Source organism: Lepus europaeus, chromosome X, assembly GCF_033115175.1.
Source record: "Lepus europaeus isolate LE1 chromosome X, mLepTim1.pri, whole genome shotgun sequence".
NCBI lineage: Eukaryota > Metazoa > Chordata > Mammalia > Lagomorpha > Leporidae > Lepus > Lepus europaeus.
In genome coordinates this window covers 670882-804075 of record NC_084850.1, presented here as the reverse complement: position 1 = coordinate 804075, position 133194 = coordinate 670882, and the positions used below count along the sequence as shown (strand labels likewise).

At 59.0% G+C, this 133194-nt stretch overlaps 10 protein-coding genes across 21 annotated transcripts in view; 2 read left to right on the top strand and 8 right to left on the bottom strand.

Annotated features, from left to right (window-relative positions):
* The window catches only part of ARHGAP4 (Rho GTPase activating protein 4), a 13361-nt gene extending 2667 nt beyond the window's left edge, over positions 1–10694 (bottom strand). The window contains exons 1-15 of the mRNA XM_062183485.1: positions 10607–10694; positions 7373–7580; positions 7128–7290; positions 6838–6900; positions 6365–6550; positions 5803–5931; positions 5492–5713; positions 1639–1740; positions 1345–1536; positions 1161–1245; positions 957–981; positions 679–781; positions 374–434; positions 174–251; positions 1–91 (exon numbers count right to left, since the gene is read on the bottom strand). The exon at positions 1–91 is cut by the window's left edge and continues 44 nt beyond it. Of these exons, the coding sequence (XP_062039469.1) occupies positions 1–91; positions 174–251; positions 374–434; positions 679–781; positions 957–981; positions 1161–1245; positions 1345–1536; positions 1639–1740; positions 5492–5713; positions 5803–5931; positions 6365–6550; positions 6838–6900; positions 7128–7290; positions 7373–7580; positions 10607–10673 (1775 nt within the window). The 5' untranslated portion in view covers positions 10674–10694. The remainder of the gene's footprint in view (positions 92–173; positions 252–373; positions 435–678; positions 782–956; positions 982–1160; positions 1246–1344; positions 1537–1638; positions 1741–5491; positions 5714–5802; positions 5932–6364; positions 6551–6837; positions 6901–7127; positions 7291–7372; positions 7581–10606) is intronic.
* Positions 10695–14910: 4216 nt separating this feature from the next.
* Positions 14911–18831, bottom strand: NAA10 (N-alpha-acetyltransferase 10, NatA catalytic subunit). Its single transcript, XM_062183637.1, has 8 exons — positions 18632–18831; positions 18137–18235; positions 17756–17814; positions 16744–16789; positions 16527–16642; positions 16300–16344; positions 15541–15625; positions 14911–15231 (listed from the first exon to the last, which is right to left on the bottom strand). Exons 1-8 carry the CDS (start codon positions 18650–18652, stop codon positions 14995–14997), a joined length of 708 nt encoding a protein of 235 aa, XP_062039621.1. The 5' UTR covers positions 18653–18831; the 3' UTR covers positions 14911–14994.
* A 281-nt stretch (positions 18832–19112) lies between these two features.
* On the bottom strand, positions 19113–23706 carry RENBP (renin binding protein). 2 transcript variants are annotated; one of them, XM_062183636.1, is made up of 11 exons: positions 23656–23706; positions 23357–23466; positions 23178–23253; positions 22978–23053; positions 22682–22854; positions 22109–22333; positions 21789–21870; positions 21404–21579; positions 21163–21294; positions 19327–19414; positions 19113–19235 (listed from the first exon to the last, which is right to left on the bottom strand). In XM_062183636.1, the coding sequence occupies exons 2-11, from the start codon at positions 23461–23463 to the stop codon at positions 19114–19116; spliced, it is 1257 nt and encodes a 418-aa protein (XP_062039620.1). In that variant the 5' UTR covers positions 23464–23466; positions 23656–23706; the 3' UTR covers position 19113. The 2 variants fall into 2 exon arrangements, with proteins under 2 accessions (XP_062039620.1, XP_062039619.1); XM_062183635.1 differs by having other exon boundaries at positions 23663–23706.
* Positions 23707–26236: 2530 nt separating this feature from the next.
* LOC133753670 (host cell factor 1-like) lies at positions 26237–45896 on the bottom strand. Its single transcript, XM_062184358.1, has 27 exons — positions 45869–45896; positions 44518–44666; positions 44076–44236; positions 43182–43390; positions 42203–42287; positions 41639–41745; positions 39942–40121; positions 39798–39856; positions 39497–39590; positions 39053–39213; positions 38368–38565; positions 37791–38015; positions 37526–37630; positions 37074–37293; positions 36649–36791; positions 36412–36550; positions 35950–36170; positions 33888–35361; positions 33459–33619; positions 32329–32905; positions 31648–31971; positions 31319–31437; positions 31098–31235; positions 30165–30350; positions 28953–29253; positions 28279–28342; positions 26237–28100 (listed from the first exon to the last, which is right to left on the bottom strand). The coding sequence occupies exons 1-27, from the start codon at positions 45894–45896 to the stop codon at positions 28061–28063; spliced, it is 5868 nt and encodes a 1955-aa protein (XP_062040342.1). The 3' UTR covers positions 26237–28060.
* A 12772-nt stretch (positions 45897–58668) lies between these two features.
* Positions 58669–60419, top strand: LOC133753171 (vasopressin V2 receptor). Its single transcript, XM_062183578.1, has 3 exons — positions 58669–58687; positions 59028–59912; positions 60214–60419. The coding sequence occupies exons 1-3, from the start codon at positions 58669–58671 to the stop codon at positions 60417–60419; spliced, it is 1110 nt and encodes a 369-aa protein (XP_062039562.1).
* A 1173-nt stretch (positions 60420–61592) lies between these two features.
* LOC133753098 (rho GTPase-activating protein 4-like) lies at positions 61593–74953 on the bottom strand. The gene is made up of 20 exons (XM_062183481.1): positions 74866–74953; positions 71632–71839; positions 71387–71549; positions 71097–71159; positions 70624–70809; positions 70062–70190; positions 69751–69972; positions 65898–65999; positions 65604–65795; positions 65420–65504; positions 65216–65240; positions 64938–65040; positions 64633–64693; positions 64433–64510; positions 64216–64350; positions 63985–64090; positions 63650–63883; positions 63266–63562; positions 62825–62924; positions 61593–61862 (listed from the first exon to the last, which is right to left on the bottom strand). Exons 1-20 carry the CDS (start codon positions 74930–74932, stop codon positions 61653–61655), a joined length of 2766 nt encoding a protein of 921 aa, XP_062039465.1. The 5' UTR covers positions 74933–74953; the 3' UTR covers positions 61593–61652.
* Positions 74954–79169: 4216 nt separating this feature from the next.
* On the bottom strand, positions 79170–83090 carry LOC133753198 (N-alpha-acetyltransferase 10). The gene is made up of 8 exons (XM_062183630.1): positions 82891–83090; positions 82396–82494; positions 82015–82073; positions 81003–81048; positions 80786–80901; positions 80559–80603; positions 79800–79884; positions 79170–79490 (listed from the first exon to the last, which is right to left on the bottom strand). Exons 1-8 carry the CDS (start codon positions 82909–82911, stop codon positions 79254–79256), a joined length of 708 nt encoding a protein of 235 aa, XP_062039614.1. The 5' UTR covers positions 82912–83090; the 3' UTR covers positions 79170–79253.
* Positions 83091–83371: 281 nt separating this feature from the next.
* LOC133753197 (N-acylglucosamine 2-epimerase) lies at positions 83372–87965 on the bottom strand. 2 transcript variants are annotated; one of them, XM_062183629.1, is made up of 11 exons: positions 87915–87965; positions 87616–87725; positions 87437–87512; positions 87237–87312; positions 86941–87113; positions 86368–86592; positions 86048–86129; positions 85663–85838; positions 85422–85553; positions 83586–83673; positions 83372–83494 (listed from the first exon to the last, which is right to left on the bottom strand). In XM_062183629.1, exons 2-11 carry the CDS (start codon positions 87720–87722, stop codon positions 83373–83375), a joined length of 1257 nt encoding a protein of 418 aa, XP_062039613.1. In that variant the 5' UTR covers positions 87723–87725; positions 87915–87965; the 3' UTR covers position 83372. The 2 variants fall into 2 exon arrangements, with proteins under 2 accessions (XP_062039613.1, XP_062039612.1); XM_062183628.1 differs by having other exon boundaries at positions 87922–87965.
* A 2530-nt stretch (positions 87966–90495) lies between these two features.
* On the bottom strand, positions 90496–116646 carry LOC133753472 (host cell factor 1). 9 transcript variants are annotated; one of them, XM_062184115.1, is made up of 27 exons: positions 115321–116646; positions 108777–108925; positions 108335–108495; positions 107441–107649; positions 106462–106546; positions 105898–106004; positions 104201–104380; positions 104057–104130; positions 103756–103849; positions 103312–103472; positions 102627–102824; positions 102050–102274; positions 101785–101889; positions 101333–101552; positions 100908–101050; positions 100671–100809; positions 100209–100429; positions 98147–99620; positions 97718–97878; positions 96588–97164; positions 95907–96230; positions 95578–95696; positions 95357–95494; positions 94424–94609; positions 93212–93512; positions 92538–92601; positions 90496–92359 (listed from the first exon to the last, which is right to left on the bottom strand). In XM_062184115.1, exons 1-27 carry the CDS (start codon positions 115511–115513, stop codon positions 92320–92322), a joined length of 6048 nt encoding a protein of 2015 aa, XP_062040099.1. In that variant the 5' UTR covers positions 115514–116646; the 3' UTR covers positions 90496–92319. The 9 variants fall into 9 exon arrangements, with proteins under 9 accessions (XP_062040099.1, XP_062040100.1, XP_062040092.1 ...); XM_062184116.1 differs by having other exon boundaries at positions 104057–104115; positions 115321–116645; XM_062184108.1 differs by having other exon boundaries at positions 103756–104130.
* On the top strand, positions 116630–121284 carry TMEM187 (transmembrane protein 187). Of its 2 annotated transcripts, none has more exons than XM_062184118.1 (2): positions 116630–117092; positions 120114–121284. In XM_062184118.1, the coding sequence occupies exon 2, from the start codon at positions 120351–120353 to the stop codon at positions 121140–121142; it is 792 nt and encodes a 263-aa protein (XP_062040102.1). In that variant the 5' UTR covers positions 116630–117092; positions 120114–120350; the 3' UTR covers positions 121143–121284. The 2 variants fall into 2 exon arrangements, with proteins under 2 accessions (XP_062040102.1, XP_062040101.1); XM_062184117.1 differs by lacking the exon at positions 116630–117092 and adding an exon at positions 117358–117516.
* The last annotated feature ends 11910 nt before the right edge of the window (positions 121285–133194 follow it).

Sequence of the window (133194 nt, the reverse complement as noted above, 5' to 3'; positions counted from 1 at the left end):
GGGGGCTCCAGGCTCCGGAAGTAGAGCTTCAGCACCCCAGCCACGGAGTCCAGGTCGTGCATTGTGCAGCCTTCCACCAGCGGGTCCTCCCCTGCAGGCGGCGACTCACGGGTGAGCCCCAGCACACCTGCTCCGCCCCCGCCTCCACTCCCACCCAACCTGCCTGTCCCCACCTCTCTCGAAGGCATCGCGGATCTCTGAGACCCGGGGCTGGGCACCCGACACCCGGAAGATGCCCTCGTGCTGCAGGCCTGCGGGAGGGGGAGGAGCTGGTGAGCGCCACCCAGTCCCCTCCCAACTGCCTCCAGGGTGGGCCCCGCCCCTGCAAGAGGTGCCAGGTGTGAGGTGCAGGTGCCGGGGCAGCTGCTCTTACCGTTGAGGTTAATGAAGCGGATACAGCTCTCCACCACCAGGGGCACGGGCTGGCCTGAGCTCTGGGGACAGAGAGGGCATTTGCTACACCACCGGCAAAGCGTGTCCAGCCCTGCAGTGTGTTAGAGCCCCTCCTAGGTGCCTGATAGTGCTGATGCTATTTTGGGTAGTGACTTACAGCTTATTGGCAACTTGTTCGCTGCTGGAACACAACATGCAATCAAACTCAGGGAAGGTTAGGAACTCTGTGGCTGGCCCAAGGCTGGAGAAAGAGCTGAAGGTGCAAGTCCCAGGCCAAGCCAGTACCTGGATAAACTTCTGCATGTCTCCCCCAAAGAGTCTGTGGTTATACTGGGAACTAGGGCGAGGCTGGCGGCTCTTCTGGAACTTTCTCTGCGTGTACTGGGTTCTGTAGTGGATGGAAGACGGACCGGAGGAGAGTGAGCACACAGAAGAGGATGCCCCACCTCCCAGCCCAGCCAAATAGCCCTGGACCTCTCTAGTGGTCTCTGGAGCCACTGGGCCTGTGGGTACCTAGGCCGGGAGGAACAGGCAGCAGAGCCTGTGCCCCTGGAAGCACTCACCGAGACATCACCTGCTCCTTGGCACCTGTGGGGAAGGAGACAGCAGTCTGTAGAAGGCTGGGGTCTTCGGGGCACCCCAGAGAGACAGGCACAGCCTGAGGGCTTAGGGGAAGAGCAGCTCCAAGGGCTGCAGAGGGGACGTCCCTTGTCCGGAGGGCAGGTGTAGCTCCTGCCCTGGGCCAGGAGGAGGGAGAGTAGGCGCACCTCGCTGGATGGCCTCCTGTAGCTTCTCATGCTTGGCCTGCAGCTTGGCAAGGACACTCCGCCCGCTCAGGTACTCCTGGAGTTTCTAGGAAGCCCGAGAAGAAGTCACAGCTTTAGCCCCACCAGGACCTCGTGCACCGCCCCCCACTCCATCCTGGCCCTGCCCTCCCAGGTAGCCCCCCACCATGATGTAGAAGCTCTCCGTCTCCTGTTGCTGGCCCCGCCTCCGGCCCAGCTGCCGAGCGCCGGGGTCGGAGCTGGTGGACTTGAGGGACTCGGTGGAGGGGCTGGCCTGGAAGGAGTCCAGCGCGTCCCCGTCATCTGACGCCACCACCTCCAGCAGCGCCTGCAGTGTCGCCTTCAATGTCTTGTTCACCTGGGGAGGCGACAGGAAGCCCAACTCAGCAGACGCGGGAAGAGGTGGCCACGGCAGCCAGCTGCCGCTCCCCAGCCCCACCCCGAGCCAGGCCACCCGTACCTCCTCGGTCTCGATCGTCTGCCGGTCCAGGCGGCTCTGGATATTCTGGGCTCTGGGCAGAAGCTCGTCCCTCAGCTCCATCTCCACCTGGATCTCAGCCACCTGCAGGGGGCAGTGTGCAGGGGGCTGAGGGCCGCGCCTGGGTTGGAGGGAACCACCCTGCCCCATGGCTAAAGCCTGCAGAAGGTATCTCCCTAGGGAACTGAACACGCATGTCCGTACCAAGACTTGGCAGCAAACGTTCATGGCAGCATTCCTCCTGACAGCCCACAGGTACAAACAACCCAAATAGCCCCCAACTGACGAATGCAGAAGCATGTGCGGCTGCCCACGCAATGGGATCGCATTCAGCCATGCAAAGGAATGGGGCAGGGGCTGGCGCTGTGGCGTGGCAGGTAAAGCCGCCACCTGCAGCGCTGGCATCCCATATGGGCCCTGGTTCAAATCCCGGCTGCTCCACTTCTGATCCAGCTCTCTGCTATGGCCTGGGAAAGCAGTAGAAGATGGCCCAGGTCCTTGGGCCCTTGCACCCACGTGGGAGACCTGGAAGAAGCTCCTGGCACCTGGCTTCTGGCTTTGGATTGGCGTAGCTCTGGCCATTGTGGCCAACTGGGGAATGAACCAGGGGATGGAAGACTCTCTCTCTCTCTCTCTCTCTCTCTCTCTCTCTCTTTTTCCCCTCCCTCTCCTCTTTCTGTGTAACTCTGACTTTCAAATAAATTAATTAATCTTTAAAAAAAAAAAAGAATGGAGCAGGCACGTGGCACACTAATGCTCAACCTGGGAACCAGCAGGTGGTGGTTCAAGTGCTTGGGCCCCTGCCACGCACTTGGGAGCTCCTGATGCAGTTCCTGGCTCCTCGGCTCTGATCTGGCTCAGCTCTGGCTGTTTGTTGCAGGTATTTGGAGAGTGAACCGCCAAATGGAAGGTATTTATCTCTAGTGCTCTCTGTCTCTCTCCGCCTTTCAAGTACAGAGTGGTTTATTTATAAGAGAGAGAGAGAGATCACTCTTCCACTTCTGATCCAGCTCTCTGCTGATGCACCTGGGAGGCAGCAGGTAATGGCCCAAGTGCTTGGGTCTCTGCCACCCATGTGGGAGACCCGGATGGAATTCCAGCCTCTTGGCTTCAGCCTGGCTCACCCCAGCTATTGCAGCCATTTGGGGACCGAACCAGCAGATGGAAGGTGTGTGTGTGTGTCCCTCTGTCTCTCCTCCTCTCCCTGTCACTGTGCCTTAAAAAAAAAAAACCTTTTCAAAATAATAAAAGAATTCGCTGAAAAGGGAAGGCAGCACCAGTCCATGCGAAAACATGGACGGACCTTGAAAACATTATGCTCAGTGAACAGAGCCAGACATGAAAGGCCACACCGTGTACGCAGTCATTTACATGAGCAAACGTGCGGAGAAAACGCCGCACAGGCAGGCGCACCAGGGGCCGGGCGTGGGGGGCGTGGCCATGCTGGGATGCCGACAGTGCCGCTGAATGCTCAAGGCTGACCTGCCTGGCGTGTGAGTTCCATCTCAATAAAGCTGCTTCTGGAAAACAAAGACTGCCGTGGAGGGCTGCGCTGGGAGCCCCAAGAGACCGCGCCCAGGCAAAGGAGAGGACACAGGGGACGCGCGGACTGGCAGGCAGAGAGCAGCCTGCACCCTGGGCAGCGCTGCAGGCAGTGAGGAGCCCGCTGCTGCTGCCGCTGCTTTTTTCTGGTTTATAAAAGCTATTAGTTAATTGATTGATTGATTGATTTGAAAGGCAGAGTGATGAGACATGGATCTTCCATCCACTGGTTCACTCCCCGGATGGCCACAACACCCAGGGCTGGGCCAGGCTGAAGCCAGGAGCCAGGAACTCCATGCGGGTCTCCCACGTGGGTGCAGGGGCCCAAGCACTTGGGCCATCTTCTGCTGCTTTCCCAGGTGCATTAGCCGGGAGCTGGATCGGAAGTGGAGCAGCCGAGACTCAAATGAGCATTCAGTTATGGGAAAAAGGCATCCGAAGCATTTAACCCACTGCGGCACAATGCCCACCCTGAGTCCACTCTTTCAGACATGTAAGTATCTACAACACTCAGACATTGTAAAGCTGGCCCCCCCACGGGGGGTCAGCCCCATGGCGTAGCGGGTAAAGCCGCCGCCTGCAGCGCCAGCATCCCATATGGGCACCAGTTTGAGTCCTGGCTGCTCCACTTCCAATCCAGCTCTCTGCTATGGCCTCGGAAAGCAGGAGAAGATGGCCCAAGTGTTTGGGCCCCTGCACCCACATGGGAGACCCAGAAGAAGCCTTTGGCTACTGGCTTTGGATCGAGCCAGCTCTGGCTGTTGCGGCCATTTGGAGAGTGAACCAGCAAATGGAAGACTGACCTCTCTTTCTCTCTGTCTCTCTGTCTCTCCCTGACTCTGCCTCTATGTAACTCTGCCTTTCAAAATGAACAAATAAATATTTTTAAAAATTAAACATATAGGGGCCAGCATTGTGGCATAGCAGCTTAAGCTGCCACCTGCAGTACCAGCATCCCATATGGGTGCCAGTTCAAATCCTCGCTGCTCCACTTCTGATCCAGCTCACTGCTAATGTACTGAGAAGGCAGAGGAAGATGGCCCAGGTCCTTGGGCCCCTGCCACCCACGTGGGAGACTCAGAAGAAGCTTCTGGCTCCTGGCTTCAGATTGGCCCAGCTCTGGCCATTGCAGCCATCTGGGGAGTGAACCAGTGGATAGAAGATTCTCTCTCTCTCTCTCTCTCTCTCTCCTCTATCACTCTGCCTTTCAAATAAATCAGTCTTTTTAACAAATAAAATGGAATGACACATAGGGAGTGAGGACTGTGTTATCTGCAGGTGGCTCAGGGAAGGGATACAGCGAGCGGCAGCAGGAGGTAGTCCTAGGGATAGGGAGGACATTCAGACCCGTGTGCCCACGGCGAGGACCCGTGAGGACAGGCTGCTCAGTGAGGCTAGGCAGGCACAGCAGGACAAGTCACGTCGGGGTCCACCTAGAGGAGTGGCGCTCACAGAGACACACAGCAGCAAGCCGGGGCCAGGGCCTGCGAGCTGGTGCTGTGCGCAGAGCCTCCTACAATCTTTCCAACAAGGGACAAAAGCTCTGGGGAGAAAGATGTCACACGAGATGCCCAGACTACCTGTAACCTCCTACAGGGAAACGGATTTCAGCCTGAATTCTACGCCTGGCCCAAGTACCAACCAGTGGCGGCGAGGAATAGGGACAGCCCCAGATACGCCAAGTCCAGACACCACTGGTGCAGGCGCCCACCGAGAAACCACGCAGACGTGGCTCCCAGGAGAGGGAGGGCAGCCATGGGCAAGGGCAGCCGCAGAGCCCTAGGCCAAGGCGGGACAGGGCTCAGCCGTGACCAGGCTCTGCTGTCAGCACAGCATCAACGCGGGATGTTCGTTTGTCCCCAAAGTCGGAGGTGATTGCACAGTGAAAAAGGACGAGGGGGCGGCGTGAGGCTGCCTGTGGGGTCTGGGCCCAAAAGTCAGCGGCAGCCCCGTGTGACCCCTCAGGAACGCCGCCATCCAACTCTAGAGGAAAGTAACTCAAGCCCCACGTCAGCCACTACGGCGGCCCACGCATGCCGGGACCGAGCCGGAGGTGTCGCCTCATACTGCTTGTGTGGGCTTACTTCCTTCCGAATCTGCAAGCGGAAGAATTTCAAACATACAGGAGCATATGGTGCCTCGGAGCTGGGGAAACTTCTCTAGGGAGCCACCCGGCCCGAGCCCTGGGGAGCAGGGGGCTGCGCCCGGCGGTTTGCATTGCCCCCATGCAGTCTACGCGGAGTCGGCTCCAGTGAAGACCAGACCCTGCCAAGCCCTCTGCCCTGTGCCTCACCTCATCGCCCTCATGGGGCTGGTAGTCAAAACGCAGCGGGGGGCAGAAGGCCGTCGCATGCACCTCAAGCACCTTGGCCTTGTCCCCTGGGGGATCCAGGGCCTCCAGGGCCTCCTCCAGGCTGCACAGGCCCTGCATGTGAGAGGCCTGGGTGCGGCTCTCAGCAGCCACGTAGCTCCGGAGTGCCTGCCCCAGGGCCAAGTGGAAGCCTGTGTCACAGCACTGCGGAGAGGCAAGGAGACACTCGGTGGCTGCGGCACGCCCTGTGGTCGCTGGCGCCCGGGGCCGCTGCCCACCCACCCAGGACTCACGTCCATGAGGTCCAAGATGTCGCGCAGGTAGTAGTTGCTGACGGCAGCATTGACGCTGGCCAGGCTCAGCAGGTATTCATTCCGTGCCTTTGTGCACTGGAGTTTGTGCTCCAAGAACTTGGCGTGACGCTGCTCGGGACAACGAAGTGCACAAGCATCATGAGCTCAGCCTCCCCCCACCTCCGCCCTCTCCAGCCAGCGGCCCTGGGCTCCCTGGGATAGGCCCCAGCAGCCCCGCCACGTGCCTGGCCACGCCCCAGCTCTTCACCGCCACTTCCAGTCCTCGAGTAAGGGAAAGGCAGGGTCTGGGAGAAGGGAGAGGCGACGACAATGGCTGCCCTGGGCTCAAGGACTCTCCTCCCGCTCTGTGTCTCAGGCCTACTGGCACTGTCCTCCACTACTGTCCCTAGCTGGAAGAACCCTCCAGAGGCAGCAGCGCTGAGCAGGCCAAGGCCCGCCCCCTACTGGAGGTCTGTGGTTCTGCTCCCTTCCTGTGCACCTGGTAGGCCCGGGGGGAAAAGCTGAGGACAGGGACAAAGGGCCTGGAGCCCTGCAGGCCCACCTTTTCCACCAGCCGCCCGCCCTTCTTCACGGAGCTCTTGCGGAGGGGCCCTGCCTCAGTGGCGGCGGCAGCGGGGGCCGCAGGGGCACTGCGGCCTGCCCGCTTCTCCTCTTGTCGCTCAGCTTCTCGGAGCTTGGCCTCGGCGTTCACGCTCTCCACGTGATACGCGTGGTAGGTCTTCTTGGCCTGCAAAGAGGCCAAGGCCAGGCAGCTCTGCTGAAGGCCATGACCACAGCCAGCCCTCGCCCCCTCCCCCAACTCCCGGCCCATGTGGCACTGGGACCTGGCACCCACACGACCCCACGTGAGAGCTTAGCGTAACAGCCGTGAGGCCACAGCAGGTCCCCTACACCCTGGTCTCCCCTGGAGCCCAAGGTGGGGGAATGAGATGGCGTGGAGTGTTCTTGCCCTGCTCTGATTGGTGCTGCTGCACGGGGTCCTCGGGGCAGCCCTGCTCCCTGGCCAGTCCTCACCGTCTGCAGCTCTGACACCACCTCCAGGAGCTCCTCCTGCAGCTGCTGCACCAGGTCCTTACTCTAGAGGCAGACGGGAGTGTGAGCAGCACAGCGGCCGCCGCCTGGGGTGCCCGCCGACCTCCACACCGGGCCGTCTCGGGCCAGGCAGGTGCCCTCCGCTCAACACCTGCCTGGCCTCCCTCCCGTGCCCTCCGAGCTGCAGCGCCCACAGCCTGAGCCCCCATCAGCTGCCCTCACTAGATCCCAAGGCTTCCCAGCACTCCCACAGCCCAGGACAAGAGCCTTACCTTCCGCACGATGCGTCCCACATCCTCTGCGATGTGGCTCAGGCGCTGGGCTGAGGGCCCGGCTAATGCCTCGCTGAGGGCTGCGCTCTCCCGGCTCTGCTGCCGCGTGTGCTGCAGCAACACGGCCCAGCAATGCAAGGGTGACAAGAGGGAAGGCTCCTTCCTGAGAGCAGAGGGGCACTCAGGCCAGGCCATGGGAGCTTCGGGCCCCCGGGCCACGCACTGGGGCCCGCTGCACTACCTACCGGAAGCTTTGGTGCTCCCGGCTGCTGCCCCCCAGGCGGCCTCCGCGGCTGGAGAAGCGCTCTGCCAACTTCTCCAGGCCCCGGGAGTACTCGAGCTCCACCTCGGCGCGGCGACGCGTGAACTCGGCCAGCTCCTGCAGCAGCTCCCGCCGAAGCTCGCCCTGCAGCTCCAGGCAGCGCAGCTGCTCACTCAGCTGCCCGCGCATCTCTGCGGAGGAGCACGGGCTCAGGCCTGCGCTGGCTCAGTGGCCCAGGCCAGGAACACCAGCGCAGGGTGGGAGGGGCAGGGACGCTCGGACCCCTGCCCTGCCCGCGCCCAGGGTCCACGTGCCTGGCCCCGGCTAAGGGCTGGGGCGAGACAGGTCTGGGCTCAGAGAAGGCTCCTGGGGAAGTGTCCCTGGAGCTGGGGCTGATGGACAATGGCCAGACCCTCCTGGTTGAAGAGGCAGGGGAAGGGCGTCACAGCAGGAGGGCAGAGCTGGGCAAAGGCCCCGCCCGGAGCTGTTCACGACCGGGGACCACAGGGCCGCCCCGGGCGCCTTGCAGCTTGGCTTCTGGGCCCTGCCTGGTTCCCCTGCCACTTCCTTCCCCCTGGGCTCCCAGGAGCCTGGCGCACAGCCTGCGCTGAACTCACGACCTCAGTGGCCAGGAGCGCTGCCCGTTAGCCCCAGGGAAAGGCAGCCCCGCGGTGAGAGCGGTGAGGGGGGGGGGGGGGACAGCAGGAGCTGATCGGCGCCGGTAGGTCAACGGATGGTGCGGGGCTGGCCGTGTCTCTGGTCCCCAGTTCCTGCTCCCAGTCGCCCACCCACCCCAAGGGGAGAGCCACACCCAGGGCCCCACACCACCATGGGCCTTCTGACACCTTATCGTTCGCATGATTTGGCAACGCTGCTTCCCCGCCCCCGCCCCCCCCCCCCAGACCCAAAGCAAAGAAGTGCTTGAGCGAGCGACTTAAGCAACCTGCTGGAGACACTGGGGCAGGCACATTTAAGACACAGGGTTGGAGAGGGCTGGCCCAGTGCCTGCCCTCCCAGAGCTGGGACCAAAATGGGAGGACAGATGGCAACTGGGTACGCATATACCAGAATGTCCAAGAGCAGTGGGAGCTAAGACAGACACACAAGGCACGGTGGGGGTGGGGTCAGTAGAGGGGAGTCCAAGAAGGGGCAGGACAGATGGCCTCACGCACATGTGCGGGGAGGCCTCCCAGTGACGGATTCCAAGTGACATGGGAGCCACAGAGGTGTGGTCATGTGAGCCGGCTTCATCTCCAGGGCCGTACGGAGCCCAGGTGGCAGTCACTGAACTAGAGACTGAGGGAGCCACCTGGAACAGCTCAGTGCCATTGGATGGCTCTCCTGCCGGTGACGTCCCAGAGCGCAGGCCCAGCAGTGCACTTCCCAGGACCTCCTGGTGGAGGACGCCTCTATTCTCAGCACCCCAGCTTTCGGTGGGGGTGCCCTCTCGCGCTGACTCCAGGCCCCCGACACCTGGCTGAATGCATCACCCCGCCCTCGGCCCCTCCACCCGCAGTGGGCTAGCTCGGTGAGGGACCCAGGCACCACGATCCGATCCTACGCCTTTTCCTGGAATTCCTGAGGAGGAATCACGTCTTTCCACCGAGGGGCCAGGCTGGGTAAATGCGCGCCTCGGCTGGGAGCGCCTCCCTATGGTGAAATGAACTCAGGCCAGGGCAGAGCCCAGGACACCGAGGGTAAGACCCGGAAGGAGCCACATGTTCCACCCAAGGCTGGCCTTGGGAACTGAGCCCTTAGGGCTGTGGGCCAGGTGGGCTGGGCCCGGACGCCAGTGATTTCACGTAGGAATGTCCTCGCGGACTCAGAGGAGCACGTGGGGGCTTCGCCCTCTGGAGCCTGCCCGGCGCTCCTGGCACACGCATGTTCTAACCCTGGGGACGCATTACTAGGGACTGGAACTGAGTGGAGCGGCGACCCACGGCGCTGTTTCTCCTTCACTGCCGCCTTGCCCCCACACTAAGTGACACCCTCGCCGCAGAGGGTCCGAGCACCCTTCCTTGAGCCGCGTGAGTCATTTCAGGGCAGGAACTGGGTCCCCCTGGCTCCACAGTGTGTTCCCAGGGCCTGGGTCACACACAACACATGCACACAAACATGTGGCAAAAGGCAGCAGAGAAGCCCGTGTGCTTGACTTGCAGAGCTGGGCCTGAGGCCCCAGCACACTTCCTGTGAGCATGGCATTCGCTCTCACTTCTGCTGACAAGGGAAGCGAATGAGAAGATGGCCTCCCAAAGCGCGACTGTGCTGACCTTTCCGAATTTAGGGAGTCGAGCCAGTCCCCCTGATTTCCTAGCGCAGTAGGGGGCGGGTGGGAAACAGAAGCTAAGAATGTCAGAGAGCCAGAGCAAGCGAGGAACGGACATCTGAAGACAGTCTTCCTCCAAACCCCAAAACTGCAGGGTCAATTATCTGATCCGTATTTGCTGATCCAAGAGTTTTCAAAGCGCTTCAGCTTCGTGGTGTTTGGAGAGCTGCAGCCACCTCAAGCGAGCTCTGCACAACAGAGGGAGGCACTGGGGCACCCTTGGGTATAGATGCTGGCATTGGCTAATTACATCGGAACCCACACCGCCATAATCCCTAAAACGGAGCGAGTGACAGTGACAAAGGGGACAGGCGGCTGAAGGCACTAGGGCCCTCAGATGCTGCCTCTTTGCCTTTGCAAGAGTGCCCTGGCCCTAAGACTGGCAGAAGCTACCAGCGAATGATTTGCAAAGCTCATTTGCATGTGATTTGCACAAGGGTGTTTACCAGAGCCAAAAGACGTCTCACATCAGAAGGTTGCAGCGAAGTCACCCTGTTCAAGCCAAGACTCACTACATCGGCTTGACCCAGGGACGGTGGCTGTCCCTCCTGAGTCACTCGGTGCCCCAGGGGGGGGAGTACAATGCTGTGAGGATGAGCAGCCCGCTCCCTCCACTCCCCGAATGTCTCTCCCACCCCCCAGCAAAGTCAAAGCGATCAAGCGAGGAAGAGGGAGAGCCAAGGAGCGCAGAGATGGGGCCGGAGGGAGGATGGGGGACTCGCGGGCGCCAGGAAGCCAGCAGGGGCTTCGGGCTCCCTCCTCCACCCACCTCCACAGGTCGCTGGCACAGAGCAGCGTCCGAAGGCTGAGCGGGCGAGCCGCTTCCAACTCTCCCACGACCTCTGGGGTCTCCGCAGAGAACCAGGTCAGGAGCACCCGGCGCCCTCTCACCTTTAATTTGCGTCTCATACTCGGCCTGCGGGCCCCGCTCCCGCCGCAGCTTTCCGTGTGCGGCCATGAGGGCCGGGCGGCAGCGCCGTCGAGCCCCGCTGCTCCCACGCGGCCACGAGCAGGCCGGGCGCTGGGACCGGGGGCGCTGCGACCAGCACCCTGCATGGCTCCGCCCCGCGCCGCCCCGCCCCCAGCGAGGCCCCCGACGGGACGGGGCGGGGCGGTCCGGGCCTGGTACTGCCCCTCTCAAACCCACTGCTCCCGGGCCTTACTGCCCCGCCCCCTGCACCGGCACCTGGGCTGCCTGTGTCCCCAGCCCAGCCGCCAAGTGGCTAGGACCAGAGGGAGAGCCCCACTTGGGCCGCCCTGCTGGCGTCCCCCCATGACCTCCAGTGGGCAGTGCACCACAGCTGCTCCACACCGGAGACTCCCCACCCCCAGCCCACTTTCCCCAGCCTCCCAGGACACCAGATGGGGCCCTCTGTTCCCAGGTCACAGCCCTGAGAGTCCTAAGCAGCCTGGAGAGCTGGAGTGGGAATGCTCCCCCCCTTCTTTCCCTCCAGGCCCTGGGGCAGGGGAGGGAGTGGGGTTCAGCTATGGTTCCCCTTCTGTTCTACCCTATAGGGAGGAACAAGCCTCATTTCCTCATAGGTGGTTACCACTTCCTGCTGCCGGAAGAGGCTCTTCTAGCTCCTTTCCCCTGCAGCTTGCACCTGCCCTGTCCTAGGCCTGAGGTTGGGGGGGTACTCCCCTCAGAGCAACCCCTTCGCTAGCCTGGGGCAACTCTTAGGGCCGCCCTCATCCAGGGCAGTGGGGTTGCCTTTCAACTCTGTCCACCAACTGGAAGCCACAGGGCAACAGCTTTTCTCCAGCCAACTGGAAAGATGGAAGGTAGGTGGTGGGTGACAAGCCACACTAGACAACTGTCTTCAGTTTGATGGAGGAAGCCCTGTAATTTCAGATGGTGCCCAGGGAGGCAGGCCCACAGCACTAGATGCTGCTGAGCCCCGGATGTATCTGCCGCCTTGCGCTGTCAGCCATCAATCCTCTTGCCTGAAGAAGACACACTCCCTCGGCTGCCTGTCCTCCCAGCCCCAGTATTGAGGCCTGTCTCTGCACCACTGCCATGTGTCCACACAGCTTTGAGCTGCAAAGCCTGGGAGTCCTGCAGGCGTCCAGGACTTGGACTTCCAGCAACTGGCGTCAGATGTAGCAGTGTCGGGGCAGGCGTTCGGCTCAGCGGTTAAGATGCCTGTGCCCAATAGCACAGTGCCTGGACCTCCCTGCTAATGTGCAGCCTGGAGGCAGCAGGTGATGGCTCGAGTAGATGAGTCCCTGCCACCCACGGGAGAGACCCAGATGGAGCTCCAGGCTCCTGGCTTTGGCCAGCCCCAGTGCAGTCTGTTGTGGACACTTGGGGAACAAACCAGCAGATGGAAGATACCTCTCTCTGTGCGTCTTTGCCTTTCAAACAAAATGAAAATAATTTATTTCTTAAAAAGAAGTGCTGGGGCTGAGACTGTGGTGTAGTGGGTCAAGCCACTGCTGGCAGTGCTGTCATCCCATATGGGCGCCAGTTCTAGTCCTGGCTGCTCTACTTCTGATCCAGCTCTCTGCTATGGCTTGGGAAGGCAGTAGAAGATGGCCCAAGTCCTTGGGTCCTTGCACCCACGTGGGAGACCTGGAAGAAGCTCCTGGCTCCTGGCTTTGGATTGGCCCAGCTCCAGCCATTGAGGCCATCAGAAGAGTGAACCAGCAGATGGAAGACCTCTCTCTCTCTGTGCCTCTGTAACTCTGCCTTTTAAATAAATAAATAAATCTATTTTTATAAAGATTTATCTATTTGAAAGTCAGAGTTACACACAGAGAGAAGGAGAGGTAGAGAGAGAGAGAGGTCTTCCATCTGCTGCTTCACTTCCCAATTGGCTGCAATGGCCAGAGCTGTGCTGATTCAGAGCCAGGAGCCAGGAGCTTCTTCTGGGTCTCTCAGGTGGGTGCAGGAGCCCAAGGACTTGGGCCATCTTCTACTGTTTTCCCAGGCCACAGCAGAGAGCTGGACTGGAAGAGGAGCAGCCGGGACGCCAACAGGCATTGCAGGCGGCAGCTTTACCCTGTACGCCACAGTGCCAGCCCCATAAATAAATCTTAAAAGAAAAAGAAGTGCCAATGTTGGGGTCCTCCAGCAAGGCAGGCAAGTGTGCACGTTAGGCCGCAAACGTCCATGTGCACCCCACGCAGGCCCGCTCCAGCACCAGGAGAGGCTTATATACGCCACGGCCGCCTCAGCACGCTGTACCTGAGCCCTAAGCTTCCATCTGAGCCTGCCCAGTACACAGAAGACCCCTTGTCCATCCATCCGAGCCACAGGAAATGGCTGCTGAACTGGTCTGAACTTCCAAACGGGCTCTTGAGTCCTCTTCTGAGTGCACAGACACCCTCCCCATGCCTCATGCAGCTGCTGCTTTAAAACCTTGGGGGACTAGCCCTGCGTTTGACTCCTGTTTGGCGTTGATGGGCTTGAATGAAAACAGCCTCCTCGTCTTGTGGTCATACAACTAACGGAAAAGCCAGAGCCGCCGAGGTGAGGACCAGGGCTGCAGAACCCATGCAGCTCTGCGCAGTTATCCCAGGGCTGGCGCGGTCCGCTTTCGTGCGTGGACCAGCGGAAGATGAGCTCAGCGGTGAGGCTGCTGGCACCGTGCCCGGGGGAGACTACATGAGAGCATGAGTCAGGCAGAGGGTCCCAGACAATGACTCTCTGCGGCTCCTCCCGACTTTCCTACAAAGCAAGTTTCCTGGAAACGGGCACTTCGGGGGTCACGGCTGCTTCATCTCTGGGACCCACACCAGGCACACGGAGAGGCGGTTCCGGAGCTCGTCTGCGCACCTCAGCTCACCGGCCAGGAGGCAGCCGCTCCCAGGAGGCGGGTGCTGCACAGGCAGCGAAGGCAGCGGGGCCCCAAGACCAGTCAGGTCTGGCCGGCGGCTTGCCTTTTCCCTTCCCCTCAGGGCCTCCGCAGCTGCCACCTCCCCCCGGGAAACCCAACCGCTTCGGGAAGAAGGCGGAGGCCGAGCCCCAACGGGCAGCTCGGGACGCAGGGCACTGAACGCACTGGGAGTGCGGAGCCCGGGAGAGCCCCGCGCTCAGCACGGAGCCCTCTGCAGGACGCCGCGGGAGCCTGCGCGAGCTCGCTTCCCTCAGCGCCGGGGCGCGGCCGGCGCAGCGCGCATGCGCACCCGCCCCGCCGCCGCCGAACCAACCGGAGCCTGGGAACGCTGCCCGTCGCGGTCTGCGAACCGGAAGCGACTGACTCCGGGCGCCGAGGGCGGGACCGGCTCCCGCCTCCGAACCATACAAAGGGAAGTCCGCGGCTTGAACCAATCAGAACAAAGCCTCCTCCAGCGGCGGCTTTGCGCAGGCGCAGCTGATCAGTCTGCCCCCGCCCCGCCCTCGCGCTAGTTTCAGCTTTCTGCGCGGCCTGTTGTTGGTCACGTGTCAGGTACGGGCCAAAGAATCTAGCTATGGGAGCGGGTGGCGAATTATTCAGCCTAGCAGGGGGGCAGCGTGCCACCTGCTGTAGCTGGGGCATGAGGTATAGTGACAGCTCCGGAGTGCCGGCTCCGCTGGGAGGCAGGCGGCCAGAGGAGCCCGTCCGGGAGCAAGGAGCAACAAATTTATATTGTGCATGCAACTCTAATGGCGAGTACCTGAGTGTATGCATTTGTCAAAGCCTATGGGAATCGTACAATCCAGGGGGGGAACCCGAATGTAAACCTGCACTTGGCAGGACCCAAAATGTGAATGAGAGGAAACTGAAGGGCTGGAGAGGCTAGTCTGTACTAAACATAGCCTGTGAGTTATTCTCAAATGAGGGCCCAGGTTCAGGAATAGCTTCAAAAGGCATCATGGGGACCTTAAGCCTTAAGATGACGACCAAGCAGAGGCGGCGAAGGAAGCCAAGGTTTGACAGCGGCTACCAAGGCGAGTCCCTCCATTCTGTGCTGGGTCACCTAGCTCAGGCTGGAACATTAATGAGGTCTCTCCCAGAAGTCCAGGCCCCCTTTCCCAGGCCCAAAGCTGCTGAAAGCCATCAGACTTAGCAGTCTCACCTCCGAAGGCCCGACAGCTCTTCCATTCTACTTGGTAGGCTGCTGCGCACCCAAAGGCACTGCATGGAGCCATGTGCCCCCAAACATGCTCACACACTCTCCTTCTCGCTCTGGTTCTCTTTCTCTCTCTCTCTCCCAAACATGCTCACACACTCTCCTTCTCGCTCTGGTTCTCTCTCTCTCTCTCTCACACACACACACACACACAGATTCCCCAGGACCACGGGGTGAAGTTTATTTTGAGAGCTCCTGGGCAGGACGGTGGGCCGGGGCAGGCTCTAGGAGGCCGAGTCAGAGGCCTCCGAGCTGTCCTTGACGTCGGTGCTCTCGGTGGTCTCACTGACCTCGCTGAGGTCCTTGCTGTCCCCACCGCTGTCTTCAGCGGCCAGGCCCTTCTCCTCGCGACAGGCCTCTCCCGAGCTCGGAAGCGAACCGCCTTTGTTCTCCACCTTGTTCTCGATGGCGCCCAGCACCACGTGCCGGCCCTTCTCCTTCAGCTCCAGGTGCCGCCTCAGCTGCCGCCATGAGCCCAGGGGACATGGAGGGAAGAGACCCTAAGTCCCCAGGCCTGGGTGGGGCCCGGCGCGGCCTCTCTCAGTAAGAGCAGGAGCCACAGTTTATGCAGAGGCCACAGCGGGCCCCAGGCACAGCCATGCCCGGGTGGTCCTGCTTCCTCTAGACAGCTCTCGCGTCCCAGACAGCACCTCCCCGCGTGACAGGGCAGCAAGCCGAGGGGCACGGGGGCCAGGACTCCCAGCCGAGCAGCTGGTGGTCCGTCCCCGCGCTGGGGGCTGCCTGCTGTCCCGCCCCCGGGCTGGACTCACCTCCTCGGCCATGTGAGTCAGGTCCCGCTTCATGGCGTACGCGTCTTCCCCGTCGGCGTAGTATTTGGGCTCTACTTCACTGATCCTGGGCACAGAGGAAGACCCGACCGTGGGGCAAGTCCTGCTCCCGTCCCGGCGTCCTCCTCCCCGGAAGGGCCCGCCCACAAGAAGCCACAGTTTCCAGCACAGCTTTCCCTCTGCTCTCTCCAGCCCGGCAGGAAGCAGCACCCGAGGCCTTCACCGGCCCTGGGGCCTGCCACGCGCAGCGTCCCTGGCCTGGCCACCAAGGATGTTTCTGTGCTTGCTTTGTTAGCACAAGTCCTGAGCTGGCTTCCTCTTCCCTGCTCCTGGGCACTCACTGGCGCTGAGAGGTGGCCCGTCCCTGGGCAGGGCAGCGGACTTGATGGCCTGGACGTGGGAGCTGCTGACTCAGCCGCGACGCAGTTCCAACTAGGGGCCTTCTCCGGGACAAAGTCCCAGGGGCCTGCAGCTGGGTGGTGAAGAGTGTCTCCTCTCCACCCCCCGCCCCCAGACGGGAAGCGAGTGTCCCCAGCTCCCTCTCTCCTGTGCTGGGCACACGGCGACTCCTCAACTCACTAAACAGCCTCCTGCCTGCGTTTCTCGCTGCTTGCGCCCGGCCTCCCCCACCCCCACCACGCATAGGGAGCTGGCTGCCGCAGGCGAGTGCCCTCTCCACGCCAGCTTCTCTGTCAGCAAGCAGGAAGGCGCCCCAGCAGCTAGGATACTCAGCGTACTTACTGAAAGTTGAGGGTGTTGGAATAGAGGTGCAGGGCGGCCCGGTTACTGCAGGGGAACAAGGCACTGCTGAGCTGCACAGACTTGGCCGGGGCGGGACAGCATGTCCAGGTCCCACCCCTCTCCCCGGTCCCTCCTTCCCGCTCAGCGCACTTCCCCAATCTTCTGCAAAAGCCAAGGCTCCCCGGGACCCCCTTGCCGGTGCGCTCGCTCCCCTGCCCCGCATCCACCTCTTCCTGACATGCAGAGAGACGTATTTGGCGTTGAAGTTCTCGATCATGGCCCGAGAGGCCTGGTCCATCAGCTTCTGAGCCAGGCCGAGGCGCCGGTGGGAACGTTTCACCGCCTGGCGAGAGAAGGAGGACGGGGGCTGGGACGTTGGGGGCTGCTCCCACTAAGCCCTGCTTGCCCCCCTCCACTGCCAGAGCCTGGGGCGGGGCTACGCACCAGTGAGGTGATATGTCCGTGTGGCACATCATCTGGGTCCTCTTCCCTGCAGGAGAAAAGAGAGCAGCTAGAAAGGGGCTGGTGCGCACACAGCTGCCCCCGCATCCGTTTATAGTGGATGTGAGGGTCCCCAGACCTGCGATGGGGGACAGCTGGACCCTCCCCCCACCTCACCCCAGCGCCCACCAGATACACATAGCGCCAACAGGATGAAAAGCCAGTCTCCGGCTGTTACATAGTTGGGCACAGTGTACAGCCTTGTGAGGCACCACTCTGCAGAGAGCACCTGCTGAGGGTTGGGGGGAGAGGAGGATTCTGTGTGATACTGTAGCAGCCAACACCCAGCACTTGTCGGAATCAGAGACTGAAAAACTGTGCAGTTAGCAATGTTGTGTCAGTGTTAGGTGATCATGTGTTAACAAAGTTCCCTACAGGGGCCGGGACACTGTGGTGTAGCTGGTGCCGGCATCCCAAATGGGCGCCGCTTTGAGTCCCAGCTGCGCCAGGTCTCTGCTATGTTTGATCCAGCTCTCTGCTGTGGCCTGGGAAAGCAGTAGAAGATGGCCCAAGTCCTTGGGCCCTGCACCCACATGGAAGACGCAGAAGAAGCTCCTGGCTCCTGGCTTCGGATCAGCGCAGCTCCTGCTGTTACAGCCAACTGGGGAGTGAACCAGAGGATAGAAGACCTCTCTCTCTCTCTCTCTCTCTCTCTCTGCCTCTCCTTTTCTCTCTGTGTAACTCTGATTTCAAATAAATAAATAAATCTTTTTTTAAAAAATTACCCTACAAAAGACATGTTAATAATACAGGACACTGGTGGCGTGGGCAGCAGCGGGGAGTTACCTTCGGCTCAGTCTGTCGGTGAACTTTACACTGTACTAGAAAAGAAAGCCTAGTAGCTAACACTTCAAGAACCCCCAGCAGCATCTACGGCCAGACGTGCTGTTGACTCCCAAGCCGTCCAGGGCACAGCCCCAGAACCATGTTTCGCTCTTCCTCCTGGGTGACTCACATTTTGGCCAAGACATATCCCACAATCTTCCCATTCTCATCCTCAGCAATGTAGGAGAGCTGGCGACAGAGAAAAGGAAGTCAGAAAGCAAGTGCGTGCCACAGCTGCATTCGGCAGGCACAAGTGGGCCGCAGTAAGCCACGCCAGCCACGCCAGCCATGCCGGGAGCTCTCTGACAGCTCGGATCCTCCCAGCAGCCCCGTTTCCCCTTTGCCGGCTGGGGATCCCACTCCTACCTCCGGCTCCCTTCAGGCGCCTCCTCTCCTTCGGCCCTGCTGCCCTCACCTGCCCGTGCAGCCTCCCTGGCCTCCCAGAGCTCCCACTCAGACTGTGTTGCCCTCCACCTCGACTCCCCGGCTCCCGAACTCAACCACTGCCCACCTGGGGCCAAGAGAGGCCATGGTAGAAGTAGTACTTCATCTGGTAGTTCTCGGGCAGGCAGAGGAGGTTACAGTGCTGCATGTTCATCAGGTCCTCGGGCTGCAGGGGACAGGGCAGCGGATGCGCTCAGTCCCGGGTTGTGGCGACTAAGTAGGCCTCACCCGGCTGAGAACGCTGCTTCGCGGCTGCCGACTCCACCTCCATCCCTCTGGGCTAGGCAGGCGCTGGAAACATCTGAATTTGCACAAGGCCCGGCCCACGGCCGCTGTGCAAAGCTGTTTCACCAATGAGCGCCCCGACATCTTCGAACAGGGGGATCCGCGCCCTCCGGCTCCCCCGCACTGCTCCTCGGGCTGCTGCACTTTCATAGGCACAGTGGCCGCAGGCGCGCAGGGCCACCGGCCAGGCCCAACTGGACCCCTCGGGAGCATGCGCACGCGGCCACCCGGCCCGGCGCCCACGCGGCGCAGACAGCCTCCCGTCCCGGCCCCTCACCCTTGCATTGCGGATGTTCATAACGGCGGAGAAGCTGTCGAGTCCCAGGGGATCGAGATCGCGCAGTCAGCTGCCACTGCGCTCCGAAGCGACGCTTGGCCTGCCGGGACCGACCTGCGATCGGTGCTGCGACTGGAAGTGGAGCCGGGATCGCGGGGGGGTGGCGGCGGAAAAGGCGATGTGAAGCGGCCCTGCCACCGGCCGGAAGTGCGCAGCCGCCGGAGCCTCCCTCCTGGCCGCTCGGCCAATGCGCAAGGTAGCCCAGCGCAAAGGGCGGGCCTGCCCGCGGGGCGGCCCAGCGCGCGCCAGGAGCCAATGGGCCGAGCTGGTCAGCGCGCGGGGCGGGCCTGGGGCGGACCTGGGCGTTCCCCGGGCCAGGCGGGTGCCAGCGCTGCAGCCCGACGCGGCCCAGCGGCCGCCGCCACCCACCCACCCTCGAGCCCACAGAGGCGCACACAGGAGCGAGTGGAGCAGGCTCAGTTTTATTCCGCGCCTTGGCGGGCGGGGACAGCAGTCGGGGGAAGGGTATCGGGGGCGGGGCGGCTCAGCAGGGCACCCAGCATCTCTTCGCACATGGCTAGGCACCGTGGCACGTGGAAGCAGCCTGTGTGGAGAGGAAGGTGGGTAGGTTGGTAGAGCAGAAGGTGAAGTGGGTGCCACGAGCCCCTGCGGACCCGCCACTGTCCCCCACTCACCTTTGAAAGGACCCCCTTTGATGGTAAGGGCGACCTTTCCATCTTGGTTCAGGTAGCCAAACCATTCTCCGTACTCCGGATCGCGAAACTGGAATAGAGATGGTGACAGCTGGCGCCTGTTGGATCCGCCCACATGCCAACCCCATAACACCACTCCAGACCTGGCGCTCTGAACCTCGACACCGCGTCCAGGACAAAGATGCAAGCAGGGTTGGGGGAGGCAGCAAGCCATGCAACGAGACACCGTGAATTGGAATAAAAAGAATCGTCCCGGGAAAGATAAGAGATGGTCTACATCCTCACCGTGGCGTTGGTTGCCCAGGTGTATACATTGTCACAACTCGTTGAATGGAAATCATCTTAGTGTATTTAAATGTACTTTGTTGCAATTAAGTGTTGCTGGAGGGTTTACCTGCCTTGACACTTTTTAAGGTATGACTTCCCTGGAGTTAATGTGTCTGGCACATCCCGCACATTAGACCCCTCCTTGTCCTTGCTCTCCACGGGTTCCAAATACATCTCACCCTCCTTCTGCCCCTGCCGATGTCCAGCAACTCACTGGCCCATTCCACACTTCCTTTCTCCCGTGACCACCTGCTAATACACTTAGGAAGGTAGCTGAAGATGGCCCAAGTGCGTGGGCTCCTATCACGCATATGGGAGCCCAGGAGGGAGTTCTGGGCTCCTGGCCTTAGCCTGGGCCAGATCTGCCTGGAGAGTGAACCAGTAGCTGGAGGATCGATCAATCTCTCTCCCTCTCTCTCTGGGTTTCAAATAAATGAATAAATCTTTTGAAAAATGTATTCCTTCCATTTCATTTCGTAAAAACTGGTGGCTTCTAGTACGGCTCTCGTTGTGGGGAAGTACTGCCAAGCGTGTGTGGTGCTTGGAGATGCCTCTGGCCAAAGCCATGTGATGCAGATACCTCACTAACAGTCACGATGGAAGCAATGCTAGACTTCAACTTCGCAGTCACCACAGAGGGAGCTATCATGTCCCCTCGGCTCCCCGGCCCACGGATCCCAAGGCATACTCCTTACTCCCTCCGATCCAGATCGATCGTCATGGCTGGAGAAATGCCCCAGATCTGCGTTGGGGGTCCTGCCTGGGCTCAGCACTCTGAGCAGCTCAGCAGTCTGCTGCCGACATGGGGGCCTCTGGGAGTCCCCTGCTCACTTTCCTTCCACTTGTCGCCTTTGCTGCCTCCCCATTCCCTAAACATCTGTGTGTCCAGCCCAGATGGTTCCCTCTGAACTACAGAAACCGACATCCACCTGCTGCCCGACCCGCTTCTGCCACTTCTACTGCCCATGGCTGCCACCCTGGCCAGATCTGGCTGGCTGTGGTGACGGCCACGGTCTCGTCTGCTCCCCTTGCCCCTGGAAAGCCCAGGCCACTCTCCTAGGCACAGACCCTCCGGGCCTCTCTGCTTTTCCCCCCTCCCACTCAGTTTTGCTCCCAAGGTTGCCAGGTGTCCTTGCTGCACTACTCCTGACCTGGGCCCTGCACCCCCTTCTCCCGGGAACCGACGTCTGCCGCCTCCTTTGTCCATTGGCTCAGTGTCTCTGGCCCTGCCCCCTTCTCCCGCCATGGTATTTCCCACGGTCCCATTGTCATCTGTGTTTGCTCACAGTCTCCCCTCCCCATGGGGCTTTTTTGTTAACTAATCAGAGACCACTGCCCCCCCCCAGGGACTCTCAGACCAGTGAGGGGGAGGAGGCCCCACCCCCACCCCAGGGCTCTGCCTGCCACCTCTTCCCACTGGCCCAGGCAAGCCTGGCCCTGCCTGCCTGCTTCTCCTCCACACCCCCGTTGGGACGAGCAGGCAGCACTGACCTGGCGGAAGGTGTACTCAGCCACCTGGTAGAAGAGCTGCAGCAGGGCAGGGTCCCCGCTGTCACTGTAGCCCATGAGGAAGGCGATCATGGCTTCACTGTGGGGCCACCAGAGCTTCATGGCCCATTCCAGCTGAGAGCAGAGTGGGCGCAGGGGCCTGAGAACCCTGCCTGCCCAGCCCTCGCACAGCACCCCCACCCCCGGCCTCTGGCCCCGATTCGGTCCCTGGGTGCTCTCCCACCTGCGTGGGGCAGAGGTTGTCAACATCCTGGAAGTAGAAGAGGCCGCCGTGGTCAGGGTCCCATCCAGAACGGAAGGGCAACAAAAGGAACTTGTCAATAACGTGCGCTCGAAGTTCGGGGTCCCCTTTCCGGGCAGCATGCCGGAGCAGGAACCAGCCAGCTTCCAGCGCGTGGCCTGATGGGGGCAGGGGTAAGAAGGAACCAGCTCAAGGCCCCAACACCGCCCTCCTCCCTCCTGAACAGTGGGAGCTGCTTGGAGCCCCTAGCTCGCACCCCTGCTCCCCAACTCTGGGAGCCTCACCCCTCTTTCTCGGCCTGCTCCTCACCACAGGGTGGAAGTGGCAAAGGCAGAAGCCAAATCCTGAGGCCACTCTGCTTCCTCACCTGGGTTCTGGTGTCTTCCCAGGCAGCCAGGAAGTTCCTCGCCATCCTCTGACACGTTCTCCAGCACAGCTTGTCCATCCCTCTGCAGGGAACCAACAGAGGCAGTTCTGCCCCTAGGCAACCAGGCATCAACTGGCAACCACCACCCTCCAGCCCACAGCCCCACCCACCCAGCTCTGGGAGCCTGGGGCCTGCTGGGGCCGTCCAGCTTCCCTAGGGGCCGAGCCTCCCCGACTGCAGGGCAGGTGCGGGCACTGGAGGCAGCCCTGTGCGTGGGGATCAGCCCTCTGTCCCCGCCCAGGCCCCCTGGCCCCGCCCACCTGGATGTGCTGCAGAATCCTGCGGGCGCACCAGTCCCCCAGCTCGGCGTATCTCCCCGCCAGCTCCTCATCAGCCTCCCCGAACTGCTCGACCAGGTTGAGCAGCATCATGGGCACTGCCATGGGCTCCGCCGCTGGGGACCCTGGGAGCTGGGGCCGGCCCAGCCCCGATGGGTCCTCCCGCACCCAGCGGATGATCTGATCCATCATCTCCAGGGCCTCACTCTGGGGGGGGGGCAAGGAGAGGCCCAGCTGAGGCTGCTGTCCCACCTGTCCCGTCCCCAGGTACCTGGTGGGGTCCTGAGGACTCGGCCCTGGGCGGGAAGCCCGTGGCCTCTCATGCACTCCAAGGACACTTCACCAAGGGGCCTGCTGTGGGTCTGGCTCCTGGGCCGGGTTGGCCCCAGCCTGCTCTGGGGGCTCCCCGTCTGGGGGTGCAGGCAACTCCCAGGCAGTGGAGTCGGGGTCTTATAGTACAGGGAAGAGGGAGAGGTTCCCTGCCAACTGGGGGCAGGGCACAGCTCTCAGGGCGGGAGTGGGACCTGCATATCCCAACAGAGTTCCGGGGTGCACCTGATAATGCACTTCTCCTGTCACCCTCCACAGCTCGTTCATGGCCATAGTGTAGAAACACTCGCTGAAGATGGTCCGCTGCACCTTGACCGGGCGGCCATCCCGGGTCAGCACAAAGGCACACTTCTTGCCAGGCGGCGCCACTCTGGCATAACGCAGCAAAAATTCGCCACCTGGCAGTTGCGAAGGTGGGGTGCTGGGACTCAGGTGAGGCCCAGAACCCCCCCCCCCCAGGCACACACGGTTTTTCCTGCCTTCCCAGAGGCCACTAGGAAGATGGGCAAGGAATGTTGCACCTGCTTTTGCAGAGTCCAGAAGCGCAGAGTGGCGGAAGCGCTCAAACTTGCGGTAGAGGCGACAATACATCCATACCTGTGGGGCAACCAGAGAGCAAGCTCAGGTCTGCGGGGTGTGGCTGAGGTGAAGAGGAGCCCCCATGGCCGTACTGTGCGCACTGAGGCAAGAGAGGCCCAAGTGCATCAGGGAACACCCTTACCTGCCTCCCCTGCAGCCAGACGTATTTGAGGTCGTCGTACACCTGCCCATCACGGCCGAGGCACGTGAAGAAGCCCCTGTGGGACGCGCAGGGGTAGCAAAAGACTGAAGGGGCATCGAGCCCCCCGCTGCTGCCCCTGGAGCCCCTTGAGGGTGAGGTAGAGCAAAGAGGCAGCGCACCCATGGTCCTGGTCGTGGGAGTGCTCCATCCAGAAAGCCACCACGCGGTCCAGCTCCTGCCCTACTCGCTCCTTCCACGCCTGCATGGTGCCCCGCTCCTTCTCCATGGCCTGCCGGAAACTTGGGGCTTGGAGGTGCAGCTCACCCACAGCAACTTCCCCATCTCCCCCGGAGCTTCGGGATCCCGCCCCTCTGGGGTTTCCTAACACCCCCAGCCCCACCCCCACCTCTATGCGAGGCTTCTGACCCCACCAGCCCTCAGGGCCCTCCAGGACAGCACCCCCCGCCACGGGCCCCACCACTGGCCTGTCGCACTTGGAGACCCCTGCTCATCCCTCCCTCTCCTCCAGGAAGCCAGACTGAACTGGCCTCAGTCCCGTGACTGTCACTCAGCTGACCGAGTTGCGCCCCACCCACCCCCTCCTCCTGAGAGTTCCGCAGGGCTCGGGGGGCGGGGCTTGGAGGCACCGGCCCCGCCAAGATCTTTCAGCAGCCCAAGTTCCAGACACCGTCAGCTCCAGATTCTCTGCTCGGTGAGCAGGCAGGACGGCCTGGGACCTAGGGAGGGGCGTGGGGGGGAGCTGGGCAGGGCAGCCGACTCAGGGGTGCAGCAGCACAGGGATCCACTATAAAGACCGGAATCAGCAGGCCCTGCTGAACTATGACCTCCCAGGGCGGGCAGATGCTCTCTGTTGAGTCTGTTTCTCACCAAAACTTGGGAGGCCAGGTGGGAACTGTACAGGTAAGAGCAAGTGTCGCCCCCCCTCCTCGCTCCAGCCCTCCAGACCCCTCTCCTAGGGGCCCAGCCCTGTTTTTCCTTGCTCCCAGGCAGTCTCCCACCCTCCCTGCCAGCTGGGCAGCTGCACTTCTCAGAGAAATGATGTGGAGGGCGCTGCTTCTAGGAGCCACAATGCCCGAGGTCTCTGGACTCCCAGCATGGCTTGCGAGAAGCTTGGACTTCTAGAAGGCTCAGGAGCTTAACTAGACCTTGCACCGCAGCCCTGGGCTCTGGCTGCCGCGGAAGGTCGCAGCCCCCAGGCATAGCCCTGGATGGGGGCTCCTGCTGCTGTGTGCTAGTCTTTTTTTTTTTTTTTTTTAATTTTTGACAGGCAGAGTGGACAGTGAGAGAGAGAGAGACAGAGAGAAAGGTCTTCCTTTGCCGTTGGTTCACCCTCCAATGGCCGCCGCGGCCGGCGCACCGCGCTGATCCGATGGCAGGAGCCAGGTGCTTCTCCTGGTCTCCCATGGGGTGCAGGGCCCAAGCACTTGGGCCATCCTCCACTGCACTCCCTGGCCACAGCAGAGAGCTGGCCTGGAAGAGGGGCAACCGGGACAGGATCGGTGCCCCGACCGGGACTAGAACCCGGTGTGCCGGCGCCGCAAGGCAGAGGATTAGCCTAGTGAGCCGTGGCACCGGCTATGTGTGCTAGTCTTTGATGTCACAATGGCTGTCTCCTCGCAGGCCACAGCCGCTTGCTTGGTGGCCAGTATTCCTGCTTCAGGCCAGTCCTGTCAACCTCAAACAATTCCACTTCGGGATGCTTGGGAAGTAGGCTGGTCTCTGTCCAGCAGGCAGGTGTCCGCTCTATTTGCACCCCTCCTCCCCTGTGGCTCGTGCCTAGGAGGGCCTGGCTTTGTACCCAGCTGTCCTCGCAGCAGCCTGCACTTGTTGCCACGTGCCTCCCGAAGAGGCCCTGCCATGGCCAGCACCAGACACACTGGCGTGGCCCTTTGCCTTCTGGAGTGGCCTACTTGTAGGGGAGGTGGAAGGCAGGTGACTGGCAGAGGGCAGCTACTGGAGCAGGGTGGCAAGAACCCTTGCGCCCTTCCCAGACCAAGCACCCACAAAGCCATTGGTCAAGTCTGGCAAAGTGCACAGGGGTTCCCTGCACTTTCTGGGCCAGCCCCACAGGTACCCTTAGCTGCAGCCCTGGGCCCTTGCGCTGTGAGGTCCCTCTCTTCAACCTTAGGACCCCATGCTGGGATCCAAGGCAGGTCAGATGCGCCGGGGGTGTGGGAGGGCTCAGGGGAAGAAAGCCATGGCTGCTGTCGAGGCCAGCAGGCGAGATGGCGGCAGTGGACCCACAGGGCACAAAGCTGTAGGGAAACAGCTCACTGCAAAGAGGTTTCCAGGAGAGGTGGGATTGCCCCGGGCCTCTGATGCGCCCGCAGGCAGCGAGGGCACACATGCAGAACAAGGCGGGGGTGGGTCTGGTACCACCATCAAGTGTCTGCTACCCAGAACTGGGCTGGGGGAGCTCAGGCAACAGAGGTGTTAAGGAGACAAATGGGATGTTGAGGATGTGTGCCGCTGCACCCCTCCTTGTGGCATGAGCACTAGCTGAGAACCCAGGCCACCAGCTCGAGGTCCCACACCAGGCTCGTGGCCCTTGGGTTGGTTAGCAGTAAACTCTTCCCATCTAACAGAAAGCATACCCTCAACCCCATTGGCACTGTGCGTCAACACTTGTCTTGCTTCTTCCCTTTGGAGCCCTAGCTCACGAGGGAACGGGATGAGTCACTCCCACTGCACCCACCTCATGCCAGACAGAGCTGTCCTGGTGGGGACACCCTGGGGGCCCTGTGCTTGCAGTGAAAGCACAGAAGCTGCTGGCGACCTGCCAGGCCACTGCCCAGCGGGGTAGGGAAGTGCACGTGGTCTGACTCGCGAAGTAGAGGCACACACCTGGCCTTCCCCCGGGCCGGCAGCCAGGAGCCTGGAGCCACAAGCCAGGGGTATGGGCCTCACCCCTGCGTGCCTCCATACTTTGGAAGTGTCAGTAATGAGCTCTGGGCAGACCCCAGCTTCCCCCTCCAGGCGCCTGTCACGGAATCCCCAACACAATCAGATGCCAGATGGTTATTTCAAAAAAAGTCTTTTAATTGTTCAAAATAGCACAAAACGACATCGCACTATGGTAATATTGAGTCACAAGGGGTTACTCTACAATAGATGAACGGGCGTACTGTTCTCAGAAACAAGAGAAATCAAAGGGCGCTTGGGAGAAGGGATGGGGTCGAACAATGGGACCAGGCGAGTGGGCTCCAAGGTGACTTAACGTGACGTCTTCCACAGCGAAATATACTATAATACAACAAACCAGAGGCCCCGGAGGTGCAGGGCATAGGTGGAGGGCCACCCCCCCACCACATCTCCGGGCAGAGATGCGGGGACTGAGAACATTGGCTGCTCATTTTAAGTCTTTCTGCGATCTGCTTGCAAGCCTTGCTTGTTGCCTAAAGCGCAGATGTTGGGCAGAAAACTCCAGGGCCCCAAATTTCTGAGTGTGACCCTAGACAGGAGGATAGGTTGGCTGGGGACAAAGCTACAAATTCATTGAGCTGGTGGTTGGTGCCGTTAGCCCACTCAATTGCCCCAGCCTCCCTGGGCTGCCTCCACGAAGGCCCGGCTCCCCTCTAACCACCCCTTTCCTGGCTGCAGAAGCAGCCCTTCAGGGTATCTCTAAGCCTGGCTGAGGGGCAGGGAAAGAGCTGTGAAGCCAAGACAAGCAGGCTCCAGCCCACCCTCAAGCTTGACCCTCTAAGTGTGGAGCGCTCGCCCTAGAGGACTGAGGTGCGATGGCTCACTCCCTCCTCTGTCCCAGAGGCCTGGGACAGACAAAAGGAAGAGGGCAGGACTAACAACAGGAAATCAAAGTGGGCAGTGACAGCAGACCCCACGTGGGAGATTCCATACCTTTCCTGCCCCAGCTGCCCCCTGCGTTTTCCTCCAAAAAGATCCCTGCCAAGAATTAGCCGAGAAGGGGGTAAAAAAAAAAAAAAAGATACACATTCTGTACACAACTAACAACAAAAAAGGGACAAACCCCACACACTAAGGCTAAAATTACAATAAAAATGTTAACTTCATTGATTTCAACTTAAAAAATACAACAAATGCAGCAGTTGGTGATGCAGCCCCCAGCTTCAGAGCCAGGAAGGGCCCAAGCCAGGCTTGGTGGGAGCTACTCCACACCCCATCGGGACGTTCTCACAGACGCTGCTCAGCCGCCCCGCCCCCACCTGCTCCTCCTTTCCTGTCTTTTCTCTCCTTTCTTGTCTTGCCATAATGGGGAAGGGAAGAAGAGGTGGGAGCAAAGGCCTCTGAGGAAATGTGAAGCTTCCGGTGGGATCATGGGCACAGAAAGGGCTGGCTAAGCCTGAGGAAGGGGTGGAAGGTAGCTGGGAACACAAGGGAAACGCAATAAAGTAGAACCAGACACCTGGGCCAGGGCACCGTGGGAAGCCTCTTTGAGACCTCTTTCCTTGGCTCCTATGCTTGTTCCCCGCACAGCCCCTGGCTTCCCCCTCCGGCCATGGGAGAAAAAGCACAAAACAGGTGTGGGCTTTGAAGGGCTGGCATTTTCTGTCTCCTTTAAGTTTCACTTTCTCTCCCTCTGCGGTCTCTGAGTTCTCCAGCCTCGCACAGCGGGGAGGGCCGGCACCCACTGAGGAGGAAGCAGGCACCCTACTCTCGCTTACTGTTCTTCCCAACTGGCCTTCTGCTTCCTCCCAACAGCCACGGTAAAATGTGCTTTCTTTATTTTAAAAACAGAGAGAGAGAGAGAACGAACACAGGCCAGTGGCTCGTGAGGGTGGAGTATGGACACGGGTGGGACGGGAGGGAGGGGTGTGCCCGGGGGGGTGGTTCCTGAAGCAGAAGGGGGGGTCTGGAGAAGAATCCAGGTGCTGGTCAGCTTCCTCTCACTGACCATCTGCCTTAGATTTCTTTGGAGCGGATTTCCTTGGAAGATGGAAAAGGGACAGTTAGTGCGGGTCCCAACAGCACCGCATTCGCCATCAATGGGGAGAAGAGGTGCAGGGGCAGAGACGCGCAGCGTGGGTCCAGCTAAGCGCCCCCCCCAGGCACTCCCACCCGCAGCCTCAGAAGGCTCCTGAGAGGGAGGGGCTTTCCTCCTTACATTTCTGGAGAAGACATGGGCCGCTTGCTGGCCGGCTTGCTGCCAGAGCCGTCTTTACTGGTTTCTGAGAGGCAGAGAGGGGCGAGTATCAGTGAGAAGATGCAATCCCATGTCTCCCCAGCCAGCAGGGCCGCCAGCCCGGCCCGACACACACCACACTGCCCTTCCGGGCCCCAATCACGGCACCTCTCGCCTGGCTGTCCCTGGACCCTGCTGCAAACCCTCTTGGCTCAGCTCCGCAGGGGGGCTGCAGCCCTTATTCGCCAGAGCGAGGGCTCCTCCCACGCCCAACTGGACTCTGATCTCCCGCCTCCTCCTTCAGGGTCTCTGGACATGCTCTTCTCCCAACCCTCCCTGCTTCCGCTCACCTCGACCCCCCCTTGAGAAGACATGCCTGCTGCCCCAGAGCGGGCGAAGCACCCCGTGAGACACCCTCGTAGCGGCCCCAGATCGTAAAGATCCCAGGTCAAGTCTGTCTCAGAACTGATGTCCCTGCCCCCAACACAAGGACAAAAGGCCAGTGACTGTAGGGCAGGAGTCAGGAGAAAGCAGGGGCAACTGCCACGTGGGAACAGGTCTCAAATGAACAGTGAGTCGGTTACCAACGCCCAGGTGGGCTGGATGCCCAGTCCCTTCCCTAGAAGCCGCCCAAGGAGTCTGGGGAATAGACTCACCTTGTAACCACCTCACTTGGGTGGCGGGGCCATAGCCCTTCTCGTTGCGTGCTGCGATGCGGAAGATGATGGCAGGCTTGGTGGTGTAGTCGATGTGGGCATTGGAGAGGCTGGAGGACTGCACGAGGCAGGAGGGGCTGGGCCCGCAGTATACCCGCATGAAGGCCAGCTGGGCTGGGGCCGAGCTCTTGGGCTCACTGCCAGCCTGTGAGCTCTGGATGGCCAGGTACACGGAGTACTCTATGATCTTGCCGGAGGTCACAGAGGGCGGCTCCCAGGTAAGGTGAGCACCATCTGGACTCTAGAACCAAGGGAGCACAAGGTCAAGCCTTGCCCTCTTCAGCTATTGTGGCCAGGGCCCAACCTGCCCATCCCCAGGACAACAGAGGGGGCTAGAAGCTTCCAGAACAGACTGCTCATATGTCACACAAGCCATTATTTTTCATAACACCATAGATAGTCCACATCAAAATTCAAAGAGCTTTAAAGAGATCTGCCCCTAAGTGGAAGAAATAAAATGAACTGGAACAGCCTTGGGGTGAGCATTTGGTCTAGCAGTTAAGCTACCAGTTGGAACTCCCACATCCCGCACTGGACTGCCTGAGTACAAAGGGTCCTAGCTCTGGCTCTGACTCCTGACTGCAGCTGGCTTCTAACACACCCCTGGGAGGCAGCAGGTAATGACTCCAGTAGTCGGGTTCTTGCCACCCACGTGGGAGACCTGGATGGAGTTCTTGTCTTCTCACCTTTGGCCTGGCTCAACCCCGGCTGTTGTGGGCATCTCGGACAACAAAGCAGCAGATGGAAGCTCTCTCTAACTCTGCTAGTCTCTCAAATAAAAATGAAACAATAAACCCACACCTTCCTATACCCACTCTGCCACTCTGCTAGGTGTGACTTAGCCTCTCGATGCCTCAGTTTCCACATCTGAGATGTTTTCAAGATTAGATGAAATGAGGCTGGGGATGGATGGAAAGGGATGGGCTTGTGACATTACCCACAATAGCAGTGTCTGTTCACTAAAGATGGGGCCCTGCTGCCCTTGCCCACATCCTTGGGGCTCCCCTGAGTCACCCCTGCCTGGCACTGTTCCCGTGACCTGCCCTAGCACAGATAGGGAGTGCTGAGCGCGTGCACTCTGTTGTAAGCTGTTCCGCACCCTGCAGGCAGAGGACCAACCAGAGGCAGAAGGGTACATGCAGCAAGACTCACTTTGCTGATTTTAATGGCACAAGGGGCCCCTGGGAAACCAGGCAGACACGTCTTAAATGCTGAGATCTCGCTGAATGGCCCCCGGCCACAGGCGTTGATCCCAGCCACACGAAACTTATAGGCTGTGCCCGGCTGCAGCTCCTGCTTCTTCAGTTGGTTATAGTCAGGGACAGTGCCCGAGTCATCCTGGGAATAGAGGACGGAACAGAAGAGGGAACAAAGAGACACAAAGCCCACTGTCAAGAAGGCAGCTCAGAGGCGGGCGTCTGGCGCAGGTTAGGATGCTGCTCGGGATGCCCACCATCCATCCCGTGTTGGAGTGCCTGGTTCAAATCGTGCCACCTCTGCTTGCGATCCAGCTCCCTGCTAATGCGTACCCTGGCAGGCAGTGGTGAAGCCCTGAACAGCTTGGCCCCGACACCCATGTGGGAGACCCAGGTTGACTTCCTCACTCCAGGCTCCAGCCTAGCCCAGCCCTGCCTGTTACAAGCATTTGGGGAATAAACCAGTGAATGGAAGATACCTGGCTGCCTTTCAAATAAAATGGGGAAGAAAAAAAATAAAGGTGGTAGCTCTGGGACCAGCAGAGGAGCCGTTTTTCATCCTGGGACTGGCACGGCCGGCCAGGAGGACTACAAGGGCAGAGGAGGTCAGTGATGGCTGTCCCTTCGTGGCAAGAAGGGCAGCACGGTAAAGCTGACCTGGGCCAGGTACCACCTTCAAGTACCAACAGCTGTCGCTTCTTTTCACTACCTCAGAAGAGCAGTCTCTACCTCTCTGACCTCAGGTTTCCTGGCTGCTCAAGTGGACCCAAAGACGGGGCAGCTTCCTCGGAGCCCCTGCTGCGGGTAGCAGACCCAAGCTTGTCTCTGCCGATACTTGCTTCACGGAAGGATCCACCCACCAAAGGGGTCAGCTCCTGGGGATACTTACATCTGACGGGACAGCATCATCTGGTGGCAGGAAATAGTGTGTCACCATTACATTGGTGCCCTTGATGACCCCCACATCAAACCACTGGTTCTCCTTCTTCACGGGAGCTTTGCTGGGTGGGGGCGGCAGATCCGGCTTCTGGAAAACCAACAGGCCCTCAGCATTCAGGACCTGGAAGCAGCCCCTCACTCCTCCTCCAGGTCCCGTTAGACTCAACTCACCACACCGAGGGACTCAATGCCATTGGCTACTTCAGTCAGAGTAGCTGCAGCCTGTAGCTTTGCTGGGCTAGCTACCACAACCGGCTGGGGGGCCACAAATGTGTTGGATGGGGCCAGGCCTGGAAGGAGAGACAGTGTCAATGGGGAAGGTTCTAGAGACCTGCCTTCCACACAGGGCCTGGGCCTACTGGCACCCTTGTCCTGCTCTTGCAGGACCCTGCCCACCCCCTACCCAGCGAATCACTAATTCATTCCCAGGTCGCGAGAGACCTCTCTTCAATCCACTGAGCTCCCTAGGGCAAGCATTAAAGCTCAAGTTCCCCACTCACTCTCGGTGGCTGTGGAGGGCAGTAGCGCCACAGTGCTAGGCACGGCCCCGGCCAGCTCACTGAGACAGTTGCTCTCGATGGTCGGGTCATTGAGGCTGTCCGCAGGAGCCAGGGCCTCGGTGGGGAGGTGCTGCTGCTGGGCCTGGGCCTGGGCCTCCTGCAGCTGCTGCTGCTGCTGCACCAGCGCAGCCAGCTCCTGCTGCGTCAGCACGATCGGGATGGTGGTGGCCTGGCCCTCCTGCCCCTCGGCTGACAGGTGACCCAGCTCTGCCTGCGTCACAGCCGCCGCTGCCTCAGACGTGTCCATGGGCTCCCCAGTGCCTGCTCCAGGATCAAGCGAAACACTACTTAACAGGAACGTTGGTGCGCATGCCCAATGCACAGACTATGCCCCCGACGGAGGTGCTCAGAGCTGATCCCAGAGACCCTGCTTCCCAAACCACCTTTATCTCAGCCTCTTCCCACTACAAGGGGGACCTGGCCAAGGGGCCCTGCCGCCTTCCTTTCCACTAATGGCCACCTGCCTGGGCCCACGAGGCGATGCTCTCCATCACGTGACTCGTGCCACCTTCAGGGTTCAGGGGGCCTTTTCCTCCCAGGATGTCCCCATAGCCTTTCATCTAGAGCTGTAACCCCTTGAGACGGTCCCATCTTCCCTTTGGGCTCCCGGGTGACACCTACCCATGACGGCCTGCTGTGCAGCCTGGAGTACCGCCTGGATGGCCAAGGCCTGGGCTTCCTCGGTGGCTGCAGCCTGAGCAGCTGCTTCTGCGGCAGCGGTCACTGCCAGCTCCTCAGGGGTGAGCCCTGTTACCATGAGGGTGGTGGTGCCCGCCTGGGCCTCGGCCATCAGCTCTTGGGGAAGTGACAACTGGTCTACTTCGGACTGGGTGGGCGGGGGTGGCTGTACCACCACCGTGGCCACTACCGCTGAGCTGGTAGGCTCCTGGCCTGAAGATGGGTCCCCTGTGCTGCTCAGATCCACGGCGGCCTGGAGCTCAGGGGCCTGGGAGGCTGACAGGACCTCGGTGGTCTCCCCCATCAGGGGTGTGGAGGCAGACTGCAGGAGTTGCCGTGGCGGCAGCTGCTGGCGAGGCCCTGGTGAGACCTGGAGTTCCTCTGGGGGCTGCAGGATGTCAACAGCAGAGAAGGGCATGTCAGAAGTTTCTGTGTTGGCTATGGTCACCGTTATCGTGGCTGGGATGGGGACTTCAGTAGTCAGAGCCCCTGGGGTAGTCTCAGTCACTGATGAGATCTTCTAGAAAGGGAGAGAAGCCCCCGTCAGAGGGGAGGAGAGGGAGGCCAGAACCAGGCAGTGGGGCTGAGGAGCAACATAGCTGCCGTGTTTCCCTGCCGGCCTCCGGATTTCATTCTCGATGGGCTACTTCAACGCCATGTTATCAGGGGTGCGGGGCAGCAGTTCACAGAATGGCATGAGACATGTTGCGAGAGGACAGAGCCATGAGACACCCTAGTCGCAATAAGCCTGTTCTCAGAGAGGACGCCTGGCCTAGACAAGGGGGTAGACACCTCCTCCCCACCCCCTACCTCACCCCACTGTCTTCCTTTTACAGGCTACAGGAAATGATTAGGACTACAAGTGCCCCATTGCCACTGAGGTCCTGGGATTCCTGCCTGCTGCCTCCTTTCTTGGCAGACCCCAAGGCTGTCCTTATATGGTCTGCAAAAGGGCCCAAGAGCGATACCATGTCTGGTACAAGAGTGACATCTGCTGTCCGGTTCGGGAACATGTTCCCACGGACCAGAGGCACAGAGGGCAGGAGAATGCTGAGGGAGTCCTGGACTCTTACCGGCACAGAGGGGCCTGGGACAGGTGTGGACTGTGTCACAGTCGTCACAGCTCGCGGCAGAGTGGCGGACACAGTTGTCGTGATGGCACCAGCGCTGGTTATGCTCACGTCACCCTGGCTGCTCTCCACCTCTCCCTGATCACTGGCAGCTGGTGGGGGGTCTGTGGGGGTAACAGACACAAGGCCGCTGGGCAGGAGCTCCGAGGCCTCCATTTGGCTTCAGCTAGCCTTAAGTGAGCAGAGCAGTACAGGGCGGCCTACCTGGGGATCCTGTCGTTTGTGCTGCACACAGCCAGACCACCTCCACCCCACCCCGCTGGCAAAACGGGTGCAGAGAACGTGTTGGGACTCTAGACAGACTTCTCTACCACTGCCTTGGTCTTCTGAGCCCTGGGAGACCACACGTGCTAGGTCCACTGCCTCACTCACCTTGGTTTGAGCTCATGTTGGAGGTGACAGTGGTGGCTGTGTGTGTGGTGCCCGTCTCGTGGGTCTCACACGGGGGATTGGAGCACACCCTTTGCGTTGGGAACGGAGCAAGCAACGTGGCACTAGCCTGTTGGGTGACGGCGGGTGGTGCTGTCACCTCCAAGCTGGACTCCAGGGTCCTGTGGGAGGTGGCGGCATCAGGGAGCAGGGCACCCACGCTGACCGACATGGTGGTGCCAGTGGAAGTGGTCTGGTGCGTCTCGCAAGGGCGACTCGTGGGAGGCTGCTGCCCACCCTCAGGCTGGCCTGCACCCCCATTTGAGGTGGCAGTGGTGGCCGTATGCGTGGTGCCTGTCTCGTGGGTCTCACAAGGCGGGTTGGAGCACACCCGCTGGGCGCTGCCTGCATTGGAGGTAGTGGCGGTATTGGTGGTACCCGTCTCGTGGGTCTCACACGGCGGGTTGGAGCAGACTTGGGTCACGGTGGCTGAGGGGCACAGCAGCGCCTCCAGACCTGTCACAGTCACAGTGGTGCTGGGTGAGCTGGACTGGAGGCTGTCGTACACAGGTGTGAGCGGCCCCCGCACCACAGCGGGGCTGTTGCTTGTGTGGATGTGAAGGGTCTCCAGCTGGCGCCCCAAGGGCATGTTCTTGCTGCCAGGTCCACCTGGACCGACTCTGCTGCTCAGAGGTGCCAACTGCACAAAGGTAGTGCCGTGGCCCCCAGCCTCCAGTGCCATGCTTGGCCCCAGGAGTGGCCCGGCAGAGTATGGGACCCCAGTCGCCATCACAGTCATGGTGGTACTGGTTGCACTGGTCTGGCGGGTTTGGCATTGGGGCTTCACAGAACCCTGGGCTCCCTCTGATCCCCCAGCAGCCACCCCGATCCGGACCACAGTGGGTGTGCTGGTGGCACAGGCACGGCGGGCATCACGCTGCTGGCTGGCACCGATGCTGGACACGGCGGTGGTGGCGGTGCTGGTGGTGCCGGTCTCATGGGTCTCACAGGGCGGGTTCGAGCAGCCGTGCTGCCCGGCCATGTTGGAGGTGGCGGTGGTGGCGGTGTTGGTGGTGCCGGTCTCGTGGGTCTCGCAGGGCGGGTTGGAGCAGACGCGGACCACGCTGCCATTCTGCTGCGCCACCGCTGAGGTCACAAGAGTAGCAGCTGCCTCCTGCCTGTCACAGACAAACTGCACTTGGGTGGGCTGGGGGTGTCCCCCAAGGTTAGCCACCACCGTGGTGGTGGCCGTGTTGGTGGTGCCAGTCTCGTGAGTCTCGCAGGGTGGGTTGGAGCACACTAGTGTCACAGTGCCAGGCTGCACGTCACCCTGGCCCGAGTCGGCAATGGTGACGGTGGCTGTGGGCTGTTCTGTGGTGGGTGAGGCCAGAATGGACACAGGGAGGTCGTGCACAGGCTGCGCCTCAACTCCACTGGGCGCTGTAATCAGAGTCACCTGGGTGGGCTGGGAGACAGGCTGTGGAACACACAAGACCAGAAGAGTTAGTGCTACAGCTGGTCCTGCAGTGTCACCCGTGCCAATCAAGACCACCAACTCCTAAACAGTCCTTGCAAATTCAAGATCCAATTGTCTTCTGATCCCAAGACACTGGCTCAGTCACCAGGGAGGAGTTGCCACTCAGCCACCAAGGGCAACCGCACAGAGAAGGGGCTGTGAGGCAAGGCCCAGGCAGGGGAGGGGCCTGTGCCAGAGGTAAGCGCCCTGCCAGGGAATGGGACCCCCCCGGCCCCGCCACCATGACACACAAAGGCCAGCAAGACACACTTCTCCACATTCCAGGAATTCAGCTTAGGAACAGTATGGAGAGAAGAAACACTACGTATACACCCAAAAAGCACTGATATCCTCTGTTACGTTACAAGAGGAAGAACCTGATGGCCAACACCCACACATGGCTGAAGCACGGTGCCTCCCTGACGAGCGGACAATGCCAGGGACTGGGCGCCAACAGGGAGAACGTCTCAGGTAAGGGGAGCCTGGTCGCCGCTGCACCCAGCAGCACAATGCCCTGGAGACAGAACGTGTCCCTGGGCCCAGTCCTACCTGCATGGTGATGGTGGGGGTGCTGAGCCCACCAGCTGCCGTCAGCGTGGTCTGTGCAGCCGACACTGTGATGGCAGTGGGGTTGATCACTTGGCTCGACAGGGTGGCAATGGTGCCCAAAGTGGTGATGGGCGTGGCCAGGGAGGCGCTGGTACTGTGGCCCCCAGCTCCAGCGAGGCTGGTAGAGACAGTGCCTGTCACCGTGCCTAAAGTTGTGACACCTACAGGGAGGCAGGGTGGGAGGGAGAGGCGGAAATGAGGCCTGTCGCTGCTACCACCTTTGCAGCAGCTTTTCTCCCTGGAGGAGGCTGGGCTGCCAGAAACCCTGAAGGGTAGCCATGGGAGACAGAAGGCTCTGGAGAGAACATCTGCTACCCTCCCCAGCCGGACCGCAGGGATGTAGTCACAAGAGGAGGGATGGAACCCGGCCACTGCTCAGGCCCTGACCCGTGGGCTACACACCTGTGGTGCCCTTCACAACCAACGTGGTGACAGCCGGCTTGACGGCAGAGACAGTGACGGGGGTAACCAGGCGAACACCCCCCATGGGCACGGTGCGGAGGATGGTGCCTGGCTGTCCAGGGGCCCCCTTTAGCACCACCTGGAACAGCAAAGGAAAGTGCCACCAACGTCACTCCTAAGCTGGCTGGATTGGACTGGAGGAGACTGGCCTGAGGAAAGGGCCGGGGCATGCCTCACCTGGGTCACTCCCTGCTGTCCATGGCCAGTGGCAATCTTGGGGACAGCAGTGATGATCTTGGCAGGTGCTCCAGTTCCTGAAGTCATAACCTTGGTGGTGATAATGGTGATGGGGGACTTGATTCCAGGACTGCTCGTCACACCTGGACAGAGAGACGGGCCCAGGAATTCAGCCTTGGGAGGGTCCCCTGGCCCAGTGTCTCCCCTGCCGCCTCTAGATCAGAAGGAAGAACTATAAATTGTCGCCACGACCCTGCCATCTCCCTCCAGACCTTCAAACAGAAATGCAAGCAGGGGATCAAAAAGGGGAACCAAAGCAAACTCGAAGAGCACAGAGCAACTAGCTTCCATTCCCCTTCCTGGTGTGACTTCACCTCCTCACCAGCCAGAAGCTACAGAATTCACACAGTGGGGCAGGCTCCTACCCGTGGCGCCCGCCTGAGTGATGATGGCTGACATGGGGATGGTCTTGATGATGGTGGTCGTGCCAGGTTTGGTAGTACTGGGGGAGACGCTGCTGATGCCCAGGATGGTGGGCTTGGTTCCCGCCCCACTGGCCTGCGTGGTAGTGATGATGGTGGTAGGCTTGCCATCCGCTGAGGTCACCAGCTTCAGGATTGTCCCCGCTGGCAGGGGCCCTTTGGTCTGAAAGGGGTAAGCAGGTAGATGAGCGGGCTACCCTGTGATGGCAGCCTAAGGAGCTCAGGGGGTATTCTAGGTGCTGTGGATGATGGGACTGGGCTGTAGGACTTCCTGAACTACACATCTTGGGGGATCCCCCATGGGCAGGGATTCAAGTCTGGGCTGTGGCCTGGCACCCACTCTTGCTTATGAGGCAGAGGAAGGGGACCACTTGTGGCACGGACCAAGAGCTCACCTGGATGATCTGAGTCACGGGGCCCGTAGATGCCTGACCTGTAACCGCTGAAGTCTGAACTGGTTTGGTCTGGACTACTGACATCACTTTGCCCAGATTGGAAATCTGGAAAGGAAAGAAAGCAGTAGGGAGTGACCCGGAAACCAAACAAGGGCATGGCCTGGGCTGGGGCTCTCCTGGAGCTGGCCCAGAGCAGCAAGTCACCACTGGCAGTCATCGTGGCCTGGCAGCTGTCACATGCCGCCAGGTGGTGCCTGTCACTCACCAGAGCACTGCCTCCTGGGACAGAGATGGGACTCTTCACGAGGGTGATGGTCTTGGTGACCCCACCCACCACTGTGGTCACCACCTGGGCTTGCTGGGCCACCGTCACAGTCCCCGACTTGTGCACCGTGATGATAGGGCGGGTGGATGTGTTGGCAGCGGAGGAGACCGATGTCCCCACCTGGGCGGCTGCAGTCTTCAGCATGCGGGTGGCCGGGTTGCTCACCTAGAGGGGACAGAGATACATGATGGGCGGTGCCACCACCCAGAATGCCCACAGAAGGCTTGCAGCTTCAGCCTCATCTTCCCCCTCTCCTCCCCTATCCCAGGCCAAAGAACAACACATTTTGAAGGACACAAGCAAGCTGAAAGATTACAGGTCTAGCCTAAGGCTGTCGCACCCCTACCTAAGGGTGACAGCTTTTTCCACAGCCCACGCACGCACCAATTGTGGACCAATAACCTGAGGGTTGGTCCAAAGCCCAGAAGGAGTGACCACTGTCGTCAGATGAGTGACCAGAAGCCCCCAGTCCTGAGGCTGCCGGCTCAGAAACAGGACCAGAAAACCTAATGCTCACCATGACTGGCGAGGAGGCCACCTTCACAGTAGCCGGGAGGGTGGTAGTGCCGGGTGTCACGGCCACGGTTTTGACAATGGTGGTGCCTGCTGGGACACTCAGCACTGTGGGCGCCGAGGAAGGAGGGATCTTCTGGGTGGCAGCGGCAGCAGCTGCCAGCGCAGCCATCCCGCTCATCTGGGGGTTACTGCCGATGACCTGCGGTGGGCACGGGGAGCGTGAGCCTACAGGGCGCCGCCTGCCTCCCTGCTCTGCAGGCCTCAGCGGAAGGGCTCAGCCCTGCCCAGCATCTCTTGGCTTTCCCTGCAGCCGGCCCCAAACACGAGCAGGCACAGCAATCCCAGCAGCAAAGACCAGAGTCAGATACAGTTCCATTTCTCACAGGCCTGGGTCAAACCCAGCTGGCTAATCTCCCCTCAGGCTCCAGGACCAGAAAGCCCACATTCAAAATGCCCTCAGGATCAGATGGAAGGTGACCGTCTTTGAGGCAAGAACTTATTAACTCTTGCCACATCTTCCCGAGCTATCACCATCAGCACTTTACAAATGCTGGAAAAGCACAGGTTATGCGGTACAGGTGCAGGCTGGGACTGGGCCTCTGTCAGAGTGCTTCCTATTGATTCTACTGGATCCCTGCAAGATCCCACCCCCGCCCTCTAAGCCCAGCCCAGCGACCATTCCTCACCGTCCCTTGGGCACTCTGCGTTGGCACAACCATTCGCACGCCAGCGGGAAGGGAGGTCACAGTGACAGGGGCTTTCCCAGGTTGGCTGGCAGGCCGCATAGTGACCAATGGGGTTCCTGTTGTAGCCTGAGGTCCAGTCACTTTGAGAACAGCAGGAACGCCTGCAAGAAGGGGCCAACTGTCAGCAAGTCACCCTGCACGTCACATCCCAGCTCCTCTGCTAACTTCAGCACACACACTTGCCCTGCCCTGCCTGCGCTGTGTCTGGTTGGTCCCTGCCCCCAGACGCCTGGTTGTCTCCGGCAGCTGGGCCTTCTTACCCTGCCCCACCCTCAGGAACATGCCCGAAGAAGTCGCCAGCTGCTGGGCTGCCGACTTAGTTTAGCTGGCCCAGGGAAGCACAGCAGCAGCCCCTACTCAGGTACTGAATGCCCCCAACCTTACCTTGGGTCCTGGCTGCAGTGGGCACAGATATGGAGCTGCCTGGCACCGTCGGCAAGACCTGGATGGTGGTGGTGGTTGGGGGCGCAGCAGCAGCCTGGGGCAGGAGCGTGATGCCTACTTGGGTTAGCGGCTGCACAGCAGGCGCGGCTGCTGCTGGGGCAGGGCTCTTGGGAGGGTTGGCGGGCACAGACGGGACTGGATTGGGTGTGGGGGAGGTGGCAGTAGCAGCCGTGGCAGGAATGTCATATTTCTGGAGCTGTAGAAGGTAACTGTCGGCTGTTGCCACTGCCCCCCAGCTCACCTCCAGGGAGTTGGTGTTGGCTCGTACCAGTTGCACCCGGGCCGGGGGAGGTGGCTTTTCTGTAAAGAACACCACTGGTAAGGGGGGTGGGTGTGTTAGCTTTCGGGATGGTAGCAGTGGGCGCCCAGTCGGACTGCATCTTACCTGTCTCCAGGTACCACAGGTCCTTACAGCATACTTGGTTGTTCCAGGCCTTGCGGTAGCCATCGCGCCCACTCCAAATGTACAAGCGGGTGTTGATGGCAACAGCACAGTGGCCGGCTCGAGCCCGGGGAATGTTGTCCTCCAATGTATCCATCAAGATGGTCTCCCAGGCCATGGTATCTAATGGAAAGAGGGGGGTGGTCAATAGAGGAAACCACCCCCCACCAAATGGCCCTTCACCCTTTTGCTGTCAGGGATGGGGGATACCAGAAGTTGTCAAAGATTAAGTTAAAAGCAAGCAAGCAAAAAAAAAAAAAAAAAAGCCTACAAGGCCAAAGAACAGCACAAAAAATGTAACTACGGGGGTGAGTGCTACGCGGCAGCAGGTTAAAGCCGCTGCTTGGGACGTCTGCATCCCGTATCGGAGTGTTGGTTTGAGCCCTAGCTGTTCCGCCTCAAATGCAGCTTCCCGCTAGTGCATCCTGGGAGGCGGTGGATGATGGCTCAAGTATTTGGGTCCCAGCCACCCATGTGCAAAACCGGGATGGAGTTACAGGCTCCTGGCTCTGGTCTGGCCCAGTCATCCTGACTGTTGTGGGTATCTGAGAGTGAACCAGGGGATGGAATGTATTTCTCTCTCTCTCTCTCTCTCTCTCTCTCTCTCTCTGGCTTTCAAGTAGATGAAAATAAACAAACATTTAAAAAATATAAACTTGAAAGCCACAAACAAAAAACTGGGAAAATATTCAAAATGCAGTTTTACCTAACTTATCACATAGTGAAACCATGCACAGAAAGACTGGTAAAGGGGAACAGAGTTTGTAGAAAAACCAATAGATTCCATGAGGAAACACACACCCTCAGTCAAAATGAGAGAAATGCAAATGGAATCATCAGGTGTCTGGCAGTTCTGTGACGGCTGCACATGGGGCTCAATATGCACATGGGCCGGGGGTGGCCCATGGGGCGCTTCAGTCACCTATCAGGCTTGGCCAAAGTGGTCTGTTGTGGCACCCCCAGCGCAGTCCACTTTGACACAGCCTCTGTGCAGGGTGGTGTGCCTACATGTGATGGCAACTCTACTCTTCAGTGTTTACCCTCTGCATACGCATTCAAGTGGGTGGGAACAGCACAAGGATACTCACAGAGCAGCATCTGTACAAGTTATGGCACCTCGATAGTAACTCAAGTGGGTGGGAACAGCACAAGGATACTCACAGAGCAGCATCTGCACAAGGTACGGCACCTCGACAGTAACAAGAGAACGAGGCTGCTCGCTGGGCAGGGATGGGGAATACTCTCCAAGACGTAGGAAATGGAAAAGGCCAGGCGTGGCCTGCCATTTGTTTGCTTTTAAAAGAAGCTGCAGCTAATGCTCGCGTGTGTAGAAGTCTCTGCAGGGTGGACAAGAAACCACCCACGTGGCTGACTCTGAGGAGGAAAACTGGGAGGAGGGAGGGGAGCTCTGCATCGTGTGTGCCTTTGTGCTTTCAGATGCTGGACCAAGTACATGAAGAGCCTATTCAGACAATGGAAAAGGGGAACATTGCTTCCAGCATTCTGCGCACTGCATTCTTCTGGTAGAGTCTAGAGGGAGCCTTGGGCCCAGCTCTGCTCCCTGCACATCCCCCACACAGCCTTCAGGGCCGAGGAGGGGCAGCCTCCTGCAGGCCACTCGGAGCCCGAGGAGGCCATACCCAGGTTGAGACAAGCCAGCGTGTTGGTACACTTCCACTCCTTCTCGTGTGTGGCCACTTTGACGTCATCCATGACAAGAGGCACCCAGCCACCAAACACGTACATTCTGAGAGGGGGAGGGAAGAGTAGGAAAGGGTTGTAGAGGAGGCACCAAGCTAGAGGCCACCTCTTCAACCCACAAAGTTCTAAACACCTTCAGTGCTCCAGCTCTCCCCAGGAGGCTCCCAGGGTGCACGAGGCCTTCTGCCACGGTCCTCTCCTACCTGGTGGCTCAGCCCTCCTAAGAACTCTGCCTCTCCCTCTGCATTTAGAGACTCGGCTGCTTAACAGAACCATCTACCACAGTCTGCCCCCTAATGGAGGGAGCCTCACAGGCCCAGGAAGGGTCTCAAGGCTGGGCTTGTGTGCAGCCCCCTCCACTCTCATCTGTCTTCTCTCAGGGCCCAGTGGAGAGAGGCAGCCTCGGGTCTGAGGAACTGTCCGAACCAAACTGACCGAGAACCTTTTGGGAGGGAGGGCAGTGCCGGGCCAGGAAAGAGCAAAGCGGGTGAGCGGCTACTCACTTGTTTCCTATTGTAGTTGCCGAGTGGAGACTGCGAGGGAGAGGCGCCACCCCACTGAGACTGGGCTTATTCCATGTCAGGGTTTCTGTGTAGAGAGAGGAAGGGTTATCCACCCTGGATCAGACACAGAGGCTCTTCCCTGGACTCAGGAAGGCTCAGAAAGGCAGGTTCTGACCCAATGCAAGAATTCCACCCCTGACCTCCCTACAGCCCCTAGCAGGCCCTCTCACCATCACCCCAGTAGCCTGACTCTGGCATTTCCCGAGCTGTTTCGACCATCCAAGCAAGTGTTTCTTGCACTGTGTGCTGAGCCCCTGCTCTGAGACAGCACTGTTGTAGGGGTTGAGGGAGGCGCCGGAGCTCAGCCTTCAGCTGTGCCAGCCTTGTTTCCCCCTCTCCACAAAATGCACTCACCCTACCTATGCTGCCTGCCAGTTTGGGAAACATTGGGCTGAAAATTATTCTCACTACCTGTTTCTTTTGAGTGCCGACTCTGATCTATCGGACATCGTAACCAGCGTTCATACGCTCTCTCCTGTCAGCCAGCCCCCTAGTGGTTAACCACCTGCTCTTAACCCCTGACCTGGTGACCAGCCCAAAGAGCCCCCAGAGACCTACCGGTCTACAGACATCCAATCTTACTGCAACACTTAGACCAAGGCGTACCACTGCATATCCAGACTGAGCACTGACCGGTCAACAGGGAGAATTCTAGCATGCAAAGGCACTCATTTCTCCCCTCATCCTCCTACAAGCCAGCCAACAACTCAGGCAAGTGAACCTTGTTCTTTTTAAAACGTGACCCCACCAGCACAGGGCCGTTCTAGCTGTGTCAGTCCCACCCCACCATGACGAGAGCAAAGAGCTACGCGGGACACTTGTTCTCCATGAGCCCCACTCAGCACGCAATGATGGTCACCCGTGCGGCTAGCTGACCAGCAGACCTGCTGTACTACCGGAGTACCACCCAGCTTCTTACCAATATCCAGGGTCCAGAGGTCACCCAGCCTGCAGCCACTCATCCCTCCATAAATCACCAGCTTGGACTTCTTGTTATCCCTTTCAGTGTAGACCACAGCAGTATGTGACTCCCGGGGTGGGGGCAGCACCCCATAAGTGATGGGGATGTCCCAGGCTACCACTCCAGAGCCTGGGCGTAATTCCAGGATATACAAGTCATTGAGGTACCTGATGAAGAAAATTGAGTTGTGGCAAGTCTCGAATCCATGTGTCAGGGGCCTCAGTGAACAGTGGATGCCCTGGAACATAGTGGGGCTAAAGCCATGTGAACTCCAAGTTGCTCTACCCTCACCCCTGAAGGAGGAGGTCCCAGAAGCTAGAGGGTGAATTCAACTGGAGCAGCACACAGGGTGTATCAGGCTGCGTGGCAGTCTTGAATTCAGACCCAGCAGCAAGGCCTTCTGGACTGCTATGCACACAAAGCTGGGCATTATTCAAGGGCCTCCTCAGAGCAAGAAGGGGTGTCGGCTTGGGACTACCTCCAAACAGAAAGGCCCTTGGCCACGGGCCTTGGAAAATCCCCATCAGGAAACCTGTAGGCAGTAGAGGCTAAGAAGGAAAGCAACCAGCTCCAAGCGGGTTGGAGGAGCAGGGCCCAGCCCAAAGCCAAACAGGCCTCCACCTCCTGGCCCATCCCTCCTCCCACGGGGCCTGCACAGGATTGGACTTCGCCGCTGGAAGGCTTTCTCAGAGGGCATCTAGTGCCATTCTCACGTCACAGCCCCCAGCACGAAAGGGGACTTAGCCTCAGTGGGGTGAGCTGGTGCATCTGCTTGAAGACTCCGGTGAGCCTTGCACACGGGCAACCACACCTGCCCTGGGGGCTATCACAGAGAACAGGACTGAGCCTCACCTCGGAATGTTGTTTTTGGGGTCCTCACTATCGTTGGCCAGACCCCCGAACAGGTAGCATTTGTTGCCCACAAGGGAGAAGCTGTGGCCGAGCCGAGGACACGGAGGGGGCCCGTTTTTGGGCGTCTTTGCTTTGAGTCTCTTCCACTCCCATCGGCTTGCCTGCAAAATCAAGACTTGGAGATGGACTCTTGGAGAACAGACAGGTTGCGGTATAGGGAGAAGATGCTCTGGGGTGAGGGGAGCAAGCAGGCAGCGGGCCACTCGAGCCCTGTCATCTTCTGTGAGGCTGACCAAGTTCAGGGTTGTTTTGGCAGGTTCTTGAGCAGACACCTGCACCTGCTTGCTCTTCTCAATGCCCCAAGCCACTACAGTAAGGAATGCGAGGAGAGTCGCCCAGGGCTGAGGAGGGGACAGCGCCAAGGAGCTTTACACTCTGTTACCTGGAGCTCGTAGAGATCGTTGCTGTATTTCCCATATTCCACCATCCCACCAAACACCAGCAGGCGAGTACCGTCGCACACGAAGCCATAGGCGGCACACCCAGGGGGGATGTCCCCTCTCACAGCCGGAATGAACCACTGGTTAGTTGCTGGGGAACAAAAGGAAGCAGAAGTCAGAACCCTCGGAACCTTCAAGACCCAGAGCCCCCATCCCTCTTATTCCCCAAGTCTACAGGCTTCACGTGTGGTCAGAGAAAGGCGGGAATGACAACTGCCGCATCCCTAAGGAGCTCTGTCAACTGGACCGCTGGCACCTGGCTCCAGTCACTCTAACAGGTCGGAAATCAAGATAACGTGTCAGCTTCAGGGAACCTGGCCACCAACCTCCTTCCCCTACTGCTCAGTGGCTCATCACAAATGAACTTCTATAGTCCAAATACCCTCACTGTGGCCCCAGGCACCTCTTTCCGGGAGCCTACGGTTTCCTTCCCTGAACCACATGGTTGGGACAGCCAGAGCCTAGAGTTGTTGCACCTTTGGGTGACCTATGCAGAACCCGCTGTGGGCCAGTGTCCATCTTCTCACAGGAAGCCAGGAGACAGGCAAGGGATAGAGGTCAGCCAGAGCCAGCCCACCTTGCAGGCTTGCAAACCATCCCTGCTCCAACCTCCTACCTCTCTGTCTCCTAGGTGATGGTCCTCAGACTCAGCGGTAATGCCTGTGCCCCTCCAGAATATTCCCTAGCCAGAGATGACAAGGCAACCATGCAGTGCGTCTGTCACAGAAGCCTCTCAAACAGCCATTTCTAACTGGGGGCGGGGAATCCATCAGAGAGGGCAAATCAGACCCCAGGCTCTGCCTGGCTTCCCCAACACAGCAGTCAGCTTTCAGCAGGGATCATGCCCCTCCCTGGCTCGCACACCTGCTGTGCTAGGGCTTCTGGCAATGTCCTCCTCCCATTACACAGTATTTAAAGGGCTCTCGGAGGATATGCCACTCTCCTCCAAAACCCAAACCAGGGGCTAGATGCAGAGGCAATCCCACCCCTGTCTGGGTTTTCATGACACCTGAGATCTGAGTAAGTGGATTACAGGAAGGAGCTGAGAGCGTGGCTCCAGCAGCTGGGCACACACAGCAGAGAAGGGGAATCAACACTGTTGCCCTTGGGATATGGCTGGCGGGGAGGTTCCTGTGGACCAGTCCCAGCTGCTTTACTGCTCTCAGCCTAACTTTCCATATAGGATGCTGTGGTATTATGATATAATAAGAGAAATAACATTCGCTTTGCTGACCAAAAGAAGTGTCATGAGAGTAGGGATGGAAAAGGAAAATCGGTTTTTCACTTACTCACATGCATTCGGGGAAAAGGGGTTGGCCATGACCGTTATTATAGCCTCCACCACACTGTGGGTCATTGCCCCTACACCGTCACACCTGAAGCTGTGCAGGCAACGTGGCCAAGGGGCTGGTGCTCCCCTAAGACAGTCAGGCCTTGCCCTAGAGAAAAGTGCCTCCCCAGCTCTCCACTACCCAACTCCACAGGTCCCCTTAGCTGTTTTTAGCTGAGTCACTGGGACTCCAGGCTGCCCAGCACAGCCTTTCTGCCATATTCCTACAGGAGACGTGGGACGCGTGTACCCCCTGTGCACACGCACACTCACCTACCCAGAGCCCTACTCTCTGGCCCTGTCTCACGGTCCCAATGCAAAGACAAACCAAGAAAACAGGCAGCTTCTGATGGGGAAGCCGATCAAACGTCCACAAAGCGGTAGAGACAGCTTTGAACGATCACAGGAGGAGTGTCATCCATGTCAGCAGGAGCAAAGCCGAGAGACACCTGCGGGGCCACCACAGTTAAGCTCCCGGTCAACAAAGGAACAGAGTCCCGCAGGGGAAGTGACTTACCTGAGCTCACAGAAAACAGGGACAGATAACATCCTTGTCACTTACTGACTCAAAGTGATGGATACATGTCTGCCTAACAGCTCCACATACAGGCTGCCACTAGCTATCCTGGCTGGGGAAGCAAACAGCTATGTAGTCATAGGTCATGGCTGGGGACAAAGCCACAGGGCAGATGAGCTCAGCCGTGGCCTTCCCATCATACTGCGATCACTGACCCAGCAGGCCAGGCTCAAAGTGACCTGTGATGTCCCCAGGGCTCTTGAGCACCAGGAGCCGTCTAGGAGACACAAAATGTGCTCATCATATTCTAGAACATTCCAGGCAGGGCAGGGGCCGTCCTCACTCCCTATCAAGGCTGGGCTGCCAGGGAGTACGGTTCATGGTATGAAGGCCAACTCTGTTGGCTTTCTGCATTTCACTCACAAGTCCTGGTTCTGCCTCCAAGAGCACAAGGCAGCAAGCAACCACCCTCTTTTCCCTTCTCTCTGTCTCTTAAAGTCACTCAGTCGCCCCTCAGGAGTAAGTGGGGGGCGGGGGGGATAACATGTAGCCCAATTCCCGGAGCCCTGGTTCTGGGTATCTTCTGGCTTGTCACTGCTCTCAACACTGAGGGGAACCTGAAGAAGGGAGGCCATCACCTGCAGGATCCTGCACCAGACAGACACCACTCAGCCCCTCCCTCTATTCAGCAAGACTGAAGCCCTCGCTTCTGTGTTTTATCAGTACCCCAACCCCTGTCCAAGGCTTGCTGCTGTCCCACCACCATCCACACAGCAGGGCAGAGGCAGACCACCAAGTTCAAGAAACCATTTTCCTTCTGTCAATCTGAAACACTTTTCAGTGGCCCACACCCAGGCACCATGCTGGATCTGGGAGCACACCGAAAGAGCTGTGAACCAAGCTCGACCCTTGGAAGCACAGAGCAAGGGTGACACGGAAGACAGGGCTTCTCAGAGAGGTGACATCTGACCTGGGCCCTGAAGGATGAACAGGATTTCCCAACAAATTTAACAAGCAGGGCCAATCAGGAAGTGCCTGCCAAGAGCCCCCTGAGAAACGAGGTCAGCCTGGTATGCAGGGAGTGCAAATGTGATCCCAGCTTGATTTAATGGCCAATCAGATACAGGGACACATGAAAACGGAAGCCTTTCCAAGGAAATGCCTCATCGCCTGTTAATGGAAGTTCGAGACAGACCGCGGCACAGTCCTGAAGAGTGAGGATCCTGCCTTGGGATGGCACACAGCGAGGGTCCCGAAGAGCATGTGGGATGAGAGTTATTGTTGGCATTTACAAGAAGCACATTTGACGCATAAAGACAGAGATGTGCTGGAAGCGAAAGTACAGGAAAAAATACAGGAAACATTGAGCATAAGAAAACTGCTCTAGATACGCTAAAATCAAATAGAGCAGAATTCAAGTTAAAGAATATTACCAGACATAAAGAGGGACATTTCATAATGAAAATCGGACAAGTAACAAAGAAGACATAATCATTTCAAATAAGTAAGCAACTAATAACAAACCTCTCAAATGCAAACAACAAACATTGATAACTCCAAAGTTCATGGAAGATGCATATTATGCAAAAAATCATATATGCATTTCAGAAATGTTTATACCAAAAGAAACTTATCTTTTACTTCTGTTTTCCCATGAATTTTTGGAAATACCCTCATACTTGGAGAATCAACATTCTTTTCTCAGTCATTAATGCGACAAATAGGAAAGATATCCATAACAAAACAAACTGCGCAAATACCACCTACCACATTGACTTAATAGATATTTGTAGACTACAACACCCCAACAGCATGACACACGCTCTTCTCCAGTGCACATGAACCAAACTCAGTACATCACAAAGGATGGTGTGTATGTTGTTCGGTTAGAAATCAGCAACCAACAGATATCTAGGAAATGTCTGAATATGTGGAAATGAAAAAATACACTCCCAACTAAGCCATGGATCAAAGGAGAAATCACAAGTGAAAGTAAAAAATATCTTAGTGACCCAGTGCTGTGGCATAACCGGTTAAGTCTCCATCTGCAGCACTGGCACCTCATATGGCCACGGGTTCAAGTCCCGGCTGCTCCACTTCTGATCCAGCTCTCTGCTATGGCCTGGGAAAGCAGTGGAAGATGGCCCAAGGGCCTCTGCACCCATGTGGGAGACCTGGAAGAAGCTTCTGGCTCCTGGCTTCAGCCTGGCCCAGTCCTGACCATTGTGGCTACTTTGGGAGTAAAACAGTGACTGGAAGTCTCTCTCTCTCTCTCTCCCTCCCTCCCTCCTTCTCCTCTCTGTAACTCTGCCCTTCTAATAAGGAGAAAGGTCCCAAATCAATTCTATAGGCTTCCACTTTAAGAAACCAGAAAAGGAAGAGCAAATTAAATCCAAAATAAGCAACAGGAGGAAACAGTAAAGCTAAGAAGTCGGGGAAACAGAGCGCAGGAAAGGACAGGGTGAACACAGGAAGACAGGAGCCAGCATGCACCTCAGTGGGCTAGGCTGCCACTCGGGCCGCCAGCACCCACATTGCAGTGTCTGCTTTCACTCCCAGCGGCCCCACTCCCAATCCAGTTTGCTGAAAACGCAGAGGCTGGGAGGCAGCAGAATTTGGGCCGGCGCCGCGGCTCACTAGGCTAATCCTCCACCTTGCGGCGCCGGCACACCGGGTTCTAGTCCCGGTCGGGGCACCGATCCTGTCCCGGTTGCCCCTCTTCCAGGCCAGCTCTCTGCCTGTGGCCAGGGAGTGCAGTGGAGGATGGCCCAAGTGCTTGGGCCCTGCACCCCATGGGAGACCAGGAGAAGCACCTGGCTCCTGCCATCGGATCAGCGCGGTGCGCCGGCCGCAGCGCGCTACCGCGGTGGCCATTGGAGGGTGAACCAACGGCAAAAGGAAGACCTTTCTCTCTGTCTCTCTCTCTTTCACTGTCCACTCTGCCTGTCAAAAATAAAAAAAAAAAAAGAATTTGGCTCAACACTCGGGCCCCTGCCAGCCGCATGAGAGACCCACGTGGAGTTCTGGGCTCCTGGCTTCAGCCTCGCCCAGATCTAACTGTTGCCGCCTTTTGGGGAGTGAATCAGTGGATGGAAGAGCTCTCTCTCGCCCCTTCTCTGTCTGTCACTCTGATTTTCAAATAAGATTTTTATTTTCCATATTTTTTAAAAATATGGAAACAGCTGATTCTTTGAAAAGACCAATGAAGTTGGTAAGCCTCTGATCAGAAAAAGTGGAGAGGAAAGACAAATGGCCAATGCTGAAAGCAGGTAACTTAAGCAGCCCTGTGTCTGCCAGCAGAGTGGACAATGTGTGGTTTATTTATTTATTTATTATTTTTTTTAAAGATAGATTTGTTGCTGCAGCTCATGGCGCTGGCGTCCCATGTGAGTATCAGTTTGAGTCCCAGCTGCTCCACTTCCAATCTCACTCCCCGCGCCTGGGAAAGCAGTGGAAGATGGCCCAACGCCTTGGGCCCCTGCACCTGCCTGGGAGACCTGGAAGAAGCTCCTGGCTCCTGGCTTCAGCCTGGCCCAGCCCCAGCTGTCGAGGCCATTTGGGGAATGAACCAGCATGTAGAAGATATCTCTCTCTCTCTCTATTTCTCCCTCTGTTTGTAACTCTGCCTTTCAAATTATTAAAATATTTATTGAAAGGCAGAGTTACAGAGAAAGAAGGAGAGACACAGAGAGAGAGATTTTCCATCCACTGGTTCATTTCCCAGTGGCCACAACGACTGGAGCTGTGCCAGGCCAAAGCCAGGAGCCAGGAGCTTCTTCCGGGTCTCCCACATGGGTGCAGGGCCCAAGGCCTCAAGCCATCTTCCACTGCTTTCCTAGGCCATAGAAGAGAGCTGGTTTGGAGGTGGAGCAGCTGGGACTCGAACCGGTGCCTATATGGGATGATGGTGCTGGAGGCGGCAGCTACACTCCAGCGCCAGCCCCCGTTGGTTACAAGAGCAACAAGAAATCGGAGCACATGTCCTCAGGGACTTCTGCAAGTTCCTAGTCAACAATGTAAAGGAGCAAATCTTCCTGTGCCGAGCTTGCTTGCAGTGTTTCTTCCAAGAACCGCAAAACTGTGGCAGGCGCAGCCCAGCCGGCCAGCGGAGGCAGCCAGCCCGACGCCAGGCTGCGCAGGGAGGAAAATGAGCAGAACAGATAGCGCAGGTGCACGTCTTGTTTGTGCTTAAATAAAACCATGAAAACTGCCAAAGAGAAAAAAAAAACAGCAATTCTACAGAAAGCCTCTGGAAAACAAGGATCAGCATGGCACTCGTCCCCAAGGGACTGACATTACACGAAGAGAAATTACAGACCGCTCTCCCTCATGAAAACATGATACAAATGCCTAACAACATTTCAGCGAATCAAATCTGGAAATGTATAAAAAAGGGGTACTGGCACTGTGGCCCAGCAGGTTAAACCAAGGCCTGCAGCGCCGTCATCCCATGCGGGCGCTGGTTTGAGTCCTGGCTGCTCCACTTCCGATCCAGCTCTCTGCTGTGGCCTGGGAAAGCAGAGGAGGATGGCCCAAGTCCTTGGGCCCCTGCACCTGCATGGAAGACCTGGAAGAAACTCTTGGCTCCTGGCTTCAGCCAGGTCCAGCTGTGGCCATTGTGGCCAACTGGGGAATGAACCAGTGGATGGAAGACCTCTCTCTCTTTCTCTCTCTCTCTCTCTCCCTCTCTCTCTCTCTCCTCTCTCTCTGTAACTCTGCCTTTCAAATAAATATTTTTTAAAAGATACCCATATAAAAATAAAAATTAAAAAGATAATATATCATGACCAAGTAGGGTTTCTCCCAGAAAAAATAAAAAATGGCCTCAGTAAGTGTAGGAAAAGGTGGCAAAATTCAAGAGCCGCAGCACACTAAGGATACAGGGACGCTTCCCGCGCCTGTGAAAGGGCGCCTGCGAGAGCTGTGCGGTAGCACCGCGGGCACTAGAGACAGACCGCGGCTGCCTCGTGGCCCGGAAAGCACAAACTCTGTCCCCCGAAAACTGCAAGTTATGGCTCTCCTCATTCCACTTCTTTCGCAACTTGCTAAATCCACTTGTTAACTCTACTGTGTGTGAGTACATCTCGTATGTCGAGGCCCGGAAGTTTAAGTTCCAGTCCTCTCCTGCGCTGCTTCCAAGCCCACTCCCTGATGAGGGCCCTGGGAGGCAGCAGCTGACGGCTCAAGTACTTGGGTTCCCGTCCTCCATGCTGGAGACCCAGATGGAGTGCCTGGCTCCTGGCTGCAGCCTGGCAGAGCCCTGGCTGTGGCGGAGCCTTGAGTGCACCAGCAAAAGCACGTCATCCTGCCCAGATTTACCGTAGAAGTCAAGGCAGCCACAACGATTTTGAGAAAGAACAACAGGGTGTTTATGTATTCATTTGAAAGGTGCAGATGAGAGAGAGAGAGAGAGAGAGAGAGAGATTTTCCATCTGCTGCTTCGCTCCAGAAATGGCCTCAAGAACCCAGGGCGGAACCAGGCTGAAGCCAGGAGCCAGGAGCTTCTTCCAGGTCTCCCATGCGGGTGCAGGGCCCCAAGCACTTGGGCCATCCTCCACTGCCTTCCCAGGTGCATTAGCAGGAAGTTGGATCAGGAGAGGAGCAGCCAGGACTCAAACCGGTGCACCATATGGGATGCTGGCGCCACAGGCAGTGGCTTGACCTATGCCACAATGCTGGCCCCTGATCATTGATATTTTAGCAAAGGTAATTCAATATTTTTTCAAAGATTTTTTAAAAATGTATTTGAAAAGCAAAGTGGGAGAGAGAGAGAGATTGAGATCTTCTATCCACTGATTTACTCCCCAAAACGGCCACAGCAGTTGAGGCTGGGCCAGGCCAAAGCCAGGACCCAGGTGCTCCATCTGAGCCCCCACATGAGTAGCAGGGACTCAAGCACTTGAGCCGCCGTGTGCTGCCTCCTGAGCACGTTTGCTGGACACTGGATCTTCAGAAGTGGCGGTGGAGGCGGAGGCAGACCTGAACCCAGAGCCTGGAATATGGGACTAAGGCTGGGGTCTTCAGTGCACACAACACCCACGCTAGGACAGTCTGCAAACACCCGGAGGCCCACAGGCACAACAAGAACTTCGCTTCACCACAAAAGCAAATAATTCAATCAAAGGTCCTCAACGTCACCAGCCATAAGGGCGATGCGAATTCGAGTGTCAGTGAGGGGTTCAGACGGCAGCGAGGATGCTGCGCCCCACTTGCTCTGCTCCTGACTTCAGTCTCCCACTATGGCACACCTGGCAGGCAGCACTGTGGGCTGCTCACGCAAGTCAGCTCCTGCAACCCACGGCTCAGCTCCAGCCCGGGGCCCAGCTTGGCCATTGCAAGAGTTTGGGGGCTAAACCAGTACATAGGAGCGCTCTCACTCTCTGTCTCTCTCTGTCTCTCTCTGCCTCTCTCTGCCTCTCCAATAAATACATGGAAATTAACAACATCACGTATGTGTGGAGGTTGCCACTGATTGGGACACCCACACCCCGTATCGGAACACCTGGGTTCAAGCCCTGGCTCTGCTCCCAATTCCACTACAGAACACTTTGGAAGGCAGCAGGGGGTGGAGTGCCTGAGCTCCACTCAGCCCTGGGCATCTGCAGAGTGAACCAGCAAAAGGGAGACCTCTTTCTCTGTCGCTCTGTCTTCCAAATAGATAAAAAAAAAAAAAAAATAAGGAGGCTGAGGTGGGTGCCGTGGTACAGCTGGTTGGGCCGCCACTTGGGACACTTACAACCCATATCAGAGTGCCTGTTCGCGTTCCAGAAAATCTGCACTTCCCTTCCAGCTTCCTGCTAACACATCAGGGAAGGCAGTGGGTGATGGTGCAAGTGCCACCCACATGGGAGACCCGGATGGGGTTCTGGGCTCCTGGCTTTGGCCTGACCCAGCCCCAACTGCTGAGGGCATTAGAGAAGCCAACCAGTGGGTGGAAGGTCTCTCTTTCTCTCTCTTCCTCTCTCTCTTTCAAATAAATAGCTTTTAAAATTTAAAAAAAAAAAGATTTATTTATTTATTTGAAAGTCAGAGAGAGAGACAGAAAGAGAGGTCTTCCATCCACTGGTTCATTCCCCAAATGGCCGCAACAACCAGAGCTGGGTGGTTGGGTGGCAGTTGGCAGCTTTATCCTGACTCAAATAAATAAATAAATAAATTTTGGAGGTTCATCACTGTGGCATAGCGGGTAAAGCCACTGCCTGCAGTGCTGGCATCCCATATCGGCACCGGTTCAAGTCCTGGCTGCTCCTCTTCCAGTCCAGCTCTCTGCTATGGCCTGGGAAAGCAGTAGAAGATGGCCCAAGTCCTTGGGCCCCTGTACCCAAGTGGGAGAACCCGAGGAAGCTCCTGGCTTCAGATTGGCTCAGCTCCAACCATTGCGACCATCTGGGAAGTGAACTAGCAGATGGAAGGACACCTCTCTCTCTCTCCCTCTGTGCCTCTGCCTCTCTGTAACTCTGCCTTTCAAATAAATAAATAAATCTTTTAAAATAAATAAATAAATATTTTTTTAAAAAATTAAAGAGGCTAAACATGTAAACACTGATAATATCTAAACCTGGCCAAGATGCAGAAATAGAAATCCCAGATAGCGCTAGCAGGAATCTAAAAGCGTACAACAAGTCTTGAAAACAATGCAGGAATTTCTGATAAACTTAAATCTAATGTTTATCACGTGAGCCAGTAACCCTACTGGTAAGTATTTGGAAAAACTCAAACATGTTGTCGTGGACATTTGGTGCAGATATTAAGGTGCTCACATCCAGGGGCGGGCCTAGTGGCACTGCGGGTTAAGGCACCTCCTGTGATGCCAACATTCCATATTGCAGCACTGGTTTGAGTCCTGGGTGATCTGCTTCTTTTTTTAAAGATTTATTTATTCATGTATTTATTTGAAAGGCAGAGTCACAGAAAGGCAGCGGGAGAGAGAGAGAGAGAGAGAGAGAGAGAGAGAGAGAGAGAGAGGGAGAGAGAGAGTTGCACCAATCTGAAGCCAGGAGTCAGGAGCTTCTTCTGGGTCTCCCATGTGGGTGCAGGGGCCCAAGGACCTGGGCCATCTTCTACTGTTTTCCCAGGCTATTAGCAGAGAGCTGGATTGGAAGTGGAGCAGCTGTGACTCGAACCGGCACCCATAGGGGATGCCAGCAATGCAGGCAGCAACTTTACTGTCTACACCACAGCACTGGCCCCGATCTGCTTCTGATGTAGCTTCCTGTTAATGCGCCTGGGCAAACAGCAGAACATGGCCCCAGTGCTTGGACCCCTGCATCCATGTGGGAGGCCTGGATGGTCATCTGAAGAATGAATCAGCAGATGGAAGACCTCTCTCTCTCTCTCTCTCTCTCTCCCCAGTAACTCTATAAATAATAAATAAATAAATAAATAAAATCTTACCAGAAAGAAAGAGAGAGAGAGAGAAAGAAAGGTGCTCACATCACATATTGAAGTGCCTGGGTTCGAATCCCATCTTCACTTTTTTTCCCCTAAAGATTTTACCCACCACAGTGCCAGTCCCCACCCAAGCTCCTGAGAATGCAGACCCTGGGAAGCAGCAGTTATGGTTCAAGTCCTTGGGTCCCTGCCGCCCATGGGGAATATGTGGATGGGCTCCTGGCCTCAGCCCCAGACCCATCTTGGTCTTTGTGGCATTTGGGAAGTGGACCAGTGGATGAGGGATTTCTGTCCGTCTCTGTCTCTCTTTCAGATGAATGAAATAAATACATTTCACCAATCAAAGCTTGTACTCGGGCGTTTAGAGTAGCCACAGCCTCTGAACAACGACCTATCAGCGGTCATGGTGCCTCCCCCATCCCACAGCTCAGCGCCCAATGGGAACAAGGTGCCGAGCATGGCACAGATAAACCTGCAAGGTGCCAAGGCAACCAGATGCAAAGTCCATCTGATTTATGTAAAATTCAAGAAAAGGCAACTCTACAGTGATGGATCCCTGGTTGCCAGGGTCAAGAGAGGTTGAGTGCAAAGGATCATGGGGGAACGTTGTGGAACAATGCAAATGTCTGTTCTATATCATGATGTTGATGGGGGTTACACAACTGCAGACATTTGTGAAATCTTACCAAACTGCACAATTAAAATTAGTGAATTTTATTGTACGCTAGTCAGACCATAATAAAGCTGATTTTTATTTATTTCAAAGGTGGAGACAGAGACAGACAGACAGACAGAAATCTCCCATCTGCTAGAGCTAGGCCAGGCTGAAGCCAAGAGCTAGGAACTCAATCCCAGTCTCCCAAGCTAGAGGCAAGGAGCCAGCTGCCTAAGCCTTCACCTGCTGTCTCTGCAGGTGCACCTTAGCACAAAGCCGCAATCAGGAGGAGAGCCAAGACTCGAACCTTGCTGCTCGGCTCAGGGATGCAGAAGTCCCGATGCGACTGTAAACCATGCACCTGAGACCCACCCCTACCGCTAATCTGTACACGTCACTCTGGAGAAGGCGAGCAATCGCTGCCTATGCCGCCGCCTGAGCTCAGGACCGAGGGAGGCAGCAGCAAGGACTAGAAGAGCTCCCGACGGGAACCGCCATCAGCTGTCCCTGCGCAGGGACACGTCTCGCCAAAAGCACCCCTCCTCTCAGGCTGCCTGGCCCTTAAAGGACGACCTTGAGGCCGTCTAGGGGCTTAGCCTTGAACTCCTCAACTGGCCCAAGGCAAAGACATTACTTAAAGAGAAACTTAGAGGAGCCAATGTTGTAGCACAGCCAGTTAAAGCCCTGGCCTGCAGCGCCAGCATCCCCTAAGGCTGCCAGTTCGAGTCCTGGCTGCTCCACTTCCAATCCAGCTCTCTACTATGGCCTAGGAAAACAGTAGAAGATGGCCCAAGTCCTTGGGCCCCTGCACCCGTGTGGGAGACCCAGGAGAACCTCCTGGCTTCTGGCTTTGGATCAGCACAGCTCTGGTCATTGCAGCCGTCTGGGGAGTGAACCAGTGGATGGAAGACCTCTTCTGCCTCCACTTCTTTCTCTGTGTAACTCTGACTTTCAAATAAAAATAAATCTTTAAAAAAATTACAGATCCCGTGCCATCATTTGGCGCCTTCCTAGGCAGTATACTCTCCACTCATGCTAGCACCTGCTGGGGTGTGACCTCTCACTGCCTGTGCACCTGTCCCTCTTCTCCCAGCTTCTCCATCACTGTTTCTATGGAGTCCTTGGCTGGCTCCTCCCTCTCTCTCTCTCTGCCTCTTTGTCTCTCTGTCTCTCTCTCTCTCTTAAGATTTATTTATTTGAAAGGCAGAGTAGAGAGAGAGGAAGAGGGAGGTCATCCATCCACTGGCTCACTCTCCAAATGGCTGCCAGGAGCCTGGAACTCCATTTGGGTTTCCCCTGTGGGTGCAGGGCCCCAAGCACTTGGGCCATCTCGCACTGCTTTCCAAGGCGCATCAGCAGGGAGCACCGGGATTCGAACCGGCGCCCATAAGGCATGCCAGCTTGGCAGGCAGCAGTTCAACCTGCTGTGCGATGGCACCGGCCCATCTTCTTCGTCCAGTATATGAAGGGAACACCTTTCAGGTATTTCCTGTGAATAGCCTAGGCAGCAGCAAGGCAGGACTTGAGTCTTGCTTTGTCCTGTTCCCAGTCCAGGAGCCTTCTATGCCAACTAAGAGGTGTCATCGTGTGACAAGAAAATTGGTGTCCTTGATACCAAATCCCCAGAGGCCACCCTGGGCCAGCACCCAAGGGAAGGAAGAAACGAAGTGCTGGGTAGGTAAGACATTTCCCCAGTGGCTTTTCCTGGACTCCTGTGTCTGGGCTAGCTGCAGAGAGAACGCTGGGCTCCAGTGTGCAGGCTTGGGGTGCCAGCCTTCTGCAACCCACTCGCCAAGGGGGCTGCAGAAACCGTGCCACACGTGTACAGGTGCGGTGTGTGAGTGCGCTGTGTGGCACGTGCTTGTGAGTCCACATCCCAGAAAGAGGGGGTGGGCATGGTGCGAAGCTGCCTGCATCTCCAGCCTTGCAGCTCAACAGAGGACAAACAGGAAGGAAGGCGCTGGGTCTGGGCTTCAGGGGCTGAGGGGGAGGGAGGAGGGAGGATGGGAGGGGAGAAAGGGGGGAGGGTGGAAGGACGGCCCCAAGGCCCTGGTCAGGAAACTTCCCTCTTGGTCCCGCCACACGGAACAGGCACAGGGAACACAGGGTGTGGGCATCCTAGCAGGAAGTGTTCATGTGCACGTGTGCGCATGTGTGTGGGTGGGTGGGTGTGCACAAGCCTGTATGCGCACGTGTGTGACAGAGAGCAAGCAAAAGAGTGCCCGAAGGTCGGAAGGCTTCTCCTCCTGGGGGAGATCCGGCCAGGGCAGTGCACGGAGGAGGAAGAGGGTGTGGGTGTCTGGCACCATCCACACGCCAGCCCCTGGGGAGGAAGCCAGATTGCACAGGGGCGCTTTAAGCCTAGCCTGCCTCCCCCCCACTCCCCCACCTCACTTCCTGCCCCTCATCTCCCTGGGTCCTAATTGAGGAGGAGAAGGAGGGGCGTAGGAGGGGCTGTCCTCAGGGTGCTGGAACTGTTTGTCCTTTTACCCCTTCCTCACCACCACCATAAGGGGGACCAAAGGCGCAGTTTTTCCAGGCCATGCCTGGCCTCAGTTTCCCCACTTATAAAAAAGAGAGAGATGTTCTAAGAAGGCAGGCCCCGAGGGGTGGGGGTGGCAGTCCCAGGGCACGAGGCCTGGATGCAGACCACAGAGACAGAGGCCAGGGGCAGGAAGGGAGATGGAGGAGGCTGGGAACCTGCTGCCTGCGGAGAGGGGCCAGGGAGGGGTGTGGGGGAGGGGCAGGGGAGGAAGTCCTCGCCTGGGCAGGTCACTGGGAGGCTGGCTTGGGGCGGGGCGGCGATGGAGAGCAGATCCGGAGCTAGAAGCACCTTCACGCCTCTGCCCAGCTGCCCGGGGAGCCCAAGAGCCCAGCCAGGTAAGGGGCTTCCGAAGGGGCCTCGGGGGTCCAGCCAGCCCCTCCCGCCCAGTTCTCAGTCAGAGCAGGGGTCTATGCGTTCGCCTCGGGTGCCTACTCCCAAGTCTGGCTGGCTGGCCCGCTGGCCTGGGCACCTGTCTGTTTCCCTACCCCTCTCTATCCTGCCTGCGCACACGCCGGCCCGGCAAGCACTGCCCTGAGTCTCCCACCAGCTGCGGTCCAGAGCCCCGGGCGGGTGGAGGGCTGGCCCCTTGGTGGAGGCTGAGTTGGCCCTGTCTCCCGCAGGCACTCAGGACACCTGCCGCGGCCCCATCGTGCTCATGGCGTCCACCACTTCAGGTAGCGTTCCAGCCACTGGGCCCTGCCGGCCCGGCTGTGCTGAGCCCGGTGGCTGAGTGGGTTTGATGGAGGGAAGCAGCCCTTGTTCTGAGACCTTCCTCACCCTCCTCTCCCCCCTGGGGGGTGGGGGGCTGGCAGGAGAGGAGGGGAGGGCAGGCTCTACCCAGCACTCCCGGGCTGGGGCTGGGCTGACGCTGCCCTGTCCTTCCCGGCCCAGGAGCCTGGGGCACAGATGTGGCTTCCGTAGAGCAGGGGAGCGAGGGAAGCGGGAGGCACTGGGTGGGACCCTGCTTGGCCCCGTGCACAGCCGCTGCCTGATTCAGTGCTCCCCCACCCCCAGCTGCACCCAGGCCCCTCTCTCCACCCAGCCCGCCCGGCAACGGCAGCCAGAAGGAGCCAGTGGGCGCCCGGAACCCGGTGCTAGTCCGTGCAGAACTGGCCCTGCTCTCCACTGTCTTCGTGGCCGTGGCCCTGAGCAACGGCCTGGTGCTGGGGGCCCTGGCACGGCGGGGCCGGCGGGGCCGCTGGGCGCCCATGCACGTCTTCATCGGCCACTTGTGCCTGGCTGACCTGGCCGTGGCGCTGTTCCAAGTGCTGCCCCAGTTGGCCTGGGATGCTACCGACCGCTTCCACGGGCCTGATGCCTTATGTCGGGCTGTCAAGTACCTGCAGATGGTGGGCATGTATGCCTCCTCCTACATGATCCTGGCCATGACGCTGGACCGCCACCGTGCCATCTGCCGCCCCATGCTGGCATACCGCCACGGAGGTGGGGCACACTGGAACCGGCCAGTGCTGGTGGCCTGGGCCTTCTCCCTGCTCCTCAGCCTGCCCCAGCTCTTCATCTTTGCCCAGCGCGACGTGGGAGACGGCAGCGGGGTGTTTGACTGCTGGGCCCAGTTTGTGGAGCCCTGGGGCCTTCGTGCCTATGTTACCTGGATCGCCCTGATGGTGTTTGTGGCACCTGCCCTGGGTATCGCCGCCTGTCAGGTGCTCATCTTCAGAGAGATTCACGCCAGTCTGGTGCCAGGGCCATCCGAGAGGGCTGGGGGCCGCCGTGGAGGGCGCCGGACAGGTGGGCCCAGCGAGGGAGCCCGGGTGTCGGCAGCCGTGGCCAAGACCGTGAGGATGACGCTTGTGATTGTCATTGTCTACGTGTTGTGCTGGGCACCCTTCTTCCTCGTTCAGCTGTGGTCTGTGTGGGACCCGGAGGCGCCTCGGGAAGGTGGGTGCGGCTTTGGCCAGGGCCAAGGGGGGCGGTCCTCAGGCTTGGCGGCACACACACACACACACACCTCGCTCCTCCACTCCCTCCCCCCAGCTGCATGCTCACGCGGAGCACCCCTCCCTCGCAGGCGTTAGGAGCACAGCCCCGCCCGGCCACCCTGAGCCTCAGCCTGGCCTCCTGCACCCCGCAGGTCCCCCCTTTGTGCATGCTCATGCGGAGCACCCCTCCCTCGCGGGCATTAGGAGCACAGCCCCGCCCGGCCACCCTGAGCCTCAGCCTGGCCTCCTACACCCCGCAGGTCCCCCGTTCGTGCTACTCATGCTGCTGGCCAGCCTCAACAGCTGCACCAACCCCTGGATCTACGCCTCCTTCAGCAGCAGCGTCTCGTCGGAGCTGCGCAGCTGGCTCTGCTGTGCTCGGAGGCACACTCTGCGCAGCCTGGGGCCCCAAGACGAGTCCTGCGCCACCGCCAACTCCTCGCTGGCCAAGGACACGGCGTCCTGAGAGCTCAGCCACCTGCCTGCCCGGGGCTGGCCCTGGGAACCGCTGGGAGAGAGGGGCCTGTGCAGCAGTGGCCAGAGCCTGCGGTTTGTTGTGCCATACCGTGAGGCCCTGGGCAAGCTCTGCCCCTCTGGGGCTCCCCGGCCCCCGTTGTCCAAGGACATCCTTGGGCTCCAAAACCGTGAGGGACCCCCGAGGCAGCTCCTCTGTGCCTGGCGTGACGGGAGAGTGCAGCAGAGGGCCACGGTGTTGGGGGCGGGGGGGGGGGGGCAGTAGGCAACCTTCCACCCTGGCAGGTGCTCCCCAGGGTGCTTCCTGTCTCTGGCCTCTCCCTTCCCACTGCGGTCGCCAGTAATAACTGCAGCTCATTTCCATGCAGCGAGGGTTCTCCTTGGAGAAGGAACTCAGTGGATGCGGAGGCATTGCACAGACCTCCATGGAGCTCCTCACACCCACAGACGTGTGCACGGCTCTGCAGCCCACGAGGCTGGCAGCCAAGCCTTTAAAGGCACAGGGGCAGGGCCAGTGTTGTGACACAGCGGGCTATGCCACCGCTTGCGATGCCGGCTTCCCCATCAGGGCAGTGGCTCGAGTCCCGGCTCCTCCACGGCTGAAGCAGCTCCCTGCCAGTGCACCTAGGAAAGTAGTGGAGGATGGCCCGGATGCTTGGCCCCTGCACCTGTGTCGGAAGCCTGGATGGACTTTCTGGCTGGCCTCAAGCTGGCCCAGCCCTGGCTGTTGCACCCATCTGGGGAGTGAACTTGTAGATGGAAGATCCTTCTCCCTCTCCCTCTCCCTCGCCCTCGCCCTCTCCCTCTCCCTCTCCCCCTCCCCCCTCCCTCTCCCTCGGGGTTTCAAATAAATCTATTAAGAAAAACAAAGTACAGGTTCCAATCAACGTAGCCCCTGGATAGACAGCTACATGCGGGGGGATGCCCTCCCGACCTGCACCCGCCTGCCCAGCCCCCCGGGACAGAGCTGGCCCACACCGGGGAGTCCACGCACAGGTCTTTATGAATCACCGCCAATGTCCGCCCGCAGCTGAGGGAGAGGCTGATGCGCCCCCCCCACTGCACCCCCCGGCAGAGCCACAGAGAGGCGGGCCCAGCCTCCTGGCTCGGCTGCCTCCCACAGGGCTGACGGAAAGCCTGCGTAGGCTGGCCCGCTTCGCCAGTGGCCTTCTGGGACAGGGCGGGGCCTGTAAAGGAGCCTGGCCAGCAGCTCTGCCACAACAGCTCAGTGTGGCTTGAAGATGGAGTCCGGGCCCTGGGCATGGGACTCTGAGGAGGCGGGCGCAGCCCCGGGGCCACGGGAGAAGCCTTTGCTCCTGCCTAGGCGGCTGCAGGCCACTGGCTTCGGGCTGCGGGCGCCAGGGCCGGACAAGGTAGCCGCCGCTGTCTTTCCCAAGAGCTCCTGAAACACGGACTCCATGTGCTGTGCCACAGCCTGGTGGAGAAGAAAGATGGAGAGGGGCGTCCGGCCAGGGCCCCGCTGCGGCAGGCGGGAAGCCCCCCCCCCCCCAACCCAAGTCCCTGCTGCCACAGCCTCCTGCAGGGATAGCAGTTCCCCTGAAGAAGGGGTCCCCGGGGCTGAGCCTCGGGCTCCTTCTCCTCTCTCTCTCTCTCTCTCTCTCTCTCTCTCCCTCTCTCTCTCCCTCTCTCTCTCTCCCTCTCTCTCGCTGGCTCAGACTGCAAGTCTTCAACCTCTGACTGTGGGAGCCACCAGCACGCTGGGAACTGCAAGGTCAATGCCCCCTGGGGTTTCCCGGCTGCCCCCACCCCGCACACCTGGCCTCTGCCCCCGTATGTCCCCACAACCGTCTTCATGGCCTCCCTGTCCGGCGCGTCGTGCTCGCAGGACCCACCATGCAGAGCAGGGCGTGCGGCCTCGCAGGGCTGTGCCCCTTGCTGGGGCTGCCGGCAGCTCTGCTCCTGCGAGAGCTGCTGCCGCCCCACCCGGCTCCCCAGCCACCCCTTCCTGCCTCCTGCCTCCTGCCTCCCTGCCATCTGTCCTCCTCCTCCTCCCTGGTGTGCCAAGCACCTGCCGCGTCACTGCCTGTCACCTACCTCGGCTCTCGATGCCAGCCTTCAAGTCTGCCCAGAGCCCGTTGTTCGCGACCGTCACGACAGCCGGGGCCCACCCCTGCTGCCTCCCCGCGCCACAATGTGTGCGCCCCACGTCCCAGCCAGGCCGAGGGCCTTGTGTTTCCTACCCCGCCTCCACCACACACACACACACACACACACACACACACCCTGACCACCTCGCCCGCCTGCCCCCTTGTCTGGAGGACTACGAGGGTGGAGATGGGAACCTCAGAGGGGAGGAGTTAGGGTCACGAGGGGAAGCAGAGACCTGACCCCGGGAGAGGGCCTGCCACGTGCCATACAGCCTGTCCCAGCTCTCACCTTGTCCACCTCCACTGGCCGCTCCGGGGACGTGGGGAGCAAGCAGTGTCGTCTGCGCCCAGGCGGGCCCACGGTCTCTGCTGGGGTGCCTGGTTCCGGCCTGCAGGGCACAGACAGTGAGCCTGGTGAGGGCCCAGGAAGTCCCCGAGCTAAACCAGCAGTGGCTTCTCCCATGCCGGGGGTGGCCACAGCAAAGAGGTGGGCCCTGTGGGTTCCCCCACCCCCAAGCTCCTCCAGGGCTGCATTCGGCCCTGGCCCTTTCTCCACGTCCCTCATCTGAAAACGCCTCCCAGCTCCTTGCGGCTGATGCCTGAGCCCAGCCACTTCCAGCCTGGCCCTGTGGGGGCAGCCTGTGGCCCCCACGTCTGTCAGAAATGGCGATTCTCAGGCTCTGGCTGGGCCTACAGAATCCCCGGTCGGGCGGCGGCACGGCTCACTCACCCCGCGGGCAGCGTGATGTACTTGTGTGGAATGAGGCCCCGCACGCCGCCCAGCTCACCCCGCCACCAGTCAGGCGAGGCCCGCGTGTGCAGCCGCAGCACGTCCCCGCGCTGGAACGTGAGCTCGTGTGCCGTGCGGCCCGTGTAGGCGAAGCAGGCCACAGCCTCCGTGACGGCCCCCGGCTCCGAGGGTGGCACCAGGCAGGCCCCCAGGGCGGGGCCGGAGGAGGGCGTGCCTGCCAGTCCCTCAGCCTCCTCTGGCTCGGTCTCCCCCGCCAGGCCCTCCAGCTGCACATCCCTACGGTTGGGAGCAGAGGGAGGCAGGTGAGGCGGGCTCCCTGGCTCCGCTCCCCCACCCCCGCCACGGGCAGGGCCAAGGGCATACCCCAGGCAGCTGGCGGACGGCGGCGCCATGCACTTCTCGTACACGGGGCCCGGCAGCACGCTTGCGGGCGGGAACACCTTGGACGGCTGCATGATGAGGGTCTGCACCAGCTGGTTGAGGCGGCCCTGCAAGGCCACAGGGTCCTGGCCCGCAGGGACGGGCAGCAGCGTGGGCCCGAAGCACACGGCCAGGTTGTAGGGGTCCATCATGTTCTCGTCGCTGTACTGGGCCAGGCTGGGGCGGGGGAGGGACACGTGGGTCACAGGTGAAGAGCTCCCGGGCAGTGTCCCCTCCCAGCCGCACTGGCAGCTCGCCTGGCCCCCAGGAACACTCACTGGTTGAGGAAGCTGAAGAGGTAGCGCAGCACCACCAACACCGCCGCGGGCAGCTTGGCCAGCAGGTGGCTCACGGACTCCACGCGCTCGGCCACGGCCTCCAGCTCTGCGACCCAGGGACACACACACACCACCCCCCACGGCCACCACCACCAAAGACAGCCACGTGAGTAGGCCGCAGCCACTGGGGAGCAGCCCTCCCACCCAGCCGGCCTCAGGCCCCGACCTCACCCGCAGAAGCCAAAAGCTCATGAAACAGGTCCAGAGGGAAGAGGGGGGGCTCCAGGCTCCGGAAGTAGAGCTTCAGCACCCCAGCCACGGAGTCCAGGTCGTGCATTGTGCAGCCTTCCACCAGCGGGTCCTCCCCTGCAGGCGGCGACTCACGGGTGAGCCCCAGCACACCTGCTCCGCCCCCGCCTCCACTCCCACCCAACCTGCCTGTCCCCACCTCTCTCGAAGGCATCGCGGATCTCTGAGACCCGGGGCTGGGCACCCGACACCCGGAAGATGCCCTCGTGCTGCAGGCCTGCGGGAGGGGGAGGAGCTGGTGAGCGCCACCCAGTCCCCTCCCAACTGCCTCCAGGGTGGGCCCCGCCCCTGCAAGAGGTGCCAGGTGTGAGGTGCAGGTGCCGGGGCAGCTGCTCTTACCGTTGAGGTTAATGAAGCGGATACAGCTCTCCACCACCAGGGGCACGGGCTGGCCTGAGCTCTGGGGACAGAGAGGGCATTTGCTACACCACCGGCAAAGCGTGTCCAGCCCTGCAGTGTGTTAGAGCCCCTCCTAGGTGCCTGATAGTGCTGATGCTATTTTGGGTAGTGACTTACAGCTTATTGGCAACTTGTTCGCTGCTGGAACACAACATGCAATCAAACTCAGGGAAGGTTAGGAACTCTGTGGCTGGCCCAAGGCTGGAGAAAGAGCTGAAGGTGCAAGTCCCAGGCCAAGCCAGTACCTGGATAAACTTCTGCATGTCTCCCCCAAAGAGTCTGTGGTTATACTGGGAACTAGGGCGAGGCTGGCGGCTCTTCTGGAACTTTCTCTGCGTGTACTGGGTTCTGTAGTGGATGGAAGACGGACCGGAGGAGAGTGAGCACACAGAAGAGGATGCCCCACCTCCCAGCCCAGCCAAATAGCCCTGGACCTCTCTAGTGGTCTCTGGAGCCACTGGGCCTGTGGGTACCTAGGCCGGGAGGAACAGGCAGCAGAGCCTGTGCCCCTGGAAGCACTCACCGAGACATCACCTGCTCCTTGGCACCTGTGGGGAAGGAGACAGCAGTCTGTAGAAGGCTGGGGTCTTCGGGGCACCCCAGAGAGACAGGCACAGCCTGAGGGCTTAGGGGAAGAGCAGCTCCAAGGGCTGCAGAGGGGACGTCCCTTGTCCGGAGGGCAGGTGTAGCTCCTGCCCTGGGCCAGGAGGAGGGAGAGTAGGCGCACCTCGCTGGATGGCCTCCTGTAGCTTCTCATGCTTGGCCTGCAGCTTGGCAAGGACACTCCGCCCGCTCAGGTACTCCTGGAGTTTCTAGGAAGCCCGAGAAGAAGTCACAGCTTTAGCCCCACCAGGACCTCGTGCACCGCCCCCCACTCCATCCTGGCCCTGCCCTCCCAGGTAGCCCCCCACCATGATGTAGAAGCTCTCCGTCTCCTGTTGCTGGCCCCGCCTCCGGCCCAGCTGCCGAGCGCCGGGGTCGGAGCTGGTGGACTTGAGGGACTCGGTGGAGGGGCTGGCCTGGAAGGAGTCCAGCGCGTCCCCGTCATCTGACGCCACCACCTCCAGCAGCGCCTGCAGTGTCGCCTTCAATGTCTTGTTCACCTGGGGAGGCGACAGGAAGCCCAACTCAGCAGACGCGGGAAGAGGTGGCCACGGCAGCCAGCTGCCGCTCCCCAGCCCCACCCCGAGCCAGGCCACCCGTACCTCCTCGGTCTCGATCGTCTGCCGGTCCAGGCGGCTCTGGATATTCTGGGCTCTGGGCAGAAGCTCGTCCCTCAGCTCCATCTCCACCTGGATCTCAGCCACCTGCAGGGGGCAGTGTGCAGGGGGCTGAGGGCCGCGCCTGGGTTGGAGGGAACCACCCTGCCCCATGGCTAAAGCCTGCAGAAGGTATCTCCCTAGGGAACTGAACACGCATGTCCGTACCAAGACTTGGCAGCAAACGTTCATGGCAGCATTCCTCCTGACAGCCCACAGGTACAAACAACCCAAATAGCCCCCAACTGACGAATGCAGAAGCATGTGCGGCTGCCCACGCAATGGGATCGCATTCAGCCATGCAAAGGAATGGGGCAGGGGCTGGCGCTGTGGCGTGGCAGGTAAAGCCGCCACCTGCAGCGCTGGCATCCCATATGGGCCCTGGTTCAAATCCCGGCTGCTCCACTTCTGATCCAGCTCTCTGCTATGGCCTGGGAAAGCAGTAGAAGATGGCCCAGGTCCTTGGGCCCTTGCACCCACGTGGGAGACCTGGAAGAAGCTCCTGGCACCTGGCTTCTGGCTTTGGATTGGCGTAGCTCTGGCCATTGTGGCCAACTGGGGAATGAACCAGGGGATGGAAGACTCTCTCTCTCTCTCTCTCTCTCTCTCTCTCTCTCTTTTTCCCCTCCCTCTCCTCTTTCTGTGTAACTCTGACTTTCAAATAAATTAATTAATCTTTAAAAAAAAAAAAGAATGGAGCAGGCACGTGGCACACTAATGCTCAACCTGGGAACCAGCAGGTGGTGGTTCAAGTGCTTGGGCCCCTGCCACGCACTTGGGAGCTCCTGATGCAGTTCCTGGCTCCTCGGCTCTGATCTGGCTCAGCTCTGGCTGTTTGTTGCAGGTATTTGGAGAGTGAACCGCCAAATGGAAGGTATTTATCTCTAGTGCTCTCTGTCTCTCTCCGCCTTTCAAGTACAGAGTGGTTTATTTATAAGAGAGAGAGAGAGATCACTCTTCCACTTCTGATCCAGCTCTCTGCTGATGCACCTGGGAGGCAGCAGGTAATGGCCCAAGTGCTTGGGTCTCTGCCACCCATGTGGGAGACCCGGATGGAATTCCAGCCTCTTGGCTTCAGCCTGGCTCACCCCAGCTATTGCAGCCATTTGGGGACCGAACCAGCAGATGGAAGGTGTGTGTGTGTGTCCCTCTGTCTCTCCTCCTCTCCCTGTCACTGTGCCTTAAAAAAAAAAAACCTTTTCAAAATAATAAAAGAATTCGCTGAAAAGGGAAGGCAGCACCAGTCCATGCGAAAACATGGACGGACCTTGAAAACATTATGCTCAGTGAACAGAGCCAGACATGAAAGGCCACACCGTGTACGCAGTCATTTACATGAGCAAACGTGCGGAGAAAACGCCGCACAGGCAGGCGCACCAGGGGCCGGGCGTGGGGGGCGTGGCCATGCTGGGATGCCGACAGTGCCGCTGAATGCTCAAGGCTGACCTGCCTGGCGTGTGAGTTCCATCTCAATAAAGCTGCTTCTGGAAAACAAAGACTGCCGTGGAGGGCTGCGCTGGGAGCCCCAAGAGACCGCGCCCAGGCAAAGGAGAGGACACAGGGGACGCGCGGACTGGCAGGCAGAGAGCAGCCTGCACCCTGGGCAGCGCTGCAGGCAGTGAGGAGCCCGCTGCTGCTGCCGCTGCTTTTTTCTGGTTTATAAAAGCTATTAGTTAATTGATTGATTGATTGATTTGAAAGGCAGAGTGATGAGACATGGATCTTCCATCCACTGGTTCACTCCCCGGATGGCCACAACACCCAGGGCTGGGCCAGGCTGAAGCCAGGAGCCAGGAACTCCATGCGGGTCTCCCACGTGGGTGCAGGGGCCCAAGCACTTGGGCCATCTTCTGCTGCTTTCCCAGGTGCATTAGCCGGGAGCTGGATCGGAAGTGGAGCAGCCGAGACTCAAATGAGCATTCAGTTATGGGAAAAAGGCATCCGAAGCATTTAACCCACTGCGGCACAATGCCCACCCTGAGTCCACTCTTTCAGACATGTAAGTATCTACAACACTCAGACATTGTAAAGCTGGCCCCCCCACGGGGGGTCAGCCCCATGGCGTAGCGGGTAAAGCCGCCGCCTGCAGCGCCAGCATCCCATATGGGCACCAGTTTGAGTCCTGGCTGCTCCACTTCCAATCCAGCTCTCTGCTATGGCCTCGGAAAGCAGGAGAAGATGGCCCAAGTGTTTGGGCCCCTGCACCCACATGGGAGACCCAGAAGAAGCCTTTGGCTACTGGCTTTGGATCGAGCCAGCTCTGGCTGTTGCGGCCATTTGGAGAGTGAACCAGCAAATGGAAGACTGACCTCTCTTTCTCTCTGTCTCTCTGTCTCTCCCTGACTCTGCCTCTATGTAACTCTGCCTTTCAAAATGAACAAATAAATATTTTTAAAAATTAAACATATAGGGGCCAGCATTGTGGCATAGCAGCTTAAGCTGCCACCTGCAGTACCAGCATCCCATATGGGTGCCAGTTCAAATCCTCGCTGCTCCACTTCTGATCCAGCTCACTGCTAATGTACTGAGAAGGCAGAGGAAGATGGCCCAGGTCCTTGGGCCCCTGCCACCCACGTGGGAGACTCAGAAGAAGCTTCTGGCTCCTGGCTTCAGATTGGCCCAGCTCTGGCCATTGCAGCCATCTGGGGAGTGAACCAGTGGATAGAAGATTCTCTCTCTCTCTCTCTCTCTCTCTCCTCTATCACTCTGCCTTTCAAATAAATCAGTCTTTTTAACAAATAAAATGGAATGACACATAGGGAGTGAGGACTGTGTTATCTGCAGGTGGCTCAGGGAAGGGATACAGCGAGCGGCAGCAGGAGGTAGTCCTAGGGATAGGGAGGACATTCAGACCCGTGTGCCCACGGCGAGGACCCGTGAGGACAGGCTGCTCAGTGAGGCTAGGCAGGCACAGCAGGACAAGTCACGTCGGGGTCCACCTAGAGGAGTGGCGCTCACAGAGACACACAGCAGCAAGCCGGGGCCAGGGCCTGCGAGCTGGTGCTGTGCGCAGAGCCTCCTACAATCTTTCCAACAAGGGACAAAAGCTCTGGGGAGAAAGATGTCACACGAGATGCCCAGACTACCTGTAACCTCCTACAGGGAAACGGATTTCAGCCTGAATTCTACGCCTGGCCCAAGTACCAACCAGTGGCGGCGAGGAATAGGGACAGCCCCAGATACGCCAAGTCCAGACACCACTGGTGCAGGCGCCCACCGAGAAACCACGCAGACGTGGCTCCCAGGAGAGGGAGGGCAGCCATGGGCAAGGGCAGCCGCAGAGCCCTAGGCCAAGGCGGGACAGGGCTCAGCCGTGACCAGGCTCTGCTGTCAGCACAGCATCAACGCGGGATGTTCGTTTGTCCCCAAAGTCGGAGGTGATTGCACAGTGAAAAAGGACGAGGGGGCGGCGTGAGGCTGCCTGTGGGGTCTGGGCCCAAAAGTCAGCGGCAGCCCCGTGTGACCCCTCAGGAACGCCGCCATCCAACTCTAGAGGAAAGTAACTCAAGCCCCACGTCAGCCACTACGGCGGCCCACGCATGCCGGGACCGAGCCGGAGGTGTCGCCTCATACTGCTTGTGTGGGCTTACTTCCTTCCGAATCTGCAAGCGGAAGAATTTCAAACATACAGGAGCATATGGTGCCTCGGAGCTGGGGAAACTTCTCTAGGGAGCCACCCGGCCCGAGCCCTGGGGAGCAGGGGGCTGCGCCCGGCGGTTTGCATTGCCCCCATGCAGTCTACGCGGAGTCGGCTCCAGTGAAGACCAGACCCTGCCAAGCCCTCTGCCCTGTGCCTCACCTCATCGCCCTCATGGGGCTGGTAGTCAAAACGCAGCGGGGGGCAGAAGGCCGTCGCATGCACCTCAAGCACCTTGGCCTTGTCCCCTGGGGGATCCAGGGCCTCCAGGGCCTCCTCCAGGCTGCACAGGCCCTGCATGTGAGAGGCCTGGGTGCGGCTCTCAGCAGCCACGTAGCTCCGGAGTGCCTGCCCCAGGGCCAAGTGGAAGCCTGTGTCACAGCACTGCGGAGAGGCAAGGAGACACTCGGTGGCTGCGGCACGCCCTGTGGTCGCTGGCGCCCGGGGCCGCTGCCCACCCACCCAGGACTCACGTCCATGAGGTCCAAGATGTCGCGCAGGTAGTAGTTGCTGACGGCAGCATTGACGCTGGCCAGGCTCAGCAGGTATTCATTCCGTGCCTTTGTGCACTGGAGTTTGTGCTCCAAGAACTTGGCGTGACGCTGCTCGGGACAACGAAGTGCACAAGCATCATGAGCTCAGCCTCCCCCCACCTCCGCCCTCTCCAGCCAGCGGCCCTGGGCTCCCTGGGATAGGCCCCAGCAGCCCCGCCACGTGCCTGGCCACGCCCCAGCTCTTCACCGCCACTTCCAGTCCTCGAGTAAGGGAAAGGCAGGGTCTGGGAGAAGGGAGAGGCGACGACAATGGCTGCCCTGGGCTCAAGGACTCTCCTCCCGCTCTGTGTCTCAGGCCTACTGGCACTGTCCTCCACTACTGTCCCTAGCTGGAAGAACCCTCCAGAGGCAGCAGCGCTGAGCAGGCCAAGGCCCGCCCCCTACTGGAGGTCTGTGGTTCTGCTCCCTTCCTGTGCACCTGGTAGGCCCGGGGGGAAAAGCTGAGGACAGGGACAAAGGGCCTGGAGCCCTGCAGGCCCACCTTTTCCACCAGCCGCCCGCCCTTCTTCACGGAGCTCTTGCGGAGGGGCCCTGCCTCAGTGGCGGCGGCAGCGGGGGCCGCAGGGGCACTGCGGCCTGCCCGCTTCTCCTCTTGTCGCTCAGCTTCTCGGAGCTTGGCCTCGGCGTTCACGCTCTCCACGTGATACGCGTGGTAGGTCTTCTTGGCCTGCAAAGAGGCCAAGGCCAGGCAGCTCTGCTGAAGGCCATGACCACAGCCAGCCCTCGCCCCCTCCCCCAACTCCCGGCCCATGTGGCACTGGGACCTGGCACCCACACGACCCCACGTGAGAGCTTAGCGTAACAGCCGTGAGGCCACAGCAGGTCCCCTACACCCTGGTCTCCCCTGGAGCCCAAGGTGGGGGAATGAGATGGCGTGGAGTGTTCTTGCCCTGCTCTGATTGGTGCTGCTGCACGGGGTCCTCGGGGCAGCCCTGCTCCCTGGCCAGTCCTCACCGTCTGCAGCTCTGACACCACCTCCAGGAGCTCCTCCTGCAGCTGCTGCACCAGGTCCTTACTCTAGAGGCAGACGGGAGTGTGAGCAGCACAGCGGCCGCCGCCTGGGGTGCCCGCCGACCTCCACACCGGGCCGTCTCGGGCCAGGCAGGTGCCCTCCGCTCAACACCTGCCTGGCCTCCCTCCCGTGCCCTCCGAGCTGCAGCGCCCACAGCCTGAGCCCCCATCAGCTGCCCTCACTAGATCCCAAGGCTTCCCAGCACTCCCACAGCCCAGGACAAGAGCCTTACCTTCCGCACGATGCGTCCCACATCCTCTGCGATGTGGCTCAGGCGCTGGGCTGAGGGCCCGGCTAATGCCTCGCTGAGGGCTGCGCTCTCCCGGCTCTGCTGCCGCGTGTGCTGCAGCAACACGGCCCAGCAATGCAAGGGTGACAAGAGGGAAGGCTCCTTCCTGAGAGCAGAGGGGCACTCAGGCCAGGCCATGGGAGCTTCGGGCCCCCGGGCCACGCACTGGGGCCCGCTGCACTACCTACCGGAAGCTTTGGTGCTCCCGGCTGCTGCCCCCCAGGCGGCCTCCGCGGCTGGAGAAGCGCTCTGCCAACTTCTCCAGGCCCCGGGAGTACTCGAGCTCCACCTCGGCGCGGCGACGCGTGAACTCGGCCAGCTCCTGCAGCAGCTCCCGCCGAAGCTCGCCCTGCAGCTCCAGGCAGCGCAGCTGCTCACTCAGCTGCCCGCGCATCTCTGCGGAGGAGCACGGGCTCAGGCCTGCGCTGGCTCAGTGGCCCAGGCCAGGAACACCAGCGCAGGGTGGGAGGGGCAGGGACGCTCGGACCCCTGCCCTGCCCGCGCCCAGGGTCCACGTGCCTGGCCCCGGCTAAGGGCTGGGGCGAGACAGGTCTGGGCTCAGAGAAGGCTCCTGGGGAAGTGTCCCTGGAGCTGGGGCTGATGGACAATGGCCAGACCCTCCTGGTTGAAGAGGCAGGGGAAGGGCGTCACAGCAGGAGGGCAGAGCTGGGCAAAGGCCCCGCCCGGAGCTGTTCACGACCGGGGACCACAGGGCCGCCCCGGGCGCCTTGCAGCTTGGCTTCTGGGCCCTGCCTGGTTCCCCTGCCACTTCCTTCCCCCTGGGCTCCCAGGAGCCTGGCGCACAGCCTGCGCTGAACTCACGACCTCAGTGGCCAGGAGCGCTGCCCGTTAGCCCCAGGGAAAGGCAGCCCCGCGGTGAGAGCGGTGAGGGGGGGGGGGGGGACAGCAGGAGCTGATCGGCGCCGGTAGGTCAACGGATGGTGCGGGGCTGGCCGTGTCTCTGGTCCCCAGTTCCTGCTCCCAGTCGCCCACCCACCCCAAGGGGAGAGCCACACCCAGGGCCCCACACCACCATGGGCCTTCTGACACCTTATCGTTCGCATGATTTGGCAACGCTGCTTCCCCGCCCCCGCCCCCCCCCCCCAGACCCAAAGCAAAGAAGTGCTTGAGCGAGCGACTTAAGCAACCTGCTGGAGACACTGGGGCAGGCACATTTAAGACACAGGGTTGGAGAGGGCTGGCCCAGTGCCTGCCCTCCCAGAGCTGGGACCAAAATGGGAGGACAGATGGCAACTGGGTACGCATATACCAGAATGTCCAAGAGCAGTGGGAGCTAAGACAGACACACAAGGCACGGTGGGGGTGGGGTCAGTAGAGGGGAGTCCAAGAAGGGGCAGGACAGATGGCCTCACGCACATGTGCGGGGAGGCCTCCCAGTGACGGATTCCAAGTGACATGGGAGCCACAGAGGTGTGGTCATGTGAGCCGGCTTCATCTCCAGGGCCGTACGGAGCCCAGGTGGCAGTCACTGAACTAGAGACTGAGGGAGCCACCTGGAACAGCTCAGTGCCATTGGATGGCTCTCCTGCCGGTGACGTCCCAGAGCGCAGGCCCAGCAGTGCACTTCCCAGGACCTCCTGGTGGAGGACGCCTCTATTCTCAGCACCCCAGCTTTCGGTGGGGGTGCCCTCTCGCGCTGACTCCAGGCCCCCGACACCTGGCTGAATGCATCACCCCGCCCTCGGCCCCTCCACCCGCAGTGGGCTAGCTCGGTGAGGGACCCAGGCACCACGATCCGATCCTACGCCTTTTCCTGGAATTCCTGAGGAGGAATCACGTCTTTCCACCGAGGGGCCAGGCTGGGTAAATGCGCGCCTCGGCTGGGAGCGCCTCCCTATGGTGAAATGAACTCAGGCCAGGGCAGAGCCCAGGACACCGAGGGTAAGACCCGGAAGGAGCCACATGTTCCACCCAAGGCTGGCCTTGGGAACTGAGCCCTTAGGGCTGTGGGCCAGGTGGGCTGGGCCCGGACGCCAGTGATTTCACGTAGGAATGTCCTCGCGGACTCAGAGGAGCACGTGGGGGCTTCGCCCTCTGGAGCCTGCCCGGCGCTCCTGGCACACGCATGTTCTAACCCTGGGGACGCATTACTAGGGACTGGAACTGAGTGGAGCGGCGACCCACGGCGCTGTTTCTCCTTCACTGCCGCCTTGCCCCCACACTAAGTGACACCCTCGCCGCAGAGGGTCCGAGCACCCTTCCTTGAGCCGCGTGAGTCATTTCAGGGCAGGAACTGGGTCCCCCTGGCTCCACAGTGTGTTCCCAGGGCCTGGGTCACACACAACACATGCACACAAACATGTGGCAAAAGGCAGCAGAGAAGCCCGTGTGCTTGACTTGCAGAGCTGGGCCTGAGGCCCCAGCACACTTCCTGTGAGCATGGCATTCGCTCTCACTTCTGCTGACAAGGGAAGCGAATGAGAAGATGGCCTCCCAAAGCGCGACTGTGCTGACCTTTCCGAATTTAGGGAGTCGAGCCAGTCCCCCTGATTTCCTAGCGCAGTAGGGGGCGGGTGGGAAACAGAAGCTAAGAATGTCAGAGAGCCAGAGCAAGCGAGGAACGGACATCTGAAGACAGTCTTCCTCCAAACCCCAAAACTGCAGGGTCAATTATCTGATCCGTATTTGCTGATCCAAGAGTTTTCAAAGCGCTTCAGCTTCGTGGTGTTTGGAGAGCTGCAGCCACCTCAAGCGAGCTCTGCACAACAGAGGGAGGCACTGGGGCACCCTTGGGTATAGATGCTGGCATTGGCTAATTACATCGGAACCCACACCGCCATAATCCCTAAAACGGAGCGAGTGACAGTGACAAAGGGGACAGGCGGCTGAAGGCACTAGGGCCCTCAGATGCTGCCTCTTTGCCTTTGCAAGAGTGCCCTGGCCCTAAGACTGGCAGAAGCTACCAGCGAATGATTTGCAAAGCTCATTTGCATGTGATTTGCACAAGGGTGTTTACCAGAGCCAAAAGACGTCTCACATCAGAAGGTTGCAGCGAAGTCACCCTGTTCAAGCCAAGACTCACTACATCGGCTTGACCCAGGGACGGTGGCTGTCCCTCCTGAGTCACTCGGTGCCCCAGGGGGGGGAGTACAATGCTGTGAGGATGAGCAGCCCGCTCCCTCCACTCCCCGAATGTCTCTCCCACCCCCCAGCAAAGTCAAAGCGATCAAGCGAGGAAGAGGGAGAGCCAAGGAGCGCAGAGATGGGGCCGGAGGGAGGATGGGGGACTCGCGGGCGCCAGGAAGCCAGCAGGGGCTTCGGGCTCCCTCCTCCACCCACCTCCACAGGTCGCTGGCACAGAGCAGCGTCCGAAGGCTGAGCGGGCGAGCCGCTTCCAACTCTCCCACGACCTCTGGGGTCTCCGCAGAGAACCAGGTCAGGAGCACCCGGCGCCCTCTCACCTTTAATTTGCGTCTCATACTCGGCCTGCGGGCCCCGCTCCCGCCGCAGCTTTCCGTGTGCGGCCATGAGGGCCGGGCGGCAGCGCCGTCGAGCCCCGCTGCTCCCACGCGGCCACGAGCAGGCCGGGCGCTGGGACCGGGGGCGCTGCGACCAGCACCCTGCATGGCTCCGCCCCGCGCCGCCCCGCCCCCAGCGAGGCCCCCGACGGGACGGGGCGGGGCGGTCCGGGCCTGGTACTGCCCCTCTCAAACCCACTGCTCCCGGGCCTTACTGCCCCGCCCCCTGCACCGGCACCTGGGCTGCCTGTGTCCCCAGCCCAGCCGCCAAGTGGCTAGGACCAGAGGGAGAGCCCCACTTGGGCCGCCCTGCTGGCGTCCCCCCATGACCTCCAGTGGGCAGTGCACCACAGCTGCTCCACACCGGAGACTCCCCACCCCCAGCCCACTTTCCCCAGCCTCCCAGGACACCAGATGGGGCCCTCTGTTCCCAGGTCACAGCCCTGAGAGTCCTAAGCAGCCTGGAGAGCTGGAGTGGGAATGCTCCCCCCCTTCTTTCCCTCCAGGCCCTGGGGCAGGGGAGGGAGTGGGGTTCAGCTATGGTTCCCCTTCTGTTCTACCCTATAGGGAGGAACAAGCCTCATTTCCTCATAGGTGGTTACCACTTCCTGCTGCCGGAAGAGGCTCTTCTAGCTCCTTTCCCCTGCAGCTTGCACCTGCCCTGTCCTAGGCCTGAGGTTGGGGGGGTACTCCCCTCAGAGCAACCCCTTCGCTAGCCTGGGGCAACTCTTAGGGCCGCCCTCATCCAGGGCAGTGGGGTTGCCTTTCAACTCTGTCCACCAACTGGAAGCCACAGGGCAACAGCTTTTCTCCAGCCAACTGGAAAGATGGAAGGTAGGTGGTGGGTGACAAGCCACACTAGACAACTGTCTTCAGTTTGATGGAGGAAGCCCTGTAATTTCAGATGGTGCCCAGGGAGGCAGGCCCACAGCACTAGATGCTGCTGAGCCCCGGATGTATCTGCCGCCTTGCGCTGTCAGCCATCAATCCTCTTGCCTGAAGAAGACACACTCCCTCGGCTGCCTGTCCTCCCAGCCCCAGTATTGAGGCCTGTCTCTGCACCACTGCCATGTGTCCACACAGCTTTGAGCTGCAAAGCCTGGGAGTCCTGCAGGCGTCCAGGACTTGGACTTCCAGCAACTGGCGTCAGATGTAGCAGTGTCGGGGCAGGCGTTCGGCTCAGCGGTTAAGATGCCTGTGCCCAATAGCACAGTGCCTGGACCTCCCTGCTAATGTGCAGCCTGGAGGCAGCAGGTGATGGCTCGAGTAGATGAGTCCCTGCCACCCACGGGAGAGACCCAGATGGAGCTCCAGGCTCCTGGCTTTGGCCAGCCCCAGTGCAGTCTGTTGTGGACACTTGGGGAACAAACCAGCAGATGGAAGATACCTCTCTCTGTGCGTCTTTGCCTTTCAAACAAAATGAAAATAATTTATTTCTTAAAAAGAAGTGCTGGGGCTGAGACTGTGGTGTAGTGGGTCAAGCCACTGCTGGCAGTGCTGTCATCCCATATGGGCGCCAGTTCTAGTCCTGGCTGCTCTACTTCTGATCCAGCTCTCTGCTATGGCTTGGGAAGGCAGTAGAAGATGGCCCAAGTCCTTGGGTCCTTGCACCCACGTGGGAGACCTGGAAGAAGCTCCTGGCTCCTGGCTTTGGATTGGCCCAGCTCCAGCCATTGAGGCCATCAGAAGAGTGAACCAGCAGATGGAAGACCTCTCTCTCTCTGTGCCTCTGTAACTCTGCCTTTTAAATAAATAAATAAATCTATTTTTATAAAGATTTATCTATTTGAAAGTCAGAGTTACACACAGAGAGAAGGAGAGGTAGAGAGAGAGAGAGGTCTTCCATCTGCTGCTTCACTTCCCAATTGGCTGCAATGGCCAGAGCTGTGCTGATTCAGAGCCAGGAGCCAGGAGCTTCTTCTGGGTCTCTCAGGTGGGTGCAGGAGCCCAAGGACTTGGGCCATCTTCTACTGTTTTCCCAGGCCACAGCAGAGAGCTGGACTGGAAGAGGAGCAGCCGGGACGCCAACAGGCATTGCAGGCGGCAGCTTTACCCTGTACGCCACAGTGCCAGCCCCATAAATAAATCTTAAAAGAAAAAGAAGTGCCAATGTTGGGGTCCTCCAGCAAGGCAGGCAAGTGTGCACGTTAGGCCGCAAACGTCCATGTGCACCCCACGCAGGCCCGCTCCAGCACCAGGAGAGGCTTATATACGCCACGGCCGCCTCAGCACGCTGTACCTGAGCCCTAAGCTTCCATCTGAGCCTGCCCAGTACACAGAAGACCCCTTGTCCATCCATCCGAGCCACAGGAAATGGCTGCTGAACTGGTCTGAACTTCCAAACGGGCTCTTGAGTCCTCTTCTGAGTGCACAGACACCCTCCCCATGCCTCATGCAGCTGCTGCTTTAAAACCTTGGGGGACTAGCCCTGCGTTTGACTCCTGTTTGGCGTTGATGGGCTTGAATGAAAACAGCCTCCTCGTCTTGTGGTCATACAACTAACGGAAAAGCCAGAGCCGCCGAGGTGAGGACCAGGGCTGCAGAACCCATGCAGCTCTGCGCAGTTATCCCAGGGCTGGCGCGGTCCGCTTTCGTGCGTGGACCAGCGGAAGATGAGCTCAGCGGTGAGGCTGCTGGCACCGTGCCCGGGGGAGACTACATGAGAGCATGAGTCAGGCAGAGGGTCCCAGACAATGACTCTCTGCGGCTCCTCCCGACTTTCCTACAAAGCAAGTTTCCTGGAAACGGGCACTTCGGGGGTCACGGCTGCTTCATCTCTGGGACCCACACCAGGCACACGGAGAGGCGGTTCCGGAGCTCGTCTGCGCACCTCAGCTCACCGGCCAGGAGGCAGCCGCTCCCAGGAGGCGGGTGCTGCACAGGCAGCGAAGGCAGCGGGGCCCCAAGACCAGTCAGGTCTGGCCGGCGGCTTGCCTTTTCCCTTCCCCTCAGGGCCTCCGCAGCTGCCACCTCCCCCCGGGAAACCCAACCGCTTCGGGAAGAAGGCGGAGGCCGAGCCCCAACGGGCAGCTCGGGACGCAGGGCACTGAACGCACTGGGAGTGCGGAGCCCGGGAGAGCCCCGCGCTCAGCACGGAGCCCTCTGCAGGACGCCGCGGGAGCCTGCGCGAGCTCGCTTCCCTCAGCGCCGGGGCGCGGCCGGCGCAGCGCGCATGCGCACCCGCCCCGCCGCCGCCGAACCAACCGGAGCCTGGGAACGCTGCCCGTCGCGGTCTGCGAACCGGAAGCGACTGACTCCGGGCGCCGAGGGCGGGACCGGCTCCCGCCTCCGAACCATACAAAGGGAAGTCCGCGGCTTGAACCAATCAGAACAAAGCCTCCTCCAGCGGCGGCTTTGCGCAGGCGCAGCTGATCAGTCTGCCCCCGCCCCGCCCTCGCGCTAGTTTCAGCTTTCTGCGCGGCCTGTTGTTGGTCACGTGTCAGGTACGGGCCAAAGAATCTAGCTATGGGAGCGGGTGGCGAATTATTCAGCCTAGCAGGGGGGCAGCGTGCCACCTGCTGTAGCTGGGGCATGAGGTATAGTGACAGCTCCGGAGTGCCGGCTCCGCTGGGAGGCAGGCGGCCAGAGGAGCCCGTCCGGGAGCAAGGAGCAACAAATTTATATTGTGCATGCAACTCTAATGGCGAGTACCTGAGTGTATGCATTTGTCAAAGCCTATGGGAATCGTACAATCCAGGGGGGGAACCCGAATGTAAACCTGCACTTGGCAGGACCCAAAATGTGAATGAGAGGAAACTGAAGGGCTGGAGAGGCTAGTCTGTACTAAACATAGCCTGTGAGTTATTCTCAAATGAGGGCCCAGGTTCAGGAATAGCTTCAAAAGGCATCATGGGGACCTTAAGCCTTAAGATGACGACCAAGCAGAGGCGGCGAAGGAAGCCAAGGTTTGACAGCGGCTACCAAGGCGAGTCCCTCCATTCTGTGCTGGGTCACCTAGCTCAGGCTGGAACATTAATGAGGTCTCTCCCAGAAGTCCAGGCCCCCTTTCCCAGGCCCAAAGCTGCTGAAAGCCATCAGACTTAGCAGTCTCACCTCCGAAGGCCCGACAGCTCTTCCATTCTACTTGGTAGGCTGCTGCGCACCCAAAGGCACTGCATGGAGCCATGTGCCCCCAAACATGCTCACACACTCTCCTTCTCGCTCTGGTTCTCTTTCTCTCTCTCTCTCCCAAACATGCTCACACACTCTCCTTCTCGCTCTGGTTCTCTCTCTCTCTCTCTCACACACACACACACACACAGATTCCCCAGGACCACGGGGTGAAGTTTATTTTGAGAGCTCCTGGGCAGGACGGTGGGCCGGGGCAGGCTCTAGGAGGCCGAGTCAGAGGCCTCCGAGCTGTCCTTGACGTCGGTGCTCTCGGTGGTCTCACTGACCTCGCTGAGGTCCTTGCTGTCCCCACCGCTGTCTTCAGCGGCCAGGCCCTTCTCCTCGCGACAGGCCTCTCCCGAGCTCGGAAGCGAACCGCCTTTGTTCTCCACCTTGTTCTCGATGGCGCCCAGCACCACGTGCCGGCCCTTCTCCTTCAGCTCCAGGTGCCGCCTCAGCTGCCGCCATGAGCCCAGGGGACATGGAGGGAAGAGACCCTAAGTCCCCAGGCCTGGGTGGGGCCCGGCGCGGCCTCTCTCAGTAAGAGCAGGAGCCACAGTTTATGCAGAGGCCACAGCGGGCCCCAGGCACAGCCATGCCCGGGTGGTCCTGCTTCCTCTAGACAGCTCTCGCGTCCCAGACAGCACCTCCCCGCGTGACAGGGCAGCAAGCCGAGGGGCACGGGGGCCAGGACTCCCAGCCGAGCAGCTGGTGGTCCGTCCCCGCGCTGGGGGCTGCCTGCTGTCCCGCCCCCGGGCTGGACTCACCTCCTCGGCCATGTGAGTCAGGTCCCGCTTCATGGCGTACGCGTCTTCCCCGTCGGCGTAGTATTTGGGCTCTACTTCACTGATCCTGGGCACAGAGGAAGACCCGACCGTGGGGCAAGTCCTGCTCCCGTCCCGGCGTCCTCCTCCCCGGAAGGGCCCGCCCACAAGAAGCCACAGTTTCCAGCACAGCTTTCCCTCTGCTCTCTCCAGCCCGGCAGGAAGCAGCACCCGAGGCCTTCACCGGCCCTGGGGCCTGCCACGCGCAGCGTCCCTGGCCTGGCCACCAAGGATGTTTCTGTGCTTGCTTTGTTAGCACAAGTCCTGAGCTGGCTTCCTCTTCCCTGCTCCTGGGCACTCACTGGCGCTGAGAGGTGGCCCGTCCCTGGGCAGGGCAGCGGACTTGATGGCCTGGACGTGGGAGCTGCTGACTCAGCCGCGACGCAGTTCCAACTAGGGGCCTTCTCCGGGACAAAGTCCCAGGGGCCTGCAGCTGGGTGGTGAAGAGTGTCTCCTCTCCACCCCCCGCCCCCAGACGGGAAGCGAGTGTCCCCAGCTCCCTCTCTCCTGTGCTGGGCACACGGCGACTCCTCAACTCACTAAACAGCCTCCTGCCTGCGTTTCTCGCTGCTTGCGCCCGGCCTCCCCCACCCCCACCACGCATAGGGAGCTGGCTGCCGCAGGCGAGTGCCCTCTCCACGCCAGCTTCTCTGTCAGCAAGCAGGAAGGCGCCCCAGCAGCTAGGATACTCAGCGTACTTACTGAAAGTTGAGGGTGTTGGAATAGAGGTGCAGGGCGGCCCGGTTACTGCAGGGGAACAAGGCACTGCTGAGCTGCACAGACTTGGCCGGGGCGGGACAGCATGTCCAGGTCCCACCCCTCTCCCCGGTCCCTCCTTCCCGCTCAGCGCACTTCCCCAATCTTCTGCAAAAGCCAAGGCTCCCCGGGACCCCCTTGCCGGTGCGCTCGCTCCCCTGCCCCGCATCCACCTCTTCCTGACATGCAGAGAGACGTATTTGGCGTTGAAGTTCTCGATCATGGCCCGAGAGGCCTGGTCCATCAGCTTCTGAGCCAGGCCGAGGCGCCGGTGGGAACGTTTCACCGCCTGGCGAGAGAAGGAGGACGGGGGCTGGGACGTTGGGGGCTGCTCCCACTAAGCCCTGCTTGCCCCCCTCCACTGCCAGAGCCTGGGGCGGGGCTACGCACCAGTGAGGTGATATGTCCGTGTGGCACATCATCTGGGTCCTCTTCCCTGCAGGAGAAAAGAGAGCAGCTAGAAAGGGGCTGGTGCGCACACAGCTGCCCCCGCATCCGTTTATAGTGGATGTGAGGGTCCCCAGACCTGCGATGGGGGACAGCTGGACCCTCCCCCCACCTCACCCCAGCGCCCACCAGATACACATAGCGCCAACAGGATGAAAAGCCAGTCTCCGGCTGTTACATAGTTGGGCACAGTGTACAGCCTTGTGAGGCACCACTCTGCAGAGAGCACCTGCTGAGGGTTGGGGGGAGAGGAGGATTCTGTGTGATACTGTAGCAGCCAACACCCAGCACTTGTCGGAATCAGAGACTGAAAAACTGTGCAGTTAGCAATGTTGTGTCAGTGTTAGGTGATCATGTGTTAACAAAGTTCCCTACAGGGGCCGGGACACTGTGGTGTAGCTGGTGCCGGCATCCCAAATGGGCGCCGCTTTGAGTCCCAGCTGCGCCAGGTCTCTGCTATGTTTGATCCAGCTCTCTGCTGTGGCCTGGGAAAGCAGTAGAAGATGGCCCAAGTCCTTGGGCCCTGCACCCACATGGAAGACGCAGAAGAAGCTCCTGGCTCCTGGCTTCGGATCAGCGCAGCTCCTGCTGTTACAGCCAACTGGGGAGTGAACCAGAGGATAGAAGACCTCTCTCTCTCTCTCTCTCTCTCTCTCTGCCTCTCCTTTTCTCTCTGTGTAACTCTGATTTCAAATAAATAAATAAATCTTTTTTTAAAAAATTACCCTACAAAAGACATGTTAATAATACAGGACACTGGTGGCGTGGGCAGCAGCGGGGAGTTACCTTCGGCTCAGTCTGTCGGTGAACTTTACACTGTACTAGAAAAGAAAGCCTAGTAGCTAACACTTCAAGAACCCCCAGCAGCATCTACGGCCAGACGTGCTGTTGACTCCCAAGCCGTCCAGGGCACAGCCCCAGAACCATGTTTCGCTCTTCCTCCTGGGTGACTCACATTTTGGCCAAGACATATCCCACAATCTTCCCATTCTCATCCTCAGCAATGTAGGAGAGCTGGCGACAGAGAAAAGGAAGTCAGAAAGCAAGTGCGTGCCACAGCTGCATTCGGCAGGCACAAGTGGGCCGCAGTAAGCCACGCCAGCCACGCCAGCCATGCCGGGAGCTCTCTGACAGCTCGGATCCTCCCAGCAGCCCCGTTTCCCCTTTGCCGGCTGGGGATCCCACTCCTACCTCCGGCTCCCTTCAGGCGCCTCCTCTCCTTCGGCCCTGCTGCCCTCACCTGCCCGTGCAGCCTCCCTGGCCTCCCAGAGCTCCCACTCAGACTGTGTTGCCCTCCACCTCGACTCCCCGGCTCCCGAACTCAACCACTGCCCACCTGGGGCCAAGAGAGGCCATGGTAGAAGTAGTACTTCATCTGGTAGTTCTCGGGCAGGCAGAGGAGGTTACAGTGCTGCATGTTCATCAGGTCCTCGGGCTGCAGGGGACAGGGCAGCGGATGCGCTCAGTCCCGGGTTGTGGCGACTAAGTAGGCCTCACCCGGCTGAGAACGCTGCTTCGCGGCTGCCGACTCCACCTCCATCCCTCTGGGCTAGGCAGGCGCTGGAAACATCTGAATTTGCACAAGGCCCGGCCCACGGCCGCTGTGCAAAGCTGTTTCACCAATGAGCGCCCCGACATCTTCGAACAGGGGGATCCGCGCCCTCCGGCTCCCCCGCACTGCTCCTCGGGCTGCTGCACTTTCATAGGCACAGTGGCCGCAGGCGCGCAGGGCCACCGGCCAGGCCCAACTGGACCCCTCGGGAGCATGCGCACGCGGCCACCCGGCCCGGCGCCCACGCGGCGCAGACAGCCTCCCGTCCCGGCCCCTCACCCTTGCATTGCGGATGTTCATAACGGCGGAGAAGCTGTCGAGTCCCAGGGGATCGAGATCGCGCAGTCAGCTGCCACTGCGCTCCGAAGCGACGCTTGGCCTGCCGGGACCGACCTGCGATCGGTGCTGCGACTGGAAGTGGAGCCGGGATCGCGGGGGGGTGGCGGCGGAAAAGGCGATGTGAAGCGGCCCTGCCACCGGCCGGAAGTGCGCAGCCGCCGGAGCCTCCCTCCTGGCCGCTCGGCCAATGCGCAAGGTAGCCCAGCGCAAAGGGCGGGCCTGCCCGCGGGGCGGCCCAGCGCGCGCCAGGAGCCAATGGGCCGAGCTGGTCAGCGCGCGGGGCGGGCCTGGGGCGGACCTGGGCGTTCCCCGGGCCAGGCGGGTGCCAGCGCTGCAGCCCGACGCGGCCCAGCGGCCGCCGCCACCCACCCACCCTCGAGCCCACAGAGGCGCACACAGGAGCGAGTGGAGCAGGCTCAGTTTTATTCCGCGCCTTGGCGGGCGGGGACAGCAGTCGGGGGAAGGGTATCGGGGGCGGGGCGGCTCAGCAGGGCACCCAGCATCTCTTCGCACATGGCTAGGCACCGTGGCACGTGGAAGCAGCCTGTGTGGAGAGGAAGGTGGGTAGGTTGGTAGAGCAGAAGGTGAAGTGGGTGCCACGAGCCCCTGCGGACCCGCCACTGTCCCCCACTCACCTTTGAAAGGACCCCCTTTGATGGTAAGGGCGACCTTTCCATCTTGGTTCAGGTAGCCAAACCATTCTCCGTACTCCGGATCGCGAAACTGGAATAGAGATGGTGACAGCTGGCGCCTGTTGGATCCGCCCACATGCCAACCCCATAACACCACTCCAGACCTGGCGCTCTGAACCTCGACACCGCGTCCAGGACAAAGATGCAAGCAGGGTTGGGGGAGGCAGCAAGCCATGCAACGAGACACCGTGAATTGGAATAAAAAGAATCGTCCCGGGAAAGATAAGAGATGGTCTACATCCTCACCGTGGCGTTGGTTGCCCAGGTGTATACATTGTCACAACTCGTTGAATGGAAATCATCTTAGTGTATTTAAATGTACTTTGTTGCAATTAAGTGTTGCTGGAGGGTTTACCTGCCTTGACACTTTTTAAGGTATGACTTCCCTGGAGTTAATGTGTCTGGCACATCCCGCACATTAGACCCCTCCTTGTCCTTGCTCTCCACGGGTTCCAAATACATCTCACCCTCCTTCTGCCCCTGCCGATGTCCAGCAACTCACTGGCCCATTCCACACTTCCTTTCTCCCGTGACCACCTGCTAATACACTTAGGAAGGTAGCTGAAGATGGCCCAAGTGCGTGGGCTCCTATCACGCATATGGGAGCCCAGGAGGGAGTTCTGGGCTCCTGGCCTTAGCCTGGGCCAGATCTGCCTGGAGAGTGAACCAGTAGCTGGAGGATCGATCAATCTCTCTCCCTCTCTCTCTGGGTTTCAAATAAATGAATAAATCTTTTGAAAAATGTATTCCTTCCATTTCATTTCGTAAAAACTGGTGGCTTCTAGTACGGCTCTCGTTGTGGGGAAGTACTGCCAAGCGTGTGTGGTGCTTGGAGATGCCTCTGGCCAAAGCCATGTGATGCAGATACCTCACTAACAGTCACGATGGAAGCAATGCTAGACTTCAACTTCGCAGTCACCACAGAGGGAGCTATCATGTCCCCTCGGCTCCCCGGCCCACGGATCCCAAGGCATACTCCTTACTCCCTCCGATCCAGATCGATCGTCATGGCTGGAGAAATGCCCCAGATCTGCGTTGGGGGTCCTGCCTGGGCTCAGCACTCTGAGCAGCTCAGCAGTCTGCTGCCGACATGGGGGCCTCTGGGAGTCCCCTGCTCACTTTCCTTCCACTTGTCGCCTTTGCTGCCTCCCCATTCCCTAAACATCTGTGTGTCCAGCCCAGATGGTTCCCTCTGAACTACAGAAACCGACATCCACCTGCTGCCCGACCCGCTTCTGCCACTTCTACTGCCCATGGCTGCCACCCTGGCCAGATCTGGCTGGCTGTGGTGACGGCCACGGTCTCGTCTGCTCCCCTTGCCCCTGGAAAGCCCAGGCCACTCTCCTAGGCACAGACCCTCCGGGCCTCTCTGCTTTTCCCCCCTCCCACTCAGTTTTGCTCCCAAGGTTGCCAGGTGTCCTTGCTGCACTACTCCTGACCTGGGCCCTGCACCCCCTTCTCCCGGGAACCGACGTCTGCCGCCTCCTTTGTCCATTGGCTCAGTGTCTCTGGCCCTGCCCCCTTCTCCCGCCATGGTATTTCCCACGGTCCCATTGTCATCTGTGTTTGCTCACAGTCTCCCCTCCCCATGGGGCTTTTTTGTTAACTAATCAGAGACCACTGCCCCCCCCCAGGGACTCTCAGACCAGTGAGGGGGAGGAGGCCCCACCCCCACCCCAGGGCTCTGCCTGCCACCTCTTCCCACTGGCCCAGGCAAGCCTGGCCCTGCCTGCCTGCTTCTCCTCCACACCCCCGTTGGGACGAGCAGGCAGCACTGACCTGGCGGAAGGTGTACTCAGCCACCTGGTAGAAGAGCTGCAGCAGGGCAGGGTCCCCGCTGTCACTGTAGCCCATGAGGAAGGCGATCATGGCTTCACTGTGGGGCCACCAGAGCTTCATGGCCCATTCCAGCTGAGAGCAGAGTGGGCGCAGGGGCCTGAGAACCCTGCCTGCCCAGCCCTCGCACAGCACCCCCACCCCCGGCCTCTGGCCCCGATTCGGTCCCTGGGTGCTCTCCCACCTGCGTGGGGCAGAGGTTGTCAACATCCTGGAAGTAGAAGAGGCCGCCGTGGTCAGGGTCCCATCCAGAACGGAAGGGCAACAAAAGGAACTTGTCAATAACGTGCGCTCGAAGTTCGGGGTCCCCTTTCCGGGCAGCATGCCGGAGCAGGAACCAGCCAGCTTCCAGCGCGTGGCCTGATGGGGGCAGGGGTAAGAAGGAACCAGCTCAAGGCCCCAACACCGCCCTCCTCCCTCCTGAACAGTGGGAGCTGCTTGGAGCCCCTAGCTCGCACCCCTGCTCCCCAACTCTGGGAGCCTCACCCCTCTTTCTCGGCCTGCTCCTCACCACAGGGTGGAAGTGGCAAAGGCAGAAGCCAAATCCTGAGGCCACTCTGCTTCCTCACCTGGGTTCTGGTGTCTTCCCAGGCAGCCAGGAAGTTCCTCGCCATCCTCTGACACGTTCTCCAGCACAGCTTGTCCATCCCTCTGCAGGGAACCAACAGAGGCAGTTCTGCCCCTAGGCAACCAGGCATCAACTGGCAACCACCACCCTCCAGCCCACAGCCCCACCCACCCAGCTCTGGGAGCCTGGGGCCTGCTGGGGCCGTCCAGCTTCCCTAGGGGCCGAGCCTCCCCGACTGCAGGGCAGGTGCGGGCACTGGAGGCAGCCCTGTGCGTGGGGATCAGCCCTCTGTCCCCGCCCAGGCCCCCTGGCCCCGCCCACCTGGATGTGCTGCAGAATCCTGCGGGCGCACCAGTCCCCCAGCTCGGCGTATCTCCCCGCCAGCTCCTCATCAGCCTCCCCGAACTGCTCGACCAGGTTGAGCAGCATCATGGGCACTGCCATGGGCTCCGCCGCTGGGGACCCTGGGAGCTGGGGCCGGCCCAGCCCCGATGGGTCCTCCCGCACCCAGCGGATGATCTGATCCATCATCTCCAGGGCCTCACTCTGGGGGGGGGGCAAGGAGAGGCCCAGCTGAGGCTGCTGTCCCACCTGTCCCGTCCCCAGGTACCTGGTGGGGTCCTGAGGACTCGGCCCTGGGCGGGAAGCCCGTGGCCTCTCATGCACTCCAAGGACACTTCACCAAGGGGCCTGCTGTGGGTCTGGCTCCTGGGCCGGGTTGGCCCCAGCCTGCTCTGGGGGCTCCCCGTCTGGGGGTGCAGGCAACTCCCAGGCAGTGGAGTCGGGGTCTTATAGTACAGGGAAGAGGGAGAGGTTCCCTGCCAACTGGGGGCAGGGCACAGCTCTCAGGGCGGGAGTGGGACCTGCATATCCCAACAGAGTTCCGGGGTGCACCTGATAATGCACTTCTCCTGTCACCCTCCACAGCTCGTTCATGGCCATAGTGTAGAAACACTCGCTGAAGATGGTCCGCTGCACCTTGACCGGGCGGCCATCCCGGGTCAGCACAAAGGCACACTTCTTGCCAGGCGGCGCCACTCTGGCATAACGCAGCAAAAATTCGCCACCTGGCAGTTGCGAAGGTGGGGTGCTGGGACTCAGGTGAGGCCCAGAACCCCCCCCCCCCAGGCACACACGGTTTTTCCTGCCTTCCCAGAGGCCACTAGGAAGATGGGCAAGGAATGTTGCACCTGCTTTTGCAGAGTCCAGAAGCGCAGAGTGGCGGAAGCGCTCAAACTTGCGGTAGAGGCGACAATACATCCATACCTGTGGGGCAACCAGAGAGCAAGCTCAGGTCTGCGGGGTGTGGCTGAGGTGAAGAGGAGCCCCCATGGCCGTACTGTGCGCACTGAGGCAAGAGAGGCCCAAGTGCATCAGGGAACACCCTTACCTGCCTCCCCTGCAGCCAGACGTATTTGAGGTCGTCGTACACCTGCCCATCACGGCCGAGGCACGTGAAGAAGCCCCTGTGGGACGCGCAGGGGTAGCAAAAGACTGAAGGGGCATCGAGCCCCCCGCTGCTGCCCCTGGAGCCCCTTGAGGGTGAGGTAGAGCAAAGAGGCAGCGCACCCATGGTCCTGGTCGTGGGAGTGCTCCATCCAGAAAGCCACCACGCGGTCCAGCTCCTGCCCTACTCGCTCCTTCCACGCCTGCATGGTGCCCCGCTCCTTCTCCATGGCCTGCCGGAAACTTGGGGCTTGGAGGTGCAGCTCACCCACAGCAACTTCCCCATCTCCCCCGGAGCTTCGGGATCCCGCCCCTCTGGGGTTTCCTAACACCCCCAGCCCCACCCCCACCTCTATGCGAGGCTTCTGACCCCACCAGCCCTCAGGGCCCTCCAGGACAGCACCCCCCGCCACGGGCCCCACCACTGGCCTGTCGCACTTGGAGACCCCTGCTCATCCCTCCCTCTCCTCCAGGAAGCCAGACTGAACTGGCCTCAGTCCCGTGACTGTCACTCAGCTGACCGAGTTGCGCCCCACCCACCCCCTCCTCCTGAGAGTTCCGCAGGGCTCGGGGGGCGGGGCTTGGAGGCACCGGCCCCGCCAAGATCTTTCAGCAGCCCAAGTTCCAGACACCGTCAGCTCCAGATTCTCTGCTCGGTGAGCAGGCAGGACGGCCTGGGACCTAGGGAGGGGCGTGGGGGGGAGCTGGGCAGGGCAGCCGACTCAGGGGTGCAGCAGCACAGGGATCCACTATAAAGACCGGAATCAGCAGGCCCTGCTGAACTATGACCTCCCAGGGCGGGCAGATGCTCTCTGTTGAGTCTGTTTCTCACCAAAACTTGGGAGGCCAGGTGGGAACTGTACAGGTAAGAGCAAGTGTCGCCCCCCCTCCTCGCTCCAGCCCTCCAGACCCCTCTCCTAGGGGCCCAGCCCTGTTTTTCCTTGCTCCCAGGCAGTCTCCCACCCTCCCTGCCAGCTGGGCAGCTGCACTTCTCAGAGAAATGATGTGGAGGGCGCTGCTTCTAGGAGCCACAATGCCCGAGGTCTCTGGACTCCCAGCATGGCTTGCGAGAAGCTTGGACTTCTAGAAGGCTCAGGAGCTTAACTAGACCTTGCACCGCAGCCCTGGGCTCTGGCTGCCGCGGAAGGTCGCAGCCCCCAGGCATAGCCCTGGATGGGGGCTCCTGCTGCTGTGTGCTAGTCTTTTTTTTTTTTTTTTTTAATTTTTGACAGGCAGAGTGGACAGTGAGAGAGAGAGAGACAGAGAGAAAGGTCTTCCTTTGCCGTTGGTTCACCCTCCAATGGCCGCCGCGGCCGGCGCACCGCGCTGATCCGATGGCAGGAGCCAGGTGCTTCTCCTGGTCTCCCATGGGGTGCAGGGCCCAAGCACTTGGGCCATCCTCCACTGCACTCCCTGGCCACAGCAGAGAGCTGGCCTGGAAGAGGGGCAACCGGGACAGGATCGGTGCCCCGACCGGGACTAGAACCCGGTGTGCCGGCGCCGCAAGGCAGAGGATTAGCCTAGTGAGCCGTGGCACCGGCTATGTGTGCTAGTCTTTGATGTCACAATGGCTGTCTCCTCGCAGGCCACAGCCGCTTGCTTGGTGGCCAGTATTCCTGCTTCAGGCCAGTCCTGTCAACCTCAAACAATTCCACTTCGGGATGCTTGGGAAGTAGGCTGGTCTCTGTCCAGCAGGCAGGTGTCCGCTCTATTTGCACCCCTCCTCCCCTGTGGCTCGTGCCTAGGAGGGCCTGGCTTTGTACCCAGCTGTCCTCGCAGCAGCCTGCACTTGTTGCCACGTGCCTCCCGAAGAGGCCCTGCCATGGCCAGCACCAGACACACTGGCGTGGCCCTTTGCCTTCTGGAGTGGCCTACTTGTAGGGGAGGTGGAAGGCAGGTGACTGGCAGAGGGCAGCTACTGGAGCAGGGTGGCAAGAACCCTTGCGCCCTTCCCAGACCAAGCACCCACAAAGCCATTGGTCAAGTCTGGCAAAGTGCACAGGGGTTCCCTGCACTTTCTGGGCCAGCCCCACAGGTACCCTTAGCTGCAGCCCTGGGCCCTTGCGCTGTGAGGTCCCTCTCTTCAACCTTAGGACCCCATGCTGGGATCCAAGGCAGGTCAGATGCGCCGGGGGTGTGGGAGGGCTCAGGGGAAGAAAGCCATGGCTGCTGTCGAGGCCAGCAGGCGAGATGGCGGCAGTGGACCCACAGGGCACAAAGCTGTAGGGAAACAGCTCACTGCAAAGAGGTTTCCAGGAGAGGTGGGATTGCCCCGGGCCTCTGATGCGCCCGCAGGCAGCGAGGGCACACATGCAGAACAAGGCGGGGGTGGGTCTGGTACCACCATCAAGTGTCTGCTACCCAGAACTGGGCTGGGGGAGCTCAGGCAACAGAGGTGTTAAGGAGACAAATGGGATGTTGAGGATGTGTGCCGCTGCACCCCTCCTTGTGGCATGAGCACTAGCTGAGAACCCAGGCCACCAGCTCGAGGTCCCACACCAGGCTCGTGGCCCTTGGGTTGGTTAGCAGTAAACTCTTCCCATCTAACAGAAAGCATACCCTCAACCCCATTGGCACTGTGCGTCAACACTTGTCTTGCTTCTTCCCTTTGGAGCCCTAGCTCACGAGGGAACGGGATGAGTCACTCCCACTGCACCCACCTCATGCCAGACAGAGCTGTCCTGGTGGGGACACCCTGGGGGCCCTGTGCTTGCAGTGAAAGCACAGAAGCTGCTGGCGACCTGCCAGGCCACTGCCCAGCGGGGTAGGGAAGTGCACGTGGTCTGACTCGCGAAGTAGAGGCACACACCTGGCCTTCCCCCGGGCCGGCAGCCAGGAGCCTGGAGCCACAAGCCAGGGGTATGGGCCTCACCCCTGCGTGCCTCCATACTTTGGAAGTGTCAGTAATGAGCTCTGGGCAGACCCCAGCTTCCCCCTCCAGGCGCCTGTCACGGAATCCCCAACACAATCAGATGCCAGATGGTTATTTCAAAAAAAGTCTTTTAATTGTTCAAAATAGCACAAAACGACATCGCACTATGGTAATATTGAGTCACAAGGGGTTACTCTACAATAGATGAACGGGCGTACTGTTCTCAGAAACAAGAGAAATCAAAGGGCGCTTGGGAGAAGGGATGGGGTCGAACAATGGGACCAGGCGAGTGGGCTCCAAGGTGACTTAACGTGACGTCTTCCACAGCGAAATATACTATAATACAACAAACCAGAGGCCCCGGAGGTGCAGGGCATAGGTGGAGGGCCACCCCCCCACCACATCTCCGGGCAGAGATGCGGGGACTGAGAACATTGGCTGCTCATTTTAAGTCTTTCTGCGATCTGCTTGCAAGCCTTGCTTGTTGCCTAAAGCGCAGATGTTGGGCAGAAAACTCCAGGGCCCCAAATTTCTGAGTGTGACCCTAGACAGGAGGATAGGTTGGCTGGGGACAAAGCTACAAATTCATTGAGCTGGTGGTTGGTGCCGTTAGCCCACTCAATTGCCCCAGCCTCCCTGGGCTGCCTCCACGAAGGCCCGGCTCCCCTCTAACCACCCCTTTCCTGGCTGCAGAAGCAGCCCTTCAGGGTATCTCTAAGCCTGGCTGAGGGGCAGGGAAAGAGCTGTGAAGCCAAGACAAGCAGGCTCCAGCCCACCCTCAAGCTTGACCCTCTAAGTGTGGAGCGCTCGCCCTAGAGGACTGAGGTGCGATGGCTCACTCCCTCCTCTGTCCCAGAGGCCTGGGACAGACAAAAGGAAGAGGGCAGGACTAACAACAGGAAATCAAAGTGGGCAGTGACAGCAGACCCCACGTGGGAGATTCCATACCTTTCCTGCCCCAGCTGCCCCCTGCGTTTTCCTCCAAAAAGATCCCTGCCAAGAATTAGCCGAGAAGGGGGTAAAAAAAAAAAAAAAGATACACATTCTGTACACAACTAACAACAAAAAAGGGACAAACCCCACACACTAAGGCTAAAATTACAATAAAAATGTTAACTTCATTGATTTCAACTTAAAAAATACAACAAATGCAGCAGTTGGTGATGCAGCCCCCAGCTTCAGAGCCAGGAAGGGCCCAAGCCAGGCTTGGTGGGAGCTACTCCACACCCCATCGGGACGTTCTCACAGACGCTGCTCAGCCGCCCCGCCCCCACCTGCTCCTCCTTTCCTGTCTTTTCTCTCCTTTCTTGTCTTGCCATAATGGGGAAGGGAAGAAGAGGTGGGAGCAAAGGCCTCTGAGGAAATGTGAAGCTTCCGGTGGGATCATGGGCACAGAAAGGGCTGGCTAAGCCTGAGGAAGGGGTGGAAGGTAGCTGGGAACACAAGGGAAACGCAATAAAGTAGAACCAGACACCTGGGCCAGGGCACCGTGGGAAGCCTCTTTGAGACCTCTTTCCTTGGCTCCTATGCTTGTTCCCCGCACAGCCCCTGGCTTCCCCCTCCGGCCATGGGAGAAAAAGCACAAAACAGGTGTGGGCTTTGAAGGGCTGGCATTTTCTGTCTCCTTTAAGTTTCACTTTCTCTCCCTCTGCGGTCTCTGAGTTCTCCAGCCTCGCACAGCGGGGAGGGCCGGCACCCACTGAGGAGGAAGCAGGCACCCTACTCTCGCTTACTGTTCTTCCCAACTGGCCTTCTGCTTCCTCCCAACAGCCACGGTAAAATGTGCTTTCTTTATTTTAAAAACAGAGAGAGAGAGAGAACGAACACAGGCCAGTGGCTCGTGAGGGTGGAGTATGGACACGGGTGGGACGGGAGGGAGGGGTGTGCCCGGGGGGGTGGTTCCTGAAGCAGAAGGGGGGGTCTGGAGAAGAATCCAGGTGCTGGTCAGCTTCCTCTCACTGACCATCTGCCTTAGATTTCTTTGGAGCGGATTTCCTTGGAAGATGGAAAAGGGACAGTTAGTGCGGGTCCCAACAGCACCGCATTCGCCATCAATGGGGAGAAGAGGTGCAGGGGCAGAGACGCGCAGCGTGGGTCCAGCTAAGCGCCCCCCCCAGGCACTCCCACCCGCAGCCTCAGAAGGCTCCTGAGAGGGAGGGGCTTTCCTCCTTACATTTCTGGAGAAGACATGGGCCGCTTGCTGGCCGGCTTGCTGCCAGAGCCGTCTTTACTGGTTTCTGAGAGGCAGAGAGGGGCGAGTATCAGTGAGAAGATGCAATCCCATGTCTCCCCAGCCAGCAGGGCCGCCAGCCCGGCCCGACACACACCACACTGCCCTTCCGGGCCCCAATCACGGCACCTCTCGCCTGGCTGTCCCTGGACCCTGCTGCAAACCCTCTTGGCTCAGCTCCGCAGGGGGGCTGCAGCCCTTATTCGCCAGAGCGAGGGCTCCTCCCACGCCCAACTGGACTCTGATCTCCCGCCTCCTCCTTCAGGGTCTCTGGACATGCTCTTCTCCCAACCCTCCCTGCTTCCGCTCACCTCGACCCCCCCTTGAGAAGACATGCCTGCTGCCCCAGAGCGGGCGAAGCACCCCGTGAGACACCCTCGTAGCGGCCCCAGATCGTAAAGATCCCAGGTCAAGTCTGTCTCAGAACTGATGTCCCTGCCCCCAACACAAGGACAAAAGGCCAGTGACTGTAGGGCAGGAGTCAGGAGAAAGCAGGGGCAACTGCCACGTGGGAACAGGTCTCAAATGAACAGTGAGTCGGTTACCAACGCCCAGGTGGGCTGGATGCCCAGTCCCTTCCCTAGAAGCCGCCCAAGGAGTCTGGGGAATAGACTCACCTTGTAACCACCTCACTTGGGTGGCGGGGCCATAGCCCTTCTCGTTGCGTGCTGCGATGCGGAAGATGATGGCAGGCTTGGTGGTGTAGTCGATGTGGGCATTGGAGAGGCTGGAGGACTGCACGAGGCAGGAGGGGCTGGGCCCGCAGTATACCCGCATGAAGGCCAGCTGGGCTGGGGCCGAGCTCTTGGGCTCACTGCCAGCCTGTGAGCTCTGGATGGCCAGGTACACGGAGTACTCTATGATCTTGCCGGAGGTCACAGAGGGCGGCTCCCAGGTAAGGTGAGCACCATCTGGACTCTAGAACCAAGGGAGCACAAGGTCAAGCCTTGCCCTCTTCAGCTATTGTGGCCAGGGCCCAACCTGCCCATCCCCAGGACAACAGAGGGGGCTAGAAGCTTCCAGAACAGACTGCTCATATGTCACACAAGCCATTATTTTTCATAACACCATAGATAGTCCACATCAAAATTCAAAGAGCTTTAAAGAGATCTGCCCCTAAGTGGAAGAAATAAAATGAACTGGAACAGCCTTGGGGTGAGCATTTGGTCTAGCAGTTAAGCTACCAGTTGGAACTCCCACATCCCGCACTGGACTGCCTGAGTACAAAGGGTCCTAGCTCTGGCTCTGACTCCTGACTGCAGCTGGCTTCTAACACACCCCTGGGAGGCAGCAGGTAATGACTCCAGTAGTCGGGTTCTTGCCACCCACGTGGGAGACCTGGATGGAGTTCTTGTCTTCTCACCTTTGGCCTGGCTCAACCCCGGCTGTTGTGGGCATCTCGGACAACAAAGCAGCAGATGGAAGCTCTCTCTAACTCTGCTAGTCTCTCAAATAAAAATGAAACAATAAACCCACACCTTCCTATACCCACTCTGCCACTCTGCTAGGTGTGACTTAGCCTCTCGATGCCTCAGTTTCCACATCTGAGATGTTTTCAAGATTAGATGAAATGAGGCTGGGGATGGATGGAAAGGGATGGGCTTGTGACATTACCCACAATAGCAGTGTCTGTTCACTAAAGATGGGGCCCTGCTGCCCTTGCCCACATCCTTGGGGCTCCCCTGAGTCACCCCTGCCTGGCACTGTTCCCGTGACCTGCCCTAGCACAGATAGGGAGTGCTGAGCGCGTGCACTCTGTTGTAAGCTGTTCCGCACCCTGCAGGCAGAGGACCAACCAGAGGCAGAAGGGTACATGCAGCAAGACTCACTTTGCTGATTTTAATGGCACAAGGGGCCCCTGGGAAACCAGGCAGACACGTCTTAAATGCTGAGATCTCGCTGAATGGCCCCCGGCCACAGGCGTTGATCCCAGCCACACGAAACTTATAGGCTGTGCCCGGCTGCAGCTCCTGCTTCTTCAGTTGGTTATAGTCAGGGACAGTGCCCGAGTCATCCTGGGAATAGAGGACGGAACAGAAGAGGGAACAAAGAGACACAAAGCCCACTGTCAAGAAGGCAGCTCAGAGGCGGGCGTCTGGCGCAGGTTAGGATGCTGCTCGGGATGCCCACCATCCATCCCGTGTTGGAGTGCCTGGTTCAAATCGTGCCACCTCTGCTTGCGATCCAGCTCCCTGCTAATGCGTACCCTGGCAGGCAGTGGTGAAGCCCTGAACAGCTTGGCCCCGACACCCATGTGGGAGACCCAGGTTGACTTCCTCACTCCAGGCTCCAGCCTAGCCCAGCCCTGCCTGTTACAAGCATTTGGGGAATAAACCAGTGAATGGAAGATACCTGGCTGCCTTTCAAATAAAATGGGGAAGAAAAAAAATAAAGGTGGTAGCTCTGGGACCAGCAGAGGAGCCGTTTTTCATCCTGGGACTGGCACGGCCGGCCAGGAGGACTACAAGGGCAGAGGAGGTCAGTGATGGCTGTCCCTTCGTGGCAAGAAGGGCAGCACGGTAAAGCTGACCTGGGCCAGGTACCACCTTCAAGTACCAACAGCTGTCGCTTCTTTTCACTACCTCAGAAGAGCAGTCTCTACCTCTCTGACCTCAGGTTTCCTGGCTGCTCAAGTGGACCCAAAGACGGGGCAGCTTCCTCGGAGCCCCTGCTGCGGGTAGCAGACCCAAGCTTGTCTCTGCCGATACTTGCTTCACGGAAGGATCCACCCACCAAAGGGGTCAGCTCCTGGGGATACTTACATCTGACGGGACAGCATCATCTGGTGGCAGGAAATAGTGTGTCACCATTACATTGGTGCCCTTGATGACCCCCACATCAAACCACTGGTTCTCCTTCTTCACGGGAGCTTTGCTGGGTGGGGGCGGCAGATCCGGCTTCTGGAAAACCAACAGGCCCTCAGCATTCAGGACCTGGAAGCAGCCCCTCACTCCTCCTCCAGGTCCCGTTAGACTCAACTCACCACACCGAGGGACTCAATGCCATTGGCTACTTCAGTCAGAGTAGCTGCAGCCTGTAGCTTTGCTGGGCTAGCTACCACAACCGGCTGGGGGGCCACAAATGTGTTGGATGGGGCCAGGCCTGGAAGGAGAGACAGTGTCAATGGGGAAGGTTCTAGAGACCTGCCTTCCACACAGGGCCTGGGCCTACTGGCACCCTTGTCCTGCTCTTGCAGGACCCTGCCCACCCCCTACCCAGCGAATCACTAATTCATTCCCAGGTCGCGAGAGACCTCTCTTCAATCCACTGAGCTCCCTAGGGCAAGCATTAAAGCTCAAGTTCCCCACTCACTCTCGGTGGCTGTGGAGGGCAGTAGCGCCACAGTGCTAGGCACGGCCCCGGCCAGCTCACTGAGACAGTTGCTCTCGATGGTCGGGTCATTGAGGCTGTCCGCAGGAGCCAGGGCCTCGGTGGGGAGGTGCTGCTGCTGGGCCTGGGCCTGGGCCTCCTGCAGCTGCTGCTGCTGCTGCACCAGCGCAGCCAGCTCCTGCTGCGTCAGCACGATCGGGATGGTGGTGGCCTGGCCCTCCTGCCCCTCGGCTGACAGGTGACCCAGCTCTGCCTGCGTCACAGCCGCCGCTGCCTCAGACGTGTCCATGGGCTCCCCAGTGCCTGCTCCAGGATCAAGCGAAACACTACTTAACAGGAACGTTGGTGCGCATGCCCAATGCACAGACTATGCCCCCGACGGAGGTGCTCAGAGCTGATCCCAGAGACCCTGCTTCCCAAACCACCTTTATCTCAGCCTCTTCCCACTACAAGGGGGACCTGGCCAAGGGGCCCTGCCGCCTTCCTTTCCACTAATGGCCACCTGCCTGGGCCCACGAGGCGATGCTCTCCATCACGTGACTCGTGCCACCTTCAGGGTTCAGGGGGCCTTTTCCTCCCAGGATGTCCCCATAGCCTTTCATCTAGAGCTGTAACCCCTTGAGACGGTCCCATCTTCCCTTTGGGCTCCCGGGTGACACCTACCCATGACGGCCTGCTGTGCAGCCTGGAGTACCGCCTGGATGGCCAAGGCCTGGGCTTCCTCGGTGGCTGCAGCCTGAGCAGCTGCTTCTGCGGCAGCGGTCACTGCCAGCTCCTCAGGGGTGAGCCCTGTTACCATGAGGGTGGTGGTGCCCGCCTGGGCCTCGGCCATCAGCTCTTGGGGAAGTGACAACTGGTCTACTTCGGACTGGGTGGGCGGGGGTGGCTGTACCACCACCGTGGCCACTACCGCTGAGCTGGTAGGCTCCTGGCCTGAAGATGGGTCCCCTGTGCTGCTCAGATCCACGGCGGCCTGGAGCTCAGGGGCCTGGGAGGCTGACAGGACCTCGGTGGTCTCCCCCATCAGGGGTGTGGAGGCAGACTGCAGGAGTTGCCGTGGCGGCAGCTGCTGGCGAGGCCCTGGTGAGACCTGGAGTTCCTCTGGGGGCTGCAGGATGTCAACAGCAGAGAAGGGCATGTCAGAAGTTTCTGTGTTGGCTATGGTCACCGTTATCGTGGCTGGGATGGGGACTTCAGTAGTCAGAGCCCCTGGGGTAGTCTCAGTCACTGATGAGATCTTCTAGAAAGGGAGAGAAGCCCCCGTCAGAGGGGAGGAGAGGGAGGCCAGAACCAGGCAGTGGGGCTGAGGAGCAACATAGCTGCCGTGTTTCCCTGCCGGCCTCCGGATTTCATTCTCGATGGGCTACTTCAACGCCATGTTATCAGGGGTGCGGGGCAGCAGTTCACAGAATGGCATGAGACATGTTGCGAGAGGACAGAGCCATGAGACACCCTAGTCGCAATAAGCCTGTTCTCAGAGAGGACGCCTGGCCTAGACAAGGGGGTAGACACCTCCTCCCCACCCCCTACCTCACCCCACTGTCTTCCTTTTACAGGCTACAGGAAATGATTAGGACTACAAGTGCCCCATTGCCACTGAGGTCCTGGGATTCCTGCCTGCTGCCTCCTTTCTTGGCAGACCCCAAGGCTGTCCTTATATGGTCTGCAAAAGGGCCCAAGAGCGATACCATGTCTGGTACAAGAGTGACATCTGCTGTCCGGTTCGGGAACATGTTCCCACGGACCAGAGGCACAGAGGGCAGGAGAATGCTGAGGGAGTCCTGGACTCTTACCGGCACAGAGGGGCCTGGGACAGGTGTGGACTGTGTCACAGTCGTCACAGCTCGCGGCAGAGTGGCGGACACAGTTGTCGTGATGGCACCAGCGCTGGTTATGCTCACGTCACCCTGGCTGCTCTCCACCTCTCCCTGATCACTGGCAGCTGGTGGGGGGTCTGTGGGGGTAACAGACACAAGGCCGCTGGGCAGGAGCTCCGAGGCCTCCATTTGGCTTCAGCTAGCCTTAAGTGAGCAGAGCAGTACAGGGCGGCCTACCTGGGGATCCTGTCGTTTGTGCTGCACACAGCCAGACCACCTCCACCCCACCCCGCTGGCAAAACGGGTGCAGAGAACGTGTTGGGACTCTAGACAGACTTCTCTACCACTGCCTTGGTCTTCTGAGCCCTGGGAGACCACACGTGCTAGGTCCACTGCCTCACTCACCTTGGTTTGAGCTCATGTTGGAGGTGACAGTGGTGGCTGTGTGTGTGGTGCCCGTCTCGTGGGTCTCACACGGGGGATTGGAGCACACCCTTTGCGTTGGGAACGGAGCAAGCAACGTGGCACTAGCCTGTTGGGTGACGGCGGGTGGTGCTGTCACCTCCAAGCTGGACTCCAGGGTCCTGTGGGAGGTGGCGGCATCAGGGAGCAGGGCACCCACGCTGACCGACATGGTGGTGCCAGTGGAAGTGGTCTGGTGCGTCTCGCAAGGGCGACTCGTGGGAGGCTGCTGCCCACCCTCAGGCTGGCCTGCACCCCCATTTGAGGTGGCAGTGGTGGCCGTATGCGTGGTGCCTGTCTCGTGGGTCTCACAAGGCGGGTTGGAGCACACCCGCTGGGCGCTGCCTGCATTGGAGGTAGTGGCGGTATTGGTGGTACCCGTCTCGTGGGTCTCACACGGCGGGTTGGAGCAGACTTGGGTCACGGTGGCTGAGGGGCACAGCAGCGCCTCCAGACCTGTCACAGTCACAGTGGTGCTGGGTGAGCTGGACTGGAGGCTGTCGTACACAGGTGTGAGCGGCCCCCGCACCACAGCGGGGCTGTTGCTTGTGTGGATGTGAAGGGTCTCCAGCTGGCGCCCCAAGGGCATGTTCTTGCTGCCAGGTCCACCTGGACCGACTCTGCTGCTCAGAGGTGCCAACTGCACAAAGGTAGTGCCGTGGCCCCCAGCCTCCAGTGCCATGCTTGGCCCCAGGAGTGGCCCGGCAGAGTATGGGACCCCAGTCGCCATCACAGTCATGGTGGTACTGGTTGCACTGGTCTGGCGGGTTTGGCATTGGGGCTTCACAGAACCCTGGGCTCCCTCTGATCCCCCAGCAGCCACCCCGATCCGGACCACAGTGGGTGTGCTGGTGGCACAGGCACGGCGGGCATCACGCTGCTGGCTGGCACCGATGCTGGACACGGCGGTGGTGGCGGTGCTGGTGGTGCCGGTCTCATGGGTCTCACAGGGCGGGTTCGAGCAGCCGTGCTGCCCGGCCATGTTGGAGGTGGCGGTGGTGGCGGTGTTGGTGGTGCCGGTCTCGTGGGTCTCGCAGGGCGGGTTGGAGCAGACGCGGACCACGCTGCCATTCTGCTGCGCCACCGCTGAGGTCACAAGAGTAGCAGCTGCCTCCTGCCTGTCACAGACAAACTGCACTTGGGTGGGCTGGGGGTGTCCCCCAAGGTTAGCCACCACCGTGGTGGTGGCCGTGTTGGTGGTGCCAGTCTCGTGAGTCTCGCAGGGTGGGTTGGAGCACACTAGTGTCACAGTGCCAGGCTGCACGTCACCCTGGCCCGAGTCGGCAATGGTGACGGTGGCTGTGGGCTGTTCTGTGGTGGGTGAGGCCAGAATGGACACAGGGAGGTCGTGCACAGGCTGCGCCTCAACTCCACTGGGCGCTGTAATCAGAGTCACCTGGGTGGGCTGGGAGACAGGCTGTGGAACACACAAGACCAGAAGAGTTAGTGCTACAGCTGGTCCTGCAGTGTCACCCGTGCCAATCAAGACCACCAACTCCTAAACAGTCCTTGCAAATTCAAGATCCAATTGTCTTCTGATCCCAAGACACTGGCTCAGTCACCAGGGAGGAGTTGCCACTCAGCCACCAAGGGCAACCGCACAGAGAAGGGGCTGTGAGGCAAGGCCCAGGCAGGGGAGGGGCCTGTGCCAGAGGTAAGCGCCCTGCCAGGGAATGGGACCCCCCCGGCCCCGCCACCATGACACACAAAGGCCAGCAAGACACACTTCTCCACATTCCAGGAATTCAGCTTAGGAACAGTATGGAGAGAAGAAACACTACGTATACACCCAAAAAGCACTGATATCCTCTGTTACGTTACAAGAGGAAGAACCTGATGGCCAACACCCACACATGGCTGAAGCACGGTGCCTCCCTGACGAGCGGACAATGCCAGGGACTGGGCGCCAACAGGGAGAACGTCTCAGGTAAGGGGAGCCTGGTCGCCGCTGCACCCAGCAGCACAATGCCCTGGAGACAGAACGTGTCCCTGGGCCCAGTCCTACCTGCATGGTGATGGTGGGGGTGCTGAGCCCACCAGCTGCCGTCAGCGTGGTCTGTGCAGCCGACACTGTGATGGCAGTGGGGTTGATCACTTGGCTCGACAGGGTGGCAATGGTGCCCAAAGTGGTGATGGGCGTGGCCAGGGAGGCGCTGGTACTGTGGCCCCCAGCTCCAGCGAGGCTGGTAGAGACAGTGCCTGTCACCGTGCCTAAAGTTGTGACACCTACAGGGAGGCAGGGTGGGAGGGAGAGGCGGAAATGAGGCCTGTCGCTGCTACCACCTTTGCAGCAGCTTTTCTCCCTGGAGGAGGCTGGGCTGCCAGAAACCCTGAAGGGTAGCCATGGGAGACAGAAGGCTCTGGAGAGAACATCTGCTACCCTCCCCAGCCGGACCGCAGGGATGTAGTCACAAGAGGAGGGATGGAACCCGGCCACTGCTCAGGCCCTGACCCGTGGGCTACACACCTGTGGTGCCCTTCACAACCAACGTGGTGACAGCCGGCTTGACGGCAGAGACAGTGACGGGGGTAACCAGGCGAACACCCCCCATGGGCACGGTGCGGAGGATGGTGCCTGGCTGTCCAGGGGCCCCCTTTAGCACCACCTGGAACAGCAAAGGAAAGTGCCACCAACGTCACTCCTAAGCTGGCTGGATTGGACTGGAGGAGACTGGCCTGAGGAAAGGGCCGGGGCATGCCTCACCTGGGTCACTCCCTGCTGTCCATGGCCAGTGGCAATCTTGGGGACAGCAGTGATGATCTTGGCAGGTGCTCCAGTTCCTGAAGTCATAACCTTGGTGGTGATAATGGTGATGGGGGACTTGATTCCAGGACTGCTCGTCACACCTGGACAGAGAGACGGGCCCAGGAATTCAGCCTTGGGAGGGTCCCCTGGCCCAGTGTCTCCCCTGCCGCCTCTAGATCAGAAGGAAGAACTATAAATTGTCGCCACGACCCTGCCATCTCCCTCCAGACCTTCAAACAGAAATGCAAGCAGGGGATCAAAAAGGGGAACCAAAGCAAACTCGAAGAGCACAGAGCAACTAGCTTCCATTCCCCTTCCTGGTGTGACTTCACCTCCTCACCAGCCAGAAGCTACAGAATTCACACAGTGGGGCAGGCTCCTACCCGTGGCGCCCGCCTGAGTGATGATGGCTGACATGGGGATGGTCTTGATGATGGTGGTCGTGCCAGGTTTGGTAGTACTGGGGGAGACGCTGCTGATGCCCAGGATGGTGGGCTTGGTTCCCGCCCCACTGGCCTGCGTGGTAGTGATGATGGTGGTAGGCTTGCCATCCGCTGAGGTCACCAGCTTCAGGATTGTCCCCGCTGGCAGGGGCCCTTTGGTCTGAAAGGGGTAAGCAGGTAGATGAGCGGGCTACCCTGTGATGGCAGCCTAAGGAGCTCAGGGGGTATTCTAGGTGCTGTGGATGATGGGACTGGGCTGTAGGACTTCCTGAACTACACATCTTGGGGGATCCCCCATGGGCAGGGATTCAAGTCTGGGCTGTGGCCTGGCACCCACTCTTGCTTATGAGGCAGAGGAAGGGGACCACTTGTGGCACGGACCAAGAGCTCACCTGGATGATCTGAGTCACGGGGCCCGTAGATGCCTGACCTGTAACCGCTGAAGTCTGAACTGGTTTGGTCTGGACTACTGACATCACTTTGCCCAGATTGGAAATCTGGAAAGGAAAGAAAGCAGTAGGGAGTGACCCGGAAACCAAACAAGGGCATGGCCTGGGCTGGGGCTCTCCTGGAGCTGGCCCAGAGCAGCAAGTCACCACTGGCAGTCATCGTGGCCTGGCAGCTGTCACATGCCGCCAGGTGGTGCCTGTCACTCACCAGAGCACTGCCTCCTGGGACAGAGATGGGACTCTTCACGAGGGTGATGGTCTTGGTGACCCCACCCACCACTGTGGTCACCACCTGGGCTTGCTGGGCCACCGTCACAGTCCCCGACTTGTGCACCGTGATGATAGGGCGGGTGGATGTGTTGGCAGCGGAGGAGACCGATGTCCCCACCTGGGCGGCTGCAGTCTTCAGCATGCGGGTGGCCGGGTTGCTCACCTAGAGGGGACAGAGATACATGATGGGCGGTGCCACCACCCAGAATGCCCACAGAAGGCTTGCAGCTTCAGCCTCATCTTCCCCCTCTCCTCCCCTATCCCAGGCCAAAGAACAACACATTTTGAAGGACACAAGCAAGCTGAAAGATTACAGGTCTAGCCTAAGGCTGTCGCACCCCTACCTAAGGGTGACAGCTTTTTCCACAGCCCACGCACGCACCAATTGTGGACCAATAACCTGAGGGTTGGTCCAAAGCCCAGAAGGAGTGACCACTGTCGTCAGATGAGTGACCAGAAGCCCCCAGTCCTGAGGCTGCCGGCTCAGAAACAGGACCAGAAAACCTAATGCTCACCATGACTGGCGAGGAGGCCACCTTCACAGTAGCCGGGAGGGTGGTAGTGCCGGGTGTCACGGCCACGGTTTTGACAATGGTGGTGCCTGCTGGGACACTCAGCACTGTGGGCGCCGAGGAAGGAGGGATCTTCTGGGTGGCAGCGGCAGCAGCTGCCAGCGCAGCCATCCCGCTCATCTGGGGGTTACTGCCGATGACCTGCGGTGGGCACGGGGAGCGTGAGCCTACAGGGCGCCGCCTGCCTCCCTGCTCTGCAGGCCTCAGCGGAAGGGCTCAGCCCTGCCCAGCATCTCTTGGCTTTCCCTGCAGCCGGCCCCAAACACGAGCAGGCACAGCAATCCCAGCAGCAAAGACCAGAGTCAGATACAGTTCCATTTCTCACAGGCCTGGGTCAAACCCAGCTGGCTAATCTCCCCTCAGGCTCCAGGACCAGAAAGCCCACATTCAAAATGCCCTCAGGATCAGATGGAAGGTGACCGTCTTTGAGGCAAGAACTTATTAACTCTTGCCACATCTTCCCGAGCTATCACCATCAGCACTTTACAAATGCTGGAAAAGCACAGGTTATGCGGTACAGGTGCAGGCTGGGACTGGGCCTCTGTCAGAGTGCTTCCTATTGATTCTACTGGATCCCTGCAAGATCCCACCCCCGCCCTCTAAGCCCAGCCCAGCGACCATTCCTCACCGTCCCTTGGGCACTCTGCGTTGGCACAACCATTCGCACGCCAGCGGGAAGGGAGGTCACAGTGACAGGGGCTTTCCCAGGTTGGCTGGCAGGCCGCATAGTGACCAATGGGGTTCCTGTTGTAGCCTGAGGTCCAGTCACTTTGAGAACAGCAGGAACGCCTGCAAGAAGGGGCCAACTGTCAGCAAGTCACCCTGCACGTCACATCCCAGCTCCTCTGCTAACTTCAGCACACACACTTGCCCTGCCCTGCCTGCGCTGTGTCTGGTTGGTCCCTGCCCCCAGACGCCTGGTTGTCTCCGGCAGCTGGGCCTTCTTACCCTGCCCCACCCTCAGGAACATGCCCGAAGAAGTCGCCAGCTGCTGGGCTGCCGACTTAGTTTAGCTGGCCCAGGGAAGCACAGCAGCAGCCCCTACTCAGGTACTGAATGCCCCCAACCTTACCTTGGGTCCTGGCTGCAGTGGGCACAGATATGGAGCTGCCTGGCACCGTCGGCAAGACCTGGATGGTGGTGGTGGTTGGGGGCGCAGCAGCAGCCTGGGGCAGGAGCGTGATGCCTACTTGGGTTAGCGGCTGCACAGCAGGCGCGGCTGCTGCTGGGGCAGGGCTCTTGGGAGGGTTGGCGGGCACAGACGGGACTGGATTGGGTGTGGGGGAGGTGGCAGTAGCAGCCGTGGCAGGAATGTCATATTTCTGGAGCTGTAGAAGGTAACTGTCGGCTGTTGCCACTGCCCCCCAGCTCACCTCCAGGGAGTTGGTGTTGGCTCGTACCAGTTGCACCCGGGCCGGGGGAGGTGGCTTTTCTGTAAAGAACACCACTGGTAAGGGGGGTGGGTGTGTTAGCTTTCGGGATGGTAGCAGTGGGCGCCCAGTCGGACTGCATCTTACCTGTCTCCAGGTACCACAGGTCCTTACAGCATACTTGGTTGTTCCAGGCCTTGCGGTAGCCATCGCGCCCACTCCAAATGTACAAGCGGGTGTTGATGGCAACAGCACAGTGGCCGGCTCGAGCCCGGGGAATGTTGTCCTCCAATGTATCCATCAAGATGGTCTCCCAGGCCATGGTATCTAATGGAAAGAGGGGGGTGGTCAATAGAGGAAACCACCCCCCACCAAATGGCCCTTCACCCTTTTGCTGTCAGGGATGGGGGATACCAGAAGTTGTCAAAGATTAAGTTAAAAGCAAGCAAGCAAAAAAAAAAAAAAAAAAGCCTACAAGGCCAAAGAACAGCACAAAAAATGTAACTACGGGGGTGAGTGCTACGCGGCAGCAGGTTAAAGCCGCTGCTTGGGACGTCTGCATCCCGTATCGGAGTGTTGGTTTGAGCCCTAGCTGTTCCGCCTCAAATGCAGCTTCCCGCTAGTGCATCCTGGGAGGCGGTGGATGATGGCTCAAGTATTTGGGTCCCAGCCACCCATGTGCAAAACCGGGATGGAGTTACAGGCTCCTGGCTCTGGTCTGGCCCAGTCATCCTGACTGTTGTGGGTATCTGAGAGTGAACCAGGGGATGGAATGTATTTCTCTCTCTCTCTCTCTCTCTCTCTCTCTCTCTCTGGCTTTCAAGTAGATGAAAATAAACAAACATTTAAAAAATATAAACTTGAAAGCCACAAACAAAAAACTGGGAAAATATTCAAAATGCAGTTTTACCTAACTTATCACATAGTGAAACCATGCACAGAAAGACTGGTAAAGGGGAACAGAGTTTGTAGAAAAACCAATAGATTCCATGAGGAAACACACACCCTCAGTCAAAATGAGAGAAATGCAAATGGAATCATCAGGTGTCTGGCAGTTCTGTGACGGCTGCACATGGGGCTCAATATGCACATGGGCCGGGGGTGGCCCATGGGGCGCTTCAGTCACCTATCAGGCTTGGCCAAAGTGGTCTGTTGTGGCACCCCCAGCGCAGTCCACTTTGACACAGCCTCTGTGCAGGGTGGTGTGCCTACATGTGATGGCAACTCTACTCTTCAGTGTTTACCCTCTGCATACGCATTCAAGTGGGTGGGAACAGCACAAGGATACTCACAGAGCAGCATCTGTACAAGTTATGGCACCTCGATAGTAACTCAAGTGGGTGGGAACAGCACAAGGATACTCACAGAGCAGCATCTGCACAAGGTACGGCACCTCGACAGTAACAAGAGAACGAGGCTGCTCGCTGGGCAGGGATGGGGAATACTCTCCAAGACGTAGGAAATGGAAAAGGCCAGGCGTGGCCTGCCATTTGTTTGCTTTTAAAAGAAGCTGCAGCTAATGCTCGCGTGTGTAGAAGTCTCTGCAGGGTGGACAAGAAACCACCCACGTGGCTGACTCTGAGGAGGAAAACTGGGAGGAGGGAGGGGAGCTCTGCATCGTGTGTGCCTTTGTGCTTTCAGATGCTGGACCAAGTACATGAAGAGCCTATTCAGACAATGGAAAAGGGGAACATTGCTTCCAGCATTCTGCGCACTGCATTCTTCTGGTAGAGTCTAGAGGGAGCCTTGGGCCCAGCTCTGCTCCCTGCACATCCCCCACACAGCCTTCAGGGCCGAGGAGGGGCAGCCTCCTGCAGGCCACTCGGAGCCCGAGGAGGCCATACCCAGGTTGAGACAAGCCAGCGTGTTGGTACACTTCCACTCCTTCTCGTGTGTGGCCACTTTGACGTCATCCATGACAAGAGGCACCCAGCCACCAAACACGTACATTCTGAGAGGGGGAGGGAAGAGTAGGAAAGGGTTGTAGAGGAGGCACCAAGCTAGAGGCCACCTCTTCAACCCACAAAGTTCTAAACACCTTCAGTGCTCCAGCTCTCCCCAGGAGGCTCCCAGGGTGCACGAGGCCTTCTGCCACGGTCCTCTCCTACCTGGTGGCTCAGCCCTCCTAAGAACTCTGCCTCTCCCTCTGCATTTAGAGACTCGGCTGCTTAACAGAACCATCTACCACAGTCTGCCCCCTAATGGAGGGAGCCTCACAGGCCCAGGAAGGGTCTCAAGGCTGGGCTTGTGTGCAGCCCCCTCCACTCTCATCTGTCTTCTCTCAGGGCCCAGTGGAGAGAGGCAGCCTCGGGTCTGAGGAACTGTCCGAACCAAACTGACCGAGAACCTTTTGGGAGGGAGGGCAGTGCCGGGCCAGGAAAGAGCAAAGCGGGTGAGCGGCTACTCACTTGTTTCCTATTGTAGTTGCCGAGTGGAGACTGCGAGGGAGAGGCGCCACCCCACTGAGACTGGGCTTATTCCATGTCAGGGTTTCTGTGTAGAGAGAGGAAGGGTTATCCACCCTGGATCAGACACAGAGGCTCTTCCCTGGACTCAGGAAGGCTCAGAAAGGCAGGTTCTGACCCAATGCAAGAATTCCACCCCTGACCTCCCTACAGCCCCTAGCAGGCCCTCTCACCATCACCCCAGTAGCCTGACTCTGGCATTTCCCGAGCTGTTTCGACCATCCAAGCAAGTGTTTCTTGCACTGTGTGCTGAGCCCCTGCTCTGAGACAGCACTGTTGTAGGGGTTGAGGGAGGCGCCGGAGCTCAGCCTTCAGCTGTGCCAGCCTTGTTTCCCCCTCTCCACAAAATGCACTCACCCTACCTATGCTGCCTGCCAGTTTGGGAAACATTGGGCTGAAAATTATTCTCACTACCTGTTTCTTTTGAGTGCCGACTCTGATCTATCGGACATCGTAACCAGCGTTCATACGCTCTCTCCTGTCAGCCAGCCCCCTAGTGGTTAACCACCTGCTCTTAACCCCTGACCTGGTGACCAGCCCAAAGAGCCCCCAGAGACCTACCGGTCTACAGACATCCAATCTTACTGCAACACTTAGACCAAGGCGTACCACTGCATATCCAGACTGAGCACTGACCGGTCAACAGGGAGAATTCTAGCATGCAAAGGCACTCATTTCTCCCCTCATCCTCCTACAAGCCAGCCAACAACTCAGGCAAGTGAACCTTGTTCTTTTTAAAACGTGACCCCACCAGCACAGGGCCGTTCTAGCTGTGTCAGTCCCACCCCACCATGACGAGAGCAAAGAGCTACGCGGGACACTTGTTCTCCATGAGCCCCACTCAGCACGCAATGATGGTCACCCGTGCGGCTAGCTGACCAGCAGACCTGCTGTACTACCGGAGTACCACCCAGCTTCTTACCAATATCCAGGGTCCAGAGGTCACCCAGCCTGCAGCCACTCATCCCTCCATAAATCACCAGCTTGGACTTCTTGTTATCCCTTTCAGTGTAGACCACAGCAGTATGTGACTCCCGGGGTGGGGGCAGCACCCCATAAGTGATGGGGATGTCCCAGGCTACCACTCCAGAGCCTGGGCGTAATTCCAGGATATACAAGTCATTGAGGTACCTGATGAAGAAAATTGAGTTGTGGCAAGTCTCGAATCCATGTGTCAGGGGCCTCAGTGAACAGTGGATGCCCTGGAACATAGTGGGGCTAAAGCCATGTGAACTCCAAGTTGCTCTACCCTCACCCCTGAAGGAGGAGGTCCCAGAAGCTAGAGGGTGAATTCAACTGGAGCAGCACACAGGGTGTATCAGGCTGCGTGGCAGTCTTGAATTCAGACCCAGCAGCAAGGCCTTCTGGACTGCTATGCACACAAAGCTGGGCATTATTCAAGGGCCTCCTCAGAGCAAGAAGGGGTGTCGGCTTGGGACTACCTCCAAACAGAAAGGCCCTTGGCCACGGGCCTTGGAAAATCCCCATCAGGAAACCTGTAGGCAGTAGAGGCTAAGAAGGAAAGCAACCAGCTCCAAGCGGGTTGGAGGAGCAGGGCCCAGCCCAAAGCCAAACAGGCCTCCACCTCCTGGCCCATCCCTCCTCCCACGGGGCCTGCACAGGATTGGACTTCGCCGCTGGAAGGCTTTCTCAGAGGGCATCTAGTGCCATTCTCACGTCACAGCCCCCAGCACGAAAGGGGACTTAGCCTCAGTGGGGTGAGCTGGTGCATCTGCTTGAAGACTCCGGTGAGCCTTGCACACGGGCAACCACACCTGCCCTGGGGGCTATCACAGAGAACAGGACTGAGCCTCACCTCGGAATGTTGTTTTTGGGGTCCTCACTATCGTTGGCCAGACCCCCGAACAGGTAGCATTTGTTGCCCACAAGGGAGAAGCTGTGGCCGAGCCGAGGACACGGAGGGGGCCCGTTTTTGGGCGTCTTTGCTTTGAGTCTCTTCCACTCCCATCGGCTTGCCTGCAAAATCAAGACTTGGAGATGGACTCTTGGAGAACAGACAGGTTGCGGTATAGGGAGAAGATGCTCTGGGGTGAGGGGAGCAAGCAGGCAGCGGGCCACTCGAGCCCTGTCATCTTCTGTGAGGCTGACCAAGTTCAGGGTTGTTTTGGCAGGTTCTTGAGCAGACACCTGCACCTGCTTGCTCTTCTCAATGCCCCAAGCCACTACAGTAAGGAATGCGAGGAGAGTCGCCCAGGGCTGAGGAGGGGACAGCGCCAAGGAGCTTTACACTCTGTTACCTGGAGCTCGTAGAGATCGTTGCTGTATTTCCCATATTCCACCATCCCACCAAACACCAGCAGGCGAGTACCGTCGCACACGAAGCCATAGGCGGCACACCCAGGGGGGATGTCCCCTCTCACAGCCGGAATGAACCACTGGTTAGTTGCTGGGGAACAAAAGGAAGCAGAAGTCAGAACCCTCGGAACCTTCAAGACCCAGAGCCCCCATCCCTCTTATTCCCCAAGTCTACAGGCTTCACGTGTGGTCAGAGAAAGGCGGGAATGACAACTGCCGCATCCCTAAGGAGCTCTGTCAACTGGACCGCTGGCACCTGGCTCCAGTCACTCTAACAGGTCGGAAATCAAGATAACGTGTCAGCTTCAGGGAACCTGGCCACCAACCTCCTTCCCCTACTGCTCAGTGGCTCATCACAAATGAACTTCTATAGTCCAAATACCCTCACTGTGGCCCCAGGCACCTCTTTCCGGGAGCCTACGGTTTCCTTCCCTGAACCACATGGTTGGGACAGCCAGAGCCTAGAGTTGTTGCACCTTTGGGTGACCTATGCAGAACCCGCTGTGGGCCAGTGTCCATCTTCTCACAGGAAGCCAGGAGACAGGCAAGGGATAGAGGTCAGCCAGAGCCAGCCCACCTTGCAGGCTTGCAAACCATCCCTGCTCCAACCTCCTACCTCTCTGTCTCCTAGGTGATGGTCCTCAGACTCAGCGGTAATGCCTGTGCCCCTCCAGAATATTCCCTAGCCAGAGATGACAAGGCAACCATGCAGTGCGTCTGTCACAGAAGCCTCTCAAACAGCCATTTCTAACTGGGGGCGGGGAATCCATCAGAGAGGGCAAATCAGACCCCAGGCTCTGCCTGGCTTCCCCAACACAGCAGTCAGCTTTCAGCAGGGATCATGCCCCTCCCTGGCTCGCACACCTGCTGTGCTAGGGCTTCTGGCAATGTCCTCCTCCCATTACACAGTATTTAAAGGGCTCTCGGAGGATATGCCACTCTCCTCCAAAACCCAAACCAGGGGCTAGATGCAGAGGCAATCCCACCCCTGTCTGGGTTTTCATGACACCTGAGATCTGAGTAAGTGGATTACAGGAAGGAGCTGAGAGCGTGGCTCCAGCAGCTGGGCACACACAGCAGAGAAGGGGAATCAACACTGTTGCCCTTGGGATATGGCTGGCGGGGAGGTTCCTGTGGACCAGTCCCAGCTGCTTTACTGCTCTCAGCCTAACTTTCCATATAGGATGCTGTGGTATTATGATATAATAAGAGAAATAACATTCGCTTTGCTGACCAAAAGAAGTGTCATGAGAGTAGGGATGGAAAAGGAAAATCGGTTTTTCACTTACTCACATGCATTCGGGGAAAAGGGGTTGGCCATGACCGTTATTATAGCCTCCACCACACTGTGGGTCATTGCCCCTACACCGTCACACCTGAAGCTGTGCAGGCAACGTGGCCAAGGGGCTGGTGCTCCCCTAAGACAGTCAGGCCTTGCCCTAGAGAAAAGTGCCTCCCCAGCTCTCCACTACCCAACTCCACAGGTCCCCTTAGCTGTTTTTAGCTGAGTCACTGGGACTCCAGGCTGCCCAGCACAGCCTTTCTGCCATATTCCTACAGGAGACGTGGGACGCGTGTACCCCCTGTGCACACGCACACTCACCTACCCAGAGCCCTACTCTCTGGCCCTGTCTCACGGTCCCAATGCAAAGACAAACCAAGAAAACAGGCAGCTTCTGATGGGGAAGCCGATCAAACGTCCACAAAGCGGTAGAGACAGCTTTGAACGATCACAGGAGGAGTGTCATCCATGTCAGCAGGAGCAAAGCCGAGAGACACCTGCGGGGCCACCACAGTTAAGCTCCCGGTCAACAAAGGAACAGAGTCCCGCAGGGGAAGTGACTTACCTGAGCTCACAGAAAACAGGGACAGATAACATCCTTGTCACTTACTGACTCAAAGTGATGGATACATGTCTGCCTAACAGCTCCACATACAGGCTGCCACTAGCTATCCTGGCTGGGGAAGCAAACAGCTATGTAGTCATAGGTCATGGCTGGGGACAAAGCCACAGGGCAGATGAGCTCAGCCGTGGCCTTCCCATCATACTGCGATCACTGACCCAGCAGGCCAGGCTCAAAGTGACCTGTGATGTCCCCAGGGCTCTTGAGCACCAGGAGCCGTCTAGGAGACACAAAATGTGCTCATCATATTCTAGAACATTCCAGGCAGGGCAGGGGCCGTCCTCACTCCCTATCAAGGCTGGGCTGCCAGGGAGTACGGTTCATGGTATGAAGGCCAACTCTGTTGGCTTTCTGCATTTCACTCACAAGTCCTGGTTCTGCCTCCAAGAGCACAAGGCAGCAAGCAACCACCCTCTTTTCCCTTCTCTCTGTCTCTTAAAGTCACTCAGTCGCCCCTCAGGAGTAAGTGGGGGGCGGGGGGGATAACATGTAGCCCAATTCCCGGAGCCCTGGTTCTGGGTATCTTCTGGCTTGTCACTGCTCTCAACACTGAGGGGAACCTGAAGAAGGGAGGCCATCACCTGCAGGATCCTGCACCAGACAGACACCACTCAGCCCCTCCCTCTATTCAGCAAGACTGAAGCCCTCGCTTCTGTGTTTTATCAGTACCCCAACCCCTGTCCAAGGCTTGCTGCTGTCCCACCACCATCCACACAGCAGGGCAGAGGCAGACCACCAAGTTCAAGAAACCATTTTCCTTCTGTCAATCTGAAACACTTTTCAGTGGCCCACACCCAGGCACCATGCTGGATCTGGGAGCACACCGAAAGAGCTGTGAACCAAGCTCGACCCTTGGAAGCACAGAGCAAGGGTGACACGGAAGACAGGGCTTCTCAGAGAGGTGACATCTGACCTGGGCCCTGAAGGATGAACAGGATTTCCCAACAAATTTAACAAGCAGGGCCAATCAGGAAGTGCCTGCCAAGAGCCCCCTGAGAAACGAGGTCAGCCTGGTATGCAGGGAGTGCAAATGTGATCCCAGCTTGATTTAATGGCCAATCAGATACAGGGACACATGAAAACGGAAGCCTTTCCAAGGAAATGCCTCATCGCCTGTTAATGGAAGTTCGAGACAGACCGCGGCACAGTCTTTGCAAAGGTCTGCAATCCTACTCGAGTCCACCACCAGCTACTGGGGCGATCCTGGATCTGTCACCAGACCCCGATTTCTTCATCACCAGAAATAAGGAAGTCCCACTAGATATTTTCCAAGGCTCTTTTCAACTGCGAGTCTATGACAGGGTGGATGCTGCGGTGCAGTGGGTTAAGCTGACACTTGGGATCCCCACGTTCCACATCAGAGAGTGGGTTCAGGAGCCAGCCACTCTGCTTCTGATCCAGCTCCCTGCTAATGGATCCTGGGAGGCAGTGGATGATGGTTCAAGTACTCGGGTCACTGCCATCTCCATGGGAGACCTGGATGGAATTTTGCGTTCCTAGCTTTGGCCTGGCCCAGCCCTGGCTGTTGGGAGCATATGGAGAATGAACCAACAGGTGGAAGATCTCTCTCTGCCTTTCAGGGAAAGAGAATCAAATAAACATTAAAAAGAGCCTATGACATTAGAGAGCCACTGAGGCAAAACCCGCCTTGGCAAGCACCACTGCAGGGGGGCATCCTATCCCATCCTTGCAGGGCAAGGAACCCTTCAGCTCAGAACCTCTGGGTGACCTGCTTTGCCGCGCTGAAATAAAATTCGAGGACAAGGACAGTAGCTACTCTAAGACCTCATAACGACCCGTCAAGTGTCCCACAGCCACTGAGGTGAGCTTGGTGAAGAGGAAGAAGCTCTTTCTCTCCCACCCGTACCCTTGCAGGGCACACACACTTCCCCAGGCCCTTCGTCACCCCCAGACTGCAGAGCTAGCCAAGACAGGGAGGCCCACACCCTGGTCCTGGCGCCTTTTCATCTAAGCGACAGGAATGCTTCCAGATCGGGTTTCTCTCCACAGGGGCAAGTCTTTGGGAGGACAGATCCTACAAAGGCCAAGGAGAGGAGGCAGAGGCGTACGGAGAACAAGTTCTGCCCTCATTTAAAATGAAACAAAGCAACAGGCGAGGCAGCTGCTGGGGGCAGCTAGGATGACTGGCAACACCAAGGCCGCCAGGACTCCGCAGGAACGAGACGCTGACTACTGAGGCCCAATGCTCATCAACACGTTCCCATTTCGCCACGACAAGGGTGAGACAGGGGTGAGGAAGCCGGAGCGGGGCTACTGGACACTCTCTGGAGAAGTCACCTAAGGAACTGGATCGCGACACTTTCCAAACTGCTCCCCTGGAGGATTCCCAGGGCTTCGTTTTAAGCAGCCCTTTGGAAGGCTGGCTATCCTCTAACACACAACCCATCTTTGGAGACTGCTAATGAATTAACACGAAAGTGGTCAATTCATTTTAATAAACTAATGAATATGCAGAGGCCCCAGGAAGCCAAGGCAGCGGGCAGTGGACTTTGGAGCTGATTGTAATTAGGCCCCTGCCCTACTTTCTAAAATTGCATTTCCCTGCCAGGGAGCCTGCTCCAGCCCTTACGAGAAGAGTCGGTCCAAGAAGTTGAAAAGGTGCTGTTCATGGCGACAGCATCTCCACCAACAGCCCCACCACTGCGGCAGTTGTAGTCCTCCCCTTGGCATTAGCTCCCTGGGGTAATTCTTGCCACCACAGTTGCCTGGCTAGCAGGCACACCCGCAACCCCCACCTAGTTACTACAGTCCCCCTCCCCTGCCCTAGGAAAGGTCCCATTCCCTGGAGGCAACAGGTACCAAGAGACAAGGGACAGAAAGGGTCACCAAGCAATCCACCAGCCTTTCAAATTCAACTTGGTAGGGGGCAAGAGAAACCTGGCCCTCTCCCTTGGGGTGGCGTGAGCCCAGCCCCAATCCTCTTACTGCTCAAACTGACTTTCTCCCTTGGGGCTTCCTGCTGCTAACTCCCCACCTCAAGAGCAAGGAGCTGACAGGCCAGTCAAGTTAAAGACAGTTGTGGGGGCCGGCACTATGGCACAGTAGATTAAGCATCTGCCTGCAGCACTGGCATCCCATACGGGTGTCAGTTCGAGTACCGGCTGCTCCGCTTCTGATCCAGCTCCCTGCTACTATGCCTGGGAAAGCAGAAGATGGCCTAAGTGTTTTGGCCCCTGCATGCACATGGGAGATCCGGAAGAAGCTCCTGGCTTTGGATCAGCCCAGCTCCAACTGTTGTGGTCATCTGGGGAGTGAACCAGTGGACCAAAGACCCCTCTCTGTCTCTCCCCCTCTCTCTGTAACTCTGCCTCTCAAGTAAATAAATAAGTCTTTAAATAAATAAATAAATAAATAAACAAACAGTTGTAGCCTTTTGGCATCCGGGATGTGAAGCCCATGCAGGCTTAGTGTCCAGAGTGGGAGGTGCCTTAGAGGTACTCCCCTAGTCCAGGGAGGACAGCCACAGGGCAAGGCGCCGGTCATGGGGCGAGGGGCCGTCTTCACGCCACCTGCAGTCTTCCAGGCTCTCACTGGAGAGAGCAGACACAGACCCAGTCTGGGTCCTGTGGGCCAGGGAGCAGTCCACGGGCGTCTCAGGGGCTAACCTCTGTGCTAGCTGTCCAACACCGGCCAACTGGGGGTGCGGGAGACACAGCTGCCGGCGTTCTGCACCAGAGTCCCAGCCAGGCTGCCCAGCAAGGGGCCCAGCGTGCGGCTCCCGGGAGGCAGGGGGGCAGAAGGCCACCTGGTGCATCAGGCATGCCTGGGGATGGAGAGCCTCCCCGCAAGCGCTGTGGCCTCGGGTGTGGGGAAGAGGCAGGACAAGCTGACAGCCCCTTCACCACACGGAACAGGTGAGGTGCGGGATCAACTAGCCCACTGCAGGGACGCCGGAAGGCACCGCACGGAAGACAAGCAACTTGAAAAGCCACAACAAGCACACCGCGCGAGTAAACGCCGAAGGCGGGGCGGCGTTGCGTCCCGTCCAATCGGTCCCCCAGGCCGGCGGGTCCGGTGGTCGGATCCCCCCGTCAGAGCGCCTGCCTCTTCCACAGGCGGAGACAGCGCTGTAACGGAGAGCGGGCACTGGCGTAAGGCGGCTCGGGGCCGGCGCGGGGTGCGGGGGAGGCACCCTGCTCCGCCAAGGGGACACATCCGCCCGCCGCCCCAGCCGGCGGGTAACGGTGTCGGCGTGAAGTCGCCAGCGCGCTGCCACCCCTCCCCCTCGCCAGTCCGACTAGAGGGCTTCTCCCAAGTACCAAACAGCCACCCTCACACACAGGAGCGTCCGGGGGTGGGAGAGCGGGGGGCGGACCGGGGAAAAGCAGAGGCACCAGGCAGAGCCAGGGGGAGGAGAAAGCAGATCGGCGGCGGCGGGGGGGGCTGAGGAGGAAGGGGGGAGGGATGGGAGGAGGGGGGAGAGGGAGAGAGAGGAGGGAGGGGGAGAGGGAGAGAGAAAGGGAGGGGGAGGGAGGAGGGCGGGAGGAGGAGAGGGCAGAGGAGGGAGCGGGAGGAGAAGGAGCGAGGGAAAGCTCGGAGGCGCCAGCGGCTTCGCACTCACCCGTGTTGTACACGTGCAGTTCGTCCACGATCCCCTCATTGCCGCCGCCGAACACTACGATGAGCTCCTTGATGGCCACGGCACGGTGGCCGTGGCGGGGTCGGGGCACCGGACCCGACCAGCCCACCACTCGCTTCCAGCGGGGCTGCAGGAGCACCGCTGGCGAGTTGGCGGGCGACACGGCCGAAGCCATAGTTCCAGGAGGAGGTGCGATGGGAAGAAGTCACCAGGCGGGAAGGGAGCCCCTCAATTCCTCTCTCACACACCCCCTTTCGTCTAAGGCAGCTCTCACTGAAGAGCGGTTCTTCACACAGCGGTGGACGACTCCATGGAGGCCGCCATCTTAGCTACACTCCTTCCCTCTGCCTCTTCCCTTTCTTCTCACTCGCCCCGTCTCCTCAAGAGCCTCCTGAAACTGTTGAGCGCCTCGCCCGGAGAAGCTGGAAGCCGCCGAGTCCTGCCGCTCTGACCATTCGCCCGGGCGCTCCCGCTTATAAGCTCGGGTGGCAAGACCTGGGAGCCGCCATCTTGAGCCGCCTCTCTCTCCTCCCTTCCTCAGTCGTAGCCCTCCCCCGCCGGAAATGGCGGAGCCCCGGCCCGGTTCCCACACCCCCAAGTCCCCAGCACTGGCCGGCTTCCGGGGCGGGTGGAAAACAGCCACAAGCGCCGCGGTCGTTCCAGCCCCACCGGCGCTCAGACCACAATTGTGGGAGCCGCCATCTTGAACCCGTCCCGCTTCCCCGCCCAGCGTTCAGTGCAGCCGCCGCTCGCAAAACCACCTCGACACTCCTGAGGAATGGAGGCGCGCCGAAAGCCGATGGAACCAGTTCGAACTCCCAGGAGTTGCTCGGGGCCTCGCGCCGTACGGCTCGTGAGGTCTCGCACCTCTCTTGAGTCCGCCTCTGCTCCTCAGGCTGCGCCTGCCGCCCTGGGAGCCGCCATCTTGAGACTAGCTCCCCATTCCCCCCTATTCTCTTCCTTCTGGGTCAGTTCTTGCACTCCAAACCAAATGCAAGGCAGCGTCCAATCCTCGCTTCCCTCCTCAAAACTCCTTCCCACAGAAGCCGCTCCAAAGAGCCAGAGTTAGGCCGCGGAGCGGCAACTGTACGGCAGGAGGAGCGGTAACGGCAGGGAGCTCATGCCTCCTCCCTGGGAGCCGCCATCTTGTGTGAAGAAGTAACAACTAAACATGGCGGCGGCTGTCGGGCGAGGGGGCGGAGCCGGGCAACGTCACTGTTCCCCACCCCCCGCCCTCGCACCGCTTCGCCTCTGGGCGCAAGCCTTTTAAAGGGTCCTGGCGCTGCCTCACGACGGGGAGGCTGGCGCCACTTTGCGCTCGGCTAAAGCTCGAGCGGTGCTTGGGTCAGAAGCGGACGCGCCCCGCCCCACAGCGCCCCCCGAGCGCGCCTCCACGCCTCCGCCCTGGGAGCCGCCATCTTGCCACTTCCCTTCGCCAGGCCGTCCGCGGGCGTCAATAGCGACTTTCAGCACAAAACAAAGATGGCGGCGGCGGCGGCATCTGGGGAATGCCCGGATGGAAATGCCAGCCCCCTAAGACGCGCTCGGCTCCGCCCCCCTGGGAACTGTCTCCCGGGTCGCAGAAGGGGCGCCCGCTCAGGGAGTTGCTTTTTTATTAGCAGTGGGCACAGGGGCACAGTTTGCTAAGAGTGGCAGGGAGGAGAGAGACATCAGACAGCCGTTTGCCCGCTCCGCACACCCGGGCAGCCGCAGGAGGCGGCTGGAGAGCCGTCGCAGGGAGAGCCGGAGGCGGGGTAAGAGTGGGAGGTGACGCGACCGAGCGCTCGGGGCCCAGGGGCGGAGCCGCCGCCCGCTCCCAGGCCCGCCGGCCCCGCCTCCGGGCGTCAGCGCCTTCGCCCGCGCCTCCGCTGAGAGAGCCGGACCGGGGCCACCGGCCGCCGCGCCGCCCTCCCCCACGCCGCGCCGGCCCGCAGGGCGGGCAGCTAGGCTGCCGGCGCCCGGGGCCGAGCGGGAGAGCGGGCGCGGGAGCGGCCTGCGTCACTCGCGTCACCCCGCGTCACCCCGTCCCGCCTGCTTCCCAGGCCCCGCGCCCCGCCCTACGCGCAGGCGCAAGGCTGCTCTTCGGGTCCGCCCTTTTTCGAGATTTGAATTTCCCCTAGCACAGCGAGAGAGGAAAAATACCCGGATGGTGATCGCTGGCCTTTTCGCGCCAATACTGTAAGTTCTCACAGCAACCTTGAGAGATGGGTACTGGCATCGCCCCCGGGCCCCGGGGCCCCTAGGCCGCCCGGGCGCCGCAGCGTCATTCTCACTGCCACACGCAGGCTGTACGCAGGGATCCGAGGCCGGGGTCCGCGAGCGCGGGCTGTGGACCGAGGACAAATAACGATTTCTCCGCTTGAGTTCGCCTTTATTTCCACTAAGCTCGAGTCGAAATTTGGCGTTTCCCGCAATGACAGCAGAGCACAGAGCATCAGCCAGAAGTGTGGCTTTCTCACCAGTGCAAATGGCCAGATCAGTTTAGATCCTGTAGCTTTTCTTGCTGCTTTCGTGGAGTTAGCGGAACTAAACTACACCATCTGCTTTAGAGTAACAATAGCCCCTTCGAGGTAGTGTCGTTATTTAAGTTGCTAGTAGATCCCGTAACAATGTGTTAGGAAAGAAGGGGGTGTGCTAGCGTTTTACACATTTGCAAACATTGTAATACCTACCAGCCCCCATGTGAAATGTATTTCCTGTATTTGTTTCCTTTTATGCAGTTAGAAGCACTCATTTGAAATCGGCCAAACAGACCTGTGGCCTAGCCACCAAGGGGAGCTGGCTTCCGTGGCTGTGCACCAGCTGTGCTGTGTGGCCTGGCCCAGTTAGACCTCACTTCCCTGGCCGAGCCAAGCCCCTCTCCCGGTAAAACCAGGAAGCTGAGCTGGTGGTTTCCAGGAAACCTGCATGAATTCAGCGTCGCTCTCCCGCCTCAGGGCCGTCGGTGAGGGAGCACAACAAGTGGTTGTCACATGGGCTACAGGACCAAGCCGCCACTTTGGCTTTGCCCAGAGGTACCCGAGGCTCCTGGTGAAACTGCAGCCCCAGGAAGCAAGGAACACGTTTTCAACCTAGGAAACACTAGGCAGCGCTTCCCTCAAAGACCCCCGAGCCACGGGCCCCTGCTGTTGCCCTGGGAGGAGCCGCGCAGGCGTGGCAGCGCAGGGGGCTAAGGGAGCTAGGCTGTAAAGGTGACAGCCTGCTCTCCACAGGGAGTCGGGCGGTTGGTTTGATCACAGGTCATTGTCAGCGTGGACTCTGTCCCGCAGCAGGAACGAAGAGATGCTGGCTGTAGTCAGGCGCTGCATGGGGAAGTGCGGCCAGGTGGGAGGCCAGAGGCAGTGGGCAGAAGGGTCTCCGGCAGGCCGGCTGGGAGGCAGAACTGGCCCGCAGAGCCCCAGGGCGCTTCCAGTGCAGCCATGGGGTAGGGATGTGATGGGGAGCAGCGCAGGACCCCGCTCCCTGAAGGCATGCGGCAACTCAGGAAGTGCACACAGGAAGGGGGCTCCTGTGTGCACGATGCCTCTGGCAGGGGCTGCCCCAGGCCCGGGAGGCGCAGGGCGCCCCTCTAGACTGAGATGCAGAATCTGGCTGAGGGTGTGGGTTGCTGCAGATCCTGAGCTGGAGGGAAAACTGGCCTGGGGCAGCCTGCTGGCCTCCTGTGCCTCCTTATCTCCTGCCCCCAAAGCCAGAAAGCTCAGGGCAACGCTCCACAGCCTCTCCCTCCCTGCCCAGAGGAGGTGGAGTGGCAGAAGTGAAGGGGCTCCACCACCCCCGAGGTGAAAGTGACCAGGGCTTCCCTGCCCACCGAGCCCACCCCACCCCGTGGGAGCCTCAGCTGCCAGGAATCAGAGCCAGGTGGTCTCCACCTGTGAGGCCCCTGACCGCACGCGCAGCCTGGCGCGTTCCCTGCCGAGGCCACGCAGGCCATGGCGGAGCTAGGACTCGCACACATGGCGGGGCAGCGCCCACAGCCTTGCTGTGTCCCCTGTGCCTGCCTGTTCACCTTGGCTTTGAACTCGTATCCCCGCTCTAGTAATACATTTCTTTTCTTTAAGATTGATTTATTTGAAAGGCCAAGCTACACAGAGGAGAGAGAGTGAACTTCCATGTACTGGTTCACTCTCCAAATGGCTGCAGCGGCCAGGGCTGGCTCAGGCTGAAGCCAGGAGCTTATTTGGGACCTCCTACGTGGGTGCAGGGGCCCAAACATTTGGGCCATCCTCTGCTGCTTTTCCCAAGTGCGTTTGGAGCCCCAGACCTGCTGAGGGTCAGTGAGAATGAAATTCTCTCTGGTTCTGTGATTGCTGCTGTGGCCTGAGGAATGGTGACTCGGGGCTTAGCACTTCGGCAGAGGGCAGGAGGGCGAACCAGGGAAGCCGGCCCCGGGGGACTCGGGCCGGGATCCCTGTGCCTCCCGACCTGGCCTCGAGTTCCAGAAGTCAGACTGCAAACCTGTTGTTGCTAGTTCAAGCAGGTACATAACGCAAAGGGCTTTGGGGCCGGCAACGTGCACATTTTTAAGCTTCTGCACATGGGAGGACCCATTCGGAGTTGCAGGCTGGGCTAGGAAAGGTGCGAGTGACTGCAGGCAGTGGCTTTAAGGGAACCCAGACACGGAGGAGGGATTTTATAGAAGCTTCTGGAAGCATCGGGTCATTGTCTTGGTTTTTCTGACAAAAACTGTTGACGGATCCTGAGACGGAGAGCGAGGAAGATGGAGGCTCTTCTTTGGATTTTTTTTTTCTAACCACACTCTTTTTATAACCACAAAGGAAAAAGGCAGACCGTTCCTCCGCTCGTGCCAGCCAATCAGCGGGACGGCTGCCTTCCTCCGCTGCCGCCGCCATTCTGGGGCAAGGCCGCAGCATCTGCATCGGAAACCGCGGGACTCCTTCGTGCTGGCTCAGCCGGGCGGCCTGGGGCCGTTTTGCAAATCTTCTCCAATTCGGAAACAGGCGAAGGCTGAAGGCTGCCCGCTCTGGGAAGCTGCGTGCCCCAGGGGGCGCCTCATGGAACCGGAGTCCAGGCGAGCCCTGTGCCACGTGGCCCTGGCCAGCTGCCTGTGTGCAGCCGCCGTCCACACGGGTGTCTTTGCAGGCGTCGTGGTGCAAGTGGGCCACGAGCACTACGCAGAAGTGCCGGTAGCCAGCCTCCCTGCCTTCCTAAGCATGCCATGCAACTCACTTGTGAACTTGGCCTACGTGTGCTTGGGCCTGTACTGGCTGCGGAGAGGTGCCAGCAGCCCGGCGGCTCGCTACCTGAAGGACGCCTTCGCTGCCATGGCCCTGGTCTACGGCCCCGTGCAGTGGCTGCGGATTGGGACGCAGGCGCACCCTGCCGCCGTCCTGGACCAGTGGTTCACGCTGCCCATCTTCGCCTGGCCGGTGGCCTGGTGCCTCTCCCTGGACAGCGGCTGGAAGCCCTGGCGGTTGCTGGCCATTGAGTTTCTCTCCCTGTTCAGTTACAGCCTTGCCCTGCTGCACCCCCAAGGCTTCGAAGTCGCACTGGGGGCTCACATCGTGGCTGCCGTGGGCCAGGCCCTGCGCACCCAGGGGCGCCATGGCAATGCCTCGACGGCCACCTACTTGGCCCTGGGTGTGCTCTCCTGCCTGGGCTTCGTGGTGCTCAAGTTGTGGGACCATGAGCTCGCACAGTGCCGTCTCTTCCAGCGCCTCACTGGTCACTTCTGGTCCAAGCTCTGTGATGTGTTGCAGTTCCACTTTGCATTTTTGTTTCTGACAAATGTAAGCCGTGGCCAGAGCCTCCGGCCTGAGGGGAAGCCGACGGCCCGTCAGCACTGACGACTTGCAAGTCACGGGCTTCGGATTCCAGGCGTGCCGCATGACGATCTACACAACCTCCTTCCAGGACAGAGACCTCGGCACAGGGAACACGGGTGTAATTGGAAACACTCAAAAATAAAATATCAGGGCATGAATGACCCCCCCCCCCCGAAACCCATCGTGCCTGTGCAGTCTCTTTGAGGTGCTGTGTATAGGTGCAGCCGCCAGGCGGGCCAGTCTCTAGGGCTACCAGTGAGTGTCCCCAGAGGTGACTGGGTTCAGGGGGCTCACTTACTGCCCCACAACACCTGGGACCGGGACTGCCTGCTGCTCCCGGGAAAGCCACTTTGTGGCAACGTGGGAATTCTCACCAGAGCATGCTCTGAGCAACCCTCACATGCCTGTCACCCCAGGTCCTTAGGCCTACAGTTGTCATCTTCAAGCCCTGCCACTTCACCTGCTGACAGCCTTTTTTTGAGAGAGAGAGAAATTTATTTATTTCAAAGCCAAAGTAACAGAGAGATGAAGAGACTCCATAGATAGCTGTAGTGGCTAGGGCTGGGCCAGGCCAAAACCAGGAGCCTAGAACTCCATCCAGGTCTCCCACGTGGGTGCAGGGGTCCAAGCCCTTGGGCCATCTTCTGCTGCTTTCCCAAGCACATTAGAGGGGAGCTAGGACTTGAACTAGCACTCCAGGGTTGCTGGTATTACAGGCAGTAGCTTAACCTGCTGCTCCACAACGCTGGCCCCAGGTGACAGCTTTTGAAGGCACAAACCCAGCATTGGCACCCCGCCCCATATCCATTGGGTAACAGTGGAGCTTAAGAGGCAACAGGATCCTGCCTTTGGATTGGGCTCTGCAGAGCCCTGGAGCCCACCCACGTCTGCCCATGTCACCATGTGGTCTGTAGAGGTTTTCTCAGTCACTGCACACGGGGTGGGTCCACCTGAGTGACCGTCCACCAGTTCCACAGATAAGCGCTCAGCAGAACGGCGAGCGCAGAGAGGACGTCCTGTCCCTGCTCAGTGACCTTGTGCACTTGCTCCGTGTCCCCAGGCCATCTCCCCTGCTTGCTCTGAGCACTGACGTGCTTTGGCAACTGAGCCCCAGCACTGACTACTCTGTACTGGGTGGGCACCTCCCAAGTGGGGGGCGGGGGAGGTCTCAACCACAGTGACGCCTGAAGAACTCTCTGGAACTCCACCCAGTAAGGGCTTGGGAGCAGGGCCTCTGCGTGGGTAGCAGCCAACCAACGTCTGCACCCTCCCTTGGGGCCTGGGGAGCCAGGAGTTGGGGTGAAATCCCTGTGGGAGGAGGGTGTGTCCAAGGGGGAGCTCGGAGCTGGTGGCAGGGATGGGCGCAATGGATCAGATCCGCCGCGAATCGCGGTTTGTTCATTCCACGCCTTTGAGCGGCGAGCACCACCAGCTCCACAATCTATGGGGGCGGGGGGCAGCGCACAGAGGCACATGGAGGCTCCTGCTATCTGGCAGTGGACCCCCCCCCCCCAGAGGAGAGACGTGTGGAAGGGCCCTTGCGGCACGCCAGTGCCACGCTGTTTGGTCTGCAAGATTCAGGTTGCAGTGCTGTTTGCTAACATGGCAGCCCTACAATGTACCAAGACAGCTGCAGCCAGGATCCTGGAGCCTGGGAAAGGCACAGCCCGTGACCTTCTCTCCCCACCCTCTTTTTCTACCACTCTTTCTCCAAAGGTAGCCGACGTGAGCCACACAGCCTCCCGTGTCTCTCCCTGCTCAGGCGAACCGCACCTCAGAGGCCGCGACCCCAGAGTGTGTCGGCCCTGGAAGAAAGGCTGTGGCAGTGCCTCCCTCAGTGTCTGCTCCAGGCTCTGCCGAACCTTGCTCAGGGGACGGGCTGTGGGGACAGTGCCGTTGCTGTTCTGTCTCAGGCTCTCTGCAGCTGGGGAGCCACCCGGGGAGGGGCGGCGGATGGGGCCTCTCCTCCAACTTTGACCTAACGGTTTAGAGGTTCCCAGGCTGGGGGGGGGGTTCCCAAAAGCCATCTGGGCCAGCCCCGTCACTTCAGAGATAAAGAAACTGAAACTTGAGAAGTTCCACTTGGCTGGAAGCTGCAAGCCAAGGACTAGAATGCCAGGTGTCCTGCCTGGAGGAAGGGCCCAGAGGGTTGCTATTTGGTTGCTTCCTCCTTTTCTGGTACTAGGGACTGGGTCCTTTTGTCCTGGGAGAAAACAGTTTTATGGAGTTTGCTCTGATTGTGCAGAAGATACAGGCAGAGTTACACACACACATACACACACACACAGAGAGAGAGGGAGGGAGGAGAGGTCGGTCTTCCATCTGCTGGTTTCACTCCCCAGATGGCTGCAACCATGGCTTCTACGTGGGTGCAGGGGTGCCAGCACTTAACCCCCTGTGCCCCAGCCCAGGGAAGTCAGTCGTCACGGCCCCGCGGGTCCCTGTTCCGCCTTCGCCACGGCCCTTGGGTCTCCTTCGACACGAGAAGCAGCTTCTAGAAGAGTCGCAGGAGTGGGATCGCACGGCTGAGGGGACTTGGGTTTTCAAGCTGTGGAAGCTTCTCTCGCCAAGGCTCCTGCTTCACGTTCCTCTCAGCAATGCACACACTCTCCGGCCCCCGCCGCTAGCAGCAAAGGCCGCCGGCCTGGTGAGGCCAAGGGAGACCTCATCGACCTCGGCCACCCCCCACCCCCCCACCCCGTCTCTCTCTCTCTGCCTTTCAGATAAATCTTTAAGACGTTAAAAACAATCCAGCATTCCCCACCCTCTTTGCAGTCCAATGATGTGTGCTTCTTTCCCTTCAGAGAGGAACTAACTCCTGGCCTGCCTTTCTTCTCTCTCTCTCTCTCTTTTTAGGTTTATTTATTTTTATTTGAAAGAGTTACAGAGAGAAAGAGAGAGAGAGGTCTTCCATCTGCTGGTTCACTCCCCAATTGGCCACAAGCCAGGAGCCTCTTCCAGGTCTCCCACATGGGTGCAGGGGCCCAAGGACTTGGACCATCTTCCACTGCTTTCCCAGGCCACAGCAGAGAGCTGGATTGAAAGTGGAGCAGCTGGGACTAGAACTGGCACCCATATGGGATGCTGGCGCCACAGGTGGAGGATTAACCTACTGTGCCATGGCACCGGCCCCAAAATACACCTTCCCCAGCACTGACTGGATGGAGCTGAACTACAATTTCGTGTTTGCACTCATTTGTCTTTCTCAGCTTAAAATGGAGGTTGCTTCAAAGGAAGAATTGACCGCATGCCCCACCATGTGATCATACCTGCTCAGTATTTACCCAAATGGCTTGAAAGAAGGGTCTTGACGAGATATGTTCACCCCAAACTCACAGCAGCAGGATTCACAGCAGCCAGGAGGCGGACGCCACCGCAGTGGGTGCTAGCAGGGGCACAGATCAGGAGACAAGCAGGCACAGCAGGACATGCGACCCCTAGGCCATCAAACCCCAGAGACAGAGAATGGTGTGGTGGGCGGCGGGGCAGTGGCTGCCTTTACTCCCTGCGCCACAGCACCGGCCCCGGAAATTTTTATTTTTAAGAAAGTTTGGGGCCAGTGCTGTGGCGTAGAAGGTTAAGCCTCCGCCTGTAGTGCCAGCATCCCATATGGGCGCTGGGTCAAGCATCGGCTGCTCCGCTTCTGATCCAGCTCCCTGCTAATGCGCTTGGGAAAGCAGAAGATGGCCCAAGTGCTTGGGCCCCTGCACCCATGTGGGAGACCTGGAGGAAGCTCCTGGCTCCTGGCTTTGGCCTGGTCCAGCCCTGGCGGTTGCAGCCATTTTGGGAGTGACCCAGCGGACGAAAGAACTCTCTCTCTCTCCTTCTCTCTTTATTTCTGCCTTCCAAATAATACATCTTTAAAAAAGTTTACTTATTTGAGAGGGAAAGAGACACAGAGAGAAAGACAGATAGAACGAGCTCCTACCTACTGCTTCATGCCTCAGATGCCTGCGAGGGCCAGGGCTGGGCCTGGGCACGAGCTGGGAGCCTGCGCACATGGGTGCAAGAACCCGGCTACTGTCAGCTGGCACTGCAGTGGCCCAGGATCTGCATGCACAGGAAGCTGCAATGGAGAGTGAAACCTGGAACAGTGGTGTCACTTTACCTGCCAGGCCAATTGCTCACCTTGGGAAATGTTACGTGTGCATTTACCAAAGTACAAAACGAAGGGAATTGGCCGGCGCCGCGGCTCACGTGGCTAATCCTCCGCCTGTGGCGCCGGCACCCCTGGTTCTTTTCCCGGTTGGGGCGCCGGATTCTGTCCCAGTTGCTCCTCTTCCAGGCCAGCTCTCTGCTGTGGCCAGGGAGTGCAGTAGAGGATGGCCCAGGTGCTCGGGCCCTGCACCCCATGGAAGACCAGGAGAAGCACCTGGCTCCTGGCTTTGGATTGGCACAGCGCGCCGGAGCGGCCATTTGGGGGGTGAACCAATGGAAGGAAGACTTCTCTCTCTCTCTCTCTCTCTCACTGTCTAACTCTGCCTGTCAAAAAAAAAAAAAAAAAAAAAAAAGGAATGAAGACCAAAAAAAGATGCTTGGTACAATGCAATTCTCTCCACGCAGGAATAACACTTCTGCCCCCCTGATCAGGGGGACTCCACCTCTTGATGGGCAGTGGGAAGGTTCTGGAAGAACAAGCGGGATGGGGAATCTCACAGCAGCCATCCTTGGAAGGTGAAGAGTACATCAGCTGAGGAAGCCAATACATTGGAAAGCGTGTGGGTTTCCGGGTGAAAACAAGTTAGGAAACGCCAGTGAGAAAAGGCAACCACAAGGCGAGAGCCGGGTCGCTACATACCAAGTCTCATTTGGCCATCGACTAACAAACCTTCAGCTGGCTGGTGCTAGCAGGGGTGGTGATGGGGGTTGGGCGGTACCAAATTCCCCTTAAGTCGTGGAGCCCAAGGCCAAGCCCATTTGCAAACACTGAACTTGGAGCTCCGCCAGGCTCACCCTGCCTGAAGTCCATCTGCCTGGGGCTGCACTGGCACTCACGCTGGCTGCTACGGCGCTGTCGTAGGTGAGACACTGAGATGGGACCCGCAGTGCGAGCCCCAGTCCTCCAGGCAGCACTGGCAGCACCGACTGTCACCCAGCACCTTGCTTCTTCCTCTTTTCCTCCTTGCATTACCATGACCTACAATGGCAGGGAATTCTTGTCTAGGAAAAAAAGAGTTGCAAACACCCTCATTGTTTACTGCAGGAACTTCCGAAAATGCACTCCTGCAAACACTACAGGACTTAACCAGCTCCCACCCCAGTCACAGCCTCCTGCTCGGCTGGGTCCTCCCATAGCCTTTTGTTCTTCAAGGTGACCGAATGCCTGGGGAGTGAACAGCCGGGCCTGGAACTCCAGCTGGGTCTCCCACGTGGCTGGCAGCAGCCCGAGAAGCACTTCGGCCAGCACCCGCTGCCTCCCAGGTGCACGAGCAGGGAGCCGGGTCGGAAAGTGGAGGCGAGCCTCCACGACACCCACCCCAACAGATTCTGCTCAGTCCCACGAAGATCTCCCCAGCAGAAGTCTGGCGTAAAGCAGACCCTGAAATCTCTAACAGCCCCGCCCTCGGCCTCACCCTTCCAGGAAGCTGTGAAGGCTCTGTGCAGGTGCAGGGCTCCCTTGGTGCAGGCAGTGAGGATCGCAGCTCTGCTGGGCTAGCAGGGGATCTCGGTGGTTTTATAGGGAGTGGGAGTGGACAGTGGTCTATTGTTCTCCTTTTGTTCTCTGCTGCTGATCTGAGTTGTGAAATCTGAAACCAACTGGCATTTCCTAGCCCTGGGCTAAACAACACCGAAAGTAAACAGCTCTTCCTGTCCCCGTGAATGAGCAATTCTGGGAGCAGGTATACTTTCCTGTTCCGATGTCCAACAATGCTGGGCACTAGCAAAAGCCAAAGGCCTTCTGGGGCCCGGAAATCCGGGCTGGGGAAGAGGAGGCTCTGCTCCACCCCCAGGCTGTGCGCACCACCCTGACATCGCGCCTTCAAATCGAAGGCTCTGGGCACTTCCTCTCCTGTTTCTTTCCCTGCAGCGAGTCCAGTAAACCCGGCTTTCTCAGATGAACAGCAGTTTCTGGGACTGGTAGAAACATAGGTTGCGTTTGCTTTCCAATTTATTTTTAGTTTCTGTAATTTGATCAAAGTATTAGCACTGTTTTTTAAAAATGTATTTGAGGAGGAGAAAGAGTGCACACCTTTTATGTGCTAGTTCGATTCATAGATGTGTGCACTGGTTGCGACAGGCCTGGACCTGCCTGAAGCTGGGAGGCGGGAACCCAATCCAGGCCCCCACGGGAGCGGCAAGGACTCATGTACTTGAGCCATCACCTGGTGCCTCCCAGGGTCTGCACAAACAGGAAGCTGGACCTGGCAGCCAGAGGCAGGAATCCAAGCCAGGTGCTCCCCTAGGGGACAAGGGTGGCAGAACCACTGGCATAAATGCCCGATCCTGGTTCCCCATGGGATTAGCCAAAACAAAGAATAGCCAGAGGGTCACCAGGCAGGGGCACCGCCCTCCCTGTCCCTGTAGCTTAACCAGCAAGGGCCTCCAGGGTCTGGGATGAGCCCATTCCTTAGCAACCTTGAGCCTCACTTGGCTCCCCACCTCGTGGAACGCCTCTTCCGCCTCTTGGAGGGCGAGAACATTTTGTTCCACGCAGGCAGGAGTACTTCAGAAGCTTACTTGGTGGATTCCGGTTCCCCATACTGCTTCTTGAGAAGACTCGGCAGAGTAATTTGTCACAGAAAGGCAGTCAGTGTGGATTTTCAAGCGTACTGGCATAACGTTATCCGGTATTTAGTATTCTGCGCTTTCATTTCTTTTTAAGGAAAGATTTTTAAAATGTTTTTGTTTATGTTTACTGAAGAAGAAGAAGAAGAAGAAGAAGAAGAAGAAGAAGAAGAAGAAGAACAAAGAGAGAGAGAGAGAGAGAGAGAGAGAGAAACTTCCATCCATTGGTTCACTCCCCAAATGCCTGCAACAGCCAGGGCTGGGCCAGGCTGAAGCCAGGAGCTCAGAACTCAGTTGGAGTCTGCCATGTAGGTGGTAGAGACCCAAGGGCTGGAACCATCACCTGCTGCCTCCCAGGGTGCACATTAGCAGGGAGCTGGAATGAGAAGCGGAAGTGGGACTTGAAGTCCAGCACTCTGATATGGGGATGCAGGCGTCCCGTGGGGCATCTTGGCTGCTGTGCCGAACACCTGCCCCCAAGCCAACACTGACTTAGAAGGGTGACTTGAAATTTGCGGTTGGAGATTTTGGGGCGAGGGGTGTTATCTTCGCCTGGTTAATTGCTGTTTTCATTGCAGTGCAGTCAGCGACGAGCTGTCAGATTCCCACTTCTGGTAGCTTTGAGAAGGACACGTATCCTCTATTCTAGGGCACTGTTCTTTTGTACAAAAACATTTAAACCTTATAAAGATAAAATCATGCTGGAAGAAAGCATGTCAAAGAAATGACCCACCTCTGCATAGAACACAAGGAACAACATGAAAGAAAAACATCACAAACCAGGACACAGACAGATACATCTCCAGTATGGAAAGAATTCAACCCAGTAATAAAAAGAAGACCCAGTGGCATAAGTAACAAGATGAACTGCAGTCCCATCCAGCAGCAGCTGAAAACATTCAACATGGCTGCCGCCCGCCTCCCTACCAGGGCCCACAGCCAATTATAATATCATTACAACAGGGTCGCCAGGGCTGACATTTGCACTCCCAGCATGCACCACGATACTGCCAAGCCCTCCTAAAAAGGCCACAAAATGGCCAGACACCAAATTCCTGAGAAGCACCATGCTCTATGCGTGCCCGAACCTCTTGAAAAAAATGTTTTGTTTGGTTTTTAAACTTTTCATCTACTTGAAAGGCAGAGGGAGAGAAATATTTTCCATCCACTGGGTCACTCCCCCAGTGCTCAGAGCAGCCAGGGCTGGGCCAGGCTGAAGGCTGGATCCCGGGACCAGGTGGGTGGGAAGCAGGGGCCCAGGCGCCCATGGCCCCAGCACTGCCTAGCTCCTGTGCGTGCTTACTGCTCTGCTGGGCTTCGTCCACATCCAATGCTCCGATTCCCGCTTCTAGAGGACCTTGCCTAACAACACGCGTGTGAGGGTGCGGACTTGTTCATGACAGCAGAAACCAAAGTCAGGTTGCTGTCCGCCCACAGGGACGGCCGTCTTGCAAGGTGCGGGATGGCGGGGACAGCGTGAGGCGGGGACTCTCGGCCCAGCAGCCGGCTCGGCTCGGGGAGTCCGGGAGTTGCGGTGGAGCCAGGAGAAGGGTTTTTCTTCTTTTGTGCATTTCGGTGCCGTCGGCTTTCACAAAAGGAGCAGGTGCGTGTGCAAAAGGAAAAGCGTGCTCTCTCTCTCTCTCTCTCTCTCTCTCGTTTTTTCTAATATGCTCTAAAAATATTCTGCATGGAAAGAATGAAGCCGACCTGGTGGCCGGTGTGGCGTCGTCTCTTCGGAGCCCAGGCTGATGGCTTCTCCGCCTCGCTCGCTGGTTGCCTTAGAAACGCGGGAACCGAGGGGGAGGCAGCTATCTCCGGCGGCCACGAAGGCAGTGACTCAGCAGAAAAGCCAAGCCCTGTTTCCACAGCGCCTTCCATTGTCTTCCCATGTCACATTGGCAACCTGGCGAGCCTGGCTAGAAGCAAGGGTGGCGTCATGTCATCCCTTGGCTCCCCGCTCTCGGAGACCATGGGTCCTCTTCCCTCTGCTCTACTGAACATGCAGCCTCCATTTCCGGGAGCTGCAGCGAGAGCCTCCTGCTGACAGCGGCAACCACACTTCCTCTCCCAAGTGCCCACTCAGCGTTGCCACAGTAACTGATGGCCCACAGACCCCAAGCAGGCTCTTGAAGAGCTGGAGGGAACAAGCAAACCCAAGCAAACATCGCTAGTGCTGGCACCCGGGGAAAGCCGGGACTGGAAGGGTAAACACAGAGGGCTGCAGACACAGGCTCCCACCCAGCTCCGGGAGGCCCAAGGGGCCAGTGGAGAGGCAGGGACACAGGCTGAGGTCGTCACCTTCCAGGAGAGAGACACAGTGGCCCACGCAGGGAGCATAAACAAGGCAAGAATATGTCACAAAAACAATCATCCGACGCAGTTCCTGTGGGAGCGTCAGGTCAGCGAAGGCAAATAGTGCGTGCTAAAGGTTTGCAGGTTATCAGCAGAACCGACAGCATCTCCTAACGCTTACGCTAATAAACAGAAAGCACGGAGACTCCATTCATGTCATGATCCACAGTGGCTCACATTCCACACAAACACCAAATCCGGAGACGAAAATAACAGTAGTAGATGGAGAACGAATGGGAGCGCGTGGCGAAGCCAAGAACAGGCAAAACCAAGGTGGGAACAGAATTATGGGAGACCTTGGAATATAAGCAATAAACAGAATAGGAACAACTGGAAAAGGAGCAATTTACTAGGGATTTCTTTAAAAAAAAAAAAAACCATGGGGGTGGGCACTGTGGCATAGCGGGTAAAGCCACCACCTGGAGTACTGGCATCCCATGTGGGCGCTGGTTCAAGTCCCAGCATCTCCTCTTCCAGTCCAGCTCTCTGCTATGGCCTGGGAAAGCAGTAGAAGATGGCCCAAGTGCTTGGGTCCCTGCACCAGTATGGGAGACCCAGAAGAAGCTCCTGTCTCCTGGCTTCGGATTGGCGCAGCTCCGGCCATTGTGGCCTTCTGGGGAGTGAACCAGTGAATGGAAGACCTCTCTCTCTCCCTCTCTCACTCTCTCTGCCTCTGCCTCTCTGTAGCTCTGCCTTTCAAATAAATAAATAAATCTTTAAAAAAATGATGGAGACCCCAGGCAACACTAATGTAATAACCCGGGGATAACAGAGCACACAGTTATTGAAAAATCACCCTCATATTTTACCTTTTAGGTAAGTTTACTAAAACAAACTCCAAACACAGAAACTACATATGCAGTCTCAGTTGGGGATTGGCAGGTAAAATTTTGCTTGGATATCCAAGACTACTGAAAATATTACCAATGACAGAGAAACTATATTTCAGTATTACATACTTTTTTAAAGATTGATTTATTCATTTGAAAGGTAGAGTTACAGAGAGGCAGAGAGAGAGAGAGCGAGAGAGGTTTTTCATCCGCTGGTTCACTCCCCAATTGGCCACAATGGCCAGAGCTGGGCCAATCCGAAGCCAGGAGCCAGGAGCTTCCTCTGGGTCTCCCACACAGGTACAGCGGCCCAAGGACTTGAGTCACATTCCGCCTCATTCCCGGGCCACAGCAGGGAGCTGGGTTGGAAGTGGAGCAGCCAGGACAGGAACCAGCACACATATGGGATGCCGGCACTGCAGGCCATGGCTTTAATCTGTTGGGCCACAGTGCAGCCCCATTACATACTTTCAACATGAATGAAACATTAGAAAATATTCTGGGTATGGGTGTACTACTGAAATTATTTGACTTATGCTGGCCTTTGAACACTAATTTAGCCAGTGTGAAGACTTCCCCTGGAGAGTTACCCAAGGCAACTGCACTGAAAGGATGGCAGAAAGAGATTTCAGCAAAAAATTTAGAATTAGGGGGCCAGTGCTATGGCATAATGGATTAAAGCCCTGGCCTGCAGTGCCGGCATCCCATATGGGCGCCGGTTCTAGTCTCGGCTGTTCCTCTTCTGATCCAGCTCTCTGCTGTGGCCTGGGAAGGCAGTAGAAGATGGCCCAAGTGCTTGGGTCCCTGCACCAGTATGGGAGACCCAGAAGAAGCTCCTGGCTCCTGGCTCAGATCAGCGCAGCTCTGGCCATTGCAGCCAATTGGGGAGTGAACCAGTGGATTGAAAACCTCTCTCGCTTTCTTTCTGCCTCTCCTCCTCTCTCTAACTCTGAGTTTCAAATAAATAAACACATCTTTAAAAACATTTTAGAATTAGAGTAGTAACAAGCAGATCAAGCAGGTGGAAGACCTAGCAGAGAGCAAGCTTCACAGGGGATCAGAGACATTTGAATAAAATCTCTCAATCACCTGGACATGAGAGGAATTGTCGATACAGTCACCCGTGTAGTGGCCATTTATCTGGGAGATAGGCCCTCTGTAATCCCTATACAGCCAAATTCTGGAGAGTAGCCCACATTCCTGTGGGAAGGAAGACAATCGGAATGGAAGAGCTGGCCCAGTCACTGCTCATTCCACCCTGTCTTGGCGCACTCACTCACTCCGCTGAGCACGACCGCTGTGCCTGAGACACAGGACGTCATGATGACACACAGTGATAGGAAACCCTTGCAGAATGGCAGGAATAAACTAATTGCTCATGTAACACAACTGGGAAGGAGCATAACAAAATGCATGGCCTAGCAACAGAGGCAACGTTTTTAGGTGTAACTTTCTCATCAACAGGAAGAAATGTATCTGAATATTATTATTATCATAATAGATAAAGCCACCCAAACAATCAACAACAAGCTCAGAGACGCTATTGGACAGCATATACCATTTTTTTTTAGACAGGCAGAGTGGACAGTGAGAGAGAGAGAGACAGAGAGAAAGGTCTTCCTTTGCCGTTGGTTCACCCTCCAATGGCCACCGCAGCCGGCGCGCTGTGGCCAGCGCACCGCGCTGATCCGAAGCCAGGAGCCAGGTGTTTATCCTGGTCTCCCATGGGGTCCAGGGCCCAAGGACTTGGGCCATCCTCCACTGCACTCCTGGGCCACAGCAGAGAGCTGGCCTGGAAGAGGGGCAACTGGGACAGAATCCGGCGCCCTGACTGGGACTAGAACCCGGTGTGCCGGTGCCACAGGCAGAGGATTAGCCTACAGAGCCACGGCGCCGGCACCATTATTTTTAAAACCTTTTTTATGGGCCGGCGCCATGGCTCAACAGGCTAATCCTCCACCTAGCGGCGCCGGCACACCGGATTCTGTCCCAGTTACCCCTCTTCCAGGCCAGCTCTCTATGGCCCGGGAGTGCAGTGGAGGATGGCCCAAGTGCTTGGGCCCTGCACCCGCATGGGAGAACAGGAGAAGCACCTGGCTCCTGGCTTCGGATCAGTGTGATGCGCCGGCCGCAGCGTGCTGGCCGCGGCGGCCATTGGAGGGTGA

Coding starts and splice junctions, on each gene's coding strand:
- NAA10 (XM_062183637.1), bottom strand. CDS start 18,652: ATGAACATCCGCAATGCAAGG. Junction 18,236..18,631: donor TGAACATCCGCAATGCAAGG/GTGAGGGGCCGG, acceptor TGTCCCCTGCAG/CCCGAGGACCTGATGAACAT. Junction 15,626..16,299: donor TCCAACACCCTCAACTTTCA/GTAAGTACGCTG, acceptor CTCTGTGCCCAG/GATCAGTGAAGTAGAGCCCA.
- RENBP (XM_062183635.1), bottom strand. CDS start 23,689: ATGAGCAGGGGTCTCCAAGTGCGACAG. Junction 22,855..22,977: donor TCTGGACTCTGCAAAAGCAG/GTGCAACATTCC, acceptor CGCAACTGCCAG/GTGGCGAATTTTTGCTGCGT. Junction 19,415..21,162: donor CTGAGTACACCTTCCGCCAG/GTCAGTGCTGCC, acceptor TCTCTATTCCAG/TTTCGCGATCCGGAGTACGG.
- LOC133753670 (XM_062184358.1), bottom strand. CDS start 45,896: ATGGCCAACCCCTTTTCCCCGAATGCAT. Junction 38,566..39,052: donor CGCAGAGTGCCCAAGGGACG/GTGAGGAATGGT, acceptor TGCCCACCGCAG/GTCATCGGCAGTAACCCCCA. Junction 37,294..37,525: donor CCGTGACTCAGATCATCCAG/GTGAGCTCTTGG, acceptor TACCCCTTTCAG/ACCAAAGGGCCCCTGCCAGC.
- LOC133753171 (XM_062183578.1), top strand. Junction 59,913..60,213: donor CCCGGAGGCGCCTCGGGAAG/GTGGGTGCGGCT, acceptor TACACCCCGCAG/GTCCCCCGTTCGTGCTACTC.
- LOC133753098 (XM_062183481.1), bottom strand. CDS start 74,932: ATGGCCGCACACGGAAAGCTGCGGCGGGAGCGGGGCCCGCAGGCCGAG. Junction 71,160..71,386: donor TGGGACGCATCGTGCGGAAG/GTAAGGCTCTTG, acceptor GTCTGCCTCTAG/AGTAAGGACCTGGTGCAGCA. Junction 63,563..63,649: donor CCGTCCGCCAGCTGCCTGGG/GTATGCCCTTGG, acceptor TCCCAACCGTAG/GGATGTGCAGCTGGAGGGCC.
- LOC133753198 (XM_062183630.1), bottom strand. CDS start 82,911: ATGAACATCCGCAATGCAAGG. Junction 82,495..82,890: donor TGAACATCCGCAATGCAAGG/GTGAGGGGCCGG, acceptor TGTCCCCTGCAG/CCCGAGGACCTGATGAACAT. Junction 80,902..81,002: donor ACGGACATATCACCTCACTG/GTGCGTAGCCCC, acceptor TTCTCTCGCCAG/GCGGTGAAACGTTCCCACCG.
- LOC133753197 (XM_062183628.1), bottom strand. CDS start 87,948: ATGAGCAGGGGTCTCCAAGTGCGACAG. Junction 83,674..85,421: donor CTGAGTACACCTTCCGCCAG/GTCAGTGCTGCC, acceptor TCTCTATTCCAG/TTTCGCGATCCGGAGTACGG. Junction 83,495..83,585: donor CAAAGGGGGTCCTTTCAAAG/GTGAGTGGGGGA, acceptor CTCTCCACACAG/GCTGCTTCCACGTGCCACGG.
- LOC133753472 (XM_062184108.1), bottom strand. CDS start 115,513: ATGGCTTCGGCCGTGTCGCCCGCCAACTCGCCAGCGGTGCTCCTGCAG. Junction 103,473..103,755: donor CACTGCAGCCAGGACCCAAG/GTAAGGTTGGGG, acceptor CCCTTCTTGCAG/GCGTTCCTGCTGTTCTCAAA. Junction 102,275..102,626: donor TGGCCTCCTCGCCAGTCATG/GTGAGCATTAGG, acceptor TGTCCCCTCTAG/GTGAGCAACCCGGCCACCCG.
- TMEM187 (XM_062184118.1), top strand. CDS start 120,351: ATGGAACCGGAGTCCAGGCGAGCCCTGTGCCACGTGGCCCTGGCCAGC.